Raw genomic sequence first — 144,179 nt, forward strand, 5'->3', positions numbered from 1 at the left:
TCTCTCTCTCTCTCTCTCTCTCTCTCCTCTCCCCCCGTCTCTCTCTCTCTCCCCCTCCCTCGTCTCTCTCTCTGCCCCTCCCCCGTCTCTCTCTCTCTCTGCCCCTCCCCCGTCTCCCTCTCTCTCCCCGACTCCCTCTCTCTCTCTCTCTCTCCCCGTCCCCGTCTCCCTCTCTCTCTCTCTCTCTCTCTCCCGTCTCCCTCTCTCTCTCTCTCTCTCCGTCTCTCTCTCTCCGTCTCTCTCTCCCCGTCTCTCCCCGTCTCTCTCTCTCTCCCCGTCTTCCTCTCTCTCTCTCTTCCCCGTCTCCCTCTCTCTCTCTCTCCCCGTCTCCCTCTCTCTCTCTCTCTCTCTCCCGTCTCCCTCTCTCTCTCTCCCTGTCTCCCTCTCTCTCTCTCCCCATCTCCCTCTCTCCCCCACCGTCTCCCCTCTCTCTCCCCGTCTCCCTCTCTCCCCCGTCTCCCTCTCTCTCTCTCTCTCTCTCCCCGTCTCCCTCTCTCTCTCTCTCTCCCCCGTCTCCCTCTCTCTCTCTCTCTCCCCGTCTCCCTCTCTCTCCCCGTCTCCCTCTCTCTCTCTCTCTTTCCCCGTCTCCCTCTCTCTCTCTCCCGTCTCCCTCTCTCTCTCTCTCTCTCCCCGTCTCTCTCTCTCTCTCCCCGTCTCTCTCTCTCTCTCTCTCTCCCCCCGTCTCTCTCTCTCTCTCTCTCTCTCTCTCCCCCCGTCTCTCTCTCTCTCTCCCCGTCTCTCTCTCTCTCTCCCCGTCTCTCTCTCTCTCCCTCTCTTTCTCTCCCCGTCTCTCTCTCTCTCCATCCCCGTCTCTCTCTCTCTCTCTCCCTGTCTCCCTCTCTCTGGTATGGGTTCCGTGCTGCCTTTCCTCTACACAGCTGGGTGGAGATCAGTAATTTATTTTTATAATTTGTAGCTGAGCAGAGTTGGCTCCTCCTGCTCAGTCCCGAGAATCCTCCAGTGCTGGGTGGCCCTTTCTTTAAAGAATAAATACAGTTTCAAAGGATGTAGCCCCAGCTGTGCTCACACTGTGCCCCCCCCACCCCATCGCCCCCCTCATGAATCTTCTGAGTGCCCACCCCCTCCTCATTGGCATACTCTAAAGGAATTTGGTCCATGGTGGGTCAGATATTTTCACACAAAGGGTAGTGGAAATCTGGACACTCCCTCCCTTAATAGGGGGATGCTGGGGGACACTTGGAGCTTTCAAGACAGAGATGGATAGATTTTTTGTCAGGTAAGTGTAGGAACGGATATGGGAGCAAGGTGGGTAAATGGAGTTGAGGTGCAGATCAGGTGCGATCTAATTGAATGGCGGAGCAGGCCCGAGGGGCTGAATGGCCTCCTCCTGTTCCTATGTCAGCCATTCCGCAGCAGAACAGTGGGAAATGGTGATCTCATTCTTCAGATTCCCGTCAAACATGGGAGAGTTGGAAAAACTGTAACACCAGTAATTACTGCAGGGTGAGGAGAGATTCTTAGGTGTCAGTTGCCGCCCAGCGGTAGCACTCTCGCCTCTGAGTCAGAAGGTCACGGGTTCAAGCCCCACACTCCAGAGACTTGAGCACAAAATCCAGGCTGACACTTCTGTGCAGTACTGGGGGAGTGCCTGTACTGTCAGCCGGTGCCAGTCTTTTGGATGAGATGTTAAACCGAGGCCCCATCTGCCCTCTCAGGTGGAACCTAAAAGATCCTATGGCACTATTTTGAAGAAGAGCAGGGGAGTTCTCCCCAGTGTCCTGGCCAATATTTATCCATCAATCAACATCACGAAAACAGATTATCTGTCATTTATCTCATTGTTGTTTGTGGGATCTTGGCTGCTGCATTTCCTACATTACAATAGTGACTACACTTCAAAAAAGTACTTCATTGGCTGTAAAGCGCTTTGGGACATTCTGAGGTTGTGGAAGGCACTAGAGTAAGATAAGGCAGAAAAAGAAAGCCTCTGATAGACACCGGGAACTCAATAGTACGGAAAGCTTAGAGGAGTGTACAAAGTTCAGGGGTGAAGTTAAAAAGAAAATTAGGAAAGCAAAGAGAGGGCATGAAAAAATATTAGCAGGTAAAATCAAAGAAAACCCAAAGATATTTTATAAATACATTAAGAGCCAGAGGATAACTAAGGAAAGAGTAGGGCCTATTAGAGACCAAAAAGGTAAACTATGTGTGGAGGCGGAAGATGTGGGTATGGTTCTTAATGAATACTTTGCATCTGTCTTCACAAAGAAGAGGGATGATGCAGGGATTGAAGTTAAGGAGCAGGAGTGTGAAATATTGGATGGGATAAACATAATGAGAGAGGAAGTATTAAGGGGATTAGCATCTTTGAAAGTAGATAAATCACCAGGGCTGGATGAAATGTATCCCAGGCTGTTAAAAGAAGCCAGGGAGGAAATAGCAGAGGCTTTAACAATCATTTTCCAAACTTCACTGGATACAGGTATGGTGCCGGAGGATTGGGGGACTGCTAACGTTGTACCGTTGATTAAAAAGGGAGCGAAGGATGGACTGAGTAATTATAGGCCAGTCAGCCTAACCTCGGTGGTGGGCAAATTACTGGAATCAATTCTGAGGGTCAGGATAAACTGTCAGTTAGAAAGGCACGGACTAATCAAGGACAGTCAGCATGGATTTGTTAAGGGGAGGTCGTGTCTGACTAACTTGATTGAATTTTTTGAGGAGGTGACAAGGAGGATCAATGAGGGTAGCGCAATTGATGTAGTCTACATGGATTTTAGCAAGGCTTTTGACAAGGTCCCACATGGCAGACTGGTCAAAAAAGTAAAGTCCCTTGGGATCCAAGGGAATGTGGCAAATTGGATCCAAAATTGGCTCAGTGGCAGGAAGCAAACGGTAATGGTCGACGGGTGTTTTAGCGACTAGAATGCTGTTTCCAGTGGGGTGCCGCAGGGCTTGGTACTAGATCCTTTGCTTTTTGTGGTATACATTAACAATTTGGACATAAACGTAGGGGGCATGATTAAGAAATTTGCGGGTGACACAAAGATAGGCCGTGTGGTTGATAGTGAGGAGGAAAGCTGTAGACTGCAGGAAGATATCAATGGACTGGTCAGGTGGGCAGAAAAGTGGCAAATGGAGTTCAATCTGGAGAAGTGTGAGGTAATGCATTTGGGGAGAGCAAGCAAGACAAGGGAGTACACAATAAATGGGAGGATACTGAGAGGTGTGGAGGAAGTGAGGGACCTTGGAGTGCATGTCCACAGATCGCTGAAGGGAGCAGGACAGGTAGATAAGGTGGTTAAAAAAGGCATATGGACAACTTTCCTTTATTAGCCGAGGCATAGAATATAAACGCAGGGAGGTTATGCTGGAACTGTATAAAACATTGGTTAGGCCACAGGTTGAGTACTGTGTACAGTTCTGGTCACCACATTACAGGAAGGATGTGATTGCACTAGAGAGGGTACAGAGGAGATTTAGGAGGATGTTGCCAGGACTGGAGAATTTTAGCTATGAGTAAAGATTGGATAGGCTGGGGTTGTTTTCCTTGGAACAAAGGAGGCTGAGGGGAGATTTGATTGAGTTATACAAAATTATGGGGGGCCTAGATAGAGTGGATAGGAAGGACCTACTTCCCTTAGCGGAGGGGTCAATAACCAGGGGGGCATAGATTTAAAGAGATTGGCAGAAGGATTAGAGCGGAAATGAGGAAATCATTTTTCACCCAGAGGGTGGTGGGGGTCTGGAACTCACTGTCTGAAAGAGTGGTAGAGGCAGAAACCCTCAACTCATTAAAAAATACCTGGATGTGCACCTGAAGAGCCGTAACCTGCAGGGCTACGGACCAAATGCGGGAAAGTGGGATTAGGCTGGGTGGCTCGTTTCTCAGCCGGCGTGGACACAATGGGCCGAATGGCCTCCTTCTGTGCCGTAAATTTTCTACGATTCTACGAAAGAAAAAGGAAAAATACCAGAGTTGCCCTGATTCTTTAGTTTCTCGCTAGCCCAGCTCAGGAACTGCCTGAAGGGTTTGTTCTATTCTTACCTCCTTTCTAAGAGCTCTCAGCTTGCGAGGTAGTGTTGGTGGGGTGAGGTGCTGAGGGACACTGAGGGAAGGGCCTGGTTTGCAGCTTTCCGCTTGCTTCTCCTCCGAGGGCCTACTGCTCTCCTGAAGCCTGGGGCTCTGGTACGGAGCCACGGTGGGGTGCGCTGGTGATTGGGAGAGGCTCGGGGCGGCTCGGCCCACCTCGCATCCATTGGACAGTCTCTCAACTCTTCTGCCCCCCTTGCAGTCTTGGCACGAGGCCCCCTGATCGGCGGTGCCTTGCCCGCTGTCCGCTGTGCCCCCGTTCTCCGAGCTCCTCCTGCCGCTCGCGGCTAGTGTCGTGGAGATAAGGTCGGGGCTGGATCCGGACATCTTGCACTGCAGGCGGTCAGTGTGAGGACTCCTGAGCGCTGCCGCAGGGCCAAAGTACCTCAGGTTGTGCACGCAGCTGGCTGCGTCTCCCAGGCGGTGCTGGTGGTGGAGGGCGCACTCCTCCGGGGCGGCGATGGCCCTCAGGACCCCCGCAAACTCCTGGTGGCTGCCCTTGCTGTTGCCGCGCCGGTGCCGCGGCTTGCTTCGGTACCTCGCCTTCCCCGGGGGCGTGGACACCTTTGGGCTGCCGGATAAGGGCGAGTGAGACTGGCCGACCTCCGCACTCGGCACGATGCCATCTGACCTCAGGAGGTCGGGTCTGTGGGAGACAAAACAGCAGCAGGTTAATGTACAGTGATCACATCGGCACAGGGCACATAAGGTCAACGGACACATGGGCAGGTACAGCACGGGTTAGATACAGAGTAAAGCTCCCTCTACACTGTCCCATCAAACACTCCCAGGGCAGGTACAGCACAGGTTAGATACAGAGTAAAGCTCCCTCCACACTGTCCCATCAAACACTCCCAGGATAGGTACAGCACGGGTTAGATACAGAGTAAAGCACCCTCTACACTGTCCCATCAAACACTCCCAGGGCAGGTACAGCACAGGTTAGATACAGAGTAAAGCTCCCTCGACACTGTCCCATCAAACACTCCCAGGGCAGGTACAGCACAGGTTAGATACAGAGTAAAGCTCCCTCTACACTGTCCCATCAAACACTCCCAGGGCAGGTACAGCACGGGTTAGACACAGAGTAAAGCTCCCTCTACACTGTCCCGTCAAACACTCCCAGGGCAGGTACAGCACAGGTTAGATACAGAGTAAAGCTCCCTCTACATTGCCCTGACAGTGTATTTTTCTGCACCAGCCTCAGAAGAACGATACCAGTTGCATTAGTGTGACATTACCTTGGGTTTCATAGGAAGTCAGTGGTTACAGAAGCCTTAACGTGGGTTTAAAGGTGTTAAGAAGTGTGTACATTTATTTTATTTACATCTAAATATGCTGTGGTTTTAGTGAACTACAGGTATCAGGTGATAGGTATGTACACATTGACTAAAATCTCCCTGATGGTTTGTTGATTGTTCTCTATCGCTGCCCGCTGTACACTGTTTGATGCTGGTTCCTGTTAGCTGTGTCTGTGAGGTACAGTAAGGCATGGTACAGCCTGACTGGGCAAAGTCAATTCATATGTGTTTGAATTTGGATTCCTTTCAAACAAAGTGGTGTTACATAGGAACAGGAGGAGGCCATTCAGCCCCTGAGCCTGTCCCGCCATTCAATTAGAACATGGCTGATCTGTACAATATGTCAATGTCATCAATATGTTAATTAATTATTTAAATAGCCCAAGCTGTTGATTTTGAACCTACTGACCCCTAGCAGCTCCAGACATGTTACAGAAGCACTATCTTGTGTTTGAACACTGTCAGTGGCAGCCAAACTACGTCATTAAAGGTGCAAGGCTTGGTAACGTCTGTTCGCAATGACAAGTATTTCAAGTTATCCGGTGCAGTTGACAGATGTAATCCCGGCCTACGGCGGACGTGTGTCAGGCCTGCGGGAAGCAGACGACTGAAGGTTTGGGGTCCTGGCCCTTTGATAGCCAGCTCCTCGCTCGAAGGTGGGTTTACCCGAGGCTGTGGGGGTCAGGTCTTCAGTCAGTCTGAGCCCTGTCTGAGTCCGGCCAGAGCCCAGCCGGAGCCCAGCGTCAGTCCGGTCTGAGCCCAGCGTCAGTCCGGTCTGAGCCCAGCGTCAGTCCGGTCTGAGCCCAGCGTCAGTCCGGTCTGAGCCCAGCGTCAGTCACCGGTCTGAGCCCAGCGTCAGTCCGGTCTGAGCCCAGCGTCAGTCCGGTCTGAGTCCAGCGTCAGTCCGGTCTGAGTCCAGCGTCAGTTCAGTCCGGAGTCCAGCGTCAGTCCGGTCTGAGTCCAGCGTCAGTCCGGTCTGAGTCCAGCGTCAGTCCGGTCTGAGTCCCGCCTGAGCCCAGCGTCAGTCCCGTCTGAGCCCAGCCAGAGCCCCGTCTGAGCCCAGCCAGAGCCCCGTCTGAGCCCAGCCAGAGCCCCGTCTGAGCCCAGCCAGAGCCCCGTCTGAGCCCAGCCAGAGCCCCGTCTGAGCACAGCCAGAGCCCCGTCTGAGCACAGCCAGAGCCCCGTCTGAGCACAGCCAGAGCCCCGTCTGAGCACAGCCAGAGCCCCGTCTGAGCACAGCCAGAGCCCCGTCTGAGCACAGCCAGAGCCCCGTCTGAGCACAGCCAGAGCCCCGTCTGAGCACAGCCAGAGCCCCGTCTGAGCACAGCCAGAGCCCCGTCTGAGCCCAGCCAGAGCCCCGTCTGAGCCCAGCCAGAGCCCCGTCTGAGCCCGGCCAGAGCCCAGCCAGAGCCCGGCCGGAGCCCGGCCGGAGTCCAGCGTCAGTCCGGCCTGAGTCCAGCGTCAGTCCGGCCTGAGTCCAGCGTCAGTCCGGCCTGAGTCCAGCGTCAGTCCGGCCTGAGTCCAGCGTCAGTCCGGCCTGAGTCCAGCGTCAGTCCGGCCTGAGTCCAGCGTCAGTCCCGTCTGAGTCCAGCGTCAGTCCCGTCTGAGTCCAGCGTCAGTCCCGTCTGAGTCCAGCGTCAGTCCCGTCTGAGTCCAGCGTCAGTCCCGTCTGAGTCCAGCGTCAGTCCCGTCTGAGTCCAGCCAGAGTCCCGTCTGAGTCCAGCGTCAGTCCCGTCTGAGTCCAGCCAGAGTCCCGTCTGAGTCCAGCCAGAGTCCCGTCTGAGTCCAGCCAGAGTCCCGTCTGAGTCCAGCCAGAGTCCCGTCTGAGTCCAGCCAGAGTCCCGTCTGAGTCCAGCCAGAGTCCCGTCTGAGTCCAGCCAGAGTCCGGTCTGAGTCCAGCCAGAGTCCCGTCTGAGTCCAGCCAGAGTCCCGTCTGAGTCCAGCCAGAGTCCCGTCTGAGTCCAGCCAGAGTCCGGTCTGAGTCCAGCCAGAGTCCCGTCTGAGTCCAGCCAGAGTCCGGTCTGAGTCCAGCGTCAGTCCGGTCTGAGTCCAGCGTCAGTCCGGTCTGAGTCCCGTCTGAGTCCCGTCTGAGTCCAGCCAGAGTCCAGCCAGAGTCCAGCCAGAGTCCAGCCAGAGTCCAGCCAGAGTCCCGTCTGAGTCCAGCCAGAGCCCCGTCTGAGTCCAGCCAGAGTCCCGTCTGAGTCCAGCCAGAGTCCGGTCTGAGTCCAGCCAGAGTCCCGTCTGAGTCCAGCCAGAGTCCGGTCTGAGTCCAGCGTCAGTCCGGTCTGAGTCCAGCGTCAGTCCGGTCTGAGTCCCGTCTGAGTCCCGTCTGAGTCCAGCCAGAGTCCAGCCAGAGTCCAGCCAGAGTCCAGCCAGAGTCCAGCCAGAGTCCCGTCTGAGTCCAGCCAGAGCCCCGTCTGAGTCCAGCCAGAGCCCCGTCTGAGTCCAGCCAGAGCCCCGTCTGAGTCCAGCCAGAGCCCCGTCTGAGTCCAGCCAGAGCCCCGTCTGAGTCCAGCCAGAGCCCCGTCTGAGTCCAGCCAGAGCCCCGTCTGAGTCCAGCCAGAGCCCCGTCTGAGTCCAGCCAGAGCCCCGTCTGAGTCCAGCCAGAGCCCCGTCTGAGTCCAGCCAGAGCCCCGTCTGAGTCCAGCCAGAGCCCCGTCTGAGTCCAGCCAGAGCCCCGTCTGAGTCCAGCCAGAGCCCCGTCTGAGTCCAGCCAGAGCCCCGTCTGAGTCCAGCCAGAGCCCCGTCTGAGTCCAGCCAGAGCCCCGTCTGAGTCCAGCCAGAGCCCCGTCTGAGTCCAGCCAGAGCCCCGTCTGAGTCCAGCCAGAGCCCCGTCTGAGTCCAGCCAGAGCCCCGTCTGAGTCCAGCCAGAGTCCCGTCTGAGTCCAGCCAGAGTCCCGTCTGAGTCCAGCCAGAGTCCCGTCTGAGTCCAGCCAGAGTCCCGTCTGAGTCCCGTCTGAGTCCAGCCAGAGTCCCGTCTGAGTCCAGCCAGAGTCCCGTCTGAGTGCTGTTTGAATCCAGTGTGAGTCCAGTCTGAGTGCTGTTTGAATCCAGTGTGAGTCCCGTCTGAATCCAGCCTGAGTGCTGTTTGAATCCAGTGTGAGTCCAGTCTGACTGCTGTTTGAATCCAGTGTGAGTCCAGTCTGACTGCTGTTTGAATCCAGTGTGAGTCCAGCCAAAGTCCGTGAGCCCAAGTCAGAACTGAACAACTGTGACCATGAAGTAGGTCACAGTTTTCCACTCACGGCCTGGGCGTGTTGTTGGCGTTGTGGATCAGCCCCCGTTATAGAATCCGCCCGGTTTTCATGCCCATTGATTTCATTAACTGCCTGGATACTGGGCAGGTAAAAGAGTCACCCGGGGACACGAGCTTTGTTTAGGGGACAGTCGGCAACACTGAAGCCAAGTAGAACGTCCGGCAAGAATCCCCAAAAGAATTCATTCCTTTTGTTTTCAACTAATCGCAGTCACTTAGAACATGGTGCAAGGCACACATTGGGCCGGTTTTAACCCTGTCCGTTCCCGACATTGCTTGCCGGGCAATCAACAGGGGACCGGTGGACACTGTGTGGTGTGAACTCGTTAAATGCCAGCAGAATCCATGGCACCCTTGGTGATCCCCGAGCCTTGATTTTTCCAACCTGCCTCAGGTTCCAACCAAAGTTGGCTTCGGTAAGTGGGGCGCGTCCCTACGGGGTGGGAGTGTGCTCTCCGCATCAGGCAAACTGAAAGCCTGCCAACAGATTGGTTTGGAGATTTGTTAGCACGGTGATAGGTTTCCTATTGGGTCGGGACACCCAGCTGACCAAAAGTAAAAGCTTTCTTTCCTTGGTGATGAAGGCTCTGGGGGAGACACTGCCTCAGGACCGTAACTAGCCTCACTGAGGGTGCGTGATCAGCCAGTCCGTCTACACGCTCGCTCACCTCTTCCCCTGAGCTCCGGGTTTGTGGCTTGGCGCCTTCTTCTTGATCAGTTTCTCCACAGCGTTGGTGCGGATTATGGGTCTGACCAGGTGCCGCTTGTACGTTCCCGGGTATTTCTTCTCCACAGCTTGTTCACGTCTGCAATACAACAAAACAGCCTCAGGGCTCTCTGAAGGAGTGACTTATCTCTACAAGTGGGGAGGGGGAGGGGGGAGGGGGGGTAAAGGCCCAGGCCTCACAGATGGGGTATGATTTACAGTCAGTGCTGAGCTAACCTGGGGAGGGGAGAGGGAGTAGCAATGGAGACCCTACAATTAGCATCAGCGTCCCCCCTAGATCAGTCAGGGTTCCTGTGACCCCTGCTGCAAAGGTCATGTGGGTGAGGATTGGATCAGGATCAGAGGTGACAGCCTCCTGTCACTCGCTGCCTGGGTCACCCGGGGGTGAGATACGGGAGAGGCACCAGAGCCTGTGGAACAGTCCCACCAACCACATTCAGTGTCTGCAGATGGAGAGAAAATTGGACGGGGGGAATGAGGTAATCCAGAGGCCTGGAATAAATGCAGGGAACGTGAGTTCAAATCCCACCATAGCAGATTGAGAATTTCAATTCAGTTTTTAAAAAAATGGAAATAAAAAGCTGGCATCAGTAAAAGCTGTTAAATTGTTGTAAAATCCCAACTGGTTCACTAATGTCCTTGAGGGAAGGAAACCTGCCGTCCTTACCCGGTCTGGGCCTATTTGTGACTCCAACATGGTTGACTCTTAACTGCCCTCTGAGGTGGCCTAGCAAGACACCCAGTTGTATCAAACCTGGGAAACTAGGGATGGGCAATAAATGCCGGCCTTGCCAGGGATGCCCACATGCCCAGAATGAATAAAAGAAATGATCAAATGGAACCTGAAGGAGATAAAGACCAGCGATCTCTTCTGGTACAGCCCACCTCCAACCTTAACCTTTCTCTCTTTCAGAAGCGGATAGGCCTGCTGTGTATTTCCAGCGTGTTTAATTTATTTCAGATTGCTACGGTTGCTTTTGTACGTACTTTATGAGTTCCTTCTCCCTGATCTCCAGCTGCAACATGATGGCACTGAGTTCCATGTAGAGATTGTTGGCTCGCTCCAACTTCCGCTCGTAATGTTCTCTGATGTCCAGGGCGTGCCTGGAAGGAAAGAAGCAACACCGAGACTGAGCAGCCTTCTCTACCACACCGAGACTGAGCAGCCTTCTCTACCACACCGAGACTGAGCAGCCTTCTCTACCACACCGAGACTGAGCAGCCTTCTCTACCACACCGAGACTGAGCAGCCTTCTCTACCACACCGAGACTGAGCAGCCTTCTCTACCACACCGAGACTGAGCAGCCTTCTCTACCACACCGAGACTGAGCAGCCTTCTCTACCACACCGAGGCCGAGCAGCCTTCTCTACCACACCGAGGCCGAGCAGCCTTCTCTACCACACCGAGGCCGAGCAGCCTTCTCTACCACACCGAGGCCGAGCAGCCTTCTCTACCACACCGAGACTGAGCAGCCTTCTCTACCACACCGAGACTGAGCAGCCTTCTCTACCACACCGAGACTGAGCAGCCTTCTCTACCACACCGAGACTGAGCAGCCTTCTCTACCACACCGAGACTGAGCAGCCTTCTCTACCACACCGAGACTGAGCAGCCTTCTCTACCACACCGAGGCTGAGCAGCCTTCTCTAGGATACAAGAAAGTATTTGCATCGAGACAGGAAGGAGCTGTACTGCTGGGAAGGGCTCCATCTGAACCGGAATGGGACCAGAGTCCTAGTGGAAAGGATAAATAGGATGGTGGATAATGCTTTAAACAAGCAAGATGGGGCGAGGGATCTGGGAGCAATAACAAAAGCTTAAAGATAAAGGAAGCAGGAGATGAGACCAGGGTGAGGAATAAAGATAACATAAATGGTCAAGAAACAAATAGAGTTATAAACCAGAAGTATAAAAGGACTGTTAAAAATAAAGTAAAAGGAACAAGTATTAATGATGAATTAAACTACCTGTATTACAATGTTCACAGTATCCAAAATAAAACGGGGGAACTGGAGGCAATAATCTGTAGCGAGGAACCAGATATTGAAGGAATAACAAACATGGCTATATAAAGAACAGGACTGGCAAGTAAATATTGCAGGTTATAACATAATCAGAAAGAATAGGGAAGGAAGAAGGGGAGGTGGAGTAGCTGTACTAATTAGAGATAACATAGTGGCAGTAGGAGAAAAGGGACATCATTAACAGAAGGATAGAAACAGAATCCATACAGATTGAAATAAAAGACAAGAAAGGATTGATTACGTTAATAGGGATATACCACAGACCACCTAATAGTGGAAAGAAGGTGGAGGAAGAAATATGTGAGCAAATATGTGAAATGAGTAAAGGACATAGAATAATAATCATGGGAGATTTTAACTACCCCCAAATAAACTGGCAAGATGAGGTAGGTAAAGTGGTACAGGGAGTGGAGTTTTTACAATGTGCAGGATTCCTTTCTTACCCAGTATGTAAAAAGCCCAACAAGAGAGGAAGCTCTGCTGGATCTAGTAATGGGAAATGAACCAGAGCAGATAAGAGAAATAAGCATGGGGGAATATTTAGGCAATAGTATTAATATTGAGAAGAAGATAAGTAAGACAAAGTCCAAATTAATAAATTGGAGAAAAGCTGATTTTAAGGGGATGAGAATGGAACTAGGGAAAATAAATTTGGAAAATGTACTGACAAACAAAGAAATAGAACAGCAGTAAACATTTAAAACGGCAATCAATAGAGTCCAGGAGAAATATATCCCACTAAAAAGCAAGAACAAACTAGCCAGTAATGACACACCAAGGCTGAATAAAGAAATAAGGGAATAATTGAAAAAGCCATACACTAAGTACATAGACATTAGAGGATGACAAAAGGGAAATCGAAAAGGTTAGGAAAGAAGTCAAAAAAACAATTAGGAAGGCAAAGAAAAACTATAAAATTAAATTATCAGGGAATATAAAAAGAAATAGTATCGTATTCTACAGACACATAAATAACAAAAGAAAAGTCAGGATAGGGCCACTAAGGGATACAAGGTAAACTCACTGGTAATGACAGCGAAATGGCAGGAATATTAAATAATTTCTTAGCCTTAGTATTTGCCAGGGCGACTAACATGGTGGGCATAACTTAGAAGAAGAGATCAAAAAGATATAAAGACATTTAAGATAGAAAGGGGGGAGATAATTGATAAACTAATCAAATTTATAAAGGATAAAACCCCTGGTCCAGATGGATTGCATCCACGGATATTAAAAGAAGTTAGGGAAAAGATAGCAGAAGCATTGTTACATATATATAAAAATTCATTAGAAAAGGGAATCGTGCCAGAGGACGATTCCCTTTTCTAATGAATTTTTATATATATGTAACAATGGAGGCAGGAACCCTCACAACATTCAAGAAGCATTTGGATGAGCACTTGAAATGCCATAGCATACAAGGCTACGGACCAAATGCTGGAATATGGGATTAGAGTAGACAGGGCTGATGGCCGGCGCGGACACGATGGGCCGAAGGGCCTCTATCCGTGCTGTATAACTCTATGACTCTATGACTGGGGGACAGGTAATGTGATTCCTATATTTAAAAAGGGAGATTGAACAATTCCAGGGAACTATAGACCAGTTACCTAATGTCAGTGGTAGGAAAGACAATGGAATCCTGACTCAAAGATGTAATAGAAAAACATCTAGAAACTGAAAATATAACAAAGAATAGTCAGCACGGATTTCAGAAAGGGAAAGTCATACTTGACCAACCTTACTGATTTCTTTGAAGGAGTAACAGAAAGAGTAGATAAGGGTAATGCAGTTGGTGTAATATATTTGGATTGTCAAAAAGCCTTCGATAAGGTACTGCATAATAGACTCATGACTCAGAGCATGTAGAGTCATGTGACAAGCAGCAGTATGGGTAGCAAGCTGGATACAAAACAGAAAACAGAGAGTAGGAGTTAAAGGGAGTTACTCAGACTGGCAAAAGGTGGGAGGTGGTGTTCCACAGGGATCGGTACTGGGACCACTGTTGTTCACCATTTACATAAACGATTTGGACTCGGGAATCGGAAGTACAATTTCAAAATTTGCGGATGACACCAATATGGGGGGTACAGTTAATACTGAAGAGGACTGCGACAAAATACAGGAAGACATTAATAAACTTGTAGAATGGACGTGCAGTTGGCAAATGAATTTCAATATAGATAAGTGTGAGGTGATACATTTTGGTAGGAAGAATAAGGAGGCCACGTACTCCTTGTAAATAAGAGTTTAAATGGGGTAGAGGAGCAGAGGGACCTGCGGGTACAGATACACAAATCACTAAAAGTAGTGATGCAGGTTAATAAGGCCATAAAAAAAGCAAACCAAGCACTGGGGTTCATTTCTAGATGGAATTGAACTATAGAAAAGATACAGCACAGAAGGGGGCCATTCGGCCCATCTTGTCCGCTCCGGCTCGAAGAACAATCAGGTGCCCATTGTAATCCCACCTTCCAGCACCCGGTCCGTAGCCCTGCAGCTTACAGTACTTTAGGTGCAGGTCCAGGTACTTTTTAAAAGAGTTGAGGGTCCTTGCCTCTACCACCAATTCAGGCAGCAAATTCCATACACCCACCACCCTCTGGGTAAAAAAGCTTTTCCTCATGTCCCCTCGAATCCTTCCGCCAATCAGCTTAAATCTATGTCCTCGAGTTCTTGAACTTTCTGCTAGGGGAAACAGGTACTTCCTGTCTACTCTATCTGGGCCCCCTCATAATTTTATACACCTCAATCAAGTCATCCCTCAGCCTCCTCTGCTCCAAAGAAAACAACCCCAGCCTATCCAATCTCTCCTCGTAGCTGCAATTTTCAAGCCCAGGCAACATTCTTGTAAATCTTCTCTGCACTCTCTCCAGAGCAATTACGTCCTTCCTGTAAGGTGGTGACCAGAACTGCGCACAATACTCCAGCTGTGGCCTTACCAACGTTTTATACAGTTCCATCATTACATCCCTGATTTTGTATTCTGTACCTCGGCTAATAACAGAGCATTCCGTATGCCTTCTTCACAACCTTATCTACCTGTACTCCCACCTTCAGGGACCTGTGCACATGCACTCTGAGGTCTCTCACTTCCTCTACCCCTCTCAATATATTCCCGTTTACTGCGTATTCCCCTTTACTGTTTATAGAATCATAGAATCATAGAAGTTACAACATGGAAACAGGCCCTTCGGCCCAACATGTCCATGTCGCCCAGTTTATACCACTAAGCTAGTCCCAATTGCCTGCACTTGGCCCATATCCCTCGATACCCATCTTCCCCATGTAACTGTCCAAATGCTTTTTAAAAGACAAAATTGTACCCGCCTCTACTACTGCCTCTGGCAGCTCGTTCCAGACACTCACCACCCTTTGAGTGAAAAAATTGCCCCTCTGGATCCTTTTGTATCTCTCCCCTCTCACCTTAAATCTGTGCCCCCTCGTTATAGACTCCCCTACCTTTGGGAAAAGATTTTGACTATCGACCTTATCTATGCCCCTCATTATTTTATAGACTTCTATAAGATCACCCCTTAACCTCCTACTCTCCAGGGAATAAAGTCCCAGTCTGTCTAACCTCTCCCTGTAAGTCAAACCATCAAGTCCCGGTAGCATCCTAGTAAATCTTTTCTGCACTCTTTCTAGTTTAATAATATCCTTTCTATAATAGGGTGACCAGAACTGTACACAGTACTCCAAGTGTGGCCTCACCAATGCCCTGTACAACTTCAACAAGACATCCCAACTCCTGCATTCAATGTTCTGACCAATGAAACCAAGCATGCTGAATGCCTTCTTCACCACCCTATCCACCTGTGACTCCACTTTCAAGGAGCTATGAATCTGTACTCCTAGATCTCTTTGTTCTATAACTCTCCCCAACGCCCTACCATTAACGGAGTAGGTCCTGGCCCGATTCGATCTACCAAAATGCATCACCTCACATTTATCTAAATTAAACTCCATCTGCCATTCATCGGCCCACTGGCCCAATTTATCAAGATCCCGTTGCAATCCCAGATAACCTTCTTCACTGTCCACAATGCCACCAATCTTGGTGTCATCTGCAAACTTACTAACCATGCCTCCTAAATTCTCATCCAAATCATTAATATAAATAACAAATAACAGCGGACCCAGCACCGATCCCTGAGGCACACCGCTGGACACAGGCATCCAGTTTGAAAAACAACCCTCTACAACCACCCTCTGTCTTCTGTCGTCAAGCCAATTTTGTATCCAATTGGCTACCTCACCTTGGATCCCATGAGATTTAACCTTATGTAACAACCTACCATGCGGTACCTTGTCAAATGCTTTGCTGAAGTCCATGTAGACCACGTCTACTGCACAGCCCTCATCTATCTTCTTGGTTACCCCTTCAAAAAACTCAATCAAATTCGTGAGACATGATTTTCCTCTCACAAAACCATGCTGACTGTTCCTAATTAGTCCCTGCCTCTCCAAATGCCTGTCGATCCTGTCCCTCAGAATACCCTCTAACAACTTACCCACTACAGATGTCAGGCTCACTGGTCTGTAGTTCCCAGGCTTTTCCCTGCCGCCCTTCTTAAACAAAGGCACAACATTTGCTACCCTCCAATCTTCAGGCACCTCACCTGTAGCGGTGGATGATTCAAATATCTCTGCTAGGGGACCCGCAATTTCCTCCCTAACCTCCCATAACGTCCTGGGATACATTTCATCAGGTCCCGGAGATTTATCTACCTTGATGCGCGTTAAGACTTCCAGCAACTCCCTCTCTGTAATATGTACACTCCTCAAGACATCACTATTTATTTCCCCAAGTTCCCTAACATCCATGCCTTTCTCAACCGTAAATACCGATGTGAAATATTCATTCAGGATCTCACCCATCTCTTGTGGTTCCGCACATAGATGACCTTGTTGATCCTTAAGAGGCCCTACTCTCTCCCTAGTTACCCTTTTGCCCTTTATGTATTTGTAGAAGCTCTTTGGATTCACCTTTGCCTGATCTGCCAAAGCAATCTCATATCCCCTTTTTGCCCTCCTGATTTCTCTCTTAACTCTACTCCGGCAATCTCTATACTCTTCAAGGGATCCACTTGATCCCAGCTGCCTATGCATGTCATATGCCTCCTTCTTATTTTTGACTAGTGCCTCAATCTCCCGAGTCATCCAAGGTTCCCTACTTCTACCAGCCTTGCCCTTCACTTTATAAGGAATGTGCTTACCCTGAACCCTGGTTAACACACTTTTGAAAGCCTCCCACTTACCAGACGTCCCTTTGCCTGCCAACAGACTCTCCCAATCAACTTCTGAAAGTTCCTGTCTAATACCATCAAAATTGGCCTTTCCCCAATTTAGAATTTTAACTTTTGGGCCAGACCTATCCTTCTCCATAGCTATCTTAAAACTAATGGAATTATGATCACTGGTCCCAAAGTGATCCCTCACTAACACTTCTGTCACCTGCCCTTCCTTATTTCCCAAGAGGAGGTCAAGTTTTGCCCCCTCTCTAGTCGGGCCATCCACATACTGAATGAGAAATTCCTCCTGAATACACTCAACAAATTTCTCTCCATCCAAGCCCCTAATGCTATGGCTGTCCCAGTCAATGTTGCCCTCCCTAAGTGTATTACCTCACACTTCTCTGGGTTGAACTCCATTTGCCACTTTTCCGCCCACTTCACCAACCCATTGATATCATCTTGGAGTCTACAGCTACCCTCTTCACTATCAACTACACGGCCAATTTTTGTGTCGTCTGCAAATTTGCCAATCATGCCCCCTACATTCAAGTCCAAATCATTAATATATACCACAAACAGCAAGGGACCCAACACTGAGCCCTGTGCCACACCACTGGAAACGGATTTCCATTCGCAAAGACATCCATCAACTTTTACCCTTTGTTTCCTGTCACTGAGCCAATTTTGGATCCAATTCGCCACATTTCCCTGTATCCCATGGGCTTTTACCTTTCTGACCCCCAGTCTGCCATTTGGGACCTTGTCAAATGCCTTACTTGAAAAGCCAAGAAGTTATGTTAAACATGTATAGAACCTTGATTAGACCACACTGTGAACAGTTCTGGTCTCCATATTATAAAAAGGATATAGAGGCATTGGAGAAGGTGCAAAAAAGATTTACTAGGCTGATACCAGGACTGAGAGGTTATACCTATCAGGAAAGATGGAACAGGCTGGGGCTCTTTTCTCTAGAAAAGAGAAGACTGAGGGGTGACCTGATAGAGGTCTTTAAGATTATGAAAGAGTTTGATAGGGTAGACATAGAGAAGATGTTTCCACTTGCGAGGAAGACCAGAATTAGGGGCCATAAATATAAGATAGTCACCAATAAATCCAATAAGGAATTCAGGAGAAACTTCTTGACCCAGAGAGTGGTTAGAATGTGGAACTCGCTACCACAAGGAGTAGTTGAGGCGAATAGCATAGACACATTTAAGGGAAAGCTGGCTAAACACATGAGGGAGGAAGGTATAGAAGGATATTGTAATAGGGTTAGATGAAGTAGGGAGGGAGGAGGCTCGTGTGGAGAATAAACACCGGCATAGACCAGCCTATTTCTGTGCTGTAGGTTCTATGTAATTCTACATAAGATATAAGAATATGAGAACATAAGAAATAGGAGCAGGAGTCGGCCATATGGCCCCTTGAGCCTGCTCCGCCTTTCAATAAGATCATGGCTGATCTTCTACCTTAGCTCCACTTTCCCACCTGATTCCCATATCCCTTGATTCCCGTGGAGTCCAAAAATCTATCGATCTCAGCCTTGAATACACTCAATGACTCAGCATCCACAGCCCTCTGGGGTAGAGAATTCCAAAGATTCACAGCCCTCTGAGTGAAGAAATGTTTCCTCACCTCAGTCCTAAATGGCCGACCCCTTATCCTGAAACTATGACCCCTAGTTCTCGACTCTTCAGCCAGGGGAAACATCCTCTCGGCATCTATCCTGTCAAGCCCTCTAATAATCTTATATGTTCCAATGAGATCATCTCTCATTCTTCTAAACTCCAGACAGTATAGGCCCATTCTACTCAATCTCTCCTCATAGGACAACCTGTAGCGCCTTATTGCCTCCTCGGGATGCCCCGAAGCCCTTTGCAACCAATTCTGAAATGTGGTCACTGCTGTTAAGTCAGCACAGCAAGATCCCACAAACAGCAAATGGACGAGTGACTGGCTAATCTGTATCTTGTGACGTTGGTTGAGGCGATTAGCCCATCCGTAGAACCTCTTCTTCGAATAGTGGTCGTGGGATCTTTTACGCCCACCTGAGGGGGCAGGCGGGACCCCGGTTTAACATCTCATCTGAAAGACGACACCTCTGACAGTGCAACACTCCCTCAGTACTGTACTGGAGTGTCAGTCTGGATTATATGGTCAAGTCTCTGGAAATGGGGCATGAACCCGAATCCTTGTGACTTGGGGGTGGCAGGAAAGAACGCTAGCAAATGAGCCAAGCGGCCAATTAGGGGAATAACTGGACATTGAATGTCTCACTGTTTCTTACTGACACACTGCAGAGAAAAAACAACGATGGAGAAGGTCACTGTAATGTCCGGATAAGCACTCGTATTGGTGTGGTAATAACGAGCTCCTTTTACTTCCAGACCCTCTGGACCATTCGCGTCAAAGAATAACAAACAGCAAAGCAAGAGAAGACCCTGGAGTGTTATTGCTGCAATGTGTTTACTCCCTTAAGGGGGCCCTCTGCTGTTCAGTTAACATTAAGCAAGTGCAATACACAGAGTCCAGTGCCAGACAAGTGTGCAAGAAGATGTAAGATGTCCGCTCGCTAACGGACTGCAGTCTGCAGTGGTCAAACCTGCAGCAATCGGGCAAGTGAGGAATGAGTCTGGTGATGAGTTAGAAGGTGTGCAGGGGAAGGGAAACAATTGTGAGTGACCACACCTCCTCACATTAACTGTATAAATACTAGTCGGAAAAATTTGGTAACTGTAAGTTTCTAAGTTTCACCGTTGCAATATTTGTCTAGAGAAAAATAACCATCTGCTTTCCCGTCTCAATTTCTGTTCCGGTTCGAATAACGCCTGAAACAACATACTCATTCTGCTCAGGGTCCAAGATCGTGTGAGGCACTGACTGCACAATGAGGACAGCTGCCTTAATAGGGTTGCCAACTCGAGTTGGACGTATTCCTGGAGCTTTTATCACATGACCTCCCGCCTCCAACGGCCCCATCCAGTCAATCAACCTTTTTTCCCATCTCTAATATTTTTATAAATAATAAATGAAAGTGTTCAAAGAAAGTGAAAGAAAAATATCAAATTCTTTAAATGCCCCTATAATTTTTTCCTGGGCGTTTGCTTGCAGCAGTGTCCAGGGGATTAATCTTTAATTCCTGGAGACTCCAGGGCAATCCTGGAGGGTTGGCAACCCCTAGGCCTCAATGAGGTTAGAGTCTGTACTGGAAACTAGCACAGACTTGGATGGTTACTGCACAGTAACAAACTGCTCAGAAATGGGCGTGAAGATTCGCCCCCCTAGATGGCAGTGACAGGTCAAGGTTCAGGCCCAAGTCCAAGGCCTGAGAGTGACTAATTGCACCACATGGCTCCCCCCCCTTGGAACGAGGGTTAGTGCAACCGTGGGGCAGGGGGACCCTTGGGGCCACTGAAGGGATTCCACTCCAGTAGTTTGATTTTCCACTTGGATGGAAGCCCGTTCAGCTGGAGGTAGAGGTGGAGTTAGCGAGTTACATGGTGAGTACCTGGAAAACCTCGGCAAAGTTCAAAACGGTAACGGTGGGAGGAGTGAACAATGATAAAGGAGAGTTCGGTTCTGGGCTGCTGACCCTGCCAATCCAAAGTCTCACTGCCAATTCAAAGTCTCAATACCAATCCAAAGTCTCAATACCAATCCAAAGTCTCACTGCCAATTCAAAGTCTCAATACCAATCCAAAGTCTCAATACCAATCCAAAGTCTCACTGCCAATCCAAAGTCTCACTGCCAATCCAAAGTCTCAATACCAATCCAAAGTCTCAATACCAATCCAAAGTCTCAATACCAATCCAAAGTCTCGCTGTGAATCCAAAGTCTCAATACCAATCCAAAGTCTCAATACCAATCCAAAGTCTCGCTGCCAATCCAAAGTCTCGCTGCCAATCCAAAGTCTCGCTGCCAATCCAAAGTCTCGCTGCCAATCCAAAGTCTCAATACCAATCCAAAGTCTCAATACCAATCCAAAGTCTCACTGCCAATCCAAAGTCTCACTGCCAATCCAAAGTCTCAATACCAATCCAAAGTCTCAATACCAATCCAAAGTCTCAATACCAATCCAAAGTCTCACTGCCAATCCAAAGTCTCGCTGCCAATCCAAAGGCCATGGTGAAGGGTTAAAGTTACAAGGAATGGACTGTATTAAGGGAGTGCACAAACCTTAGCTCCTCTCTCCTCCGTCTGATTAATTCTTCATCTAACCGATGGATACACGTTCCTTCACTCTTTATCTTTTCAAAGTGCTTCTTCACTTCTTCCCTCCATTCAGCCTGTAAGCAAAGAGCGCTCTTTTTACAAGTGGGATTCCTGAACCCAGATGGGAGATGGTCAGTAGGCTATTCGACTGTAGAGGCATCACGGCTGAACCCAATCCTCAACCACCACACATTCACATTCCCAGCAGGAGTCACTGGGTTGGGATCAGGAGCAGGAATCCTGGCTGGTTCCACCACCCCCCTACCTCTCCAGCCAAGGGGTACTGAGGCCAACTGTGATGTCACTACAGCTGCCCCGATGAGATGGGTTCACTCAGCACAGACAGGGGCATGAGCTTGAGACCAGCACAGCCCCTGTGTGATATCGAGGGAGGGGGTTTATAACCGTGTCTAGTGATGAATGTGCACTAGTCCCACTCCAATTCTCGAGCGCCCCGCGTGATCTGTACCATTCGCTTAAATTCCACTTGCCAAGATTAATGCCTGGTATTGGGTCTTGGGTAGCACGATTGCCATGGTTACTGATGGCGACTGTGAGCACAGCGGCTCTGACCCTGTTATCCTCTGACACATAAACAAAAGGACACGCATTAATTTGGCACCTTTCATGTCCTCAGGAAGTCCCAAAGAGCTTCACAGCCAATGAAGTGCTTCTGTACATTTTTGATTTTGTGTCTGTGAAGCCCCTTGGGATGTTTGTTTTGTCCGTTAAAGGCGCAGTATAAATGCTGGAAACGGGGCAGCCAATTTGCGCACAGCAAGGTCCCACAAACAGCAATGTGATAATGACCAGATCATCAGTTTTAGTGATGTTGGTTGAGGGATAAATATTGACCAGGACACTGGGGAGAACTCCCCCGCTTCTCTTCGAATAGTGCCATGGGATTTTTTACAATCCACCTGAGGGGCCTCGGTTTAACGCCTCATCCAAAAGACAGCACCTCTGACAGTGCAGCACTCCCTCAGTACTGCACTGGGAGTGTCAGCCTGGATTATGGGCTTAGGACTCTGGAGTGGGGACTTGAAGCCACTGACTTTCTGATTCTGCTACCCACTGAGCCACGGCTGACACACAACACTGACGGGCCTGGAATTTCCTCGGTGCTGCTCCTGCTCAGCAGCTTTATTTTCGCCGGGATCCTTTTCTGACGCACTTCCGGCGATGCTGGAGCAGCTCCGAGGACGATCCAGGCACTGGAGTAAATCTCGCATCCCACGTACTTTAACGCTGCACAAATCTGGGGATAACTTCCGAAACTGACGCAGTATTTATAAAAGTTATCCTTCACTCCCACCCCCCCCCCTCCTCCTCCTCTCCCCAAGGCGATGCTTCATTGCTGGGGTAACGGCTCCATGGGCACTGGGCGAACTTCCAGCACCTCATCCAAATCGCCAATCTTCATGTAAGGCCAAGGTAGGGAACTGGCAGCAGGCTGTTTGACTGTGGAGGGCATCACAGTCAAGGTCTCTGATGTTCACACATGTGCACTCTTGGAGGGGAGGAGGGGGGAGATGTCACTGACCAGGAGGGGATGCTCTGCCCGACGTTCTGTCGCTCGCCCTCGACACTGAGGCCAACTGACCTCGGTGGGTTATCGGGGGAGGCCCTGTAAGTATCTTTGTTTTAAGATGTGTCTGTCTCTCGGGCTGGTCTCAGCCCTGAGGCTCGGCCTCTGTCCCGTGTTACCTGGGATTTAAAGTAGGTCTCCTGAGGGGTGCCCAGCACGTCAGCGGAGGCGATGTCCAGGTGGAGGAGAATCTGTCGGAAGGATGGCCTGTTGCGAGGTTTACTGTGCCTGAAAGCAGAGGGCAGCACTGGTTTAGCAGCACATCTCACCCACCACCGTCACAAGACTACATAGATCAGGAGTTTGCCCTTCAGTCTGCCCTGGGAAGACAGTGTTTCAATAGTTCTGAACGACCCAAATCAGCATCAGCCCTGTCTTTTCCAACGTGCATCCACAGCCAGGGTCCCCAGAGTCCGCAGGGTCCCCAGAGTCCGCAGGGTCCCCAGGCTCCGCAGGGTCCACAGGCTCCGCAGGGTCCCCAGGCTCCGCAGGGTCCCCAGGCTCCGCAGGGTCCACAGGCTCCTCACTGGCAACTTTAATAGACTTGCATGGGTCAGTGCAGAACAGTATAAAAGTGGTGACAAACCAGCAGAAGAGGAGAGAGACAGAAAGAGACAGGGACAGAGAAAGACAGACACAGCCACAGGGAGAGAGAGATAGAGATACAGACAGAGACAGAAAGGGAGGGAGAGAGAGACATAAACAGAGAGAGAGAGAGACAAAGAGACAGAGAGAGACACACACAGAGATATTGAGAGACAGAGAAAAAGACAGACAGAAAGGGAGAGAAATGGAGAGTCACAGAGAGACAAGGAGCCAATGTAGGTCAGTGAGCACAGGGGTGATGGGTGAACGGGACTTGGTGCGAGTTAGGATACGAGCAGCAGAGTTTTGGATGAGCTCAAGTTCAAGGGTGGAAGATGGGAGGCCAGCCAGGAGAGTGTTGGAATAGTCCAGTCCAGAGGTAACAAAGGCATGGATGAGGGTTTCAGCAGCAGATGAGCTGAGGCAGGGCCGCAGACGGGCAATGTTACGGAGGTGGAAGTAGGCGGTCTTGGTGATGGAGCGGATATGGGGTCAGAAGCTCATCTCAGGGTCAAATAGGATGCTAAGGTTGTGAACGGTCTGGTTCAGCCTCAGACAGCGGCCAGGGAGAGGGATGGAGTCGGTGACTAGGGAATGGAGTTTGCAATGGCTTCGGTCTTCCCAATATTTAGTTGGAGGAAATTTCTGCTTATCTGATATTGGATGTCGGACAAGCAGCGTGACAAATGAGAGACAGTGGAGGGGTCGAGGGAGGTGGTGGTGAGGTAGAGCTGGGTATTGTCAGCGAACATGTGGAACCTGACGTCATGTTTTCGGATGGTGTCGCCGAGGGGCAGCCTGTAGATGAGAATTAGGAGGGGGTCAAGGATAGATCCTTGCAGGAGCAGGACGAGAAGCCATTGCAGGAGATTCTCTGGCTACGACTAGATAAATAAGGATGGAACAAGGCGAGCACAGTCCCACCCAGGTGGACGATGGAGGAGAGGCATTGGAGGAGGATGGCGTGGTCAACTGTGTCATAGACAGAGAGAGAGGGAGAGAGGGAGAGAAAGAGATAGATAGAAAGATAGATGGAAAAAGAGGGCAAGAGAGGGATAGAGACAGCAGGACAGACAGACAGAGAGAGAGAGGGAGAGAAAAAAAAATAGAAATTTTAATATTGCCTTTCACAATCTCAGGACGTCCCAAAGCCCTTCACAGCCAACAAAGTATGGCAGTTTAGTCACTGTTGTAATGTAGGAAACACAGCAGCAAAATTTGCAAACAATAAATGGCAGATAATCTGTTTTAATTTGTTTGAGGGATAAATATTGGCCCAAGGCACTGGGGAGAACTCCCCTGCTCTTCTCCGAAATGGAGTGATGGGATCTTTTACATCCATCTGAGAGGGCAGAGGGAGCCTCGGTTTAATGTCTCATCCTAAGGACTGCATCTCCAACAGTCCAGCACTCCCTCAGCACTGCACTGAAGTGTCAGCCTAGACAGGGTGAGAGAGGCAGACAGAGATAGAGAGAGAGAGAGAGAGACAGGCAGAGACAGAGAGAAACAGAGGGAGAAACAGGGGGAGACAGAGACAGGGAGAGACAGAAAGAGAGAAAGACAGATAGAGAGAGAGACAGAGAGAGAGAGAGAGAGAGAGTCAGAGAGAGAGAGATACAGAGGAAGAGACAGAGAGAGAGAGAGATACAGACAGCAAGAGAGAGAGAGATACAGACAGCAAGAGAGACAGACAGAGAGATGAGAGAGAGAGACAGAGGGAGAAAGACATAGACCCAGCTACGGTGAGACCTGAGCAGTTCAGTGAGATTGGGGGGCTATTGTGCGCTGTGCAGACTACATTTGCAGGGCGACGAGCTGGCCTCTGACATCTCACTCAAGCGGCCGTGCATGTGAGTGGCCAATCAGTTACACGACTCGTTCCCAGGTGCAGCTTATTGCACTACTGTAGTGTGCACTGTCAGCCACTGGAGGGCGGTGATGTGCACCGGGTGCAGCATCCTGGTGAGCACTGAGTGTGGGCAGGGAGGGTCACTTCATTCACCGACCCCCCCCTCCTCCTCCCCCGCTCAGTGTGACCCAGACAGTGATGCCAGGCAGCACCCACCCGGCAGGGAGGCACGGAGGCTGGCCCACCAGCTGCCACGTACCACGCAGCCCGGGCACGTCATTGAGGGGCACAGGCTGCGTTTCACCTCTCGGCCCAGATCACTGTCCAGTGAACGCCCCCCTCCCCCGCCCTTCCACCCCCGAGAAATCACCCGCAGATCCTCCACCCAACAGGCCCCTTGTGCCAGCTTGCTACAGGCCCCTCCCCTGGCTCTCTCCCCGCCCTCCCCTGGCTCTCACCCCCCGGCTCTCCCCGCACCCCCCCCCCCCGGCTCTCTCTGCCCTCCTGACTCTCCCCCCTTACTCTCTCTCTCTCACCCCCTCTCTCCCCCACCTCACTCTCTCTCTCTCTCTCTCTCTCTCACACCCCCTCTCTCCCCCACCTCACTCTCTCTCTCTTCCCCCCACCTCACTCTCTCCCCCCACCTCACTCTCTCTCTCTTCCCACCCTCACCCTCTCACCCCTTCACACTCTCTCTCTCTCTCTCACACCCCCTCTCTCCCCCACCTCACTCTTTCTCTCTCCCCCCCACCTCTCTCTCTCTCCCACCTCACTCTCTCTCTCTCCCCCCCCCTTTCTCTCTCCCCCCACCTCACTCTCTCTCTCTCTCTCACACCCCCTCTCTCCCCCCCCTTACTCTCTCCCCCACCTCACACTCTCTCTCTCTCTCACACCCCCTCTCTCCCCCACCTCACTCTCTCTCTCTCTCCCCCCCTCACTCTCTTCCCCCCACCTCACACTCGCTCTCTCTCTCTCTCTCTCACACCCCCTCTCTCCCCCCCCTTACTCTCTCCCCCACCTCTCTCTCTCTCTCCCACCTCACTCTCTCTCTCTCCCCCCCACTTACTCTCTCCCCCACCTCACTCTCACTCTCTCTCTCCCCCCTCCTCCGTGCCCGGGAGTGGCCGATTCTCCCCCACGCCTTTGGTGATCGGTGGCACCTTTTCCGAGACTCCTTTTCCGTTGGCCGGCCTGTGCCTAAAACCGTCGATGACCGGGTAGGCTGGTGGGGGGACGGGGGGTGGGGTGGGTGTTTGTTCTCACCAGGTTTGCTTCATAAGGATCTTGAAGCCATCTGGACAGGTAGACGGGACGGGCAGGTGCAGACTGTTGCTGCCTACACCCCAGATAATGGCCGACGAATCCACGTCCTTGTAGGGCACCTCCCCAGTGAGCAGTTCCCATAACACCACACCGAACGACCTGCCGAGAGAGAGGGGGAGGAAGGTGGGGGTGGGGGGGGGGGGAACAAACAGAATGGCAGGTGAAATTCTAACCCCACCAGAAATGCAAGCGACCAGGAAACAGAAAGATCTCCCATCGCAGCTCAGGCTTCAGTGTGAAGAAGCTCAGAGGGCAGCTCATCGCCTCTCTGTGTGGAACGATACACGATGACATGACCGCCCCCCGGCTACAAATGGCACCCGTTATCAATCTCAGTGAGAACGAGGGGCAAAGGGGCTGGGTGGGTCAGCGGGACCAAACACTGGGCCTTTGGCCTGTGGGACTTGGGCTGATTTTCCCTCTGAAATCAACGCATTCAAAGGACGCAGGACCGTACGGCCACCCACTCCGGCACAGATCACATAGAAATACACAGAGGTCACAACACAGAAATAGGCCATTTGGCCCAACCAGTCTGTGTCTGTGGTTACCCTCCACGCAAGGAAATAGTCCGAATCACATTTAGAATCATATATCACAAAATGAGGCCATTCGGCCCATCGTGTCCGTGCCGGCTCTTTGAAAGAGTTATCCAATTAGTCCTACTCCCCTGTTCTTGTAGGATCATTTACCCTCCCTGTCCCCATATCCCTTCTCCCCCTTTTTCCTTCATTACCTATCTAATCTAATCTTGAATGTTGACATAGTTTCTGCCTCAACCACTGACCCTGGGAGCGAGTTCCACATCCTCACAGCTCTCTGTGCACCAACGGTGGAGCGATTAAAATCGGGGATGTGCAAGAGGCTAGAGTTGGAGGAGTGCAGAGATCTCGGAGGGTTGTTGGGCTGGAGGAGGTGACAGAGATAGGGAGGGGGCGAGGCCATGGAGGGATTTGAAAACAGTAAAGAAGTTTAAAGCAGTTTCTCTTGCCCTCCCTTCCATTACCTTTAATCTTCTATCTATGGCTCCTCATTTTTGATCTCATAACTACAGGAAACGACCTGTTTCCCAGCCTTTGATAATTTTAAATGCTTCCACCATATCGCCCCATTGTTCTGATGATAAAAGCCCCGGTTTTTCAACTCATTGTATTTGAAGTTACGAGTTTAACTCCTTCACTTGTACCACACCAGATGTGGGCCTCTGCTCAGTATCTGGTGAACGGGGAGTCACACTGCCACACTTGTACCGCACCAGATGTGGGCCTCTGCTCAGTATCTGGTGAACGGGGAGTCACATTGCCACACTTAGATCCGATCCCACTCACTACTCACCAAATGTCCACCTTCTCCGACACGGGCTCGTTGCGAATGACCTCGGGCGCCATCCAGGCCACAGTTCCAGCAAAGGACATTTTCGTGCTCTTGTCGCTCAGCTCCTTGGAGGTGCCAAAGTCGGAGATCTTCACAGTGTCGTCGTGGGTAACCAGCACACTGAAACGGGAGAGAGGGGCCCGAGCCCGAGCCTGTTAAACCGTCCCGAGGTACTTGCTAACATCAGGGGTCACCAAGCTGTCAATCAGCACATCGTCAGTACAGGTGGCTGGAGCAGGTTAAGTCTAAAACACTCTTCCAATCCGCCCCCACCTAAACATGTCAACTCTTCCTGGGGCAAAAGCCAATCACTGGTATCTTCTGAGGGGCTATTTTCGTGTAGGAGCCGGGACACAGCTATTTAACATCAGAGGTGGGGGTCGAGATCAGCGAGTGCTCAGACACGTGTAACTCACTCCCGGGTATCTGTTATTCTATATATAAACCACCCAAACCCCTCGATTAGATTCCAGTCAGTAACTCACTCCCGGGTATCTGTTATTCCATATATAAACCACCCGATCCCCTCGATTAGATTCCAGCCTGTAACTCACTCCCGGGTATCTGTTATTCCATATATAAACCCACAGATCTCCTTGATTAGATTCCAGCCTGTAACTCACTTCCAGGTATCTGTTATTCTATATATAAACCCGCAGATCTCCTCGATTAGATTCCAGTCTGCAACTCACTCCCAGGTATCCGTTATTCCAAATAAAAACCACCCGATCCCCTCGATTAGATTCCAGTCTGTAATTCACTCCCGGGTATCTGTTATTCTGTATATAAACCACCCGAACCCCTCGATTAGATTCCAGTCTGTAACTCACTCCCGGGTATCTGTTATTCTATATATAAACCACCCGAACCCTCGATTAGATTCCAGCCTGTAATTCACTCCCGGGTATCTGTTATTCTATATATAAACCACCCGAACCCTCGATTAGATTCCAGTCTGTAATTCACTCCCGGGTATCTGTTAGTCTATATATAAACCACCCGAACCCTCGATTAGATTCCAGCCTGTAATTCACTCCCGGGTATCTGTTATTCTATATATAAACCCCCCGATCCCCTCGATTAGATTCCAGTCTGTAACTCACTCCCGGGTATCTGTTATTCTATATATAACTCCCTCGATTAGGTTCCAGTCTGTAACTCACTCCCGGGTATCTGTTATTCTATATATAAACCACCCGATCCCCTCGATTAGATTCCAGCCTGTAACTCACTCCCGGGTATCTGTTATTCTATATATAAACCACCCGATCCCCTCGATTAGATTCCAGCCTGTAACTCACTCCCGGGTATCTGTTATTCTATATATAAACCACCCGATCCCCTCGATTAGATTCCAGTCTGTAACTCACTCCTGGGTATCTGTTACTCTATATATAAACCACCCGATCCCCTCGATTAGATTCCAGTCTGTAACTCACTCCCGGGTATCTGTTATTCTATATATAAACCACCCGATCCCCTCGATTAGATTCCAGTCTGTAACTCACTCCTGGGTATCTGTTACTCTATATATAAACCACCCGAACCCTCGATGAGATTCCAGCCTGTAATTCACTCCCGGGGTTGCTGGTTCAGATTAATGGCACTGATGCAGTAGGAACACAATTGTATTTGATACATGCAGATGTCCTGAGACATATGTTGTGTGTGTCCGTGTGTCTGTGTATGAGTGTGTATCTGTGCACACGTGTTTACAATGCATATGTCTACAGTATCTCTGAATTATGTGTTTGTGTATCTGGAGTGTGTGTTGTGTGTATCTGCATTGTGTGCTTCCATGCGCATATATGTGTATGTGTATACATGTGTGTGTACGTGTATATGTGTATTAGCACTTGTGTGTATACGTGTGTGAGAGTACGTGTATGTGTACGTTTTTAACATGTGTCCGTGTATGTATATACATGTATGTGTTTGTGTGTGTACATGTGTGTATATGTACACGTGTGTGAGAGTACTTGTATGTGTGTTCATGTATGTGTACGTCTATGTCTATACATGCGTGTATGTGTACATGTGTGTATGTGTACATGCGTGTGAATGTATATGTGTACATGTGTGTGTTCATGTACAATGACAAGTGTATGTGTACATGTATGTGTATATGTGGACACATGTGTATGTACATGTGTGTGTTGCAGTGTAGACATGTTTTACTCACTTGGGTGATTTGAGGTCCCTGTGGATGATTTTGTGTAGATGTAGGTAGTTCATTCCGCTGGCGATTCCGGAGGACCAGTCCACCAACAGACGGGGAGTGATCTTGCGGCCTGCCCGCAGAACCTCGTATAACTGGCCGTGGGCACAGTATTCCATAATAATACAGTAACATGGAGCCTGGGTACAAACACCCCTGGGGAAAAGAAAGTTAAACATTTCACCACATGGACACTGCTATCTTACTCCAAATGCTGCAGGACAAGCGATCAATTTACTGACAACAGTCAATTCAATCAGCGTTAACCTGACTATGTCGGGTTGCAAGATGTAATTAACAATCCCCACTGCCCCACCCTCACCCCCACTGCCCCACCCTTACCCCCACTTCCCCACCCTCACCCCCACTGCCCCACCCCAGCTGCTCATCCCCACCCCCCACTGTCCCACCCCAGCTGCTCATCCCCACCTCCACTGTCCCACCCCAGCTGCTCATCCCCACCCCCCACTGTCCCACCCCAGCTGCTCATCCCCACCCCCCACTGTCCCACCCCAGCTGCTCATCCCCACCCTCCACTGTCCCACCCCAACTGCTCATCCCCACCCCCCACCCCAGCTGCTCATCCCCAACCCCACTGCCCCACCCCAACTGCTCATCCCCACCCCCACTGCCCCACCCTAGCTGCTCATCCCCACCCCCACTGCCCCACCCCAGCTGCTCATCCCTACCCCCACTGCCCCACCCCCACTGCCCCACCCCAGCTGCCCCACCACCATTGCCCCACCCCAGCTGCCCCACCACCATTGCCCCACCCCAACTGCTCATCCCCCACCCCAGCTACCCCACCCCCATTACCCCACAACCATTGCCCCATCCCCGCTGCTCCACCCCCACTGCCACTGCACCACTCCCACTGCCCACCCCCACTCTCACTGCCCCACCCCAACTGCTCATCCCCACCCCCACTGCCCCACCCCAGCTGCTCATCCCCACCCCCACTGCCCCACCCCAGCTGCTCATCCCTACCCCCACTGCCCCACCCCCACTGCCCCACCCCAGCTGCATCTCCTAGAGTTCAGTGTTTTCCCCGTCCAGTTATTTGTGTTAAAATTAAAATATATCAGACTCTCAGGAATGTTAGTGCTAGAATGGGATACATTACATTTAAGGAACACTTCCAGGGCAGGTACAGGGTTAGATACAGAGTTAAGCTTCTCCTACACTGTCCCATCAAACACTCCCAGGGCAGGTACAGCACAGGTTAGATACAGAGTAAAGCTCCCTCTACACTGTCCATCAAACACTCCCAGGGCAGGTACAGCACGGGTTAGATACAGAGTAAAGCTCCCTCTACACTGTCCATCAAACACTCCCAGGGCAGGTACAGCACGGGTTAGATACAGAGTAAAGCTCCCTCTACACTGTCCCATCAAATACTCCCAGGGCAGGTACAGGGTTAGAAACAGAGTAAAGCTCCCTCTACACTGTCCCATCAAACACTCCCAGGACAGGTACAGCACGGGTTAGATACAGAGTAAAGCTCCTTCTACACTGTCCCATCAAACACTCCCAGGGCAGGTACAGCACGGGTTAGATACAGAGTAAAGCTCCCTCTACACTGTCCCATCAAACACTCCCAGGGCAGGTACAGCACGGGTTAGATACAGAGTGAAGCTCCCTCTCCACTGTCCCATCAAACACTCCCAGGGCAGGTACAGGTTTAGATTCAGAGTAAAGCTCCCTCTACACTGACATGATGACACGTCTCTTCCACAAGGTCTTGTGCTCAGCCCCATTCTGTGGCACTTCACCATTTCCCTCTCCAGCCAGTGTGGTATGAGTGGCATTGCCAGTTGCCCCAGTTTGGTCCAGTTGCCCCAGTTTGGTCCAGTTGCCCCAGTTTGGTGCAGCTTCCTGTATTGGTCCCATGCCATCTAGGAATTGGGAAGAGGCTGCTGAAATGCACTTCACGCTGAACCCTCACTGCCAGCAGATAGAAGAGACTCTCATCCCATCAGTCTGGGCTGGATTCCAACCCAAGTCTCAGAGGTGAAAGGCCGCTGTCTGAACTGTTGTGTCACAAATTCCCTCAGAAAACTCATTTATAAAACAAAACAAATGTCTGCTTGAGACTAACTGAGGTCTAGGGCCCTTACCCAGTGCATTAGCCCCATTAACAGTCTTGAGTATGTGTGAACCTTACTTGAATGCGATGATGTTGGGATGTTTCAGCTTCCTCAGGGGCTTGATGTCCGTTTCCTTCTGTTCCCGCACTTTTTTAATGGCCACGTCTTCACCTCGGAATTTGCCCAGAAACACAGCTCCTTGGGCTCCGCTCCCCAGCCATTGCAGCTCCGAGATCTCCTCAAACGGTACCTCCCAGGAATCTGACAAATCAGGAAACATACCAGAATCAATCCAACAGATCCCAGCACGTGCGAGACTAAAGTTATCACAGAGTTTACCACAGTATGCTCTGAGTTAATCAGAGAAAAGATAGTGGTGGTCTCAGGTTTGATGGTAGCAGGGGTGCTATAATTGGCCTCAGTACCCCTGGGTTAGAGAGAGGACAAAGCAACCAGGAATCTTTTCTTGATTATTATCTAATAAATCTCGCAAAGTGTATATGTGTATATGTATGTGTGCTGTACGCAATACTGAGTGGTGCACAATGCTACCTTGGTACACAATACTACCTTGGTACACAATATTAACTGGTACACAATACTAACTTGGTACACAATACTAACTTGGTACACAATACTACCTCGGTACACAACACTAACTGGCACACAATACCACCTTGGTACTCAATACAACCTTAGTATACAATATTAATTGGTAGACAATACTACCTCAGTGCATAATAATTGGTTCACAATACTAACTGGTTCACAATATGACAGTGGTACACAATACAACCTTGGTATACAATTTTAACTGGGGCACAACACAATACTACCTGGGTACAAAATAATACTTTGGTACACAGTACTAACTGCAACACAATACTACCTTGATACACCAGACTAACTCGTACAGAATACAAACTGGTACACAATACGATAAGGTATACAATACTATCTTGGTACACAATACTACCTTGGAACACAATATTAACTGCTACACAAAACCAACTGCTACACAATACCTACTTGTACACAATACAAACAGTTACACAATACAACTCTTATAAAGTGTGTTTGTGCATGCTGTGTGTATGCATGCGTGCATGCTGTACACTGTATTAACTGGTACACAATACTATCATGGTAAACAATACTAACTGGTACACATTATTACCTTACGACACAATACGTAAACTGGTAGACAATACTACCTTGGTACACAAAGATAACTGGTAGACAATAATATCTTGGTACATAATACTAAACTTGGTACACAATACTACCGTGGTAAACAATACTAACTGGTATACAATACTACCTCGATACACAATACTACCTTGGTATAGAATACTAACTGGTACACAATACCAACTGGTACTCAATACAATCTTGGTACACAATACTACCGTGGTAAACAATACTAACTGGTATACAATACTACCTCGATACACAATACTACCTTGGTATAGAATACTAACTGGTACAGAATACTGCCTTGGTATACAGTACTAACTGGTACACAATACAACCTTGGTAAACAATACTAACTGGTACAGAATACTTCCTTGGTACACAATAATAAAGTGTGTGTGAGTATATTTTTTTATTCGTTCATGGGATGTGGGCGTCGCTGGCAAGGCCAGCATTTATTGCCCATCCCTAGTTGCCCTTGAGAAGGTGGTGGTGAGCCGCCTTCTTGAACCGCTGCAGTCCGTGTGGTGAAGGTTCTCCCACAGTGCTGTTAGGTAGGGAGTTCCAGGATTTTGACCCAGTGACGATGAAAGAACGGCGATATATTTCCAAGTTGGGATGGTGTGTGACTTGGAGGGGAACGTGCAGGTGGTGTTGTTCCCATGTGCCTGCTGTCCTTGTCCTTCTAGGTGGTAGAGGTCGTGGGTTTGGGAGGTGCTGTCGAAGAAGCCTTGGCGAGTTGCTGCAGTGCATCCTGTGGATGGTACACACTGCAGCCACTGTGCGCCGGTGGTGGAGGGAGTGAATATTTAGGGTGGTGGATGGGGTGCCAATCAAGCGGGCTGCTTTGTCCTGGATGGTGTTGAGCTTCTTGAGTGTTGTTGGAGCTGCACTCATCCAGGCAAGTGAAGAGCATTCCAACACATTCATGACTTATGCCTTGTAGATGGTGGAAAGGCTTTGGAGAGTCAGGAGGTGAGTCACTTGCTGCAGAATACCCAGCCTCTGACCTGCTCTTGTGGCCGCAGTATTTATGTGGCTGGTCCAGTTAAGTTTCTGGTCAATGGTGACCCCCAGGATGTTGATGGTGGGGGATTTGGTGATGGTAATGCCATTGAATGTCAAGGGGAGGTGGTTAGACTCTCTCTTGTTGGAGATGGTCATTTCCTGGCACTTGTCTGGCGCGAATGTTACTTGCCACTTATCAGCCCAAGCCTGGATGTTGTCCAGGTCTTGCTGCATGCAGGCACGGACTGCTTCATTATCTGAGGGGTTGCGAATGGAACTGAACACTTGCGTGCATGCTGTGTGTATGCATGCATACTGTACACAATACTAACTGGTTCATAACACTAACTGGTACACAATTGTAAGTGGTACATAATACTACCTTATTACACAATACCACCATGGTACATACAAATAACTGGTACACAATACTGCATTGGTAAACAATATTAATGGTACACAATATGACGTTGGTACACAATACTAACTGGTACACAAAACTACATAGGTACACTGTACTAACTGGTGCACAATATCACCTTGATACACCAGACGAACTGGTACAGAATACTGATTGGTACACAACACAATAAGGTATACAATACAACCTTGGCACACAATACTACCTTGGTACACAATATTTACTGCTACACAAAACTAACTGTTACACAAAACGTACTTGTACACTACAAACATTTACACAATGCAACTCTTGTGAAGTTTGTGTGAGTACATGCGTGCATGCTGTGTGTGTGTATGCGTGCATGCTGTACACAATACTAACTGGTACACATTGGTACACAATACTCTAGCATGGTACTCAATGCTACCTTGGTACACAATAATTGCTGGTACACAATGCTACCATGACAGTGGTGTTCCCCAGGGGTTTGCACTGCTTTTCTTGATATATTAATGACTTGGACTTGGGTGTACAGGTGTGCAGGGCACAATTTCAAAATTTGCAGGGTAATAAACAGTGAGGAGGATAGTGATAGACTTCAAGAGGACACAGACAGGCTGGTGGCATGGGCGGACACATGGCAGATGAAATTTAATGCAGAGAAATGCGAAGTGATCCATTTCGGTAGAAAGAATAAGGAGATGCAATATAAACTAGAGGGCACAATTCTAAAAGGGGTACAGGAACAGAGAGATCTGGGGGTATATGTGCACAAATCATTGAAGGTGGCAGGGCAGGTTGAGAAAGCGGTTAAAAAAGCAAACGGGATCCTGGACTTTATAAATAGAGGCATAGTAAAGAAGTCATGATGAACCTTTATAAAATGCTGGTTCGGCCACAACTGGAGTATTGTGTCCAGTTCTGGGCACCATTCTTTTGGAAACTTGTGAAGGCCTTAGAGAGGGTGCAGAAGGTTTCAGGGATGAGGGACTTTAGTTATGTGTATAGACTGGAGAAGCTGGGATTGTTCTCCTTGGAACAGAGAAGGTTGTGAGGAGATTTGATAGAGGTCTTCAAAATCATGAAGGGTCTGGACAGAGTAGATAGAGAGAAACTGTTCCCATTGGCAGAAGGGTCAAGAACCAGAGGACATAGATTTAAGGTGATTGGAAAAAGAACCAAAGGTGACATGAGGAAACATTTTTTTTACACAGCGAGTGGTTAGGATCTGGAATGCACTGCCTGAGGGGGTGGTGGAGGCAGATTCAATCATGGCCTTCAAAAGGGAACTGGATGATTACTTGAAAGTAAAAAATTTGCAGGGCTGCGGGGATTAGGGCTGGGGAGTGGGACTAGTTGGATTGCTGTTGCATAGAACCGGTGTGGACTTGATGGGCCGAATGGCCTCCTTCCGTGCTGCAACCTTTCTATGATTCTGTGATTCTTTACTCAGAGGGTTGTGAATCTTTGGAATTCTCTACTCCAGAGGGCTGTGGATGCTGAGTCGTTGAATATGTTCAAGGCTGAGATAGTTGATTTTTGGACTCTAGGGGAATCAAAGGATATGGGGATGGGGCAGGAAATTGGAGTTGAGGTTGAAGATCAGCCATGATCTTATTGAATGGCGGAGCAGGCTCGAGGGGCCGTATGGCCTACTCCTGCTCCTATTTCTTATGTTCCTATGTACATGGTACATAATAATACCTTGGCACACAATAATACCTTAGTGCACAATATGACCTTGGTACACAATACAAACTGGTACTGAATTCTAACTGGTACACAATACTAACTGGAACACAATACCACTGTGGTACACAATACTATCTGATACCACGGTACACAATATTACCTGCTACATAATATTAACTGGTAGACAATACTACCTTGGTGCATAAGATTAACTAGTACTAAGATGGAAATAATGCTCACTGGCACACAATACTATCATGGTATACAATACTACCTTGGAACACAATACTACATTGGTACAAAATACAACCTTGGTAGTCAATACTAACTGGTACACAATACTAACAGATACACTGTACTAACTGGTAGACAATGTTACCTTGGTACACAATGTTAAATGGTACACAATACTAACCGGTACACAAGGCTACCTTGGTACACAATACTAAAAGGTACACAATATTATCTGGTACACAATACTAAAATGTACACAATATTAACTGGTACACAATACTATCATGGTAGACAATAGTAACTGGTACACAGTGGTACCTTGGTACACAATACTACCTTGGTACATAATACTAAATGGTACACAAGACTGTCTTGGTACACAATGCTACCTTGGTACACAATACTAACTGGTGCACAATGTTACCTTGGTACACAATACTACTGTGGGACACAATACCAACTGGTACACAATAGTACCTAAGTACACAATACTGTGGTACATGATAATAACTGGTAGACAATACTAACTTGGTAGACAAAAATAACTGGTACAGAACAGGTACACAATATTACTGTGGTACACAATACTAACTGATAGAAAATACTATCTTGGTACACAATACTACCTTGGTACAAATACTACCTTGGTACATGATACTAACTGGTACACAATATTGTGTACCAGTTAGTATTAACTGGTACACAATACTACCTTGGTACAAAATACGACCTTGGTACACAAAACTAATTGGTACTGAATACTGACTGGTACATAATACAAACTGGCACACAATATTATCTGGTACACAATGCTACCTTGGTACACAATATTACCTTGATGCACAATACTAACTGGCACACAATATTATGTTGGTACTCACGATTACCTGGTACATAATACTACCACGGTACACAATGCTAACTGGTACACAATACTACCACAGTAGACAATGCTTACTGGTGCACAATGGTACCTTGGTATACAATACTACCTTGGTACACAATACTTCCTTGGTAGACAATACTAACTGCTACACAATATTAATCGATACTCAATACTAACAGGTACACAATACAACTCTTGTAAAGTGTGCGGGTGTAGATTAGTGCATGTATGCGTGCTTTACACAAAACTAACTGGCACACAAGGCTACTTGGTGCAAAATATTAACTGGTACTGAATACTGACTGGTACACAATACTAACTGGTACACAATAATATCTTGGCACACAATATGACCCTCGAACTGAATATTAACTGGTACACAATACAAACTAATACACAATACAAACAGGCATTCAATACTGCTGTGGCACACAATACTACCTTGGTACACAATACTGCCATGGAAACAATGCTAACTGATACACAACACTATCATGGTAGACAATACTACCTGGTACACAACGGCACCTTGGTATATACTATTTTGGTACAAAATTCCACCTTGTTACACACTACTAACTGGTACACGATACCAACTGGTACTCAATGCGACCTTTGTACAGTGCTAACTGGCACATAATACTAAATGATAAATAATGTTAACTGGCACCCAATGCTACCTTGGTACACAATACTGCCATGGAAACAATGCTAACTGATACACAACACTATCATGGTAGACAATACTACCTGGTACACAACGGCACCTTGGTATATACTATTTTGGTACAAAATTCCACCTTGTTACACACTACTAACTGGTACACGATACCAACTGGTACTCAATGCGACCTTTGTACAGTGCTAACTGGCACATAATACTAAATGATAAATAATGTTAACTGGCACCCAATGCTACCTTGGTACACAATGCTAACCAGTGTACGGGACAACCTTGGTGCACAATACTGAAAGGTGCACAATACTGAAAGGTACACAATTTTAAATAGTACACAATACTCACATGGTGCACGATACTAACTGGTACACAATATTAACTCTTACACAACGCTATCTTGGTACACAATACTACCTAGGTACACAATACTAAGTTATGTGATACTAACATGGTACACAATATTAAGTGGTACACAATGCTACCTTGGTAAACAATATTAACTGGGACAGAATACTACCTTGGTAGAGAATACTAACGGTGCACAATAGTACCATGATGCACAATACTACTTTGGTACACAATACTACATGGTACAAAATATTACCTTGGTACACAATACTAACTGACAAACAATGCTACCTTGGTACGCAATACTAACTGGTACGCAATAATGTCTTGGCACTCAATACTACCGTGGCACACAATATGACCCTGGCACACAATACTAACTGGTAGTGAATCCAAACGATACATGACACCACTGTGTTACACAATACAATACTAACTGGTACACAATACTATCTTGGTACAAAATATTACCTTGGTACACAATACTACTTTGATACACATTATGAAATGGTACAAAATACTAACTGGTACACAATACTAAGTCTTACACAATGCTACCTTGTGGTACATCACACTATCTGGTACACTATACTAACTGGTACACAATATTACCTTGGAACGCAATACTACAGTACTTGATACTAACTGCTACACAATACTACCTTGGTACACAATACTATCTTGGTACAAAATACTAACTGGTGCACAATCTTGGTACACAATACTAAAGGGGTACACAATATTAAATAGTACACTATACTCCCATGGTGCACAATACTAACTGGTACAATATTAACTGGTACACAATATTAACTCTTACATGAGTTAATACTGGGTACGGTAGCATAGTGGTTATGTTACTGGGCTAGTAATCCAGAGGCCTGGACTAAAATCGAGAGTCATGAGTTCAAATCCCGCCACGGCAGCTGGCGAATTTAAATTCAATTAATTAATTAAATAAAAATCTGGAATTAAAATACTAGTATCAGTAATGATGGCCATGAAACTACCGGATTGTCGTAAAAACCCATCTGGTTCACTAATGTCCTTAAGGGAAGGAAGCCTGCCGTCCTTACCCGGTCTGGCCTAGATGTGACTCCAGACCCACAGCAATGTGGTTGATTCTTAATTGCCCTCTGAAATGGCCTAGCAAGCCACTCAGTTGTAAAATCTCGCTACGAAAAGTCATAATAAGAATAAAACCGGACGGACCACCCGGCATCGGACCACTAGGCACCGGACATGACAATGGCAAAACACCAAGCCCAGTCGACCCTGCAAGGTCCTCCTTACTAACATCTGGGGACTTGTGCCAAAATTGGGAGAGCTGTCCCACAGACTAGTCAAGCAACAGCCTGACATAGCCATACTCACAGAATCATACCTTTCAGACAATGTCCCAGACTCTTCCATCACCATCCCTGGGTATGTCCTGTCCCACCGGCAGGACAGACCCACCAGAGGTGGCGGTACAGTGATATACAGTCAGGAGGGAGTGGCCCTGGGAGTCCTCAACATTGACTCTGGACCCCATGAAATCTCATGGCATCAGGTCAAACATGGGCAAGGAAACCTCCTGCTGATTACCACCTACCGCCCTCCCTCAGCTGATGAATCAGTCCTCCTCCATGTTGAGCACCACTTGGAGGAAGCACTGAGGGTAGCAAGGGCACAAAATGTACTCTGGGTGGGGGACTTCAATGTCCATCACCAAGAGTGGCTCGGCAGCACCACTACTGACCGAGCTGGCCGAGTCCTGAAGGACACAGCTGCTAGACTGGGCCTGCGGCAGGTGGTGAGCGAACCAACACGAGGGAAAAACTTACTTGACCTCGTCCTCACCAATCTACCTGTCGCAAATGCATCTGTCCATGACAGTATTGGTAGGAGTGACCACCGCACAGTCCTCGTGGAGATGAAATCCCGTCTTTGCACTGAGGACACCATCCAACGTGTTGTGTGACACTACCACCGTGCTAAATGGGATAGATTCAGAACAGATCTAGCAGCTCAAAACTGGGCATCCATGAGGCGCTGTGGGCTATCAGCAGCAGCAGAATTGTATTCCAGCACAATCTGTAACCTCATGGCCCGGCATATTCCTCACTCTACCATTACCAACAAGCCAGGGGATCAACCCTGGTTCAATGAGGAGTGTAGAAGAGCATGCCAGGAGCAGCACCAGGCGTACCTAAAAATGAGGTGCCAACCTGGTGAAGCTACAACTCAGGACTACATGCATGCTAAACAGCGGAAGCAACATGCTATAGACAGAGCTAAGCGATTCCACAACCAACGGATCAGATCAAAGCTCTGCAGTCCTGCCACATCCAGTCGTGAATAGTGGTGGACAATTAAACAACTAACGGGAGGAGGAGGCTCTGCAAACATCCCCATTCTCAATGATGGCGGAGTCCAGCACGTGAGTGCAAAAGACAAGGCTGAAGCGTTTGCAACCAGAAGTGCCGAGTGGATAATCCATCTCAGCCTCCTCCCGATATCCCCACCATCACGGAAGCCAGTCTTCGGCCAATTCGATTCACTCCACGTGATATCAAGAAACGGCTGAGTGCACTGGATACAGCAAAGGCTATGGGCCCTGACAACATCCCACCTGTAGTGCTGAAGACTTGTGCTCCAGAACTAGCTGCGCCTCTAGCCAAGCTGTTCCAGTACAGCTACAACACTGGCATCCACCCGACAATGTGGAAAATTGCCCAGGTATGTCCTGTCCACAAAAAGCAGGACAAATCCAATCCGGCCAATTACCGCCCCATCAGTCTACTCTCAATCATCAGCAAAGTGATGGAAGGTGTCGTCGACAGTGCTATCAAGCGGCACTTACTCACCAATAACCTGCTCACCGATGCTCAGTTTGGGTTCCGCCAGGACCACTCGGCTCCAGACCTCATTACAGCCTTGGTCCAAACATGGACAAAAGAGCTGAATTCCAGAGGTGAGGTGAGAGTGACTGCCCTTGACATCAAGGCAGCATTTGACCGAGTGTGGCATCAAGGAGCCCTAGCAAAATTGAAGTCAATGGGAATCAGGGGGAAAACTCTCCAGTGGCTGGAGTCATACCTAGCACAAAGGAAGATGGTAGTGGTTGTTGGAGGCCAATCATCTCAGCCCCAGGGCATTGCTGCAGGAGTTCCTCAGGGCAGTGTCCTAGGCCCAACCATCTTCAGCTGCTTCATCAATGACCTTCCCTCCATCATAAGGTCAGAAATGGGGATGTTCGCTGATGACTGCACAGTGTTCAGTTCCATTTGCAACCCCTCAGATAATGAAGCAGTCCGAGCCTGCATGCAGCAAGACCTGGACAACATCCAGGCTTGGGCTCATAAGTGGCAAGTAACATTCGCGCCAGGCAATGACCATCTCCAACAAGAGAGAGTCTAACCACCTCCCCTTGACATTCAACGGCATTACCATCGCCGAATCCCCCACCATCAACATCCTGGGGGTCACCATTGACCAGAAACTTAACTGGACCAGCCATATAAATACTGTGGCTACGAGAGCAGGTCAGAGGCTGGGTATTCTGCAGCGAGTGACTCACCTCCTGACTCCCCAAAGCCTTTCCACCATCTACAAGGCACAAGTCAGGAGTGTGATGGAATACTCTCCACTTGCCTGGATGAGTGCAGCTCCAACAACACTCAAGAAGCTCGACACCATCCAAGATAAAGCAGCCCGCTTGATTGGCACCCCATCCACCACCCTAAACATTCACTCCCTTCACCACCGGCGCACTGTGGCTGCAGTGTGCACCATCCACAGGATGCACTGCAGCAACTCGCCAAGGCTTCTTCGACAGCACCTCCCAAACCCGCGACCTCTACCACCTAAAAGGACAAGGGCAGCAGGCGCATGGGAACAACACCACCTGCACGTTCCCCTCCAAGTCACACACCATCCTGACTTGGAAATATATCGCAGTTCCTTCATCGTCGCTGGGTCAAAATCCTGGAACTCCCTTCCTAACAGCACTGTGGGAGAACCGTCACCAAACGGACTGCAGCGGTTCAAGAAGGCGGCTCACCACCACCTTCTCGAGGGCAATTAGGGATGGGCAATAAATGCCGGCCTTGCCAGCGACGCCCACATCCCGTGAACGAATAAAAAAAAAATGATACTACCTTAATACACCATATTAATTACTTGATACTAAGTGGTACACAACACTAACTGGGTACACAATACTAACTGGTACACAATACTACTTTGGTACACAATATGACCTTGCTCCACAACACTAACTGGTACACAATACTGTCTTGTTACACAATGCTACCTTGGTACCCAATATTACCTTGCACATAATACTAACGGGTACACAATACTAACTTGCACATAATACTACATTGGTACACAATACTAACTGGTACACAATACTACCATGGTAGATAATACTTTCTGATGCACAATGGTACCTTGGTATACAATAATGATCTTGGAACACAATACTTCCTTGGTAGACAATACTAACTGCGACACAATATTAACAGGTACACATTAGAACTCTAGCAAAGCGCGCGTGTATACATTTGTGGATGTGTGCTTGCTGTACACAATACTAACTGGTACACAATTTTAACTGGTTCACAAAACACTAACTGGTACACAATAATACCTTCGTACACAATATTAACTGGTACTAAATACCATCTTGGTACAGAATACTACTTGCTAAACAAAACTACCATGGTTCACAATAATACCTTGGCGCACAATACTATCTTGGTACACAATACTAACTGGTACTGAATACTAACTGGTACACAAAACCAACTGGTACACAATGCAGCTTTGGTACACAATATTAACTGGTACACAATGCTAGTACCTAGGTACACAAACCTACCTGGTACACAAAACTAACTTGGCACACAATACTAACTGGTACACAGTACTACCTGGTACACAATACCACCATGGTACATAATGCTTACTGGTGTGCAAAGGTACCTTGGTATGCAAAACTTCCTTGGTACACAATACTACCTTGGTAGATAATACTAAATGCTACACAATAGTAACCAGTACACAATGCTACCTTGGTACAAAATACTAGCTGGTATTGACTACTACTGTGATACACAATACTATTTGGTAAATAATACTAACTGGTAGACAATGCTACTTTCGTAAATAAGAGTAACTCGGTACACAATCCTACCTGGTACTTAATACTAACCGGCACACAATACTACATAGGTACATAATATTAAATGGTACAAAATACTATCGTGGTACAAAATAATACTTTGGTACACAAACAAACTGGTACACATCACTACCATGGTAGACAATACTAACCAGTACACAATGGTACCTTGGTATACAATACTACCTTGTCACAAAATATTCCTTTGGTACAAAATACTACCTTGGTACATGATATAACTGGTAAATAATACTAACTGATACACAATACTAACTGATTCACAATACTAACCGGTACACAATATGTACTGGTACATAATACTAACCAGTACACAATACTACCTTAGTACAAAATAATATTTTGATATACAAACAAACAGGAACATAAGACTAACACAGTACACAATGCTAACTGATACACAATACTATCGTGGTAGACAGTACTAACTAGTACACAGTGGTAACTTGGTGTACAATACCACCTTGGTACAAAATACTACTTTGATACATGATACTAACTGATACACAATACTAACTGGTACACAATGCTAACTGGTACGCAATATTACCTTCGTATACAATACATTAACTTGTACACAATACTACCTTGGTACAAAATAATACTTTGGTAAACAAACAAATGGGAACATAATACTAACACAGTACACAACACTAACTGGTACACAATACTTACTGGTATACAATATTAACTGGCACATAATACCACCTTGGTAAAAAATACTACCTTGATACACAAACAACCTGGTGTACAATACTACCACAGTACAGAATGCTGACTGGTACACAATGGTACCTTGGTATTCAATACCACCTTGGTACACAATACTAACTGGTAAATAATACTAACTGGTACACAATGCTACCGTAGTAAACAAGACTAACTAGGTACACAATACTAAAAGGTACACAATACTACAACAGTACACAATATTAGCTTGGTACACAATACTGACTTGGTACACAATTCTAACTGGCACACAATACTAACGGATAAATAATACTAACTGGTACACATCACTACAGTGGAATGCAATATTAACTTGGCACACAATACTAACTTGTACACAATGTACAGCAGTACAAAATACTACCTTAGTACATAATACCACCTTGGTACACAATTCTAACTGGTACATAATACTAAGTGGTGCACAATGCTACTTTGGTACACAATACTAACAGTTACACAAAACTACCTTGATACACAATACTAACCAGTATGCTATACTAACTTATACACAATATTAGCTTGCCACACAGTACTACCCTGGCACACAATATTACCATGGTACACACACTACCATTGTACACAATACCACCTTGGTACACAATGCTATCTGGTATACAATACTAGTATCTGGCACACAGTACTACATTGTTACACAATACTAACTGGTGCACAATACTAACTTGGTACAAAATACTACTTTGGCACACAAACACACTGGTAAACACTACTACCATGGTGCACAATACTGTCTTGGTACACCATACAAACTGGTAAGCAATACTACCTTGGTACACAATGCTTCCTTGGTGAACAATAACTGGTACAGAATACTAACTGGTACATAATACCGACTGGTACACAATACTAACGGGTACACAATGCTAACTGGTAAGCAATACTACCTTGGTGCACTATACTAACTGAAATACAGTACCATCTTGGTATACAATACTAACAGGTACACACTACTACTTTGGTACACAAACAAACTGGTACACACTACTGACTGGTACACAATACTACCATGGTAGACAATACTAACCGGTACATAATGGTACCTCGGTATACAATACTACCTTGGTACACAATACTCCTTTGGTACAAAATACTACCATCGAACACAATACTAACTGGTAAATAATATTAACTGATACACAACACTACTGTGATACACAATACTAACTGATTCACAATACTAACTGGTAAATAATATTAACTGATACACAACACTACTGTGATACACAATACTAACTGATTCACAATACTAACTGGCACACAATACTACCTTGTTACACAATATTCCTTTGGTACAAAATACTACCATGGTACACAATACTAATAGATACACAATTCAACTCTCGTAAAGTTTGTGTATGTATATGCCAGTGTGCTGTACACAATACTAACTGGTACACAAAATCGCTCCTGTGAAGCGCCTTGGGATGTTTTACTACATTAAAGGTGCTATATAAATACAAGTTGTTGTTGTTGTTTAACAGTACACAATTGCAACTGGCACACAATGCTACCTTGGTACAGAGTACAACTTTCACAAAACAAACTGGTGTACAATACTATCATGGTACACAATACTAAATGGCACACAATACTAGCATGGTAGACAATACCAACTGGTACAATACTACCTTAGTATACAATGCAACCTTGGTTAAACAATATTACCTTGGTACAAAATAGTAACTGGTACACAAAACTAATTGGTGCACAATGCCAACAGGTATACAATACTACCATGGTACACAAATGCAAACTGGTACTCAACATTAACTAGTACACTATGCTATCTTGATATGCAAAACGTTGGTGCACAAGACGAACTAGCACACGATACTACCTTGATACACAATACTAACAGCTACACAATAGTAACTGGTACACAATACTAAAAGATACACAATACAGCTCTCATAAAGTGTGTGTGTACATGTGTGCATGCTGTACACAATACTAAATGGTGAACAATACCACCTTGGTGCACAACACCACCTTGGTACACAACACTAACAGATACTGAATACTAACTGGTACACAATGCTACCTTGGTACACAATGCTACCTCAGTACTTAATACTAACTGGTACACAATATTAACTGGTACACAATATTAATTGGTACACAATACTAACTGGTACACAATATTTCCTTGGTATACAATACTAACTGGTTTACACAATACTATCTTGGTCCAAAATACTACTTTGGTACACAATACTACCATGGGAACAATGCCAACTGGTATACAATACTACCATGGGAACAATGCCAACTGGTATACAATACTACCATGGGAACAATGCCAACTGGTATACAATACTACCATGGGAACAATGCCAACTGGTAGACAATACTATCATGGGAACAATGCCAACTGGTAGACAATACTATCATGGGAACAATGCCAACTGGTATACAATACTATCATGGGAACAATGCCAACTGGTATACAATACTACCATGGGAACAATGCCAACTGGTATACAATACTACCATGGGAACAATGCCAACTGGTATACAATACTACCATGGGAACAATGCCAACTGGTAGACAATACTATCATGGGAACAATGCCAACTGGTAGACAATACTATCATGGGAACAATGCCAACTGGTATACAATACTACCATGGGAACAATGCCAACTGGTAGACAATACTACCATGGGAACAATGCCAACTGGTAGACAATACTATCATGGGAACAATGCCAACTGGTATACAATACTACCATGGGAACAATGCCAACTGGTAGACAATACTACCATGGGAACAATGCCAACTGGTAGACAATACTATCATGGGAACAATGCCAACTGGTATACAATACTACCATGGGAACAATGCCAACTGGTAGACAATGCTATCATGGGAACAATGCCAACTAGTATACAATACTACCTTTGTACAGAATACCAACTGGTACAAAATACTATCTGGTACACAATGCTACCTTGGTACAAAATACTACTTTGGTACACAATACTATCGTGGCACACAATACTAACTGGTACACAATACTATCTGGTACACAATGCTACCTTGGTACAAAATACTACTTTTGTACACAAACAAACTGGTACGCAATAGTACCATGGTAGTCAATATTAACTGATACACAATAGTAACTTGGTATACAATACTACCTTGGTACACTATACTAACTGGTACACAATACAAATTGGTAAACCATACTACCTTGGTGCACAAGTCTAACAGGTACACAATACTACCTTGGTGCACAATATTACCTTAGGAGACAATACAGCCTGCTACACAATACCAACTGCTACACAATTCTAACTGGTACCCAATACTAACAGGTACACGATACAACTCTCACAAAGTGTGTGTGTGTGTGTGTGTGTGTGTGTGTGTGTGTGTACATGCGTGCATGCTGTGTGTATGAATGCCTGCGTGCTGTACACAATATTAACTGGCACACAATATTAACAGGTACACAATACTAACTAGTACACAACACTACTGTTGTACACAATACTAGCATGGTATATAATGCTAACTAGCACAACATGAATAGTACTAAACAACTGATACTGGAAGAAAGCTAACTGGTACAAAGCTAACTAGTACATTACTAACCAGCATGCTAACTAGTACAAAGCTTAGTAACACGGTGTGAATTAGTCGGACGTCACATACCTTGCTGTTGCAGTTTATAGTCTGTGGAGTATGCTTTTCCTATAATATTCCACACAGGCCTCAGGCAGCCCAACAGTCCCTCAAGGAAGCCGCCCGAGCCTGACCCTGTGCCCGACCCTGACCGGTTGTAATGTATCTTCATGTCATCCTGTCCGCTGTTGTCACCGCCGCCTCTGTCATTCCCATTCCCATTCCCATTCCTGTCCTCGGGGGTCCGGTTGGCCTCGGCTTCCCCGTTCTCCCTCAGCTGCAGCACGCTGTTCTCGAACTGGTCGCGGGAATCCTCGCTCACGCTGGTGAGCATGGTGACGGTGATGGGGTTGTTGGAGCTGCCGTTGCCGTCGGCCGGCGTTGGCCCCTTCTCCTGCAGGTTGTCCAGGATCTCGGGCGGCAAGTACAACGGCTTGTGATCCACATCTCTGACCGGCAGCTTCTCCCGCTCCCCGGGGGTCCTCAGCTCTTCCTTCAGGTTCTGATTGATGAGGTTGGAGGAGGATGACCAGGTCAGGACCTCCTGCGGACTGGCCATCACGCCGTGCGTGTGCATGGGGCAGGCGGCCCGAGGTAGCTTTCAGTTCAATCCTAGGACACAACCCGACGAGGGGGGCAAACACCCGAACCTGAAGGGGAAAAAGGAAACAGTATGTGAATTGCCGGCCAGCAATTAATGCCCTCTACAGTATCAGCCATGGCTCAGTGGGCAGCACTCTCGCCTCGGGGTCAGAAGGTTGTGGGTTCAAGTCTCCACTCCAGAGTCTTGAGCACATAAGGTAGGCTGATACTCCCAGTGCAGGACTGAGGAAGTGCTGCACTGTCGAAGGTGCCATCTTTCGGATGAGACGTTAAACCGAAATCCCGCCTGCCCTCTCAGGTGGACATAAAAGATTCCATGGTACTACTGGAAGAAGAGTAGGGGAATTCTCCTCGATGTCCTGACCAAGATTTATCCCTCAACCAACATCATTAAAACAGATTATCTGTGCATTTATTTCATTGCTGTTTGTGGGAGCTTGCTGTGTGCAAATTGGCTGCTACGTTTCCTTACATTGCAATAGTAACTACACTTCAAAAGTGCTTTGTAGGCTCTAGAGGGAGCTTTACTCTGTATCTAACCCGAGCTGTACCTGCCCTGGGAGTGCTTGATGGGATAGTGTAGAGGGAGCTTTACTCTGTATCTAACCCGAGCTGTACCTGCCCTGGGAGTGTTTGATGGGACAGTGTAGAGGGAGCTTTACTCTGTAGGGCCTCTTAAGGATCAACAAGGTCATCTATGTGCGGAACCACAAGAGATGGGTGAGATCCTAAATGAATATTTCACATCAGTATTTACGGTTGAGAAAGGCATGGATGTTAGGGAACTTGGGGAAATAAATAGTGATGTCTTGAGGAGTGTACATATTACAGAGAGGGAGGTGCTGGAAGTCTTAACGCGTATCAAGGTAGATAAATCTCCGGGACCTGATGAAATGTATCCCAGGACGTTATGGGAGGTTAGGGAGGAAATTGCGGGTCCCCTAGCAGAGATATTTGAATCATCGACAGCTACAGGTGAGGTACCTGAAGATTGGAGGGTAGCAAATGTTGTGCCTTTGTTTAAGAAGGGCGGCAGGGAAAAGCCTGGGAACTACAGACCGGTGAGCCTGACATCTGTAGTGGGTAAGTTGTTAGAGGGTATTCTGAGAGACAGGATCTACAGGCATTTGGAGAGGCAGGGACTGATTAGGAACAGTCAGCATGGTTTTGTGAGAGGAAAATCATGTCTCATGAATTTGATTGAGTTTTTTGAAGGGGTAACCAAGAAGATAGATGAGGGCTGTGCAGTAGACGTGGTCTACATGGACTTTAGCAAAGCCTTTGACAAGGTACCGCATGGTAGGTTGTTACATAAGGTTAAATCTCACGGGATCCAAGGTGAGGTAGCCAATTGGATACAAAATTGGATTGACGACAGAAGACAGAGGGTGGTTGTAGCGGGTTGTTTTTCAAACTGGAGGCCTGTGACCAGCGGTGTGCCTCAGGGATCGGTGCTGGGTCCGCTGTTATTTGTTATTTATATTAATGATTTGGATGAGAATTTAGGAGGCATGGTTAGTAAGTTTGCAGATGACACCAAGATTGGTGGCACTGTGGACAGTGAAGAAGGTTATCTAGGATTGCAACGGGATCTTGATAAATTGGGCCAGTGGGCCGATGAATGGCAGATGGAGTTTAATTTAGATAAATGTGAGGTGATGCATTTTGGTAGATCGAATCGGGCCAGGACCTACTCCGTTAATGGTAGGGCGTTGGGGAGAGTTATAGAACAAAGAGATCTAGGAGTACAGGTTCATAGCTCCTTGAAAGTGGAGTCACAGGTGGATAGGGTGGTGAAGAAGGCATTCAGCATGCTTGGTTTCATTGGTCAGAACATTGAATACAGGAGTTGGGATGTCTTGTTGAAGTTGTACAAGACATTAGTAAGGCCACACTTGGAATACTGTGTACAGTTCTGGTCACCCTATTATAGAAAGGATATTATTAAACTAGAAAGAGTGCAGAAAAGATTTACTAGGATGCTACCGGGACTTGATGGTTTGACTTATAGGGAGAGGTTGGATAGACTGAGACTTTTTTCCCTGGAGAGTAGGAGGTTTAGGGGTGATCTTATAGAAGTCTATAAAATAATGAGGGGCATAGATCAGGGAGATAGTCAAATTTTTTCCCAAAGGTAAAGGAGTCTATAACGAGGGGGCATAGATTTAAGGTGAGAGGGGAGAGATACAAAAGGGTCCAGAGGGGCAATTTTTTCACTCAAAGGGTGGTGAGTGTCTGGAACGAGCTGCCAGAGGCAGTAGTAGAGGCGGGTACAATTTTGTCTTTTAAAAAGCATTTGGACAGTTACATGGGTAAGATGAGTATAGAGGGATATGGGCCAAGTGCAGGCAATTGGGACTAGCTGAGTGGTATAAACTGGGCGACATGGACATGTTGGGCCGAAGGGCCTGTTTCCATGTTGGAAACTTCTATGATTCTATGTATCTAACCCGTGCTGTACCTGCCCTGGGAGTGTTTGATGGGACAGTGTAGAGGGAGCTTTACTCTGTATCTAATCCTGTACTTGCCCTGGGAGTGTTTGATGGGACAGTGTAGAGGGAGCTTTACTCTGTATCTAACCCGTGCTGTACCTGCCCTGGGAGCGTTTGATGGGACAGTGTAGAGGGAGCTTTACTCTGTATCTAACCCGTGCTGTACCTGCCCTGGGAGCGTTTGATGGGACAGTGTAGAGGGAGCTTTACTCTGTATCTAACCCGTGCTGTACCTGCCCTGGGAGTGTTTGATGCTGGAAAGCGTTGCATTCCTGTGCGTTGACATTAGTCATTTTGAGCACGAGAGGTTAACCAAGATAAATTTCTATAAAAGACGGGGATATATGTTACTGGCAGCTGCCGAGAGGTCATTCAGAGCCCTAACTCCTCTCTCAGCAGCAGGCAGCCCTGAAATGTCAGACAAGGAATAAATTACAATATATCTCACAGCAGGAAGTGGTGGCATTTGCCTTGCCCTGTGCAGAGGTGCAGTTGGGAGCCCCCAACATTTTACTGGACAACTTATCACTGGATTCACTCAGGCCCTGTGACCGGCTCGGGCCCTGTGACCGGCTCGGGGTCCATGTCTCCTGTGACCGGCTCGGGCCCTGTGATCGGCATGGGCCTTGTGACCGGCTCGGGCCCTGTGATTGGCACGGAGCCTGTGACCGGCTCGGGCCCTGTGACCGTCTCGGGGCCTGTGACCGTCTAGGGCCCTGTGACCGTCTTGGGGCCTGTGCTATTGCACACGTTGCAAGGTGCTAATACCGCCTGAGAATACAAAGTGATTGGCATTCTAGATCTGCAGCCCATGCTTCCACTATGTCCCGACCGGAATGATTACCTGCTGCCCCCTCAGCAGGCGGAGATGAGACGGTCTAGGCATTCCTAGAGAGCGGGTGACTATAGCCTCGTGTTAATGACAACTGGGCCTTTCTCAGCTTGTATTTATACAGTGCCTTATCACACACCCAGGACATCCCGATGCACTTTGCACCCATCAGGATTATTTTTCTCAAGTGTGCTCACAGTTGTTATGTGGGCAAACGCAGCAGCCAATTTGCTGTTTGTGAGCTTGCTGTGTGCAAATTGGCTGCTGCGTTTCCTACATTACAACAGTGAGTACACTTTAAAAGCTGGTTCTTTCTTTCTTTCTCTTTCTTCGTATTTCACCTCTTTCCAGGTATATTGGGAGATCTGTACCCAGGATTTGTAACCCATTGGTTATGTCTCTGTGAGCCGATCTGTCCTTGTGGCCTTCTCCAGTCATTCCTACAATGGTGGTCTTCCACCTGCCTATTGTCCTTTCAGGTGCTGACAGGCCTGCCATGTGTTTCCAGCCTTTTGTTCCTCTCCCTCGCGTTCCCTCTGCTAGCCTGAAGATTTCAGCAAATGCTGGTGAGGCTCCCTCACAGATGCTGTGACGCGACCTTGGCCCACCCTCTACCCTCCAGCCCCACAGGCTGCACTCTTATGGGCAGGAGCCTGTGAATAATGCAGGGGCCGATCCTTCACAATCTGACATCACTTGACATGGGAAAATTGCAGAGATAGGAAAAGGCGTTCTCAGGTGACATCCAAACAATCTCTCCGTGCGAGTCAGTGAAATGGCCATCTCTCCAGACCCTGTGCTACTGTAATTACACCCTGCGCACTCAGGCAGCAATGAACTCCACCCGGGCCACAACTGCTGATTAAATTTCGGAGAAAAGAACTGACAATATGAGGACTCTGTGTCTTGTCAACCTGGTGAACCTCACCCTCACTAACCCTGCAGTGAAACGTATACTTTATTTCCTTCTTCCAGTTTTGTCTCCATCTCTTCTGAAGGTTCTACCTCTCGCTGTGGTTAGATTCCACTGCTGTTCTCCCATACCTCACCCCAAGCGGCCATCTTTCATTGGGTATCAAGCTATCCGGCTGGCGCGGCATCACAACCAAGCTCGCTCCAGCCACTCATGTACATTTCCAGCCGGGGCTGCTGGACAGTGATCAGGAGAAAGCCCCTGGCTGATGTTTCCCCTTCCCTAGCCCAGGGGGTGCCGAGACCAATTGCAACAGTTATGAACGACCGGGGCCAGGATTTTGACTTTCAGGCGACCAACTGGCAGAGCATCGGCCTCATTCACATCGGGCCAACGCGCCGTGGGGCACCAAACGGGGCGCGTCGACACAGCTCACCGGATTGATGCCTACCAATATCGGGCCACCGTGGCCAGCAGCATAACATCGTGCTCAGAGTGCCACCAACAGCAATGAGGCAGCCACGCGCCATTTTTAATTCTGTCAGACAAGAGGGGAAAACTAATATGGTGGTGCCCAGATGTTTGCAACAGATTAGCTGTGTCAGCCGTGGCTCAGTGGGTAGCACTCTCGCCTCTGAGTTAGAATGGTTGTGGATTCAAGTCCCACTCCAGAGAGCCGAATACATAAAGCTAAGCCGACCCTCAAGTGCAATACTGAGGGACTGCGACACCGTCAGAGATGCCGTCGTTCAGACGAAACGTAAAACCAAGGCCCTGTCTGCCCTCTTAGGTGGTTGTAAAAAAATCCCATGGCACTATTTCGAAGAAGAGCAGGGGAGTTCTCCCCGGTGTCCTGGCCAATCCCTCAACCAACATCACTAAAAACAGATTATCTGGTCATTCTCCCGGTCTGGCAACGCCTCAATTTTAAAATTCTCACCCTTGTTTTCAAATTCCTCAATGGCCTCCCTATCTCTGTAACCTTCTCCAGCCCTACAACCCTCCAAGATCTCTGGGCTCCTCCAATTCTGGCCTTTTGCACAGCCCCAATTTTAATTGGCGGCCGTGCCTTCAGCTGCCTAGATCCTAAGCTCTGGAATTCCCTCAATAAATCTCTCCGCCTCTCTACCTCTTTCTCCTCCCTTCAGACACTCCTTAAAACCTACCTCTTTGACCAAGCTTTTTGTCACCTGTCCCAATATCTCCTTACGTAACTTGGTGTCAAATTTTGTTTGATAATCGCTCCTATGAAGCGCCTTGGGACGTTTTACTACATTAAAGGCGCTATATAGATGCAAGTTGTTGTTGTTGCCACGGTAGGCCCTTCCAACCATCAGCAGCATCCAAAATCCTTCCTGGGATGAGGCTTCTCTTGGTGTTTCTGATGAAAACTGCCGCCAGGAGCCAAAGCCTAATGGCTTCTCCCAGCAGCACTCGGTATCAAGGCTGTCCACCTTGGCTCTGGTCACAGGCCGTAGCCTGAGGTCTCAGCCCCTCCCACATGGCGACCAGCAGCCAGCGGCCAACATCGCTGGCCTAGGTGGACCTGCCTCCGCCAACAAGGGGGTGCCCTGGATAGAAGACCCAACGTTGCACTAACTGCACCCCCACACTTGGTGTAGGAGTCTGAGCTGAGCTGGACACAAATAATGGTGCTGGATATAAACATGAAAATCAGGTTATCGGATTATTTGAATCGCAAAAAGATAACCCCCAGTTCTGATGGTCAGAAAACAAACTCAAACGGAGATACTCCTGAAAAGGCCAGGAGCAGAGGGATGGTTTTTAGGGTGAGGGCTGGATCATAAGCTAGAGCTTGGAGCTGAACTTTACTCCAGACGTTTGCTGAATTATACATGGGGTTACTCGCTCTAATTCAATTAGCCCAACAGGACCCAATGAAAACAACTGCAGCAGCCAAATATCATTTACACTCCTGTACACTGACTGTCGAGGACTATACACAGGCCAGGCTGTGGGAGACACTCAACAATACAAAGAGCTCCACTCTGCCATGTAATCTCAGTTACGAGAGACACTCAACACAGAAAATTCCACTCTAGACTGAATATAGTGACACCGACATACAGACAAACTAATGGAGCCAGCAGAAGCGGAGTCAGTGAGGGGGTCACGACCCTGCCAATTACTTTGAGGTTGGCCAACTTTGTACGTCGGGAATCAACCAAAACTAAGGTCGCCAACCCTCCAGGATTGTCCTGGAGTCTCCAGGAATTAAAGATTAATCTCCAGGACGCTGCTGGGAGCAAAACCCAGGGAGTAAAATCACAGGGGTATTAAAATAAATTGTGATTTTTTTTTTTACTTTCTTTGAACACGTTTCTTTATTGGTTATAAAAATATCAGAGATGGGGGGGAAAAAAGGCTGTTTGACTGACGGTGAAGATTCATCTAATTCATCCAATCCAAATAACGAAGAGTCTTTTCGCTATCCGATTGGCTGGGGAAGATCATGTGCTGCGAGGATGGACGGGTCGGGTGACCAATGGCGGGAGCGTGGGGGGGGGGTGGGGTGGTTGGAGGCGGGAAGTCATGTGATGAAACCTCCTGGAATACGTCCAAACAGAGTTGGCGACCCCGAGCCAAAACCGACTGCAAATAATTTACAATCACAGCTTGTTTCCTTTGTTTATCAATGTGAGTGTTTGCATGTGGGTGCAGGGCATGCTGTTCATTCCTTGTCACAGTCACACCTTTCACATGCCTGCAGTAAAAAAAGAAAGCATTTTACACCAGGACTAACTCCATTAAAGGTGAACTCTTCTTCACCTCGTTGCTGCAGGTAAACTCCTCCATCATCCCTTCACCTTTGGTTCTGCCTCCACCTCCGTCTGGGGAGAACTAGCCTGCTCCTGACCTACGCTGATTTGTCGTCTCTCTCCCCCTCCCTCCTGCCCTCTCTCCATAGGGAGTTGCCATAGCCTCAGTCCCAGAGCTCCCCGCTGAAAAGGTGTAGATAGGATAGGGTACCGTGGTGATGCCTCCTGCAGTCGAATACTCGCTGCTTAGACTTATACAATTGTAAACAATTTTACAACACCAAGTTATAGTCCAACAATTTTATTTGAAATTCACAAGCTTTCGGAGGCTTCCTCCTTCCTCAGGTGAATGTTGTGGAAATGAAAGGCGAAGGATTCGAGGATTTCATTTCCACAACATTCACCTGAGGAAGGAGGAAGCCTCCGAAAGCTTGTGAATTTCAAATAAAATTGTTGGACTATAACTTGGTGTTGTAAAATTGTTTACAATTGTCAACCCCAGTCCATCACCGGCATCTCCACATCTAGACTTATACATGAAGAGTGGTCACTTGGAGAACACCTGTCGCCTGTGGGGACTGTACTGTAGCAACTGTCAGTGCCTTCAGGGGAGATGGGGAGACACTCAGCCAAAAGCCCACAGACTGGTTCCAGTCAGGTTTGCACATTAATTCAGAAGCCCGATTACAATGAGCAATTGACGGCCATTTGCCCATGGAGGGCATCACCTCTGAGTTTCCTCCTATCCTTGCCACACGTGTGCAGCTCCCCCCTCGCTCGACAAAACTATGGTCACATACATACATACATTACATATTCTTTTCACCTTCTTTCCCTGTTGATTTTGTACTCATCAAGGCGATGGGTGTTGGCTAGGGTCACCAACTCTGGTTGGACGCAGTCCGGGATGTTTCGTCACATGACCTCTCGCCTCCAACCGCCCGACCCCTATCCATTGGTTCGCCCGTCATGTCCAACCTCGTGGCACCCTGCCTTCCCACGGCCAATTGGAACATAAACAGACTCTTTGTGACCTGATTGTTTTGACTGGCAGTCAAGAATCATCCAAACAGCTCTTTTTTTGGCCCATCTCCGATTTTTTTTTGATGCCCCTATGATGTTTCTCCTGGGTTGCTTACAGCAGTGTCTGGGAGATTGATTCTGAACTCCCAGAGACTCTAGGACACTCCGGGAGGGTTGACGCCCCTTGGGTTGGTGCGGGTGGTTATATAGTGTAACCTCCATTCCAATTCCAATTTAGATGTCTGGACTCCACCAGTTTTGGACTGGGGAAGGGTTATCAGTCGCACTATCTCCATTTAGCATGTGACCATGCAACTTTAAGCAGATGGAGTTCAATTTGGGAAAGAGTGAGGTCATCTACTTTGGACCTAAGAAAGATAGATCAGAGTATTTTCTAAATGGTGGGAGTAGAGGAGCAAAGAGATTTGGGAGTCCAAGTACACAAGTCATTAAAAGTCAGTAGACAGGTACAAAAAGCAACCAAAAAGGCTAATGGAATGTTGGCCTTTATCTCAAGTGGACTGAAATAGAACAGGGAGGAAGTGATGCTTCAGTAATATAAAGCTTTGGTTAGACCCCATCTGGAGTTCAGTTCTGGGCACCACACCTCAGGAAGGATATACTGGCCTTGGAGGGGGTGCAGTGCAGATTCACCAGAATGATACCGGGGCTAAAAGGGTTAAATTATGAGGACAGGTTGTATAAATTAGGCTTGTATTTCCTCGAGTATAGAAGATTAAGGGGTGATCTAATCAAGATGTTTAAAATGATTAAAGGATAAAAGGGTAGATAGAGAGAAACTATTTCCTCTGATGGGGGAATCAAGAACGAGGGGAAATAATCTTAAAATTAGAGCCGGGCCATTCAGGAGTGAAATTGGGAAGCACTTTTTCTCACGAAGGGTTGTGGAAATCTGGAACTCTCTCCCCCTAAAGGCTGTGGATGCTGGGGGACAATTGGAGTTTTCAAGACTGAGGTCGATAGATTTTTGTTGGGCAAGGGTGTCAAGGGATATGGAGTAAAAGGCATGCCATGCCAAACAGGTGTGAGGGGCTGAATGGCCTCCTCCTGTTCCTATGAATGGACACCAGCTGCTGCACCTGCCGCAGGTGTTTGCTTGTGTTACTACCAGTGTTGTCACAAACCACCAAAGCAAATTTTGAAGGATTAAAGTCTGCTGTTTATGTTCCAGCCTGGAAGACACCCGCCCAAAGTTGACTCATCAATACAAGACTTATTTCTGAAACTTTTAAAACCATGTGTTCTTCTACAACTGCACACTGGTGGCATCTAATGTATTTGCTTCACAAACTTTCATTGGATGATCTGGTGAAGTGGGGAAGTCTGCAGAGAATGGATTTGTACCAATTATCAGGAACGGTCCACTCCTCTTAATTTAAATTATCCGATCAGTTTTTTAGCTCTAAATTCCCAATTTGCTGTGTTATTTATGATGCTTAATTCGAATTACGAGATCATTCATTTTTTTAGCATAGAGAATGGTTTTTAATTATCCGGAATGGCCTGTATATCGAACAAGCTCTGCAGTTTATGAAAGACATATTGAGGCAGAGAACGAGAGCTGACCATTCACAGACGATCTGCCTTTTCATAGATATACCCACTTTATTTAACCCTCGAGGGAAAGTTCCCAAATTTTCTACCTGACCCTCAAGGTAAATGAGTAAAACAGCAGAATATCCGTCCAACTCTACAAGTTCCACGACTTAATTCCTGCCCTGTAACATTCCACAGAACATAGAAAGCATCAACACCCTTGAAATCTTTCATTACCTCTACGTATCCAGAGTGTCAATCCTGTTTCTAACAGGATATTTTTCCAGCTGATTGTTAAGAATTTAACTGAGAGATATTTGCTTTTTAAAAAATTATTCTTCGATGATTTTTTTGTTCACTAAGATGAGGCCGGTTAGGGCAGCGTATCAAGCACTTTCCATTTCAGTCACTCATGTCAGTATCAAACACTCCCAGGGTAGGTACAGCACGGGTTAGATACAGAGTAAAGCTCCCTCCACACTGTCCCATCAAACACTCCCAGGGCAGGTACAGCACGGGTTAGATATCAGGGATTTCCATCATCATCACTGTCCCATCAAACACTCCCAGGGCAGGTGCAGCACAGGTTAGATACAGAGTAAAGCTCCCTCTACACTGTCCCATCAAACACTCCCAGGACAGGTACAGGGTTAGATACAGAGTAAAGCTCCCTCTACACTGTCCCATCAAACACTCCCAGGACAGGTACAGGGTTAGATACAGAGTAAAGCTCCCTCTACACTGTCCCATCAAACACTCCCAGGGCAGGTACAGCACGGGTTAGATACAGAGTAAAGCTCCCTCTACACTGTCCCATCAAACACTCCCAGGGCAGTGGAAACTAACAAAGGGTTTGCACCCAAACATCACCCATTTTCTGCTTTCAGGCACTGACTGACCTGCTGAGTATGTGCAGCATTTTCTGCTCTGATCTCTGATTTCACAAACCCATTTGTACGGCGATCAAACACACCAGAATCGCAGTGCAGATTCTCCAAATTCCACAGTGCTCATAACAACCTCACCCATTACTGGCACTCAGTATCGACGCATCATAAGACTGAGTGGGGAATCCCCTGCTCATGTGTAGGGGGCGAAGGTTATTTCAACAAGTGAACAGGTTATTTCAAATGAACTGCATGGAACAGAACCTTCTCATTTGCCTTCTGTGACGGGGCGAAGTGCTACTGGAGAAGAGGAGGGGCCTGTACAAATACTTTCATATCATTGCTCTTTTATCAAGTGTTGTGTTCACCAAGGTGAAGATACCAGGGATTTCCATTATCATCACTGTCCCATCAAACACTCCCAGCGCAGGTACAGCACGGGTTAGATACAGAGTAAAGCTCCCTCTATACTGTCCCATCAAACACTCCCAGGGCAGGTACAGCACTGGTTAGATACAGAGTAAAGCTCCCTCTACACTGTCCCATCAAACACTCCCAGGGCAGGTACAGCATGGGTTAGATACAGAGTAAAGCTCCCTCCACACTGTCCCATCAAACACTCCCAGGGCAGGTACAGCATGGGTTAGATACAGAGTAAAGCTCCCTCTACACTGTCCCATCAAACACTCCCAGGACAGGTACAGGGGATCCCGATGACAGGACTGGCTTTTGAACATGACATGACAGCGAAGTAGTGCGGTTGTAGGTGGAACAGCAGGGTGTGTTGTAACAGTTTAGCCGCTGGGTTGGTTAGAAACCGTGTCTCTGAAATGACACTTATTGCATTCAGCTGAAATTCCTCTCTCATCGAACAGAACATAGGAACAAGTGTCAGCCATTCAGCCCCTCGAGCCTGTTCCCCGATTCAGCATCTCGGCTGATCTGCACCTCAACTCCATTTACCCGCCTTTGCTCCGTATCCCTCGATACCCTTTCCCAACAAAAATCTATCCATCTCAGTCTTGAAAATTTCAAATGACCCCCAACATCCACAGCCTTTTGGGGGAGAGAGTTCCAGATTTCCATCATCCTTATTGTGAAAAAGTGCCTCCTGATTTCACTCCTGGCTCTAATTGTACCTCCTATGGTGTTAACCTCTTTATTTTGGGTTCATGTTTCCACTGAAGTGACGGAGGGAGGAATATCCGACAAATGCTGTAATCCCATGGTGTTGTTTCAGGAGCTGGGTTTTTCCCTCTAACTAAACAAGTGTGATATCGGTGAAATGCAGTGGTGTTTGATATTTAAAAGAAAATCATTTGAAACCTGCCCAGGTTTGCTGGAAAATGCCAGTAAGATCATAGTGTTTCCAGTATTACAACAGTGACTACACTTCAAAAGTACTTCATTGGCTGTAAAACGCTTTGGGACGTCCTGAGGTCGTGAAAGGTGCTATATAAATGCAAGTTCTTTCTTTCTTTACAGCACAAGAGGCCATTCGGCCCATCATGACTGTTGCTTACACAACGCAGTAAGCACCATTGGTTGCTTCCCTGCTTCCCGTGCTGGGCTAAATTACCTTCCAATGCGGCACTGGGTCAGGCTGACCCCAATTTCGATTCCTGTCCGATGTAGTGCTTGCTTATCACAACCAGCTCTGTGCTTGGGGCCCCCTATGTCCCCGGTGTTAGGGAAAGAAAACATATCAGCCGGCATTCCCAGTCCTAGTGGAAAGTGTCTGGAGATTGGACTGGACTAGGTTTGGGCTTGGCTGTGATGCTCCCAGCGGTGGAATAGCCTGCTGACATTCAGGTGAGGTACTGGAAGGCTGCCAATGCCTGTAGACAGTATTTGAGGGTTGAGCCGGTGCCTTGGGGAAAGGAGGAGAGAAACGGGGCCTTCTTCAATAACAAAACCAGCCCAACTTGTCAAGCCTGGAATTTACAAAGAGACTCTGAAAGAATGCAACAGTTTACAAAACCAAAAAAAACTTCTTACCAGTTACCATCATCGGATATGCCCTATGATTGGTCCCTGTGTATGCACAAGGATTTCCGGCTTGCAAACCAGGAATTCCAGCTGACGATGACCTTTGCAATTCGGAAAATGCTGCCAACTTGAAGAGTGTTCTGTTCGCATTCCTCAACGTACAGACGCACTGAACAGAAGCTATTCACCGAGCACAGCACCTCCTCGCAGGGAGCGTCTGAGAGCAGCCTCACGAGACTGGCAGTGGGCAGCTGTAACCTGGGCACAGCTGCCCACTGCTCAGGGGGACCACTTGTCCAAAACATCTTCAAGTCTGTTGCTACAGAGAGAGAAAGGGAGGCCGAGACACAATGGATAAAGAAAGACTTGTATTTATATAGCGCCTTTCACACCCTTAGGACATCCCAAAGCGCTTCACAGCCAATGAAGTACTTTCGAAGAGTAGTCACTGTTGTAACTTGGGGAAACGCGTTAGTCAAATTGCGCACAGAAAGCTCCCACAAACAGCAATGAGATAAATGGCCAGTTTTAATTATGCTGGTTGAGGGATAAATATTGGCCAGGAAACTGGGGAGAACTCCCCTGCTCTTCTTCAAAATAGTGCCACGGGATCTTTTACATCCACTGAGAGGGCAAACGGGGTCTTGGTTTAACGTCTCATCCAAAAGGCGGCACCTCAGGGAGTGCAGCACTCCCTCAGTACTGCACTGGAGTGTCAGTCTAGAGGGAGAAAGAGCGAGAGAGAGGGGAAGAGCGAGAGAGAGAGGGGAAGAGCGAGAGAGAGAGAGGAAGAGCGAGAGAGAGAGGGGAAGAGCGAGAGAGAGAGAGGAAGATCGAGAGAGAGAGAGGAAGAGCGAGAGAGAGGAAGAGCGAGAGAGAAAGAGCGAGAGAGAGGGGAAGAGCGAGAGAGGAAGAGCGAGAGAGAGAGAGGAAGAGCGAGAGAGGAAGAGCGAGAGAGAGAGAGGAAGAGCGAGAGAGAGAGGGGAAGAGCGAGAGAGAGAGGGGAAGAGCGAGAGAGAGAGAGGAAGATCGAGAGAGAGAGAGGAAGAGCGAGAGAGAGGAAGAGCGAGAGAGAAAGAGCGAGAGAGAGGGGAAGAGCGAGAGAGGAAGAGCGAGAGAGAGAGCGAGGAAGAGCGAGAGAGAGGAAGAGTGAGAGAGAAAGAGCGAGAGAGAGAGGAAGAGCGAGAGAGAGAGGAAGAGCGAGAGAGAGGAAGAGCAAGAGAGGAAGAGCGAGAAAGAGAAGAAGAGCGAGAGAGAGGAAGAGCGAGAGGGAGAGGAAGACAGAGAGAGGAAGAGCGATAAAGAAAGAGTGAGAGAGGAAGAGCGAGAGTGAGAGAGGAAGAGCGAGAGAGAGAGAGGAAGAGCGAGAGAGAGCGAGGAAGAGCGAGGAAGAGCGAGAGAGAGAGAGGAAGAGCGAGAGAGAGAGAGGAAGAGCGAGAGAGAGAGAGGAAGAGCGAGAGAGAGCGAGGAAGAGCGAGGGAGAGCGAGGGAGAGCGAGAGAGAGGAAGAGCGAGAGAGAGAGAGGAAGAGCGAGAGAGAGAGGAAGAGCGAGGAAGAGCGAGAGAGAGAGAGGAAGCGCGAGAAAGAGAAGAAGAGCGAGAGAGTGGAAGAGCGAGAGAGAGAGGAAGACAGAGAGAGGAAGAACGAGAAAGAAAGAGTGAGAGAGGAAGAGCGAGAGAGTGAGAGAGAGGAAGAGCGAGAGAGAGACACAGGAAGAGCGAGAGAGAGACACAGGAAGAGCGAGAGAGAAAGAGCAAGAGAGGGAGAGGAAGAGCAAGAGAGAGAGAGAGAGAGAGGAAGAAAGCCTGCTGAGTTGCAGCCTGTTGCTTTTAACCCTATTCATGGTTTTGCCATGAGTCATGGCCTCAGATACAGGACTCACGACTGAAAACCCCGCAGCTAGGGTTTGAAGAAATAAAGGAGCTGGGGAAAAAAAAAGTTACAGAAATAATTATCCTTGCATCAGCAATAAAGATGGGGAAATTGTGTTACCCTTTTAGAGTTTACTCAGACGTTCTCCTCATGCTCAATGCAAAGGTCACTCTGGAAGATAGCTCTCACTCCACACACGCATTATCTGCTAATGAAGCATTCGTATTGGTTTGCAATTAAATCGAAGCATATTTCCATGGGAACAATGCTTTTGAAGTGATATTTTGTGTACCAGTCAGTAACGTGTATCCTCTCTGACATGTAAAAATGTCAGCAGTGAGACAAGGATTGATCACATGTGAAGCGACCAGCCACATCTCACAAATTGATATTGAAAATATGCAGAATTTTGCCTGGAATTCTGATGGGGTTTTTATAATCTCCACAGTAACGTGGGTGGAAATTCCATGGTAACGCCGTAATCAGCCGATTACGCTGTCTTTCTGGGATTTGCGCTGAAGTTACATCAGCAGATCAGGAGCACCCCCCTACAGAAATTCTATCCCACAATGATTTGAAATGTCACAGAAACCCACGGTTTCCTGGCAGCCGTTACCATGGAGTGAGTACTCTCTAGCTCTTCTTAGGCCAATTTTGTCCCCTCCCCTCTTCAAGGTGCTGACTGTGGTCCAATCCACCAGCTCTCTGTACCTTGCCCAAGGGGGTGTCCTTCATGTGTGAACTTCCGACAGTGTGTTGGCAGCCTATTCAACTGTGAAAAGCATCGCAGCCGAGCCTGATCCTGTCCTCACCCAATGTCAGGAGGACACTCTCCAGTAGGGAATCACTGGGTAGTGACCGGCAGCTAGTGAGCTGGTACTTGGCTCACTTTCCCTTCACTATGATCCTTTGGGTGCCGTGGTCTTTGTGCTCTTCAGATCATAAAGACTTGTCGTCAGTCAGGTTTTTGCCGGTTGTACATTAATTCAGCAGCCCGATCACGCTGAGGGATTATAAATAGGATGAGATGTGACACTGGTGCAGTGCCACAAACAGTGAGCTAAAAATCTCACACCACGTGTGGACGGGTTTATTTTTGAACATAAAACGTGGCAGGTGTATAAACAGAGGGTCGCCCAGCGCTGTGTGTAACTGAGTTCTCAGACTTGTGGATCTAACCTGAATTCACTCTCCGAAATAAACCTCCATTTGATAAATCACACAGAATCTACAGCCATTCGACCCAACTGGTCTATGTCGGTGTTTATACGCCACACGAACCTCCACCCACACTAATGACCTCTTCCCATTCTGCACCCCTTCGTATCCCCCATGTGTGCACCAAGCCTCCCCTTAAATGTAATATAAAGAACAGAGTAACCTAAAGGGGCAGAGATTAGTAAGGAGAGTTAGTAGTTATCGGATCAACAGAGTTAGTAGTTATGGCCTCAGATACAGGACTCACGACTGAAAACCCCGCAGCTAGGGTTTGAAGAAATAAAGGAGCTGGGGAAAAAACTGTGGAGATTATAAAAACCCCATCAGAATTCCAGGCAAAATTCTGCATATTTTCAATATCAATTTGTGAGATGTGGCTGGTCACTTCCCATTCTCCAGTTATTTCTCCGCTATCCGCAAGGTGCTGGGGTGCAGGCCCACAGGGACTGTCCCAACTGTACCACTCTTCATGTATGTATTCTGGTAACGAGTGTCAGTGGGCTATTCAACCACAGGGAAATCATGGCCAAGCTCAGACACCCACTTTCCCACCAGTGTCAACTGTGGCTCAGTGGGTAGCATTCTCACCTCTGAGACAGAAGGTTCAAGTCTCACTCCAGGGACTTCAACACATAATCCCAACAGACACTCCAGTGCAGTGCCGAGGGGAGTGCTCTGCACTATCAGAGGTGCCGTCTTTCAGATGCGACGTTAAACCGAGGCCCCGTCTGCCCTCTCAAGCTGGATGTAAAAGATCCCACGGCACTATTTTGAATATGAGCAGGGAGTTCTCCCTGGTGTCCTGGCCAATATTTATTCCTTAACCAACATCACTAAGAGCAGATTATCTCATTACTGTTTGTGGGACCTTGCTGTGTGCAAATTGATTGCCGTGTTTCCTACATTACAACAGTGACTATACTTCAAAAGTACTTCATTGGCTGTGAAGTGCTTTGGGACGTCCTGAGGTTGTGAAAGGCGCTATATAAATGCAAGTTATTTCTTTCTATTTACAGCCAGTCAACACTCACTGTCTAGTTTGACAAGTAAAGAATGGTCACGAGGGCAGGTATTGGCGGAAGAGGGAAACCCGGGGGGTGGGGAATTAAAAGGCCAATGTCTAATGTTTACCCTCTTCAAACTGTCCAATTGCTGCATGTTTCTATGACAACAGCTCAGTATAGAGATCGTAACTTGTTTAAAATGTCAAACTGAAATCCTAGTGCCCTGAGACTCAAATTAAACAGATGTCATTTTTCAGACCTCGTACAATCAATACGAGTCGGATTTAGCTGCTCTAAATCCTTTTATCTGCGACTCTCCCTCACCCCAAAGCTACAACTCAGCGAAGAATCTATCAGCACCATACTGGTGAAAGCTGCTAACCCTTTGCTTCCAGTTGGGACACTTGCTCATCAGATATAAATGACCAGGAAAATGCATTGAATGTTGACTGAGGAAGACACAGGCCATACTGCAGTGGGATGAGGATAACATCAAGGGGCCTCAAAGACTGGTGGGTGTCATCCACCATAGGACTTGGCCAAGCCTGAGGCCTTCAACCGGTAAGAAAGCAAGGCAGAGAGCTGGAGAGAGAAGAGGCTTCCACATGGCCCTCTCCCTCCATTTGGGGCCGTTCGTGCCTCTACCCCCGTGGTGACCATGGCGATCCCACGGAGCGGTGGGAATAGGAGGGAAATGGACTGGAGTCCCTGGTGAAGGAGAGGCCAGCGGCGGTCCTGGCAGTGAGGGGGGAGGGAAGGGAGGGAAATTCAGTTGGGACACTGAGACCATGCGACAGCCATCAGAGCAGAATGGCATTGTTGGGTCAACATCCTGGAACTCCCTTCCTAACAGCACTGTGGGAGAACCGTCACCACACGGACTGCAGCGGTTCAAGAAGGCGGCTCACCACCACCTTCTCAAGGGCAATTAGGGATGGGCAATAAATGCTGGCCTTGCCACACCCTGCAAGCCTTTAAGGGAAAGCTAGATAAGTATATGAGGGAGAAAGGAATAGAAGGAAATGTTGATAGAGTGAGATGAAGTAAAGCAAAGGAGGCTCGTGTGGTGCATAGACAAGTTGGGCCAAATGGCCTGTTTCTGAGCTGTCAGAATGCAATTGCAAGGAAACTCACTAAAAGCAGCTATTTTTGGTGTTAGTGACAGATCCTTACAAAGAAAATCACAATGACCCCCAGGAATCCTTAAAAGTAGCAAGGCACTGAGCTTGCATGAGTTTGAACCTGGCGGGAGGAAGTGACATCATCTGAGGTCCAGAAACAGGAAGTAGCTGCACGGTGACACTATTCATTCCCTATAAAAACCCCACTGGGGCAAGCCCACTTGTGAAAACTGGAGACATTGCTCCGTTTGTCTCTAAGACGTACAGATCATCTCGACCCAGCTCACTACGGTACCCTGGACTGCGCCAGGGTGATAGTTTCCATTTCCCACACCAGCCACCCTGCAGCCTTGTGCTAATTGGCACTGAATCAGGGACAGTTTCATGCTGTAGGCCATGGGCACTGCCCAAACTTATTTCATGTGGAGTCTTTACAGCCAGCAGGCCCGACTCCGATAGCACACCCTTCCTGACCTGATTGCCAGCTTCCTTCTCATCAACCTGGGCTGGATCTGAACCCATTCATGAGGTGAAAGGCCTGTATCTATCGCATTGCATCCAGCATCATTGAAAATACACTTTATCAGCTGTCATTTCTTGTGAGAGAAAGAGAGAGACGGAAAGAGGCTTTTATTGTGTTTTACCAGGATTTGCACTGTCCTGCCATTGCATGAAACTATTAACAGGACCACAGCAGGTTGGTTCCCACCAGACACAAATCATGGGGAAGAGGAAATTACATTGTCTCACCGCCAAACAGTCCATGTGTCTGACTGCCAAGAATTTACGCAAATTCTCACCTACTCCTTGAGCTATAGTCAGTGGCATTTTCTGTAAGCTGCTGCTCACTGTTCTGTGTGTAAAAATACACCCAGCTCTATGCCACATACATCAATGTGTCAGACTCTGTTTACACCAATTGCCTCCGGAAACCGAGAGGCAGAAAAGAAAGTGCTTGGCCAAGGTAGTGGGAGGGGGGGTGGGGAAGGGTCTGAAATTTCATGCTGCAACACACTGGGAAATCAGTGTAATCTCAGACCATTTCCCAATCCATTACTGCAACCTGATCTGCCGCACGCCTGTCAGGGATAATGGATAATCAGATTGGAATCAGGCGACTGTAATCTAAAGCCAGCAGGTGAGCAAAATAAAACACAGCAACACTGTCGGCCCAGCCATCGGGAATTCAGAGCTGCAGGCATACAGCATTGCGGCAAATCTGTGTGGAAGCAACAATAACTTGCATTTATATAGCGCCTTTAACGTGGTAAAACATCCCAAGGCGCTTCAAACAAAATATGACACCAAGCCACATAAGGAGATATTAGGAAAGGTGAACAAAAAGCTTGGTCAAAGAGATAGATTTTACGGAGCGCCTTAAAGGAGGAGAGGTAGAGAGTTGGAGAGGTTTAGGGAGGGAGTTCCAGAGCTTAGGGACAGGTCCTGTACCCTTGGGAAGGAATCAGAACACTCCATGGGAGGCCCATCTCCCAGGCAGCAATCAGTCCCTATTCATTGACATGACGTTCCCTCCCAAATTGACCCAATCCTCCAGTCCAAATCTTTTCCCCTCCAGGTTACTTACAGAGGGATCACTGGCAAGTGAGAGTATCCAAACAAGCACAGTATCAAGTTCACTGCGATGGCGATGTACTAACATGCGTTTCTGCAAGATTTACCTCACTGCATTCAGTGTTTGACCAGCAGACTGAGAAGATGGTGCCCCTGTGATGCAGACCTTGCTACTTTGCCCCCATGGTTACAATAAATCCCAATGCATCTTCCCACACTATTGAAGAAGTTCTTGCTCCATGAGGGTGGATTTCTGAAAACATTCCAATCCGGTGCTAAAAGGGTTAAATTATGAGGACCGGTTGCACGGACTAGGCTTGTAGTCCCTTGAATGTGGAAGATTAAGGGGTGATCTAATTGAGGTGTTTAAGATGATTAAAAGATTTGATAGGGTAGATAGAGAGAAACTATTTCCTCTGGTGGGGGGAGTCCAGCACAAGGGGGCATAACCTTAGAGCTAGGCCATTCAGGGGTGATGTCAGGAAGCACTTCTTCACACAAAGGGGAGTTTAAATCTGGAACTCTCTCCCCTAAAAAACTGTTGAACCTGGGGGTCAGTTGAAAATTTCAAAACTGAGATTGATAGATTTTTGTTATGGAAGGGTAACAAGGGATATGGAACCAAGGCGAGTAGATGGAGTTAAGATACAGATCAGCCATGATCTAACTGAATGATGGAACAGGCTCGAGGGGCTGAATGGCCTCCTCCTATTCCTATGTATCAAATGATCGCTTTTGTTGTGAACCGGAAGAGATGAGAGACTCTACCTTTGGGAAGGAAGGACAATCTTTTAGATCTTCTCGACAATCTGGTAGACACTCCCCTTCTGCCACTGGAATCTGGGTTCAAATCCAGCCCATACATGACGGGATGAGTGTACTCTATCCTCTGGCCATAATGGTCCAACATGAAATGACTTTGGGTGGTCTGGAGTACCACGTTTAGTTTTGGGCATTGCATCTCAGGAGGGATAAATTGGCCTTGGAGGGGGTGCAGTGCAGATTCACCAGAATGATACCAGGGCTTAAAGGTTAAATTTTGAGAACAGATTGCATAAACTTGGTTTGTATTCCTTGAGTTTAGAAGGTTTAAGGGTGATCTGATCAAGGTGTTTAAATGTTAAAAGGATTCATTAGGGTAGATACAAAGAACTATTCTCTCTGATATGGGAATCAAGGGGGCACAATCTTAAAATTAGAGCTAGCCATTCAGGAGTGAAATCAGGAAGCACTTTTTCATACAAAGGATGGTGGAAATCTGGAACTCTATCCTAAAAGACTGAATGTTGGATCAATTGAAATATTCAAGACTGAGATCGATATTGTTGAGTAAAGGTAATATGGTAATGATCTAATTGATTGGTAGACCAGGCTTTAAGGGCTGAATGGCCTCCCCCTGTTCCTATCTTCCTTTGTCTCAATCCCAAACCCGTGACCTCCTAGAAGGACAAGGGCAGCAGGCACATGGGAACAACACCACCTGCACGTTCCCCTCCAAGTCACACACCATTCCGACTTGGAAATATATCGCCGTTCCTTCATCGTCGCTGGGTCAAAATCCTGGAAGTCTCTACCTAACAGCACTGTGGGAGAATCGTCACCACACGGACTGCAGCGGTTCAAGAAGGCGGCTCACCACCACCTTCTCAAGGGCAATTAGGGATGAACAATAAATGCTGGCTTTGCCAGAGATGCCCACATCCCAAGAATGAATTTTTAAAAAAATCCAGCTCCGAGCGGGCACGAGCCTGATGAAAAGTGTTTGTGTGGCTGTTGGGTGAGAAGAGGATTGGGATAGGCTGTGAAGCCACCCTGGGTTGAATAACTGCAGCCACTAACCATCTGGGCTCAAGGATGAAGAGCGGCCACTTGGGCGAGGTACAAGAGGGCAGCTGGGGCCCATGGAAATGTACCTCAACTCCTTCAAGATAGATACAGGGCATGAAGAGTGTAAAACCTTCACTACAGAGAACGACCGCAGTGTAAGGGGACAAATTGGGCTCTGTGAACAGGTTCAGCTGGAACGACTTTACACAAGGCTTCCCTTTCTAATACCTCCGTCAGGAAGCCGTGCGCTGCAGTAAATCGCTCCCCTCACTGAGAATGCAGGGTCACAGTTGAGCGCCCGCAGAGTGTATGGCCCCCTCTTTGGGCTCCGTGCAGTACCTTTCTACTCTAAACCAGCGCTTACACAGACAATGCAGGCCTGGTAACAAGATCTTTCAGTCAAGGAAACTGCTGCAATGTTTCTAACTGCTCTGTGTCACCCCACGGCAACGCTGCAGAGCTAAAAATAAACTTGTTGATATTTTATATGTGAAAAAAGATTAAATGCCCTGACTGCAATGTTATTTTAAAAAAATTTTGGTGCACTGTTCTCCTTGAAAAGGAATCATCAACATATTGGGGAAAGAGTTTATCTATGACACTGTGCACCAGTGTGGGACTGATACAGTGAGGCAAACAATGTCACTAAAGTAACTGCAAAGATATTTGGATACTGGACCTTTTAAAAAAAAAAGTGACGACTACTATGAATTCTTACTAGGGCCAGTACAAAGTCAAACTCTGACCCAGGCTAATTAAGTAAATACTTCAATGTCATCCAATCCAAACATTTAACACTTCAGATACAATAGCAGGGATCAGTGGCTGCCATTGGTGGTTTGAAGATTGTTTGTGACCAGGATATCATGGGATACAGGGTAAATGGCAGGTAAATGGAGTTAAGACACAGATCAGCCATGATCTAATTGAATGGCAGAACAGGCTTGAGGGGCTGAATGGCCTCCTTCTGTTCCTATGTTCCTTTCCCCCCCTGTCTTGCTGACAGCACTGACTCACATTGATGTACAGTTCCATGGGTGCTGGGAGCCCTTAGCTACCTTGTGCAAGCAGCCCATCTTTCACGAGCGATCCAAGGTCGTTATTTGACTGCTGAGAGCACCATAAGCCAGCGAGTTCCTGATCTCCACCCGGCATCCATATACAAACACTATACAGCTGGACAGTGATCAGGACCAGGAACCCTGCCTGATTTTGCCCCCTCCTTAGCCCAGAGACACTAAGGACAAGTGTACAACCCCTAACTGCTGTTCCGTTTAAGATAAACTAATTCAGTGCAAATGGGGAGTTGAGCCTGGGATCCACTGATGGGGTTTGATAGGGTAGATGGAGAGAGGGAGACCAGACTTGTGAGGGAGACCAGAACCAAAATGTGGAACTCGTAGGAGTAGTTGAGGTGAATAGCATAGGTGCATTTAAGGGAAGCTAGATAAACACATGAGGGAGAAAGGAATAGAAGGATATGGTGATAGGGTTAAATGAAGAAGGGTGGGAGGAGGCTCGTGTGGAGCATAAACGGCCGGCATAGACTAGTTGGGTCGAATGGCCTGTTTCTGTACTATAGACTCGATGTAGTATGTAAGGCTCAGTGTATGACAACGAGTGGTGCCTCACCCACAGGGACACTGGGAGAGCTTCTTACGATCCACTGGCGTTTTTCTGCACGTCAGCTCACGAATCCAGCCAGCGAGACCCCTTACCCATTCTCTTGATGTGAGTGAGAACACTGGACTAGTGAGAACTACCTCCCGGCTCGAATCCTGAAGGTAAATAATCATCTCAGCCGCTTTACTTACAAATGCTGAGCAGTTTTTAATCAGACTTTCCTTCCTCCTGCAATCTCCAGGCCTTTAAAACCCAAGCTTGGTGTCACCTAACCACTGCTCCCTAACTCGCTTGCTCTTCTCCTTCTAGTCTTTTAAATCCACGGTGGTGTCAAACACTGTGGACCTTCACTCTTCATTTAGGGTTCTCAATTTAAGAAAGATTCCTCGTTTACATGTGAGGATTGTAATCTCACCCCACTATATGTACAAATGGACCGCACAATATTTAGTGCGGACCAAAGGGCCTCCTTCACTGAGCTGATGGTCTTCCAGCCGTAGGTGATATCAGTCTCAATGTGCATCCAGGGAACCGCCCGTAGAGCACAGTGTACTGTATTACTGAACTGTTTGGGATGACCCGGGACAGATACCAACACATCTCTCTCCACACCCTCTGCGTAAAGGGGCAGCCCATCAGGAGGTGGACGACGGTCTCCTCCCCGCCGCAGCCTCGAGGGCAGCTCGTGGTGGTGCTGAGGTTCCGTGCGTGTTGGAAGGACCGCACTGCGAGGGCCTTTATCACCACCATCCAGACTAGATCCTGGTGCCTGTTGGTCAGTTCCAGTGACGAGACGTTCTGCGAAATGGCATCGACCATCTGGTTGGGGGAGAAACCGATCGAGTCCACCCTCTCAGTTCCTTGCAGGACTCTGAGAACGTTTCGTGTCGACCACTGTCTAGCAGTCTTGTGGTCGAAGGGGTTCCTCCTCAGGAACTTCTCCACCTGGGACAGGTGGGGTGGGGGGGGGGAACGGTCCAGCTGAACGGGACGTCCTGCGCTTGCTCGGCCAGTGTGGCCAGACCCAACCTTCTCAGTGTGTTGGACAGGTAGAAATTCGGAACGTCGTGACACTTGGTGTTTGCGTACTGGGACTCTACACACATCCTGAGGCAGCTACACACAAAGGTGGCCATCAGGATCACTGCGGTATTAGGGACGCTCTTCCCCCTTTGTCTGGGGGCTTGTACATGGTGACACTGCGGACGCGTTCTACCTGGACCTCCAGACAAAGTGGAAGATAGCTCGGGTAACCGTGATAGCAGAGTTGTGGGGAATGGGCCAGAGCCTGGCCACGTAGAGCAACACCACGAGTACCTCACGCCTTTTCACCAGGTTCCTGCCGGTTATGGAGAGGGATCGCCCCACCCATATACCGAGTTTCTGTTTAGCCTTGGTGACCCGCTCCTCCCAGTTCTTGATGCAGGCCAGGGGCCCCCCGAAACAGATCCTCAGCACCTTCAGTAGTCCGAACTGATGGTTAAGGGGACAAAGGATTGGGTCTCCCACCTGCCAAAGAACATGGCCTCACTCACTGTGGTTCACTCTGGCCCCAAGGCCAGCTCGAAACAGTCACAGATGCCCATCAGTGTGTGGACTGACTGCTGGTCAGAGCAGAAGACGGTGACGTCGTCCATGTACAGGGAGGCCTTAACCTGAGAGCCTCCGCTGCCTGGGATCATCACCCCCACCGATACCTGCGTCCTTCCTGATGGACGCGGCAAACGGCTCGATACAACAGACGAACAAGACCGCGGAGAGAGGACAGCCCTGCCTGACTCCAGATCTGATCAGAAAGCTCTCTGACTCCCACCCGTTGATTGGGAGTGCGCTACGATGTCTGCGTGGAGCAGTCGGATCCAATCGCGGATTCCCTCCCCAAAACCCATTTTGGAGAGCACGTCCATCATGTACGTGTGGGATATTCTATCAAAGGCCTTCTCCTGGTCCAGGCTGATGAGGCAGGTGTTCACCCCCCCATCTTACACGTGGGCGATCGTATCCCTGAGCAGTGCAAGGCTATCAGAGATCTTCCTGCCGGGTACAGTACAGGTCTGATTCAGGTGGATCACCTGCTCCAGAGCAGGCTTGAGCCTGTTGGCGATGGCCTTAGACAAAAATCTTATAGTCGACATTTAGAAAGGAAATGGGTCACAAATTTCTGATTTCTTCCCTCTCCCCCTTCCGCTTGTAGATGAGGGTGATGATGCCTTTCCTCATGGACTCTGACATGCTGCCTGCCTGAAGCATACCCCCCCTACACTTCCAGTAGGTCTGGGCCTATCCAGTCCCACAGAGCCAAGTACAACTCGATCGGTAAACCATCACTTCTGGAAGTTCTACTCTTCTCGAAGGACTGGACGGCCTTTGTCAGCTCGTCCAAGGTCAGTGGGCGATCCATGCTCTCCCGCTCACTGTCCTCTAAGACTTCTGTGATAGAGGACAGGAAGGACTGGGAGGCCATGCTGTCTGTGGGCTTCGTGTCATAAAAAGCATTTGCTGATCCTCAGTATGTCGGCCTGAGAGGACGTCAGCGAGCCGTCTTCCTCTTTCAGGCTACTGATCACAGGGGTCTCTCTGTGCAGCTTCTGGAGGAAGAAGTGCGAGCACTTCTCGCCCTGCTCCACGGAGCGGACTCTGGACCGGAAGATGATCTTTGAGGCCTCGGAGGCGAAGAGCGAGGCTTGCTGACCCTTCACCTCTCGGAGTTCCTCCCTGACATCGACCCCCATCGACTGCAGCTGGAGCAGATCCTGAATGCTTTTCTGGAGTTTTGACACTTCCCTCAGTCTCTCTCTCGCCTTCTGAACACCTTTGAGAATGAAGAACCTCTTGATGTTGGCCTTGATCACTTCCCACAAGTGCACCGTGGAGTCCAAGGGGGGGGTTTCACTGTTCTCCAACCTGTGTAATCCCTCTTTAGTTCCTCGATGTTCTCCGGGCTCAACAATCTCACGTTCAGCTTCCATAACCCCCTGCCCGCCCTCTGGTCCTCCTGCGATTGACAATCGGCCAGTAGGAGGCATTGGTCAGAGAAGAACACCGGCTGAACGTTGGTGGATCCGACCTTGAGCGTTGGGGACACAAAAAAGTCAATCCTGGAATGGACAGACTCGTCTGGCCTGGACCAGGTGTATCTCTGTGGCGTTCCGACAGCACGGTTGCTGAAGACGTCGTGAAGCTTTGCGTCTTTCACCGCCTCTATCAGGAGTTTGGACGTGGTGTCCAGTACACCGCCGCCCCTGCTGGATCGTCCAGCCGCATCAATGATGCAGTTGAAGTCTCCGGCAAGAATCATAGAATCATAGAAGTTACAACATGGAAACAGGCCCTTCGGCCCAACATGTCCATGTCGCCCAGTTTATACCACTAAGCTAGTCCCAATTGCCTGCACTTGGCCCATATCCCTCTATATCCATCTTACCCATGTAACTGTGCAAATGCTTTTTAAAAGACAAAATTGTACCCGCCTGGTCAGGAGGTCACCAGCAGTATTGGGAGGTGCTGGAAGATCTCCAGCCACTCGCTCCAGAGGATCGGGGAGTACACATTAATCAATCAGAGCAGGACATTCTTGTGCAGAACGTCCACTACGAGCAGGCAGCCCCCCACCATCTCCATAACCTTGGTGTTGGTGAATTGACCTCCTCGCAGCAGAATCCCCAGGCCTGAGGAACGCCCATTGTTGCCTCCTGACCAGATCGAGTGGCCTTGGGTCTACATGCGTGACCCACTGCCGGTAGTTGCTGAGGCACTCCTGCAAGAACAGCAGGTCCCTCTTGAACCTGGACAGGTAGTCCAGGGTAGCAGCACATCGAGGAGTCGTGTTGCGGTGCGCTGGGGTGTGTCGCTGCTCCCAGGTTCCTGGAGTTAGACCGCGTTGTCAGTGTCCCTGGTCAACATCACGTTTTGCCTCTTCCTTTGATGAAGGTGGGGTTCCCCCCCTTTCCTTGGTCATCGTTTGAGGAGCGGTCGCTGTTGTCTGTTGGGGACTGTAAGCTCCTCTTGGCGTTGGCTTCGTGCCTCTGGTCATGCGGGACCTTCTCTTTTTCTTTGCTTGTATCATCCATCCTTCATCCGTCCCTGGTTTGACTTTCATTGGCTCTGCGTTCTCGGGGGTAGTTTCGGGGCTGGGTGTCAGGGTTTGGTTGGTTTCCCCAACAATCCCTTCCTGCTCTTTGTTCTCCTCCTGGTCGTCGGCTCGGATGAACGGTGTGATAAGTCTTAATGACGGCCAAACAACCTCACTGGCACCAAAAATTTACTATTACAAGTGAGGAGTCTCATTCCTTCACATTTTAATTGTTGTTGTTTGTTGTTAATTGTTGTTGGACATTTAAAAATGTTTTAAAATTTTTTTACTTTTTCTTTGTCTCTTTTATCTCTGTATTTTAATTCAATTTCTTACCCTCTCTTTATTTCGCTTTCTGTAACTGATTTTACATTGAATTTACAAATCTAACTTACATTTCCTGGTTCTGTGTCTGTGCTGCTTATTAACATGTTTCAATCTGATTGGTCAAGGGGTTACACCTCAGCTTGCCCCGTTCACACAGGTCCCAGGCGGCCGGGAGAGGAGACTGCGTGGATTGAGGGCCCCATGAGAAGAACCAGAGCAAAATCCAGCCCAAAGTATTTCAAGAAATGGAGAATCGTACAGATACCACACTAAATATTGGTCTCTCATACCCTGTGTCTCACTATAACACTCTCTCATACCCTGTGTCTCGCTGTGACACTCTCTTATAGCCTGTGTCTCACTATAACACTCTCTCATACCGTGTCTCGCTATAACACTCTCTTATAGCTTGTGTCTCGCTGTGACACTCTCTTATACCTCGTGTCTCGCTGTAACACTCTCTTATACCAGCTATCTCAATGTATCATGTATTTCACTGTAACAATCCTTTAAGCCCAGATAGCCTGGCTGCACATTCTGAAATCTACCCACTAGCAAGTGTCCACCAACCCAGGGTGGTGTCACATAAACAGCTGTTGTAATGGAGTCAAGCCGACATGACCATGCAGTTGGATCACTCCTTACTGTGGGTCCGACCAGCGGCACTGCAGATGTGCTAATCTGCAAGGGAACAGCCCACTGTGGTCTAATGCATGCAATTCAGTGCGGTGTACCCGTGTGAACTTGCTGCTGAGCTAGTCGACCTAACAACACTGACTGTGCAAGGTAGCTGTAAATGCCCTTTGACCCTTACCATCATCTGGCAGTGGCGTTCTGGAAGGTGGTGAAGAGGCGGACAAGCACTGGGGGTAATTTTAACCCATTGGCCTGGCATTAATCGGCCCCCGTTTACACACTGCCCCAAATTCACTTTGCACCGAAGTCAAAGCAGCCTGGGGTGTAAAACGTGCGGCCGAACCGCTCCCCTCGGGCCGGTTGGGTTAAAATCACCCCCTCCCAGGGTTGTTGGCGCGATGAAAGGTCAGCGGGAGGCGGTGTCGCCATGGTAACCAAGGGCTGTGCGAGCGGAGCATCCCCCAGCCAGAGGGGGACAGCCAGGGGCCGAGACAAAGTACTTTTAACCGCAGCTCACGGGTGGAAGCGTCCTTCCCAGTCACTGCGAGGCCCCGGCGGGGGGAGGCTGGGGCGCCGCCCGCCATTGGGAGCAACTATGGGGAAAATCCGTCTGCAGCCGCCGCCGCCGGCCTCCATCAACACGTGACCGGACAGGCCCCGCCCCCCCCCGCGCGGGAGCTGGCGCCATGACGCAACACGCATCGGTGACGTCACGGCGCCGGGTCGTGCGCGTTCTTTTTTTTTAAGCGCGAAAAAGGCGGCGTTCGGGGCCGTCGAGGGGCAACTGAGGCCCAGGCTCCAAATAAAGAGCTAGGGCCCGCCGGCCGGAGGCCCCTGCGAAGTGGAAGGACTCTGAATTCGGACCTTGCTCCGGGGAACTCCGCCTGCAACAGCCTTCCGGCCCCTCTCCAGCCAGGTGGGCCACACACACAACCCGGGACTGAGGGGGGGGAGGAGGGTGCCGCACTGTCGGAGGTGCCGCACTGTCGGACGAGATGTTAACCCGAGTCTGCCCTGGCAGGGGGATGTTTAAAGACCCCGCCGGGCGGGGGGGGGCTCTTCTTCCCCCCCCCCCCCCCCCGTGTGTCCTGCCCAATATTTATCCCTCAAACAACATCTGGAACAGATGGTCTGATCGTTTATCTCACTGCTGTCTGTGGGATCTTGCTGTGCACAAACTGGCTGCTGCCTTTTCCCCACGTCGCACCAGTGACTGCGCTTCTAAAGTCCCTCATTGGCGGTGAAGCGCCGTTGCACAGCCTGAGGCCGTGGAAAGCGCTGTATAAATACTCAATCCTAAAAGTTTTTTTTTGTAACGTGCTGACACCAAACAGCAACATCTGCTGCCGTTATTGCAGAGAAAGACCATCCTCCTTCCTGCCCCCAGCCTCACTTGTGTTCTTTTCTCTCTTTCCCCCCCCCCCCCCCCCCGTGTAATTCAGAGCGGGAGCAGCTGGTGAGAGGTTAACCGTGCATTAAGACGACAGTTGGTTCAGTGGCTCCAGCTTTCCTCCTCAGTCTCCAAACCCGAGCTTCACAGAACCGAACTAACATTCAATTAATAGAATAATACAGCACGGATGGAGACCATTCGGCCCATCGTGCCTCTGCCAGCTCTTTGAAAGAGCTACCCAATTAGTCCCGCTCTTTCCCCATAGCCCTGAATTTTTTTTCCCTTCAAGTATTTATCCAATTCCCTTTTGAAAGTTACTGTTGAATCTGCTTCCACCGCCCTTTCAATCTGAGTTCCAGATTATCTTAACTCACTGCAAAAAAAATTTTCTCCTAATTACCCCTCTGGTTCTTTTGTCAATTATAATAAATCTGTGGTCCTCTGGTTACTGACTCTTCTGCCACTGGAAACAATTTCACCAAATTTACTCTTTCAAAAGCCCTCATTTAATCTGTGTTTCCACTTCTAACTCCCTCCTACCCCAGTCTGCACTGGGGTGCAGATGGTGAAAGGATGGAATCACATGCAAAAGGATGTGTTTAAACATTTAAATTAAACCAAATCAACAAGGCCCTGTACCCGGCCACCCTCGAGTGCTCAGTAAAATCAGAGAAAGGTTACAGCACGGAAGAAGGCCATTCGGCCCATCAAGTCGGCGCCGACTCAATGCAAGAGCAATCCAGCTAGTCCCACTCCCTCGCCCTATCCCAGTAGCCCTGCAAATTATTTCCTTTCAAGTACTGATCCAGTTCCCTTTTTGAAGGCCATGATTGAATCTGCCTCCACCACCCCCTCAGGCAGTGCATTCCAGATCCTAACCACTCGCTGGGTAAAAAAGTTTTTCCTCATGTCACGTTTGGTTCTTTTTCCAATCACCTTAAATCTATGTCCTCTGGTCCGTGACCCTTCCGCCAATGGGAACGGGTTCTCTCCATCTACTATGCCTAGACCCTTCATGATTTTGAACACCTCTATCAAATCTCCTCGCAACCATCTCTGTTCCAAGGAGAACAACCCCAGCTTCTCCAGTCTATCCACATAACTAAAGTCCCTCATCCCTGGAATCATTCTAGTAAATTTCTTCTGCACCCTCTCTAAGGCCTTCACATCTTTCCTAAAATGCGGTGCCCAGAACTGCACACAATACTCCAGTTGTGACCGAACCAGTGTTTTATAAAGGTTCATCACGACTTTTGTACTCTCTGCCTCTATTTATAAAGCCCAGGATCCCATATGCTTTTTTAACCATTTTCTCAACTTGCCCAGCCACCTTCAACGATTTGTGCACATATACCCCCAGATCTCTCTGTTCCTGTACCCCTTTTAGAATTATGCCCTTTAATTTATATTGCCTCTCCTCGTTCTTCCTACCGAAATGTATCACTTTGCATTTTTCTGCGTTAAATTTCATCTGCCACGTGTCCACCCATGCCACCAGCTTGTCTGTATCCTCTTGAAGTCTATCACTATCCTCCTCACTGTTCAGTACCCTTCCAAGTTTTGTGTCATCTGCAAGTTTTGAAATTGTGCCCTGTACACCCCAAGTCCAAGTCATTAATATATATCAAGAAAAGTGTCAACTATTAAAAACTGGATTCTCATTTGTTTTCCCCACAGCCACCAAATCACTGACTCTTGCTGTGGGGAGAGTTCCATGGACGCAAGTACCTCACTGAAGTGCTTATCCTTAACGTCTGAGTCCAGAAAGTGGGTGTCGGCAGATCATTCACCTGGAGGAGAGGGGCTGGGCGATACTGTTGTCACTAGACTTCCCAAGCACGCACTGATTTTTCTCCTTCCCAACCCTGGGACACTGAAGCCAATTGTAGCACCCCTACCCCTGTTTTTTCCTGGTACATTGATGACCGTGTCAGTGTCACTTCCTGCTCTGACCCTGAACTGGAAAATTTCAACAACTTTGCTTCTAACGTATCTATCACATATTCCATCTCCGACTCTTCCCTTCCTCAACATCTTTATCTTCTTTTCTGGGGATAGACGGTCCACCAATAGCTACTACAAGCCCACTGACTCCCACTACCCTGTCACTATAACACTGGGGTACAGTACTGGTGGGTACAGGTCTGTCACTGTATAATGGGTACAGTACTGGTGGGTACAGGTCTGTCACTGTATAATGGGTACAGTACTGGTGGGTACAGGTCTGTCACTGTATAATGGGTATAGTACTGGTGGGTACAGGTCTGTCACTATATAATGGGTACAGTACTGGTGGGTACAGGTCTGTCACTGTATAATGGGTATAGTACTGGTGGGTACAGGTCTGTCACTATAACGGGTACAGTATATGGTGGGTACAGGTCTGTCACTATAACGGGTACAGTATATGGTGGGTACAGTATATGGTGGGTACTGGTCTGTCACTAAATCACGGGTACAGTACTGGTGGGTACAGGTCTGTCTCTGTATCACACTGGGCTACAGTACTGCTGGGTACAGGTCTGTCACTGTATAACACGAATACAGTACTGGTGGGTACAGGTCTGTCACTATAACACTGGGGTGCAGTACTGGTGGGCACAGGTCTGTCACTGTATAACACTGGGATACGGTACAGGTCTGTCTCTATAACACGGGTACAGTACTGGTGGGTACAGGTCTGTGTATAACACTGGGATACAATACTGGTGGGTACAGGTCTGTCTCTGTATAACACTGGGATACAGTACTGGTGGGTACAGGTCTGTCTCTGTATAACACTGGGATACAGTACTGGTGGGTACAGGTCTGTCTCTGTATCACACTGGGATACAGTACTGGTGGGTACAGGTCTGTCTCTGTATAACACTGGGATACAGTGCTGGTGGGTACAGGTCTGTCTCTGTATAACACTGGGATACAGTACTGGTGGGTGCTCACCATTTATAATCCCATTTCCTCGCTCCTCATTGAATTGTCTGTCCAGCTGCTCACATGACTAGTTTCTTAGACTCTGGCAGTGTCACGACTCCCCAATTTGACCAATTAGCTGCCGTTTCCCTGCTGAAGATTGTTGTACTTCTCTGTCACACTCAAATTTCTGTGTCACACTTCAAAAGAAAAGTTAGAAGGGAAACTGGGATTTCTGCAGCTTCTTAACTGACCTCTATGAACTCACCCAGAGCTTACTTAACACCAATTGGACTTTGTATCTTAAAGGCTTACACATCCCTATATTTCAGCAGAAGGATCATTGTGTTTTACATGGTATAATATTGCTGTCCTTAATAAACTGCACCAATGCCACAGGAGATTTGCTGGTGTATATTAAAATATCTGTGCACATCCATCACACTTTGTTACAGAACCTTCAGAGAATATACAGAACGACAGCTCGACATTTCATCCTGAGTTCCTTTGAGCTGGAGTCTGCGATTTTTTTTCAGCAACTTGCTAATTGGACCTCATGATTCATAGTCAGTTGCCACGACCTGGATTCCCACAGGGAGGGCCGAGCTACGGCCTTAAAGGGACAGGCCAGGTTAGCAGCTAAACATCGCAGATGGCCAGAGAACAATGCCTGGGGATGTCCGCCAGTTCTAATCATGCGTTCTCCCACTGGGATTTGGCGGTGGACCTCCGCTCCAGTGCAAAAAAACATCTTTGCCAAGGTGTCAGCCTTGACTCAATGGTAGCACTCTCACCTCTGAGTCAGTAATTGTGGGTTCAAGTCCTACTCCAGAGATTTGAGTCCAAAGTCTATGCTGACACTCCAGTGCAGTACTGATAAGAGTGCTGCACTGTCAGAGACGCCATCTTTCGGATGAGACGGTAAACCGTCTGCTCTCTCAGGTAAACATAAAAGACCCCATGGCACTATTCGAAAAAGAGCAGGGAAGTTCTCTATGTGTCCTGGAATACATTTGTCACTCTACTAACATCGCTAAAAGCAGATTATCTGGTTGTTATCTCGTTGCTGTTTGTGGGAGCTTGCTGTGCACAAATTGGCTGCCACATTTCCCTACATTACAACAGTGACTACATTTCAAAAGTACTTCATTGGCTGTGAAGCGCTTTGGGATGTCCCGAGGTCGTGACAGGTGCTATAGAAATGCAGTTCGTTCTTTTTTACAGGTGTGAGACAATGTATGACATGTCCGAAAACAGTTCTTACATCTTCAAGTTGTTGCAGAGTTGACATCACAGAATCATTCTATTAATTCAAGGCGAAACTCAAGATTTTGGCTCTTAAATTTTTTTTTCCCCCTCTGCTGGGGTCTACATCGCCAGGGGTAACATACCCTTCTGCACCCTGGCAAAGTGGCTGTTCCTCATGTTCATTAATTGTAGGACCCTAACTCCACACAGGTCAGGGATCAAACCTGGGGTTTTATGAACACCATCACTCGGTACCACATTGCGCACCACAGGGCATTTCCCTGCCTGTCCTGAACTGCAATCTTGGCTCCCGGAAGAAGGAGAATTAATACACATAAACTGTAGTGTTTCTGTGATCCATTGAAGTCCTTCTCTCATGCTCACTTCCTGCTGGATTGCTGACCAATCTGGCACTTCGTTAATGTGGGCACCACACTTTAGAAAAGATGTCAAGGCCTTGGAGAGGGTGCAGAGGAGGTTTACCAGGATGAAACCAGGGCTGAGGGACTTCAGTTATGTGGAGAGATTGAAAAAGCTGGGATTGTTCTCCTCAGAGCAGAGAAGGTTAAGGGGTGACCTAATAGAGGGGTTCAAAATTATGAGGGGTTTTGATAGAGCAAGTAGGAAGAAAATGTTTCTTGCAAGTGGGTCGGTAACCAGAGGTCATAGATTTAAAATAATTGGCTAAAGAACTAGAGGGGAAAATGAGGAGAAATTTTTCCACACAGAGGGTTAAGATCTGGAACGCACTCCCTGAAAGGGTGGTGGAAACAGATTCCATAGGAAATTTCAAAAGGCAATTGGACTAATTTGCAGGATTTTGGGGGAAAAGCTGGGGTGTGGGACTAAATTGGATAGCTCTTTCAAAGGGCTGGCACAGGCACGGTGGGCCGAATGGCCTCCTTCTGTGCTGTAACATTCCATGATTCTGTGATTTTAACCCTTAGCATGCCAGAAGCTCATTTGGCCAGAGTAGAAATCCAAGAGTCCTGGTGGCCTAGTGCTGCCTGGTACCCAGGTCTCACGTTCCATTCTGGCTTTGCATTGAGTTAGCTGGGCTGATCAGGAGCTGCAGTAGGGGCAACTGCATTTTACCTCAAGACTCCTGGGATAGGGGGAGGAAAATCAACCAGGGTTCGAGCTCTTAATCGCTGTCCAGGAGCTCATGCTGCAACGTGAGCTTGTGTGAAAGTCAGGTGAGGATAGGATCGGGTTTGGCTTTGATGAAACTCACAGCAGAAGAGTTGCTGACACTCTCCAATCTCACACACTAGGAATGAGCACTTGGGGAAGGAACCGGAGGGAACTCAACCCCAGCAGGAGAGGCCAGCTGTGCACATGGAATGCTCTCCTAGCAGGTGAGGGCAGCTGTGCACATGGAATGCTCTCCCAGCAGGAGAGGCCAGCTGTGCACATGGAATGCTCTCCCAGCAGGAGAGGCCAGCTGTGCACATGGGACGCTCTCCCAGCAGGAGGGGCCAGCTGTGCACATGGGACGCTCTCCCAGTAGGAGGGGCCAGCTGTGCACATGGCACGCTCTCCCAGCAGGAGGGGCCAGCTGTGCCCATGGGACGCTCTCCCAGCAGGAGGGGCCAGCTGTGCACATGGGACGCTCTCCCAGCAGGAGGAGCCAGCTGTGCACATGGGACGCTCTCCCAGCAGGAGGGGCCAGCTGTGCACATGGGACGCTCTCCCAGCAGGAGGGGCCAGCTGTGCACATGGGACGCTCTCCCAGCAGGAGGGGCCAGCTGTGCACATGGGACGCTCTCCCAGCAGGAGGGGCCAGCTGTGCACATGGGACGCTCTCCCAGCAGGAGGGGCCAGCTGTGCACATGGGACGCTCTCCCAGCAGGAGGGGCCAGCTGTGCACATGGGACGCTCTCCCAGCAGGAGGGGCCAGCTGTGCACATGGGACGCTCTCCCAGCAGAAGGGGCCAGCTGTGCCCATGGGACGCTCTCCCAGCAGGAGGGGCCAGCTGTGCCCATGGGACGCTCTCCCAGCAGGAGGGGCCAGCTGTGCCCATGGGACGCTCTCCCAGCAGGAGGGGCCAGCTGTGCCCATGGGACGCTCTCCCAGCAGGAGGGGCCAGCTGTGCCCATGGGACGCTCTCCCAGCAGGAGGGGCCAGCTGTGCACATGGGACGCTCTCCCAGCAGGAGGGGCCAGCTGTGCCCATGGGACGCTCTCCCAGCAGGAGGGGCCAGCTGTGCCCATGGGACGCTCTCCCAGCAGGAGGGGCCAGCTGTGCCCATGGGACGCTCTCCCAGCAGGAGGGGCCAGCTGTGCACATGGAACGCTCTCCCAGCAGGAGAGGAGGGGAGGCCATCAGCTCACGTGAAACTTAACCCTAGGTGGTGAGACCAGAAAAATGAAGGCTGTGAGTAACAATCTAGGGTTTCAAACTGCTTCTTTGCTATTCCAGACATGGTCAGTGAGCTTGGGATGGATGATAAATACATTTGGTTTCAGTTGACATTTTCACCTGGGTAAACACGTAATATATACACACACGCATTTCATAAATAACTGCGGCTGATTTGACAGTCTCAGGGCTCTGGAAACTTTGTAAACTTTGCTTTCACAGTTGAAGATCTCATTTGTGCCCACCCTCCCCCCCCCCTGCCAAATACCACTTACAGCTCTGTAACACACAGCTCCTGATCAATAAAGCATATGCCCATTCACCAGATGTTAATATAGTAAATCAGAAATAAAAGGAGGGGTTGGCAGCAAGTTATATTGTAAAACGGAGACCCGTCATGTTCGAAAGTGCAGGAGGGAAGCTGATCCTGGCCCCAACAGAATGTAGCAGCTTCCAATTAAATTGCACTAAAAATAAAATCACCGAGGCTGGCCTGAAAACAGTCAGCGGATTCTGCAGAGTCAATTAACGTTAAGTGAAAAACAAAAGGCTCTCCGCTCGGCAGAGCTTCACTTAACCAGAGGTCAGGCGCCACCGCAGAAATAGCCTCGACACGGGACATCCTTCCGCTGCTGCGCCTGCGCCAGCGCCAGCGCCGCCTCGTAACGTGCCATGTGTCAGGGCAATCAGATCCTCAAATAAAATACATACAGGAATAACTGCAGAAAGACAGCACCACCCCCACCCCCACAACACACACAACACCGCACGCGCCTCACCGTATATTCCCACAGTTTGCTCACGTCTCTGCAAGGACCTTCCCCACTCCATGCAGACCCCCCCACCACTTCCACCCCATCACGATCCATTACACCCCAGACCCACACTTAATCCCTCGCTGCTTCACCTCACTAACACAGCCCCAGGGCCCCAGGCCGCAGAGCAGACTGACCACCGTTACATAAACCCAACTCTCAGCAACAATGGCAGAACCACGGCTTTAATCTATTTCAAACACACAAAGATATTCATAACAGAGGTAAGATAAATGTAATGAAAGGGAGGGTGGGTGCAGACAGGCAGGGAGAGATGAGAGAGAGAGAGAGAGAGAGACAGGGAGAGAATCTCATCCAAGGAGTTTGTTTCAGTAACTGAAGTGGCTGCTGGACAGCCTCTGATCCAGCCTTTCAGCACCATTTTGCTAGTCAGCTCCTTGTGACCCAAGTGCTCGCTGCACTCACTGATAGCAGTGTAGTAACATTCTGTCCTTCACATCAAGGCAACCTCAGAACCCAGCAAGAAAAAAAATAAAACAAACCAACAGCACAGCGAGCGAGGGTGCAGGGGAAGAATCAAATAAAACCATCACTTACTCTGAAAAGAACTCATCCTTTTTTTTTAATTCCCAGTTTCTAAGCACGAGGAAAGATGGTAGAAAGGAGCCTTGCAGATTAAAACGAAAAAAAAATATCCTCCCACACGATCTTGCAGCCCACTGCAAACAGCCCAGAAGGTTGCTGACGTCACCGATTCATGAATGGATGTAAATTGGCCTGTTTTAGAATTCAGCACAGGTCTGTGAGCTGCGAGGGGAGGGGGTACTGGAGGGGGGGGGGTGTTGGGTGGGGGGAGGAAGCCAATGGGGATGTGTGTAGCTGCAGGCTGGTTCCTTCAGAATGAAAGCACTGGCCGGGTTTACTGATTAAGCTGTGCAGCACGTAGTGCCGTGGGCTGAACCGGGAGCTCTAATTCTGCCTCGCAGCTTTGCGTCAGGAGCAGGCTGACCTCCTCCGGGCACTGAGGCCACTGCTGCCTCGCCTGCCGGGCGCTGGCATGACGCACAACGCGACTGTTCCCTGCTGCGTGCCACAGTGGCAGGCTGAGGCTGGGCTGTGCTGGGACAGTCGCTTCCCAATCAGCTGCTGGTCAGAAGCGTGGGTGAAGCTGGGAAACTTAAGAAAGAGAGCAAGCTAGCTTCACTGCTCCTGGTGGGTTTACACAATCCTTCTGACGCTGCTGGTGGTGGGGTGAGGGTCAAGTGGAGATCTGCGACCTCTGAGTTTTTCTTTACCTCTGGTCCCTATTGATAGGCCCACCTTATCTACGTTTCTCATTGCTACTCTTGGCAACGAGGGCGTCAGTCCCCTTGACCCTGGGGGCATGCAGCTCTCCGCCTCTCCCCCGGACCAGATACTGTGTCCTGTGTACCAGCCCTCGACATTGCACTAATAATATGGAATAATTTAGATCAGGACCGACTGATCACAGTGCACAGCAGCACTCGGTTAGCTAATCGGAGAAGCAGATGCATCCACAGTGTCAGTCAGACCCCACCTTCTGCCACGTCCAGATCAGGATGTGCCTCTGGTCAGGGGGTGCGATTGTAGCTTGAGTTCTGACCCTTGCTTTCCCACTGATGAAAATTCATTCCAGATTCGAATAAACCTTCAGAACGGGAGGTCTTCAGGCACCGAAACACACCAGTCAAAAAAAAAGTACACTCCTTTTTTTAAAAAAAAATCAGACTTTTGAGGTCCAGTTTAAATTTTAGAAAAGTCCAGACACTGCACTCAAAAAAAACCCGACTGCACAGAGACAGCGCAGGTGGAGGCAGGGCTGACCTCAACTCAGTGAATCCCGACTGGGCCCATTGAGGGGCCCCCAGATTTTCCTCATCCTTTGACGCATGCTCTTGAGACTTGGGTAACATTGAGTCCTCGCAACAGCTCATCAGCAACAGACGGTTCGACACAGCTATTATCAACAACAGAATGTGAATGTCAGAACCCCGTCTAATGGCAAGGTGGGAAGAGACAATGACTGAGCTGCTGTGACTGTGTAGAGTAGTTAGGAGGATTGCCGGCCTGTGATACAGGCATGCCCAAGGAAACAAAGCGCAGACAGGAGTCCACCAGGACTGCATCCTTTGCTCCATACTGTTTCAGAACACAAGGATTCCATACTGTTACGGAGGGTTCCATACGGTGATACAATGCATCACCTCAAGGGTGAGCTTTAGACTTTTTTTTATTCATTCATGGGATGTGGGCGTCGCTGGAAAGGCCGGCATTTATTGCTCATCCCTAATTGCCCTTGAGAAGGTGGTGGTGAGCCGCCTTCTTGAACCGCTGCAGTCCGTGTGGTGTAGGTTCTCCCACAGTGCTGTTAGGTAGGGAGTTCCAGGATTTTGACCCAGCAACGATGAAGGAACGGCGATATATTTCCAAGTCGGGATGATGTGTGACTTGGAGGGGAACGTGCAGGTGGTGGTGTTCCCATGCGCCTACTGCCCTTGTCCTTCTAGGTGGTAGAGGTCGCGAGTTTGGAGGGTGCTGTCGAAGAAGCCTTGGCGAGTAGATGGTACACACTGCAGCCACAGTGTGCCGGTGGTGAAGGGAGTGAATGTTTAGGGTGGTAGATGGGGTGCCAATCAAGCGGGCTGCTTTGTCCTGGATGGTGTCGACCTTCTTGAGTGTTGTTGGAGCTGCACTCATCCAGGCAACTATTCCAATGCTCTCCGGACTGGCCTCCCATAAACTTGAGCTCACCCAAAACTCTGCTGCCTGTATCCTAACTCGCACCAAGTCCCATTCTCCCATCACCCCTGTGCTCGCTGACCTTCACTGGCTCCCGGTGCGGGAATGCCTCAATTTAAAATTCTCATCCTTGTTTTCAATACCTTCCATGGCCTCACCCCTCCCTATCTCTGTAACCTCCTCCAGCCCTACAACCCTCCGAGATCTCTGCGCTCCTCCAGTTCCTGCCTCTTGCGCATCCCCAATATTAATCACACCACCATTGGTGGCCGTGCCTTCAGGCTGCTTCGGCCCTAAGCTCCGGAATTCCCTCCCTAAATCTCTCCGCCTCTCTACCTCTGTCTCTTGCTCGAAAATGCTCCTTAAAACCTACCTCTTTGACCAAGCATTTGCTCTCTTGTCCTAATATCTCCTTATGTTGCTCGGTGTCAGATTTTGTTTGATAATGCCTTGGAACGTTTTACTACGTTAAAGCTGTGATATAAATGCAAGTTTTTGTTGTTGTTATAGAACAAATCACCACAAGGGGTCCATATTGTGAAAGAACGCATCACCACAAGGGGTCCAGACTGTTACAGAACACATCATTACAAGGGGTCCAGACTGTTATAGAACACATCATTCCAAGGGGTCCATATTGTTATAGAACACGTCATTACAAGGGGTCCAGACTGTTATAGAACACATCATTCCAAGGGGTCCAGACTGTTATAGAACACATCACCACAAGGGGTCCAGACTGTGAGAGAACACATCATTACAAGGGGCCCATACTGTTACAGAACACATCATTACAAGGGGTCCATACTGTTACAGAACACATCATTACAAGGGGTCCATACTGTTACAGAACACATCATTACAAGGGGTCCATACTGTTATAGAACACATCATTACAAGGGGCCCATATTGTTATAGAACACGTCATTACAAGGGGCCCATACTGTTACAGAACACATCATTACAAGGGGTCCATACTGTTACAGAACACATCATTACAAGGGGTCCAAACTGTTATAGAACACACCATTACAAGGGCTCCATACTGTTATAGAACACATCATTACAAGGGGTCCATACTGTGATAGAACACATCATTACAGGGGGTCCATACTGTTATAGAACACATCATTACAAGGGCTCCATACTGTTATAGAACACATCATTACAGGGGGTCCATACTGTTATAGAACACATCATTACAGGGGGTCCATACTGTTATAGAACACATCATTACAAGGGCTCCATACTGTTATAGAACACATCATTACAGGGGGTCCATACTGTTATAGAACACATCATTACAGGGGGTCCATATTGTAAAAGAACACATCACTACAGGGGGTCCATACTGTTATAGAACACATCATTACAGGGGGTCCATACTGTTATAGAACACGTCATTACAGGGGGTCCATACTGTTATAGAACACATCATTACAGGGGGTCCATACTGTTATAGAACACATCATTACAAGGGGTCCATACTGTTATAGAACACATCATTACAAGGGGTCCACACTGTGATAGAACACATCATTACAAGGGGTCCATACTGTTATAGAACACACCATTACAGGGGGTCCATACTGTTATAGAACACATCACTACAGGAGGTCCATACTGTTATAGAACACATCATTACAAGGGGTCCATACTGTTATAGAACACATCATTACAAGGGGTCCACTTTGTGATAGAACACATCATTACAGGGGGTCCATACTGTTATAGAACACATCATTACAGGGGGTCCATACTGTTATAGAACACACCATTACAGGGGGTCCATACTGTTATAGAACACATCACTACAGGAGGTCCATACTGTTATAGAACACATCATGACAAGGGGTCCATACTGTTATAGAACACATCATTACAAGGGGTCCACTTTGTGATAGAACACATCATTACAGGGGGTCCATACTGTTATAGAACACATCATTACAGGGGGTCCATACTGTTATAGAACACATCACTACAGGAGGTCCATACTGTTATAGAACACATCATTACAAGGGGTCCATACTGTTATAGAACACATCATTACAAGGGGTCCACACTGTGAGAGAACACATCATTACAATGGGTCCACACTGTTATAGAACACATCATTACAAGGGGTCCATTCTGTGAAAGAAGACATCATTACAGGGTGTCCATACTGTTATAGAACACATCATCGCTTGGATTCTGCACTGTCATAGAATACATCACCACAAGGATTCAGTACTGTCATAGAATACATCATCACAAGGATTCAGTACTGTCATAGAATACATCATCACAAGGATTCAGTACTGTCATAGAATACATCACAAGGATTCAGTACTGTCATAGAATACAGCATCACAAGGATTCTGTACTGTCAGAGAATACATCATCACAAGGATTCAGTACTGTCATAGAATACATCACCACAAGGATTCTATCCTGTCATAGAATACATCATCACAAGGATTCAGTACTGTCATAGAATACATCATCACAAGGATTCTATCCTGTCATAGAATACATCACCACAAGGATTCTATCCTGTCATAGAATATATCACCACAAGGATTCAGTACTGTCATAGAATACATCATCACAAGGATTCTATCCTGTCATAGAATACATCACCACAAGGATTCTATCCTGTCATAGAATACATCACCACAAGGATTCAGGACTGTCATAGAATACATCATCACAAGGATTCTATCCTGTCATAGAATACATCACCACAAGGATTCTATCCTGTCATAGAATACATCATCACAAGTATTCAGTACTGTCATAGAATACATCATCACAAGGATTCAGTACTGTCATAGAATACATCACCACAAGGATTCAGGACTGTCATAGAATACATCATCACAAGGATTCTATCCTGTAATAGAATACATCACCACAAGGATTCTATCCTGTCATAGAATACATCACCACAAGGATTCTATCCTGTCATAGAATACATCACCACAAGGATTCTATCCTGTAATAGAATACATCACCACAAGAATTCAGTGATGTCACAGAATATATCACCACAAGGACTCCGTACTGTCATAGAATACATCATCACAAGGATTCAGTACTGTCATAGAATACATCACCACAAGGATTCATACTGTCATAGAATACATCATCACAAGGATTCAGTACTGTCATAGAATACATCACCACAAGGATTCATACTGTCATAGAATACATCATCACATGGATTCAGTACTGTCATAGAATACATCATCACATGGATTCAGTACTGTCATAGAATACATCATCACAAGGATTCAGTACTGTCATAGAATACATCATCACATGGATTCAGTACTGTCATAGAATACATCATCACAATGATTCAGTACTGTCATAGAATACATCATCACAAGGATTCAGTACTGTCATAGAATGCATCACCACAAGGATTCAGTACTGTCATAGAATACATCACCACAAGGATTCAGTACTGTCATAGAATACATCACCACAAAAATTCCATGCTATCATAGAATACATCATCACAAGGATTCCATACTGTCATAGAATACATCATCATAAGGATTCAGTACTGTCAAAGAATACATCATCAAAAGGATTCAGTACTGTCATAGAATACATCATCACATGGATTCAGTACTGTCATAGAATACATCATCACAAGGATTCAGTACTGTCATAGAATGCATCACCACAAGGATTCAGTACTGTCATAGAATACATCACCACAAGGATTCAGTACTGTCATAGAATACATCACCACAAAAATTCCATGCTATCATAGAATACATCATCACAAGGATTCCATACTGTCATAGAATACATCATCATAAGGATTCAGTACTGTCATAGAATACATCATCACAAGGATTCAGTACTGTCATAGAATACATCATCACACGGATTCCATACTGTCATAGAATACATCACCACAAGGATTCAATGCTATCATTGAATACAGCATTACAAGGTTCAGTACTGTCATAGAATACATCATTACAAGGTTCAGTACTGTCATAGAATAGATCACCACAAGCATTCAGTACTGTCATATAATACATCATCACAAGGATTCAGTGATGTCATAGATGACATCACAACAAGCATTCAGTACTGTCATAGAATACATCATCACAAGGATTCAGTGATGTCATAGATGACATCACAACAAGGATTCAGTACTGTCAAAGAATACATCATCACAAGGATTCAGTACTGTCATAGAATACATCATCACAAGGATTCAGTACTGTCATAGAATACATCACCACAAGGATTCAGTACTGTCATAGAATACATCATCACAAGGATTCAGTACTGTCATAGAATACATCATCACAAGGATTCAGTACTGTCATAGAATACATCACCACAAGGATTCAGTGATGTCATAGATGACATCACAACAAGGATTCAGTACTGTCAAAGAATACATCATCACAAGGATTCAGTACTGTCATAGAATACATCATCACAAGGATTCAGTACTGTCATAGAATACATCATCACAAGGATTCAGTACTCTCATAGAATACATCATCACAAGGATTCAGTACTGTCATAGAATACATCACCACAAGGATTCAGTACTGTCATAGAATACATCACCACAAGGATTCCATACTGTCATACAATACATCACCACAAGGATTCCATGCTATCATTGAATACATCATAACAAGGTTCAGTACTGTCATAGTACACCTCATCACAACGATTCAGTACTATCATAGAATACATCATTACAAGGTTCAGTACTGTCATAGAATAGATCACCACAAGGATTCAGTGATGTCATAGAATACATCACCACAAGGATTCAGTACTGTCATAGAATACATCATTACAAGGTTCAGTACTGTCAAAGAATAGATCACCACAAGGATTCAGTACTCTCATAGAATACATCATCACAAGGATTCAGTACTGTCATAGAATACATCACAAGGATTCAGTACTGTCATAGAATACATCACAAGGATTCTGTACTGTCCTAGAATACATCACAAGGATTCTGTACTGTCAGAGAATACATCATCACAAGGATTCTATCCTGTCATTAAATACATCATCACAAGGATTCAGTACTGTCATAGAATTCATCATCACAAGGATTCAGTACTGTCATAGAATACATCACCACAAGGATTCTATCCTGTCATAGAATACATCATCACAAGGATTCAGTACTGTCATAGAATACATCATCACAAGGATCCAGTACTGTCATAGAATACATCATCACAAGGATTCAGTACTGTCATAGAATACATCATCACAAGGAATCAGTACTGTCATAGAATACATCATCACAAGGATTCAGTACTGTCATAGAATAGATCACCACAAGGATTCAGTACTGCCAGAGAATACATCACTGCAAGGTTCAGTACTGTCATAGAATACATCATTACAAGGATTCAGTACTGTCATAGAATACATCATCACAAGGATTCAGTACTGTCATAGAATACATCATCACAAGGATTCAGTACTGTCATAGAATACATCACCACAAAAATTCCATGCTATCATAGAATACATCATCACAAGGATTCCATACTGTCATAGAATACATCATCACAAGGATTCAGTACTGTCATAGAATGCATCATCACAAGGATTCAGTACTGTCATAGAATATATCATCACAAGGATTCAGTACTGTCATAGAATACATCATCACAAGGATTCAGTACTGTCATAGAATGCATCATCACAAGGATTCAGTACTGTCATAGAATACATCATCACAAGGATTCAGTACTGTCATAGAATACATCATCACAAGGATTCAGTACTGTCATAGAATGCATCATCACGAGGATTCAGTACTGTCATAGAAGACATCATCACAAGGATTCAGTACTGTCATAGAATACATCATCACAAGGATTCAGTACTGTCATAGAATACATCATCACAAGGATTCAGTACTGTCATAGAATACATCATCACAAGGATTCAGTACTGTCATAGAATACATCATTACAAGGATTCAGTACTGTCATAGAATACATCATCACAAGGATTCAGTACTGTCATAGAATACATCATCACAAGGATTCAGTACTGTCATAGAATACATCATCACAAGGATTCAGTACTGTCATAGAATACATCATCACAAGGATTCCATACTGTCATAGAATACATCATCACAAGGATTCAGTACTGTCATAGAATACATCATCATAAGGATTCAGTACTGTCATAGAATACATCATCACAAGGATTCAGTACTGTCATAGAATACATCACCACAAGGATTCAGTACTGTCATAGAATACATCACCACAAGGATTCAGTACTGTCATAGAATACATCATCACAAGGATTCCATACTGTCATAGAATACATCACCACAAGGATTCAGTACTGTCATAGAATAGATCACCACAAGGATTCAGTACTGTCATAGAATACATCATCACAAGGATTCCATACTGTCATAGAATACATCATCACAAGGATTCAGTACTGTCATAGAATACATCACCACAAGGATTCAGTACTGTCATAGAATACATCATCATAAGGATTCAGGACTGTCATAGAATACATCACCACAAGGATTCAGTCCTGTAATAGAAAACATCACCACAAGGATTCATACTTTCATAGAATACATCATCACAAGGATTCAGTACTGTCATAGAATACATCATCACAAGGATTCAGTACTGTCATAGAATACATCATCACAAGGATTCAGTACTGTCATAGAATACATCATCACACGGATTCCATACTGTCATAGAATACATCATCAGAAGGAATCCATACTGTCATAGAATACATCACCACAAGGAATCCATACTGTCACAGAATACATCACCACAAGGATTCAATGCTATCATTGAATACAGCATTACAAGGTTCAGTACTGTCATAGAATACATCATCACAAGGATTCAGTGATGTCATAGATGACATCACAACAAGGATTCAGTACTGTCAAAGAATACATCATCACAAGGATTCAGTACTGTCATAGAATACATCATCACAAAAATTCCATGCTATCATAGAATACATCATCACAAGGATTCACACTGTCATAGAATACATCACCACAAGGATTCATACTGTCATAGAATACATCACCACAAGGATTCAGTACTGTCATAGAATACATCACCACAAGGATTCATACTGTCATAGAATACATCACCACAAGGATTCAGTACTGTCATAGAATATATCATCACAAGGATTCATACTGTCATAGAATACATCACCACAAGGATTCATACTGTCATAGAATACATCACCACAAGGATTCATACTGTCATAGAATACATCACCACAAGGATTCATACTGTCATAGAATACATCACCACAAGGATTCAGTACTGTCATAGAATACATCATCACAAGGATTCCATACTGTCATAGAATACATCACCACAAGGATTCCATGCTATCATTGAATACATCATAACAAGGTTCAGTACTGTCATAGAATACATCATTACAAGGTTCAGTACTGTCATAGAATAGATCACCACAAGGATTCAGTGATGTCATAGAATACATCACCACAAGGATTCAGTACTGTCATCGAATACATCATTACAAGGTTCAGTACTGTCAAAGAATAGATCACCACAAGGATTCAGTACTGTCATAGAATACATCATCACAAGGATTCAGTGATGTCATAGAATACATCATCACAAGGATTCAGTACTGTCATAGAATACATCATCACAAGGATTCTGTACTGTCATAGAATACATCACCACAAGGATTCTATCCTGTCATAGAATACATCATCACAAGGATTCTGTACTGTCCTAGAATACATCACAAGGATTCTGTACTGTCAGAGAATACATCACCACAAGGATTCTATCCTGTCATAGAATACATCATCACAAGGATTCAGTACTGTCATAGAATACATCATCACAAGGATTCAGTACTGTCATAGAATACATCACCACAAGGATTCTATCCTGTCATAGAATACATCATTACAAGGTTCAGTACTGTCATAGAATACATCACCACAAGGATTCTATCCTGTCATAGAATACATCATCACAAAGATTCAGTGATGTCATAGAATACATCTTCACAAGGATTCAGTACTGTCATAGAATACATCATCACAAGGATTCTGTACTGTCATAGAATACATCATCACAAGGATTCTGTACTGTCATAGAATACATCACCACAAGGATTCTATCCTGTCATAGAATACATCACTAGGATTCTGTACTGTCATAGAATACATCATCACAAGGATTCAGTACTGTCATAGAATACATCATCACAAGGATTCTGTACTGTCCTAGAATACATCACAAGGATTCTGTACTGTTAGAGAATACATCACCACAAGGATTCTATCCTGTCATAGAATACATCATCACAAGGATTCAGTACTGTCATAGAATACATCATCACAAGGATTCAGTACTGTCATAGAATACATCATCACAAGGATTCAGTACTGTCATAGAATACATCACCACAAGGATTCTATCCTGTCATAGAATACATCATCACAAGGATTCAGTACTGTCATAGAATACATCACCACAAGGATTCTATCCTGTCATAGAATACATCACCACAAGGATTCTATCCTGTCATAGAATACCTCACCACAAGGATTCAGTACTGTCATCGAATACATCATCACAAGGATTCAGTGATGTCATAGAATACATCATCACAAGGATTCAGTACTGTCAAAGAATACATCATCACAAGGATTCAGTACTGTCATAGAATACATCATCACAAGGATTCAGTACTGTCATAGAATACATCACCACAAGGATTCTATCCTGTCATAGAATACATCATTACAAGGTTCAGTACTGTCAAAGAATAGATCACCACAAGGATTCTATCCTGTCATAGAATACATCACAAGGATTCTGTACTGTCATAGAATACATCATCACAAGGATTCTGTACTGTCATAGAATACATCATCACAAGTATTCTGTACTGTCATAGAATACATCACCACAAGGATTCTATCCTGTCATAGAATACATCACAAGGATTCTGTACTGTCATAGAATACATCATCACAAGGATTCTGTACTGTCATAGAATACATCATCACAAGGATTCTGTACTGTCATAGAATACATCACCACAAGGATTCTATCCTGTCATAGAATACATCATCACAAGGATTCTGTACTGTCCTAGAATACATCACAAGGATTCTGTACTGTCAGAGAATACATCACCACAAGGATTCTATCCTGTCATAGAATACATCATCACAAGGATTCAGTACTGTCATAGAATACATCATCACAAGGATTCAGTACTGTCATAGAATACATCATCACAAGGATTCTGTACTGTCCTAGAATACATCACAAGGATTCTGTACTGTCAGAGAATACATCACCACAAGGATTCTATCCTGTCATAGAATACATCATCACAAGGATTCAGTACTGTCATAGAATACATCATCACAAGGATTCAGTACTGTCATAGAATACATCATCACAAGGATTCAGTACTGTCATAGAATACATCACCACAAGGATTCTATCCTGTCATAGAATACATCACCACAAGGATTCTATCCTGTCATAGAATACATCACCACAAGGATTCTATCCTGTCATAGAATACATCATCACAAGGATTCAGTACTCTCATAGAATACATCACCACAAGGATTCAGTACTGTCATAGAATACATCTTTACAAGGTTCAGTACAGTCATAGAATACATCACCACAAGGATTCAGTACTGTCACAGAATACATTATCACAAGGATTCAGTACTGTCATGGAATACATCATGACAAGGATAGAGCACTGTCATAGAATACATCATCACAAGGATCCAGTACTGTCATCGAATACATCATCACAAGGATTCATACTGTCATAGAATACATCACCACAAGGATTCATACTGTCATAGAATACATCACCACAAGGATTCATACTGTCATAGAATACATCACCACAAGGATTCAGTACTGTCATAGAATACATCATCACAAGGATTCATACTGTCATGGAATACATCACCACAAGGATTCATACTGTCATAGAATACATCACCACAAGGATTCAGTACTGTCATAGAATACATCATCACAAGGATTCCATACTGTCATAGAATACATCACCACAAGGATTCCATGCTATCATTGAATACATCATAACAAGGTTCAGTACTGTCATAGAATACATCATTACAAGGTTCAGTCCTGTCATAGAATAGATCACCACAAGGATTCAGTGATGTCATAGAATACATCACCACAAGGATTCAGTACTGTCATCGAATACATCATTACAAGGTTCAGTACTGTCAAAGAATAGATCACCACAAGGATTCAGTACTGTCATAGAATACATCATCACAAGGATTCAGTGATGTCATAGAATACATCATCACAAGGATTCAGTACTGTCAAAGAATACATCATCACAAGGATTCAGTACTGTCATAGAATACATCATCACAAGGATTCAGTACTGTCATAGAATACATCACCACAAGGATTCTATCCTGTCATAGAATACATCATTACAAGGTTCAGTACTGTCATAGAATACATCACCACAAGGATTCTATCCTGTCATAGAATACATCATCACAAAGATTCAGTGATGTCATAGAATACATCTTCACAAGGATTCAGTACTGTCATAGAATACATCATCACAAGGATTCTGTACTGTCATAGAATACATCACCACAATGATTCTATCCTGTCATAGAATACATCACAAGGATTCTGTACTGTCATAGAATACATCATCACAAGGATTCAGTACTGTCATAGAATACATCATCACAAGGATTCTGTACTGTCCTAGAATACATCACAAGGATTCTGTACTGTGAGAGAATACATCACCACAAGGATTCTCTCCTGTCATAGAATACATCATCACAAGGATTCAGTACTGTCATAGAATACATCATCACAAGGATTCAGTACTGTCATAGAATACATCATCACAAGGATTCAGTACTGTCATAGAATACATCACCACAAGGATTCTATCCTGTCATAGAATACATCATCACAAGGATTCAGTACTGTCATAGAATACATCACCACAAGGATTCTATCCTGTCATAGAATACATCACCACAAGGATTCTATCCTGTCATAGAATACATCACCACAAGGATTCAGTACTGTCATCGAATACATCATTACAAGGTTCAGTACTGTCAAAGAATAGATCACCACAAGGATTCAGTACTGTCATAGAATACATCATCACAAGGATTCAGTGATGTCATAGAATACATCATCACAAGGATTCAGTACTGTCAAAGAATACATCATCAAAAGGATTCAGTACTGTCATAGAATACATCATCACAAGGATTCAGTACTGTCATAGAATACATCACCACAAGGATTCTATCCTGTCATAGAATACATCATTACAAGGTTCAGTACTGTCAAAGAATAGATCACCACAAGGATTCTATCCTGTCATAGAATACATCACAAGGATTCTGTACTGTCATAGAATACATCATCACAAGGATTCTGTACTGTCATAGAATACATCATCACAAGGATTCTGTACTGTCATAGAATACATCACCACAAGGATTCTATCCTGTCATAGAATACATCACAAGGATTCTGTACTGTCATAGAATACATCATCACAAGGATTCAGTACTGTCATAGAATACATCATCAGAAGGATTCTGTACTGTCCTAGAATACATCACAAGGATTGTGTACTGTCAGAGAATACATCACCACAAGGATTCTATCCTGTCATAGAATACATCATCACAAGGATTCAGTACTGTCATAGAATACATCATCACAAGGATTCAGTACTGTCATAGAATACATCATCACAAGGATTCAGTACTGTCATAGAATACATCACCACAAGGATTCTATCCTGTCATAGAATACATCACCACAAGGATTCGATCCTGTCATAGAATACATCACCACAAGGATTCTATCCTGTCATAGAATACATCATCACAAGGATTCAGTACTCTCATAGAATACATCACCACAAGGATTCAGTACTGTCATAGAATACATCTTTACAAGGTTCAGTCCAGTCATAGAATACATCACCACAAGGATTCAGTACTGTCACAGAATACATTATCACAAGGATTCAGTACTGTCATGGAATACATCATCAGAAGGATTCAGTACTGTCATAGAATACATCATCACAAGTATTCAGTGATGTCATAGAATACATCACCACAAGGATTCAGTGCTGTCATAGAATACATCACTGCAAGGTTCAGTACTGTCATAGAATACATCATCACAAGGATTCACTACTGTCATAGAATACATCATCACAAGGATTCAGTACTGTCATAGAATACATCACCACAAGGATTCATACTGTCATAGAATACATCATCACAAGGATTCAGTACTGTCATAGAATACATCATCACAAGGATTCAGTACTGTCATAGAATACATCACCACAAGGATTCAGTACTGTCATAGAATAGATCACCACAAGGATTCAGTACTGTCAAAGAATAGATCACCACAAGGATTCAGTACTTTCATAGAATTCATCATCACAAGGATTCCATACTATCATAGAATACATCATCACAAGGATTCAGTACTGTCATAGAATACATCACCACAAGGATTCAGTACTGTCAAAGAATAGATCACCACAAGGATTCAGTACTTTCATAGAATTCATCATCACAAGGATTCCATACTATCATAGAATACATCATCACAAGGATTCAGTACTGTCATAGAATTCATCATCACAAGGATTCAGTACTGTCATAGAATTCATCATCACAAGGATTCAGTACTGTCATAGAATACATCATCACAAGGATTCAGTACTGTCATAGAATACATCACCACAAGGATTCAGTACTGTCATAGAATTCATCATCACAAGGATTCCATACTATCATAGAATACATCATCACAAGGATTCAGTACTGTCATAGAATTCATCATCACAAGGATTCCATACTATCATAGAATACATCATCACAAGGATTCAGTACTGTCATAGAATTCATCATCACAAGGATTCAGTACTGTCATAGAATACATCATTACAAGGTTCAGTACTGTCAAAGAATAGATCACCACAAGGATTCAGTACTGTCATAGAATACATCATCACAATGATTCAGTACTGTCATAGAATACATCATCACAAGGATTCAGTGATGTCATAGAATACATCATCACAAGGATTCAGTACTGTCATAGAATACATCATTACATGGATTCAGTGCTGTCATAGAATACATCACCACAAGGATTCAGTGATGTCATAGAATACATCATCACAAGGATTGAGTGATGTCATAGAATACATCATCACAAGGATTCAGTGATGTCATAGAATACATCACCACAAGGTTTCATTGCTGTCATAGAATACATCATCACTCGGTTCAGTGCTGTCATAGAATACATCATCACAAGGATTCAGTACTGTCATAGAATACATCATCACAAGGATTCAGTACTGTCATAGAATACATCATCACAAGGATTCACGACTGTCATAGGATACCTCATCACAAGGATTCAGTACTGTCATAGAATAGATCATCACAAGGATTCAGTACTGTCATAGAATACATCATCACAAGGATTCAGTACTGTCATAGAATACATCATCACAAGGATTCAGTCCTGTCATAGAATACATCATCACAAGGATTCTGTACTGTCATAGAATTCATCATCACAAGGATTCAGTACTGTCATAGAATTCATCATCACAAGGATTCAGTACTGTCATAGAATTCATCATCACAAGGATTCAGTACTGTCATAGAATACATCATCACAAGGATTCAGTACTGTCATAGAATTCATCATCACAAGGATTCAGTACTGTCATAGAATTCATCATCACAAGGATTCAGTACTGTCATAGAATACATCATCACAAGGATTCAGTACTGTCATAGAATTCATCATCACAAGGATTCAGTACTGTCATAGAATTCATCATCACAAGGATTCAGTACTGTCATCGAATACATCATCACAAGGATTCCGTACTATCATAGAATTCATCATCACAAGTATTCACTGCTGTCATAGGATACCTGATCACAAGGATTCAGTACTGTCATCGAATACATCATCACAAGGATTCAGTTCTGTCATAGAATACATCACCACAAGGATTCATACTGTCATAGAATACATCATCACAAGGATTCAGTACTGTCATAGAATACATCACCACAAGGATTCAGTACTGTCATAGAATACATCATCACAAGGATTCAGTACTGTCATAGAATACATCACCACAAGGATTCATACTGTCATAGAATACATCATCACAAGGATTCAGTACTGTCATAGAATACATCATCACAAGGATTCAGTACTGTCATAGAATACATCACCACAAGGATTCAGTACTGTCATAGAATAGATCACCACAAGGATTCAGTACTGTCAAAGAATAGATCACCACAAGGATTCAGTTCTTTCATAGAATTCATCATCACAAGGATTCCATACTATCATAGAATACATCATCACAAGGATTCAGTACTGTCATAGAATACATCACCACAAGGATTCAGTACTGTGAAAGAATAGATCACCACAAGGATTCAGTACTTTCATAGAATTCATCATCACAAGGATTCCATACTATCATAGAATACATCATCACAAGGATTCAGTACTGTCATAGAATTCATCATCACAAGGATTCAGTACTGTCATAGAATTCATCATCACAAGGATTCAGTACTGTCATAGAATACATCATCACAAGGATTCAGTACTGTCATAGAATACATCACCACAAGGATTCAGTACTGTCATAGAATTCATCATCACAAGGATTCCATACTATCATAGAATACATCATCACAAGGATTCAGTACTGTCATAGAATTCATCATCACAAGGATTCCATACTATCATAGAATACATCATCACAAGGATTCAGTACTGTCATAGAATTCATCATCACAAGGATTCAGTACTGTCATAGAATACATCATTACAAGGTTCAGTACTGTCAAAGAATAGATCACCACAAGGATTCAGTACTGTCATAGAATACATCATCACAATGATTCAGTACTGTCATAGAATACATCATCACAAGGATTCAGTGATGTCATAGAATACATCATCACAAGGATTCAGTACTGTCATAGAATACATCATTACATGGATTCAGTGCTGTCATAGAATACATCACCACAAGGATTCAGTGATGTCATAGAATACATCATCACAAGGATTCAGTGATGTCATAGAATACATCATCACAAGGATTCAGTGATGTCATAGTATACATCACCACAAGGTTTCATTGCTGTCATAGAATACATCATCACTCGGTTCAGTGCTGTCATAGAATACATCATCACAAGGATTCAGTACTGTCATAGAATACATCATCACAAGGATTCAGTACTGTCATAGAATACATCATCACAAGGATTCACGACTGTCATAGGATACCTCATCACAAGGATTCAGTACTGTCATAGAATAGATCATCACAAGGATTCAGTACTGTCATAGAATACATCATCACAAGGATTCAGTACTGTCATAGAATACATCATCACAAGGATTCAGTACTGTCATAGAATACATCATCACAAGGATTCTGTACTGTCATAGAATTCATCATCACAAGGATTCAGTACTGTCATAGAATTCATCATCACAAGGATTCAGTACTGTCATAGAATTCATCATCACAAGGATTCAGTACTGTCATAGAATACATCATCACAAGGAATCAGTACTGTCATAGAATTCATCATCACAAGGATTCAGTACTGTCATAGAATTCATCATCACAAGGATTCAGTACTGTCATAGAATACATCATCACAAGGATTCAGTACTGTCATAGAATTCATCATCACAAGGATTCAGTACTGTCATAGAATTCATCATCACAAGGATTCAGTACTGTCATCGAATACATCATCACAAGGATTCCGTACTATCATAGAATTCATCATCACAAGTATTCACTGCTGTCATAGGATACCTGATCACAAGGATTCAGTACTGTCATAGAATAGATCATCACAAGGATTCAGTACTGTCATAGAATACATCATCACAAGGATTCAGTACTGTCATAGAATACATCATCACAAGGATTCAGTACTGTCATAGAATGCATCATCACAAGGATTCAGTACTGTCATAGAATACATCATCACAAGGATTCCATACTGTCATAGAATTCATCATCACAAGGATTCAGTACTGTCATAGAATTCATCACCACAAGGATTCAGTGCTGTCATAGAATTCATCATCACAAGGATTCAGTACTGTCATAGAATTCATCATCACAAGGATTCAGTACTGTCATAGAATACATCATCACAAGGATTCAGTACTGTCATAGAATTCATCATCACAAGGATTCAGTACTGTCATAGAATTCATCATCACAAGGATTCAGTACTGTCATAGAATACATCATCACAAGGATTCAGTACTGTCATAGAATACATCATCACAAGGATTCAGTACTGTCATAGAATTCATCATCACAAGGATTCAGTACTGTCATATAATACATCATCATAAGGATTCAGTACTGTCATAGAATACATCATCACAAGGATTCAGTACTGTCATAGAATTCATCATCACAAGGATTCAGTACTGTCATAGAATACATCATCACAAGGATTCAGTACTGTCATAGAATACATCATCACAAGGATTCAGTACTGTCATAGAATTCATCATCACAAGGATTCAGTACTGTCATAGAATACATCATCACAAGGATTCAGTACTGTCATAGAATACATCATCACAAGGATTCAGTACTGTCATAGAATACATCATCACAAGGATTCAGTACTGTCATAGAATACATCATCACAAGGATTCAGTACTGCCATAGAATTCATCATCACAAGGATTCAGTACTGTCATAGAATTCATCATCACAAGGATTCAGTACTGTCATAGAATTCATCATCACAAGGATTCAGTACTGTCATAGAATACATCATCACAAGGATTCAGTACTGTCATAGAATAGATCATCACAGGGATTCAGTACTGTCATAGAATACATCATCACAACGATTCAGTACTGTCACAGAATTCATCATCACAAGGATTCAGTACTGTCATAGAATTCATCATCACAAGGATTCAGTACTATCATAGAATTCATCATCACAAGGATTCCATACTATCATAGAATACATCATCACAAGGATTCAGTACTGTCATAGAATAGATCACCACAAGGATTCAGTACTGTCATAGAATTCATCATCACAAGGATTCAGTACTGTCATAGAATTCATCATTCCAAGGATTCAGTACTGTCATAGAATTCATCATCACAAGGATTCAGTACTGTCATAGAATACATCATCACAAGGATTCAGTACTGTCATAGAATAGATCACCACAAGGATTCAGTACTGTCATAGAATTCATCATCACAAGGATTCAGTCCTGTCATAGAATTCATCATAACAAGGATTCAGTACTGTCATAGAATACATCATCACAAGGATTCAGTACTGTCATAGAATTCATCATCACAAGGATTCCATAATATCATAGAATTCATCATCACAAGGATTCAGTACTGTCATAGAATACATCATCACAAGGATTCAGTACTGTCATAGAATACATCACCACAAGGATTCAGTACTGTCATAGAATTCATCATCACAAGGATTCAGTACTGTCATAGAATTCATCATCACAAGGATTCAGTACTGTCATAGAATACATCATCACAAGGATTCAGTACTGTCATAGAATTCATCATCACAAGGATTCCATACTATCATAGAATTCATCATCACAAGGATTCAGTACTGTCATAGAATACATCATCACAAGGATTCAGTACTGTCATAGAATACATCATCACAAGGATTCAGTACTGTCATAGAATTCATCATCACAAGGATTCCATACTATCATAGTATTCATCATCACAAGGATTCAGTACTGTCATAGAATACATCATCACAAGGATTCAGTACTGTCATAGAATACATCATCACAAGGATTCAGTACTGTCATAGAATTCATCATCACAAGGATTCAGTACTGTCATATAATACATCATCACAAGGATTCAGTACTGTCATAGAATTCATCATCACAAGGATTCAGTACTGTCATATAATACATCATCACAAGGATTCAGTACTGTCATAGAATAGATCATCACAAGGATTCAGTACTATCATAGAATACATCATCACAAGGATTCAGTACTGTCATAGAATTCATCATCACAAGGATTCAGTACTGTCATAGAATAGATCACCACAAGGATTCAGTACTGTCATAGAATTCATCATCACAAGGATTCAGTACTGTCATAGAATTCATCATCACAAGGATTCAGTACTGTCATAGAATTCATCATCACAAGGATTCAGTACTATCATCGAATACATCATCACAAGGATTCCGTACTATCATAGAATTCATCATCACAAGTATTCACTGCTGTCATAGGATACCTGATCACAAGGATTCAGTACTGTCATAGAATACATCATCACAAGGATTCAGTTCTGTCATAGAATACATCACCACAAGGATTCAGTACTGTCATAGAATACATCATCACAAGGATTCAGTACTGTCATAGAATACATCACCACAAGGATTCATACTGTCATAGAATACATCATCACAAGGATTCAGTACTGTCATAGAATACATCATCACAAGGATTCAGTACTGTCATAGAATACATCACCACAAGGATTCAGTACTGTCATAGAATAGATCACCACAAGGATTCAGTACTGTCAAAGAATAGATCACCACAAGGATTCAGTTCTTTCATAGAATTCATCATCACAAGGATTCCATACTATCATAGAATACATCATCACAAGGATTCAGTACTGTCATAGAATACATCACCACAAGGATTCAGTACTGTGAAAGAATAGATCACCACAAGGATTCAGTACTTTCATAGAATTCATCATCACAAGGATTCCATACTATCATAGAATACATCATCACAAGGATTCAGTACTGTCATAGAATTCATCATCACAAGGATTCAGTACTGTCATAGAATTCATCATCACAAGGATTCAGTACTGTCATAGAATACATCATCACAAGGATTCAGTACTGTCATAGAATACATCACCACAAGGATTCAGTACTGTCATAGAATTCATCATCACAAGGATTCCATACTATCATAGAATACATCATCACAAGGATTCAGTACTGTCATAGAATTCATCATCACAAGGATTCCATACTATCATAGAATACATCATCACAAGGATTCAGTACTGTCATAGAATTCATCATCACAAGGATTCAGTACTGTCATAGAATACATCATTACAAGGTTCAGTACTGTCAAAGAATAGATCACCACAAGGATTCAGTACTGTCATAGAATACATCATCACAATGATTCAGTACTGTCATAGAATACATCATCACAAGGATTCAGTGATGTCATAGAATACATCATCACAAGGATTCAGTACTGTCATAGAATACATCATTACATGGATTCAGTGCTGTCATAGAATACATCACCACAAGGATTCAGTGATGTCATAGAATACATCATCACAAGGATTCAGTGATGTCATAGAATACATCATCACAAGGATTCAGTGATGTCATAGTATACATCACCACAAGGTTTCATTGCTGTCATAGAATACATCATCACTCGGTTCAGTGCTGTCATAGAATACATCATCACAAGGATTCAGTACTGTCATAGAATACATCATCACAAGGATTCAGTACTGTCATAGAATACATCATCACAAGGATTCACGACTGTCATAGGATACCTCATCACAAGGATTCAGTACTGTCATAGAATAGATCATCACAAGGATTCAGTACTGTCATAGAATACATCATCACAAGGATTCAGTACTGTCATAGAATACATCATCACAAGGATTCAGTACTGTCATAGAATACATCATCACAAGGATTCTGTACTGTCATAGAATTCATCATCACAAGGATTCAGTACTGTCATAGAATTCATCATCACAAGGATTCAGTACTGTCATAGAATTCATCATCACAAGGATTCAGTACTGTCATAGAATACATCATCACAAGGATTCAGTACTGTCATAGAATTCATCATCACAAGGATTCAGTACTGTCATAGAATTCATCATCACAAGGATTCAGTACTGTCATAGAATACATCATCACAAGGATTCAGTACTGTCATAGAATTCATCATCACAAGGATTCAGTACTGTCATAGAATTCATCATCACAAGGATTCAGTACTGTCATCGAATACATCATCACAAGGATTCCGTACTATCATAGAATTTATCATCACAAGTATTCACTGCTGTCATAGGATACCTGATCACAAGGATTCAGTACTGTCATAGAATAGATCATCACAAGGATTCAGTACTGTCATAGAATACATCATCACAAGGATTCAGTACTGTCATAGAATACATCATCACAAGGATTCAGTACTGTCATAGAATGCATCATCACAAGGATTCAGTACTGTCATAGAATACATCATCACAAGGATTCCATACTGTCATAGAATTCATCATCACAAGGATTCAGTACTGTCATAGAATTCATCACCACAAGGATTCAGTGCTGTCATAGAATTCATCATCACAAGGATTCAGTACTGTCATAGAATTCATCATCACAAGGATTCAGTACTGTCATAGAATACATCATCACAAGGATTCAGTACTGTCATAGAATTCATCATCACAAGGATTCAGTACTGTCATAGAATTCATCATCACAAGGATTCAGTACTGTCATAGAATACATCATCACAAGGATTCAGTACTGTCATAGAATACATCATCACAAGGATTCAGTACTGTCATAGAATTCATCATCACAAGGATTCAGTACTGTCATATAATACATCATCATAAGGATTCAGTACTGTCATAGAATACATCATCACAAGGATTCAGTACTGTCATAGAATTCATCATCACAAGGATTCAGTACTGTCATAGAATACATCATCACAAGGATTCAGTACTGTCATAGAATACATCATCACAAGGATTCAGTACTGTCATAGAATTCATCATCACAAGGATTCAGTACTGTCATAGAATACATCATCACAAGGATTCAGTACTGTCATAGAATACATCATCACAAGGATTCAGTACTGTCATAGAATACATCATCACAAGGATTCAGTACTGTCATAGAATACATCATCACAAGGATTCAGTACTGCCATAGAATTCATCATCACAAGGATTCAGTACTGTCATAGAATTCATCATCACAAGGATTCAGTACTGTCATAGAATTCATCATCACAAGGATTCAGTACTGTCATAGAATACATCATCACAAGGATTCAGTACTGTCATAGAATAGATCATCACAGGGATTCAGTACTGTCATAGAATACATCATCACAACGATTCAGTACTGTCACAGAATTCATCATCACAAGGATTCAGTACTGTCATAGAATTCATCATCACAAGGATTCAGTACTATCATAGAATTCATCATCACAAGGATTCCATACTATCATAGAATACATCATCACAAGGATTCAGTACTGTCATAGAATAGATCACCACAAGGATTCAGTACTGTCATAGAATTCATCGTCACAAGGATTCAGTACTGTCATAGAATTCATCATTCCAAGGATTCAGTACTGTCATAGAATTCATCATCACAAGGATTCAGTACTGTCATAGAATACATCATCACAAGGATTCAGTACTGTCATAGAATAGATCACCACAAGGATTCAGTACTGTCATAGAATTCATCATCACAAGGATTCAGTCCTGTCATAGAATTCATCATAACAAGGATTCAGTACTGTCATAGAATACATCATCACAAGGATTCAGTACTGTCATAGAATTCATCATCACAAGGATTCCATAATATCATAGAATTCATCATCACAAGGATTCAGTACTGTCATAGAATACATCATCACAAGGATTCAGTACTGTCATAGAATTCATCATCACAAGGATTCCATAATATCATAGAATTCATCATCACAAGGATTCAGTACTGTCATAGAATACATCACCACAAGGATTCAGTACTGTCATAGAATTCATCATCACAAGGATTCAGTACTGTCATAGAATTCATCATCACAAGGATTCAGTACTGTCATAGAATACATCATCACAAGGATTCAGTACTGTCATAGAATTCATCATCACAAGGATTCCATACTATCATAGAATTCATCATCACAAGGATTCAGTACTGTCATAGAATACATCATCACAAGGATTCAGTACTGTCATAGAATACATCATCACAAGGATTCAGTACTGTCATAGAATTCATCATCACAAGGATTCCATACTATCATTAAATTCATCATCACAAGGATTCAGTACTGTCATAGAATACATCATCACAAGGATTCAGTACTGTCATAGAATACATCATCACAAGGATTCAGTACTGTCATAGAATTCATCATCACAAGGATTCAGTACTGTCATATAATACATCATCACAAGGATTCAGTACTGTCATAGAATTCATCATCACAAGGATTCAGTACTGTCATATAATACATCATCACAAGGATTCAGTACTGTCATAGAATAGATCATCACAAGGATTCAGTACTATCATAGAATACATCATCACAAGGATTCAGTACTGTCATAGAATTCATCATCACAAGGATTCAGTACTGTCATAGAATAGATCACCACAAGGATTCAGTACTGTCATAGAATTCATCATCACAAGGATTCAGTACTGTCATAGAATTCATCATCACAAGGATTCAGTACTGTAATAGAATACATCATCACAAGGATTCAGTACTGTCATAGAATACATCATCACAAGGATTCAGTACTGTCATAGAATAGATCACCACAAGGATTCAGTACTGTCATAGAATTCATCATCACAAGGATTCAGTACTGTCATAGAATTCATCATCACAAGGATTCAGTACTGTCATAGAATACATCATCACAAGGATTCAGTACTGTCATAGAATACATCATCACAAGGATTCAGTACTGTCATAGAATTCATCATCACAAGGATTCAGTACTGTCATAGAATACATCATCACAAGGATTCAGTACTGTCATAGAATACATCATCACAAGGATTCAGTGCTGTCATAGAATTCATCATCACAAGGATTAAGTACTGTCATGGAATAGATCATCACAAGGATTCAGTACTGTCATAGAATTCATCATCACAAGGATTCAGTGCTGTCATAGAATTCATCATCACAAGGATGCAGTACTGTCATAGAATAGATCATCACAAGGATTCAGTACTGTCATAGAATACATCATCACAAGGATTCAGTCCTGTCATAGAATTCATCATCACAAGGATTCAGTACTGTCATAGAATTCATCATCACAAGGATTCAGTACTGTCATAGAATACATCATCACAAGGATGCAGTACTGTCATAGAATAGATCATCACAAGGATTCAGTACTGTCATAGAATACATCATCACAAGGATGCAGTACTGTCATAGAATAGATCATCACAAGGATTCAGTCCTGTCATAGAATACATCATCACAAGGATTCAGTAGTCATAGAATTCATCATCACAAGGATTCAGTACTGTCATAGAATTCATCACCACAAGGATTCAGTACTGTCATAGAATTCATCACCACAAGGATTCAGTACTGTCATAGAATACATCACCACAAGGATTCAGTACTGTCATAGAATACATCATCACAAGGATTCAGTACTGTCATAGAATACATCATCACAAGGATTCAGTACTGTCATAGAATACATCACCACAAGGATTCAGTACTGTCATAGAATACATCACCACAAGGATTCAGTACTGTCATAGAATACATCATCACAAGGATTCAGTACTGTCATAGAATACATCATCACAAGGATTCAGTACTGTCATAGAATACATCATCACAAGGATTCAGTACTGTCATAGAATACATCATCACAAGGATTCAGTACTGTCATAGAATACATCATCACAAGGATTCAGTACTGTCATAGAATTCATCACCACAAGGATTCAGTACTGTCATAGAATTCATCATCACAAGGATTCAGTACTGTCATAGAATACATCATCACAAGGATTCAGTACTGTCATAGAATACATCATCACAAGGATTCAGTCCTGTCATAGAATTCATCATCACAAGGATGCAGTACTGTCATAGAATAGATCATCACAAGGATTCAGTACTGTCATAGAATAGATCACCACAAGGATTCAGTCCTGTCATAGAATACATCATCACAAGGATTCAGTACTGTCATAGAATACATCATCACAAGGATTCAGTACTGTCATAGAATACATCACCACAAGCATTCAGTACTGTCATAGAATATATCATCACAAGGATTCAATGCTGTCATAGAATACATCATCACAAGGATTCAGTACTGTCATAGAATACATCATCACAAGGATTACATACTGTCACAGAATACATCACCACAAGGATTCAGTACTGTCATAGAATACATCATCACAAGGATTCAGTACTGTCATAGAATACATCATCACAAGGATTCAGTGCTGTCATAGAATACATCATCACAAGGATTCAGTACTGTCATAGAATACATCATCACAAGGATTCAGTGCTGTCATAGAATACATCATGACAAGGATTCAGTGATGTCATAGAATACATCATCACAAGGATTCAGTACTGTCATAGAATACATCATTACATGGATTCAGTGCTGTCATAGAATACATCACCACAAGGATTCAGTGATGTCATAGAATACATCATCACAAGGATTCAGCGATGTCATAGAATACATCATCACAAGGATTACATACTGTCACAGAATACATCATCACAAGGATTCAGTGATGTCATAGAATACATTGACGATCCGGATTCTTTCCCCTCAGTCTGGTTCAGTAAAAACTGAAGTCGAATACATTTTAAAATTCAACACATCTTTAATAGCAGGGTTCTTAGTCTGCAGCATTGACTTGGACTCCTGATAGAGTCCCTCTATGCTGGCAGAGCAAGAACAACAACATACAGAAATCCACACGTTTTTATACAAATCAATAGGGTTGGAACATACTTAACGAGGGTCAACACCAATCATAAGCCGGGCATAGGTTGCCATGCGAGGTTACATTATTTCCGGCCAATCATAAATAATCATGTGCTGATCATGCTGCTGTTAGACATCAAAGGGGATAACTTCCTCACTTCCAACTTGGAATGTTCTTCCCTGTTCCTTCTGTTCCTTATCTCCCAACCTGGAATGTCTTTCAACTTTGGCTAAGCTCATTACCTATATTGATCTGCCATAAACATGGAGACATTCAGACCAGTCCTTGACTCACATCAAAGACCTATCATTGATAAGACAATGCAGGCCTGCTGACTAAGCAAACATATGGCCCAGCAGGAGGGCCAGGCCACCTGCACCAATCTCAGTTACTAACTAATTAACCCTTTCTAACCATTTTGCATTCTGCTTCTTTGCCACGTAGACATTTTAATATTTTACCGAAAACTGACCACGTAGGGATTCTCAACATCACCACAAGGTTTCATTGCTGTCATAGAATACATCATCACTCGGTTCAGTGCTGTCATAGAATACATCATCACTCGGTTCAGTGCTGTCATAGAATACATCATCACAAGGATTCAGTACTGTCATAGAATACATCATCACAAGGATTCAGTACTGTCATAGAATTCATCATCACAAGGATTCCATACTATCATAGAATTCATCATCACAAGGATTCAGTACTGTCATAGAATTCATCATCACAAGGATTCAGTACTGTCATAGAATTCATCATCACAAGGATTCAGTACTGTCATAGAATACATCATCACAAGGATTCCATACTATCATAGAATACATCATCACAAGGATTCAGTACTGTCATAGAATACATCATCACAAGGATTCAGTACTGTCATAGAATTCATCATCACAAGGATTCAGTACTGTCATAGAATTCATCATCACAAGGATTCAGTACTGTCATAGAATACATCATCACAAGGATTCAGTACTGTCATAGAATACATCATCACAAGGATTCAGTACTGTCATAGAATTCATCATCACAAGGATTCAGTACTGTCATAGAATTCATCATCACAAGGATTCAGTACTGTCATAGAATACATCATCACAAGGATTCAGTACTGTCATAGAATTCATCATCACAAGGATTCAGTACTGTCATAGAATTCATCATCACAAGGATTCAGTACTGTCATAGAATACATCATCACAAGGATTCCATACTATCATAGAATTCATCATCACAAGGATTCAGTACTGTCATAGAATTCATCATCACAAGGATTCAGTACTGTCATAGAATTCATCATCACAAGGATTCAGTACTGTCATAGAATACATCATCACAAGGATTCCATACTATCATAGAATACATCATCACAAGGATTCAGTACTGTCATAGAATACATCATCACAAGGATTCAGTACTGTCATAGAATACATCATCACAAGGATTCAGTACTGTCATAGAATTCATCATCACAAGGATTCAGTACTGTCATAGAATACATCATCACAAGGATTCAGTACTGTCATAGAATTCATCATCACAAGGATTCAGTACTGTCATAGAATACATCATCACAAGGATTCCATACTATCATAGAATACATCATCACAAGGATTCAGTACTGTCATAGAATACATCATCACAAGGATTCAGTACTGTCATAGAATACATCATCACAAGGATTCAGTACTGTCATAGAATTCATCATCACAAGGATTCAGTACTGTCATAGAATACATCATCACAAGGATTCCGTACTGTCATAGAATACATCATCACAAGGATTCAGTACTGTTATAGAATACATCATCACAAGGATTCAGTACTGTCATAGAATACATCATCACAAGGATTCCATACTGTCATAGAATACATCATCACAAGGATTCCATACTGTCATAGAATACATCATCACAAGGATTCAGTACTGTCATAGAATTCATCATCACAAGGATTCAGTACTGTCATAGAATTCATCATCACAAGGATTCAGTACTGTCATAGAATACATCATCACAAGGATTCAGTACTGTCATAGAATACATCATCACAAGGATTCAGTACTGTCATAGAATACATCATCACAAGGATTCCATACTGTCATAGAATACATCATCACAAGGATTCAGTACTGTCATAGAATTCATCATCACAAGGATTCAGTACTGTCATAGAATTCATCATCACAAGGATTCAGTACTGTCATAGAATACATCATCACAAGGATTCAGTACTGTCATAGAATACATCACCACAAGGATTCCGTACTGTCATAGAATACATCATCACAAGGATTCAGTACTGTCATAGAATTCATCATCACAAGGATTCAGTACTGTCATAGAATACATCATCACAAGGATTCCATACTATCATAGAATTCATCATCACAAGGATTCAGTACTGTCATAGAATACATCATCACAAGGATTCAGTACTGTCATAGAATACATCATCACAAGGATTCAGTACTGTCATAGAATTCATCATCACAAGGATTCAGTACTGTCATAGAATACATCATCACAAGGATTCAGTACTGTCATAGAATACATCATCACAAGGATTCCATACTGTCATAGAATACATCATCACAAGGATTCAGTACTGTCATAGAATTCATCATCACAAGGATTCAGTACTGTCGTAGAATTCATCATCACAAGGATTCAGTACTGTCATAGAATACATCATCACAAGGATTCAGTACTGTCATAGAATACATCACCACAAGGATTCCGTACTGTCATAGAATACATCATCACAAGGATTCAGTACTGTCATAGAATTCATCATCACAAGGATTCAGTACTGTCATAGAATACATCATCACAAGGATTCCATACTGTCATAGAATTCATCATCACAAGGATTCAGTACTGTCATAGAATTCATCATCACAAGGATTCCGTACTGTCATAGAATACATCATCACAAGGATTCAGTACTGTCATAGAATACATCACCACAAGGATTCCATACTATCATAGAATTCATCATCACAAGGATTCAGTACTGTCATAGAATACATCATCACAAGGATTCAGTACTGTCATAGAATTCATCATCACAAGGATTCAGTACTGTCATAGAATACATCACCACAAGGATTCCGTACTGTCATAGAATACATCATCACAAGGATTCAGTACTGTCATAGAATTCATCATCACAAGGATTCAGTACTGTCATAGAATACATCATCACAAGGATTCCATACTATCATAGAATTCATCATCACAAGGATTCAGTACTGTCATAGAATACATCATCACAAGGATTCAGTACTGTCATAGAATTCATCATCACAAGGATTCAGTACTGTCATAGAATTCATCATCACAAGGATTCTGTACTGTCATAGAATTCATCATCACAAGGATTCCGTACTGTCATAGAATACATCATCACAAGGATTCAGTACTGTCATAGAATACATCATCACAAGGATTCCATACTATCATAGAATTCATCATCACAAGGATTCAGTACTGTCATAGAATTCATCATCACAAGGATTCAGTACTGTCATAGAATACATCATCACAAGGATTCCATACTATCATAGAATTCATCATCACAAGGATTCAGTACTGTCATAGAATACATCATCACAAGGATTCAGTACTGTCATAGAATACATCATCACAAGGATTCAGTACTGTCATAGAATTCATCATCACAAGGATTCAGTACTGTCATAGAATTCATCATCACAAGGATTCTGTACTGTCATAGAATTCATCATCACAAGGATTCCGTACTGTCATAGAATTCATCATCACAAGGATTCAGTACTGTCATAGAATTCATCATCACAAGGATTCAGTACTGTCATAGAATACATCATCACAAGGATTCCGTACTGTCATAGAATACATCATCACAAGGATTCAGTACTGTCATAGAATTCATCATCACAAGGATTCAGTACTGTCATAGAATACATCATCACAAGGATTCCATACTATCATAGAATTCATCATCACAAGGATTCAGTACTGTCATAGAATACATCATCACAAGGATTCCATACCATCATAGAATACATCATCACAACGATTCAGTACTGTCATAGAATACATCATCACAAGGATTCAGTACTGTCATAGAATTCATCATCACAAGGATTCAGTACTGTCATAGAATACATCATCACAAGGATTCAGTACTGTCATAGAATACATCATCACAAGGATTCTGTACTGTCATAGAATTCATCATCACAAGGATTCCATACTATCATAGAATTCATCATCACAAGGATTCAGTACTGTCATAGAATACATCATCACAAGGATTCAGTACTGTCATAGAATTCATCATCACAAGGATTCCATACTATCATAGAATTCATCATCACAAGGATTCAGTACTGTCATAGAATTCATCATCACAAGGATTCAGTACTGTCATAGAATTCATCATCACAAGGATTCAGTACTGTCATAGAATACATCATCACAAGGATTCCATACTATCATAGAATACATCATCACAAGGATTCAGTACTGTCATAGAATACATCATCACAAGGATTCAGTACTGTCATAGAATACATCATCACAAGGATTCAGTACTGTCATAGAATTCATCATCACAAGGATTCAGTACTGTCATAGAATACATCATCACAAGGATTCAGTACTGTCATAGAATTCATCATCACAAGGATTCAGTACTGTCATAGAATACATCATCACAAGGATTCCATACTATCATAGAATACATCATCACAAGGATTCAGTACTGTCATAGAATACATCATCACAAGGATTCAGTACTGTCATAGAATACATCATCACAAGGATTCAGTACTGTCATAGAATTCATCATCACAAGGATTCAGTACTGTCATAGAATACATCATCACAAGGATTCCGTACTGTCATAGAATACATCATCACAAGGATTCAGTACTGTTATAGAATACATCATCACAAGGATTCAGTACTGTCATAGAATTCATCATCACAAGGATTCAATACTGTCATAGAATTCATCATCACATGGATTCCATACTGTCATAGAATACATCATCACAAGGATTCAGTACTGTCATAGAATTCATCATCACAAGGATTCAGTACTGTCATAGAATTCATCATCACAAGGATTCAGTACTGTCATAGAATACATCATCACAAGGATTCAGTACTGTCATAGAATACATCATCACAAGGATTCAGTACTGTCATAGAATACATCATCACAAGGATTCCATACTGTCATAGAATACATCATCACAAGGATTCAGTACTGTCATAGAATTCATCATCACAAGGATTCAGTACTGTCATAGAATTCATCATCACAAGGATTCAGTACTGTCATAGAATACATCATCACAAGGATTCAGTACTGTCATAGAATACATCACCACAAGGATTCCGTACTGTCATAGAATACATCATCACAAGGATTCAGTACTGTCATAGAATTCATCATCACAAGGATTCAGTACTGTCATAGAATACATCATCACAAGGATTCCATACTATCATAGAATTCATCATCACAAGGATTCAGTACTGTCATAGAATACATCATCACAAGGATTCAGTACTGTCATAGAATACATCATCACAAGGATTCAGTACTGTCATAGAATTCATCATCACAAGGATTCAGTACTGTCATAGAATACATCATCACAAGGATTCAGTACTGTCATAGAATACATCATCACAAGGATTCCATACTGTCATAGAATACATCATCACAAGGATTCAGTACTGTCATAGAATTCATCATCACAAGGATTCAGTACTGTCATAGAATTCATCATCACAAGAATTCAGTACTGTCATAGAATACATCATCACAACGATTCAGTACTGTCATAGAATACATCACCACAAGGATTCCGTACTGTCATAGAATACATCATCACAAGGATTCAGTACTGTCATAGAATTCATCATCACAAGGATTCAGTACTGTCATAGAATACATCATCACAAGGATTCCATACTATCATAGAATTCATCATCACAAGGATTCAGTACTGTCATAGAATTCATCATCACAAGGATTCCGTACTGTCATAGAATACATACTCACAAGGATTCAGTACTGTCATAGAATACATCACCACAAGGATTCCGTACTGTCATAGAATACATCATCACAAGGATTCAGTACTGTCATAGAATTCATCATCACAAGGATTCAGTACTGTCATAGAATTCATCATCACAAGGATTCAGTACTGTCATAGAATGCATCATCACAAGGATTCCATACTATCATAGAATTCATCATCACAAGGATTCAGTACTGTCATAGAATACATCATCACAAGGATTCAGTACTGTCATAGAATTCATCATCACAAGGATTCAGTACTGTCATAGAATTCATCATCACAAGGATTCTGTACTGTCATAGATTTCATCATCACAAGGATTCCGTACTGTCATAGAATACATCATCACAAGGATTCAGTACTGTCATAGAATACATCATCACAAGGATTCCATACTATCATAGAATTCATCATCACAAGGATTCAGTACTGTCATAGAATACATCATCACAAGGATTCCATACTATCATAGAATTCATCATCACAAGGATTCAGTACTGTCATAGAATACATCATCACAAGGATTCAGTACTGTCATAGAATACATCATCACAAGGATTCAGTACTGTCATACAATTCATCATCACAAGGATTCAGTACTGTCATAGAATTCATCATCACAAGGATTCTGTACTGTCATAGAATTCATCATCACAAGGATTCCGTACTGTCATAGAATTCATCATCACAAGGATTCAGTACTGTCATAGAATTCATCATCACAAGGATTCAGTACTGTCATAGAATACATCATCACAAGGATTCCGTACTGTCATAGAATACATCATCACAAGGATTCAGTACTGTCATAGAATTCATCATCACAAGGATTCAGTACTGTCATAGAATACATCATCACAAGGATTCCATACTATCATAGAATTCATCATCACAAGGATTCAGTACTGTCATAGAATACATCATCACAAGGATTCAGTACTGTCATAGAATACATCATCACAAGGATTCAGTACTGTTATAGAATACATCATCACAAGGATTCAGTACTGTCATAGAATTCATCATCACAAGGATTCAGTACTGTCATAGAATACATCATCACAAGGATTCCATACTATCATAGAATTCATCATCACAAGGATTCAGTACTGTCATAGAATACATCATCACAAGGATTCAGTACTGTCATAGAATACATCATCACAAGGATTCAGTACTGTCATAGAATTCATCATCACAAGGATTCAGTACTGTCATAGAATACATCATCACAAGGATTCAGTACTGTCATAGAATACATCATCACAAGGATTCAGTACTGTCATAGAATACATCATCACAAGGATTCAGTACTGTCATAGAATACATCATCACAAGGATTCAGTACTGTCATAGAATTCATCATCACAAGGATTCAGTACTGTCATAGAATACATCATCACAAGGATTCAGTACTGTCATAGAATACATCATCACAAGGATTCAGTACTGTCATAGAATTCATCATCACAAGGATTCTGTACTGTCATAGAATTCATCATCACAAGGATTCCATACTATCATAGAATTCATCATCACAAGGATTCAGTACTGTCATCGAATACATCATCACAAGGATTCAGTACTGTCATAGAATACATCATCACAAGGATTCAGTACTGTCATAGAATACATCATCACAAGGATTCAGTTCTGTCATAGAATACATCATCACAAGGATTCAGTACTGTCATAGAATTCATCATCACAAGGATTCAGTACTGTCATAGAATACATCATCACAAGGATTCAGTACTGTCATAGAATACATCATCACAAGGATTCAGTACTGTCATAGAATTCATCATCACAAGGATTCTGTACTGTCATAGAATTCATCATCACAAGGATTCCATACTATCATAGAATTCATCATCACAAGGATTCAGTACTGTCATAGAATACATCATCACAAGGATTCAGTACTGTCATAGAATTCATCATCACAAGGATTCAGTACTGTCATAGAATACATCATCACAAGGATTCTGTACTGTCATAGAATTCATCATCACAAGGATTCAGTACTGTCATAGAATACATCATCACAAGGATTCAGTACTGTCATAGAATTCATCATCACAAGGATTCAGTACTGTCATAGAATACATCATCACAAGGATTCTGTACTGTCATAGAATTCATCATCACAAGGATTCAGTACTGTCATAGAATTCATCATCACAAGGATTCAGTACTGTCATAGAATTCATCATCACAAGGATTCAGTACTGTCATAGAATTCATCATCACAAGGATTCAGTACTATCATAGAATTCATCATCACAAGGATTCAGTACTGTCATAGAATACATCATCACAAGGATTCAGTACTGTCATAGAATTCATCATCACAAGGATTCAGTACTGTCATAGAATTCATCACCACAAGGATTCAGTACTGTCATAGAATACATCATCACAAGGATTCAGTACTGTCATAGAATTCATCATCACAAGGATTCAGTACTGTCATAGAATTCATCACCACAAGGATTCAGTACTGTCATAGAATTCATCATCACAAGGATTCAGTACTGTCATAGAATACATCATCACAAGGATTCCATACTATCATAGAATTCATCATCACAAGGATTCAGTACTGTCATAGAATACATCATCACAAGGATTCAGTACTGTCATAGAATACATCATCACAAGGATTCAGTACTGTCATAGAATTCATCACCACAAGGATTCAGTACTGTCATAGAATTCATCATCACAAGGATTCAGTACTGTCATAGAATTCATCATCACAAGGATTCAGTACTGTCATAGAATTCATCACCACAAGGATTCAGTACTGTCATAGAATTCATCACCACAAGGATTCAGTACTGTCATAGAATACATCACCACAAGGATTCAGTACTGTCATAGAATACATCATCACAAGGATTCAGTACTGTCATAGAATACATCATCACAAGGATTCAGTACTGTCATAGAATACATCACCACAAGGATTCAGTACTGTCATAGAATACATCACCACAAGGATTCAGTACTGTCATAGAATACATCATCACAAAGATTCAGTACTGTCATAGAATACATCATCACAAGGATTCAGTCCTGTCATAGAATACATCATCACAAGGATTCAGTACTGTCATAGAATACATCATCACAAGGATTCAGTACTGTCATAGAATACATCATCACAAGGATTCAGTACTGTCATAGAATTCATCACCACAAGGATTCAGTACTGTCATAGAATTCATCATCACAAGGATTCAGTACTGTCATAGAATACATCATCACAAGGATTCAGTACTGTCATAGAATACATCATCACAAGGATTCAGTCCTGTCATAGAATTCATCATCACAAGGATGCAGTACTGTCATAGAATAGATCATCACAAGGATTCAGTACTGTCATAGAATAGATCACCACAAGGATTCAGTCCTGTCATAGAATACATCATCACAAGGATTCAGTACTGTCATAGAATACATCATCACAAGGATTCAGTACTGTCATAGAATACATCACCACAAGGATTCAGTACTGTCATAGAATACATCATCACAAGGATTCAGTGCTGTCATAGAATACATCATCACAAGGATTCAGTACTGTCATAGAATACATCATCACAAGGATTACATACTGTCACAGAATACATCACCACAAGGATTCAGTACTGTCATAGAATACATCACCACAAGGATTCAGTACTGTCATAGAATACATCATCACAAGGATTCAGTGCTGTCATAGAATACATCATCACAAGGATTCAGTGCTGTCATAGAATACATCATCACAAGGATTCAGTACTGTCATAGAATACATCATCACAAGGATTACATACTGTCACAGAATACATCATCACAAGGATTCAGTACTGTCATAGAATACATCATCACAAGGATTCAGTACTGTCATAGAATTCATCACCACAAGGATTCAGTACTGTCATAGAATACATCATCACAAGGATTCAGTACTGTCATAGAATACATCATCACAAGGATTCAGTACTGTCATAGAATACATCACCACAAAAATTCCATGCTATCATAGAATACATCATCACAAGGATTCAGTGATGTCATAGAATACATCATCACAAGGATTCAGTACTGTCATAGAATACATCATTACATGGATTCAGTGCTGTCATAGAATACATCACCACAAGGATTCAGTGATGTCATAGAATACATCATCACAAGGATTCAGCGATGTCATAGAATACATCATCACAAGGATTACATACTGTCACAGAATACATCATCACAAGGATTCAGTGATGTCATAGAATACATTGACGATCCGGATTCTTTCCCCTCAGTCTGGTTCAGTAAAAACTGAAGTCGAATACATTTTAAAATTCAACACATCTTTAATAGCAGGGTTCTTAGTCTGCAGCATTGACTTGGACTCCTGATAGAGTCCCTCTATGCTGGCAGAGCAAGAACAACAACATACAGAAATCCACACGTTTTTATACAAATCAATAGGGTTGGAACATACTTAACGAGGGTCAACACCAATCATAAGCCGGGCATAGGTTGCCATGCGAGGTTACATTATTTCCGGCCAATCATAAATAATCATGTGCTGATCATGCTGCTGTTAGACATCAAAGGGGATAACTTCCTCACTTCCAACTTGGAATGTTCTTCCCTGTTCCTTCTGTTCCTTATCTCCCAACCTGGAATGTCTTTCAACTTTGGCTAAGCTCATTACCTATATTGATCTGCCATAAACATGGAGACATTCAGACCAGTCCTTGACTCACATCAAAGACCTATCATTGATAAGACAATGCAGGCCTGCTGACTAAGCAAACATATGGCCCAGCAGGAGGGCCAGGCCACCTGCACCAATCTCAGTTACTAACTAATTAACCCTTTCTAACCATTTTGCATTCTGCTTCTTTGCCACGTAGACATTTTAATATTTTACCGAAAACTGACCACGTAGGGATTCTCAACATCACCACAAGGTTTCATTGCTGTCATAGAATACATCATCACTCGGTTCAGTGCTGTCATAGAATACATCATCACTCGGTTCAGTGCTGTCATAGAATACATCATCACAAGGATTCAGTACTGTCATAGAATACATCATCACAAGGATTCAGTACTGTCATAGAATACATCATCACAAGGATTCAGTACTGTCATAGAATTCATCATCACAAGGATTCCATACTATCATAGAATTCATCATCACAAGGATTCAGTACTGTCATAGAATTCATCATCACAAGGATTCAGTACTGTCATAGAATTCATCATCACAAGGATTCAGTACTGTCATAGAATACATCATCACAAGGATTCCATACTATCATAGAATACATCATCACAAGGATTCAGTACTGTCATAGAATTCATCATCACAAGGATTCAGTACTGTCATAGAATTCATCATCACAAGGATTCAGTACTGTCATAGAATACATCATCACAAGGATTCCATACTATCATAGAATACATCATCATAAGGATTCAGTACTGTCATAGAATACATCATCACAAGGATTCAGTACTGTCATAGAATAAATCATCACAAGGATTCAGTACTGTCATAGAATTCATCATCACAAGGATTCAGTACTGTCATAGAATACATCATCACAAGGATTCAGTACTGTCATAGAATTCATCATCACAAGGATTCAGTACTGTCATAGAATACATCATCACAAGGATTCCATACTATCATAGAATACATCATCACAAGGATTCAGTACTGTCATAGAATACATCATCACAAGGATTCAGTACTGTCATAGAATACATCATCACAAGGATTCAGTACTGTCATAGAATTCATCATCACAAGGATTCAGTACTGTCATAGAATACATCATCACAAGGATTCCGTACTGTCATAGAATACATCATCACAAGGATTCAGTCCTGTTATAGAATACACCATCACAAGGATTCAGTACTGTCATAGAATACATCATCACAAGGATTCCATACTGTCATAGAATACATCATCACAAGGATTCCATACTGTCATAGAATACATCATCACAAGGATTCAGTACTGTCATAGAATTCATCATCACAAGGATTCAGTACTGTCATAGAATTCATCATCACAAGGATTCAGTACTGTCATAGAATACATCATCACAAGGATTCAGTACTGTCATAGAATACATCATCACAAGGATTCAGTACTGTCATAGAATACATCATCACAAGGATTCCATACTGTCATAGAATACATCATCACAAGGATTCAGTACTGTCATAGAATTCATCATCACAAGGATTCAGTACTGTCATAGAATTCATCATCACAAGGATTCAGTACTGTCATAGAATACATCATCACAAGGATTCAGTACTGTCATAGAATACATCACCACAAGGATTCCGTACTGTCATAGAATACATCATCACAAGGATTCAGTACTGTCATAGAATACATCATCACAAGGATTCAGTACTGTCATAGAATACATCATCACAAGGATTCCATACTGTCATAGAATACATCATCACAAGGATTCAGTACTGTCACAGAATTCATCATCACAAGGATTCAGTACTGTCATAGAATTCATCATCACAAGGAGTCAGTACTGTCATAGAATACATCATCACAAGGATTCAGTACTGTCATAGAATACATCACCACAAGGATTCCGTACTGTCATAGAATACATCATCACAAGGATTCAGTACTGTCATAGAATTCATCATCACAAGGATTCAGTACTGTCATAGAATACATCATCACAAGGATTCCATACTATCATAGAATTCATCATCACAAGGATTCAGTACTGTCATAGAATACATCATCACAAGGATTCAGTACTGTCATAGAATACATCATCACAAGGATTCAGTACTGTCATAGAATTCATCATCACAAGGATTCAGTACTGTCATAGAATACATCATCACAAGGATTCAGTACTGTCATAGAATACATCATCACAAGGATTCCATACTGTCATAGAATACATCATCACAAGGATTCAGTACTGTCATAGAATTCATCATCACAAGGATTCAGTACTGTCGTAGAATTCATCATCACAAGGATTCAGTACTGTCATAGAATACATCATCACAAGGATTCTGTACTGTCATAGAATACATCACCACAAGGATTCCGTACTGTCATAGAATACATCATCACAAGGATTCAGTACTGTCATAGAATTCATCATCACAAGGATTCAGTACTGTCATAGAATACATCATCACAAGGATTCAGTACTGTCATGGAATTCATCATCACAAGGATTCTATACTGTCATAGAATACATCATCACAAGGATTCAGTACTGTCATAGAATACATCATCACAAGGATTCAGTACTGTCATAGAATACATCATCACAAGGATTCCGTACTGTCATAGAATACATCATCACAAGGATTCAGTACTGTCATAGAATTCATCATCACAAGGATTCAGTACTGTCATAGAATACATCATCACAAGGATTCAGTACTGTCATAGAATACATCATCACAAGGATTCCATACTGTCATAGAATTCATCATCACAAGGATTCAGTACTGTCATGGAATTCATCATCACAAGGATTCCGTACTGTCATAGAATACATCATCACAAGGATTCAGTACTGTCATAGAATACATCACCACAAGGATTCCGTACTGTCATAGAATTCATCATCACAAGGATTCCGTACTGTCATAGAATACATCATCACAAGGATTCAGTGCTGTCATAGAATACATCATCACAAGGATTCAGTGCTGTCATAGAATACATCATCACAAGGATTACATACTGTCACAGAATACATCATCACAAGGATTCAGTACTGTCATAGAATACATCATCACAAGGATTCAGTACTGTCATAGAATTCATCACCACAAGGATTCAGTACTGTCATAGAATACATCATCACAAGGATTCAGTACTGTCATAGAATTCATCATCACAAGGATTCAGTACTGTCATAGAATACATCATCACAAGGATTCCGTACTGTCATAGAATACATCATCACAAGGATTCAGTACTGTCATAGAATTCATCATCACAAGGATTCAGTACTGTCATAGAATACATCATCACAATGATTCCATACTATCATAGAATTCATCATCACAAGGATTCAGTACTGTCATAGAATACATCATCACAAGGATTCAGTACTGTCATAGAATACATCATCACAAGGATTCAGTACTGTTATAGAATACATCATCACAAGGATTCAGTACTGTCATAGAATTCATCATCACAAGGATTCAGTACTGTCATAGAATACATCATCACAAGGATTCCATACTATCATAGAATTCATCATCACAAGGATTCAGTACTGTCATAGAATACATCATCACAAGGATTCAGTACTGTCATAGAATACATCATCACAAGGATTCAGTACTGTCATAGAATTCATCATCACAAGGATTCAGTACTGTCATAGAATACATCATCACAAGGATTCAGTACTGTCATAGAATACATCATCACAAGGATTCAGTACTGTCATAGAATACATCATCACAAGGATTCAGTACTGTCATAGAATACATCATCACAAGGATTCAGTACTGTCATAGAATTCATCATCACAAGGATTCAGTACTGTCATAGAATACATCATCACAAGGATTCAGTACTGTCATAGAATACATCATCACAAGGATTCAGTACTGTCATAGAATTCATCATCACAAGGATTCTGTACTGTCATAGAATTCATCATCACAAGGATTCCATACTATCATAGAATTCATCATCACAAGGATTCAGTACTGTCATCGAATACATCATCACAAGGATTCAGTACTGTCATAGAATACATCATCACAAGGATTCAGTACTGTCATAGAATACATCATCACAAGGATTCAGTTCTGTCATAGAATACATCATCACAAGGATTCAGTACTGTCATAGAATTCATCATCACAAGGATTCAGTACTGTCATAGAATACATCATCACAAGGATTCAGTACTGTCATAGAATACATCATCACAAGGATTCAGTACTGTCATAGAATTCATCATCACAAGGATTCTGTACTGTCATAGAATTCATCATCACAAGGATTCCATACTATCATAGAATTCATCATCACAAGGATTCAGTACTGTCATAGAATACATCATCACAAGGATTCAGTACTGTCATAGAATTCATCATCACAAGGATTCAGTACTGTCATAGAATACATCATCACAAGGATTCTGTACTGTCATAGAATTCATCATCACAAGGATTCAGTACTGTCATAGAATACATCATCACAAGGATTCAGTACTGTCATAGAATTCATCATCACAAGGATTCAGTACTGTCATAGAATACATCATCACAAGGATTCTGTACTGTCATAGAATTCATCATCACAAGGATTCAGTACTGTCATAGAATTCATCATCACAAGGATTCAGTACTGTCATAGAATTCATCATCACAAGGATTCAGTACTGTCATAGAATTCATCATCACAAGGATTCAGTACTATCATAGAATTCATCATCACAAGGATTCAGTACTGTCATAGAATACATCATCACAAGGATTCAGTACTGTCATAGAATTCATCATCACAAGGATTCAGTACTGTCATAGAATTCATCACCACAAGGATTCAGTACTGTCATAGAATACATCATCACAAGGATTCAGTACTGTCATAGAATTCATCATCACAAGGATTCAGTACTGTCATAGAATTCATCACCACAAGGATTCAGTACTGTCATAGAATTCATCATCACAAGGATTCAGTACTGTCATAGAATACATCATCACAAGGATTCCATACTATCATAGAATTCATCATCACAAGGATTCAGTACTGTCATAGAATACATCATCACAAGGATTCAGTACTGTCATAGAATACATCATCACAAGGATTCAGTACTGTCATAGAATTCATCACCACAAGGATTCAGTACTGTCATAGAATTCATCATCACAAGGATTCAGTACTGTCATAGAATTCATCATCACAAGGATTCAGTACTGTCATAGAATTCATCACCACAAGGATTCAGTACTGTCATAGAATTCATCACCACAAGGATTCAGTACTGTCATAGAATACATCACCACAAGGATTCAGTACTGTCATAGAATACATCATCACAAGGATTCAGTACTGTCATAGAATACATCATCACAAGGATTCAGTACTGTCATAGAATACATCACCACAAGGATTCAGTACTGTCATAGAATACATCACCACAAGGATTCAGTACTGTCATAGAATACATCATCACAAAGATTCAGTACTGTCATAGAATACATCATCACAAGGATTCAGTCCTGTCATAGAATACATCATCACAAGGATTCAGTACTGTCATAGAATACATCATCACAAGGATTCAGTACTGTCATAGAATACATCATCACAAGGATTCAGTACTGTCATAGAATTCATCACCACAAGGATTCAGTACTGTCATAGAATACATCATCACAAGGATTCAGTACTGTCATAGAATACATCATCACAAGGATTCAGTCCTGTCATAGAATTCATCATCACAAGGATGCAGTACTGTCATAGAATAGATCATCACAAGGATTCAGTACTGTCATAGAATAGATCACCACAAGGATTCAGTCCTGTCATAGAATACATCATCACAAGGATTCAGTACTGTCATTGAATACATCATCACAAGGATTCAGTACTGTCATAGAATACATCACCACAAGGATTCAGTACTGTCATAGAATACATCATCACAAGGATTCAGTGCTGTCATAGAATACATCATCACAAGGATTCAGTACTGTCATAGAATACATCATCACAAGGATTACATACTGTCACAGAATACATCACCACAAGGATTCAGTACTGTCATAGAATACATCACCACAAGGATTCAGTACTGTCATAGAATACATCATCACAAGGATTCAGTGCTGTCATAGAATACATCATCACAAGGATTCAGTGCTGTCATAGAATACATCATCACAAGGATTCAGTACTGTCATAGAATACATCATCACAAGGATTACATACTGTCACAGAATACATCATCACAAGGATTCAGTACTGTCATAGAATACATCATCACAAGGATTCAGTACTGTCATAGAATTCATCACCACAAGGATTCAGTACTGTCATAGAATACATCATCACAAGGATTCAGTACTGTCATAGAATACATCATCACAAGGATTCAGTACTGTCATAGAATACATCACCACAAAAATTCCATGCTATCATAGAATACATCATCACAAGGATTCAGTGATGTCATAGAATACATCATCACAAGGATTCAGTACTGTCATAGAATACATCATTACATGGATTCAGTGCTGTCATAGAATACATCACCACAAGGATTCAGTGATGTCATAGAATACATCATCACAAGGATTCAGCGATGTCATAGAATACATCATCACAAGGATTACATACTGTCACAGAATACATCATCACAAGGATTCAGTGATGTCATAGAATACATTGACGATCCGGATTCTTTCCCCTCAGTCTGGTTCAGTAAAAACTGAAGTCGAATACATTTTAAAATTCAACACATCTTTAATAGCAGGGTTCTTAGTCTGCAGCATTGACTTGGACTCCTGATAGAGTCCCTCTATGCTGGCAGAGCAAGAACAACAACATACAGAAATCCACACGTTTTTATACAAATCAATAGGGTTGGAACATACTTAACGAGGGTCAACACCAATCATAAGCCGGGCATAGGTTGCCATGCGAGGTTACATTATTTCCGGCCAATCATAAATAATCATGTGCTGATCATGCTGCTGTTAGACATCAAAGGGGATAACTTCCTCACTTCCAACTTGGAATGTTCTTCCCTGTTCCTTCTGTTCCTTATCTCCCAACCTGGAATGTCTTTCAACTTTGGCTAAGCTCATTACCTATATTGATCTGCCATAAACATGGAGACATTCAGACCAGTCCTTGACTCACATCAAAGACCTATCATTGATAAGACAATGCAGGCCTGCTGACTAAGCAAACATATGGCCCAGCAGGAGGGCCAGGCCACCTGCACCAATCTCAGTTACTAACTAATTAACCCTTTCTAACCATTTTGCATTCTGCTTCTTTGCCACGTAGACATTTTAATATTTTACCGAAAACTGACCACGTAGGGATTCTCAACATCACCACAAGGTTTCATTGCTGTCATAGAATACATCATCACTCGGTTCAGTGCTGTCATAGAATACATCATCACTCGGTTCAGTGCTGTCATAGAATACATCATCACAAGGATTCAGTACTGTCATAGAATACATCATCACAAGGATTCAGTACTGTCATAGAATACATCATCACAAGGATTCAGTACTGTCATAGAATTCATCATCACAAGGATTCCATACTATCATAGAATTCATCATCACAAGGATTCAGTACTGTCATAGAATTCATCATCACAAGGATTCAGTACTGTCATAGAATTCATCATCACAAGGATTCAGTATTGTCATAGAATACATCATCACAAGGATTCCATACTATCATAGAATACATCATCACAAGGATTCAGTACTGTCATAGAATACATCATCACAAGGATTCAGTACTGTCATAGAATTCATCATCACAAGGATTCAGTACTGTCATAGAATACATCATCACAAGGATTCAGTACTGTCATAGAATACATCATCACAAGGATTCAGTACTGTCATAGAATTCATCATCACAAGGATTCAGTACTGTCATAGAATTCATCATCACAAGGATTCAGTACTGTCATAGAATACATCATCACAAGGATTCAGTACTGTCATAGAATTCATCATCACAAGGATTCAGTACTGTCATAGAATTCATCATCACAAGGATTCAGTACTGTCATAGAATACATCATCACAAGGATTCCATACTATCATAGAATTCATCATCACAAGGATTCAGTACTGTCATAGAATTCATCATCACAAGGAATCAGTACTGTCATAGAATTCATCATCACAAGGATTCAGTACTGTCATAGAATACATCATCACAAGGATTCCATACTATCATAGAATACATCATCATAAGGATTCAGTACTGTCATAGAATACATCATCACAAGGATTCAGTACTGTCATAGAATACATCATCACAAGGATTCAGTACTGTCATAGAATTCATCATCACAAGGATTCAGTACTGTCATAGAATACATCATCACAAGGATTCAGTACTGTCATAGAATTCATCATCACAAGGATTCAGTACTGTCATAGAATACATCATCACAAGGATTCCATACTATCATAGAATACATCATCACAAGGATTCAGTACTGTCATAGAATACATCATCACAAGGATTCAGTACTGTCATAGAATACATCATCACAAGGATTCAGTACTGTCATAGAATTCATCATCACAAGGATTCAGTACTGTCATAGAATACATCATCACAAGGATTCCGTACTGTCATAGAATACATCATCACAAGGATTCAGTCCTGTTATAGAATACATCATCACAAGGATTCAGTACTGTCATAGAATACATCATCACAAGGATTCCATACTGTCATAGAATACATCATCACAAGGATTCCATACTGTCATAGAATACATCATCACAAGGATTCAGTACTGTCATAGAATTCATCATCACAAGGATTCAGTACTGTCATAGAATTCATCATCACAAGGATTCAGTACTGTCATAGAATACATCATCACAAGGATTCAGTACTGTCATAGAATACATCATCACAAGGATTCAGTACTGTCATAGAATACATCATCACAAGGATTCCATACTGTCATAGAATACATCATCACAAGGATTCAGTACTGTCATAGAATTCATCATCACAAGGATTCAGTACTGTCATAGAATTCATCATCACAAGGATTCAGTACTGTCATAGAATACATCATCACAAGGATTCAGTACTGTCATAGAATACATCACCACAAGGATTCCGTACTGTCATAGAATACATCATCACAAGGATTCAGTACTGTCATAGAATACATCATCACAAGGATTCAGTACTGTCATAGAATACATCATCACAAGGATTCCATACTGTCATAGAATACATCATCACAAGGATTCAGTACTGTCATAGAATTCATCATCACAAGGATTCAGTACTGTCATAGAATTCATCATCACAAGGAGTCAGTACTGTCATAGAATACATCATCACAAGGATTCAGTACTGTCATAGAATACATCACCACAAGGATTCCGTACTGTCATAGAATACATCATCACAAGGATTCAGTACTGTCATAGAATTCATCATCACAAGGATTCAGTACTGTCATAGAATACATCATCACAAGGATTCCATACTATCATAGAATTCATCATCACAAGGATTCAGTACTGTCATAGAATACATCATCACAAGGATTCAGTACTGTCATAGAATACATCATCACAAGGATTCAGTACTGTCATAGAATTCATCATCACAAGGATTCAGTACTGTCATAGAATACATCATCACAAGGATTCAGTACTGTCATAGAATACATCATCACAAGGATTCCATACTGTCATAGAATACATCATCACAAGGATTCAGTACTGTCATAGAATTCATCATCACAAGGATTCAGTACTGTCGTAGAATTCATCATCACAAGGATTCAGTACTGTCATAGAATACATCATCACAAGGATTCTGTACTGTCATAGAATACATCACCACAAGGATTCCGTACTGTCATAGAATACATCATCACAAGGATTCAGTACTGTCATAGAATTCATCATCACAAGGATTCAGTACTGTCATAGAATACATAATCACAAGGATTCCATACTGTCATAGAATTCATCATCACAAGGATTCAGTACTGTCATGGAATTCATCATCACAAGGATTCCGTACTGTCATAGAATACATCATCACAAGGATTCAGTACTGTCATAGAATACATCACCACAAGGATTCCGTACTGTCATAGAATTCATCATCACAAGGATTCAGTACTGTCATAGAATACATCATCACAAGGATTCAGTACTGTCATAGAATACATCATCACAAGGATTCAGTACTGTCATAGAATTCATCATCACAAGGATTCAGTACTGTCATAGAATTCATCATCACAAGGATTCTGTACTGTCATAGAATTCATCATCACAAGGATTCCGTACTGTCATAGAATTCATCATCACAAGGATTCAGTACTGTCATAGAATTCATCATCACAAGGATTCAGTACTGTCATAGAATACATCATCACAAGGATTCCGTACTGTCATAGAATACATCATCACAAGGATTCAGTACTGTCATAGAATTCATCATCACAAGGATTCAGTACTGTCATAGAATACATCATCACAAGGATTCCATACTATCATAGAATTCATCATCACAAGGATTCAGTACTGTCATAGAATTCATCATCACAAGGATTCCATACTATCATAGAATACATCATCACAAGGATTCAGTACTGTCATAGAATACATCATCACAAGGATTCAGTACTGTCATAGAATTCATCATCACAAGGATTCAGTACTGTCATAGAATACATCATCACAAGGATTCAGTACTGTCATAGAATACATCATCACAAGGATTCTGTACTGTCATAGAATTCATCATCACAAGGATTCCATACTATCATAGAATTCATCATCACAAGGATTCAGTACTGTCATAGAATACATCATCACAAGGATTCAGTACTGTCATAGAATTCATCATCACAAGGATTCCATACTATCATAGAATTCATCATCACAAGGATTCAGTACTGTCATAGAATTCATCATCACAAGGATTCAGTACTGTCATAGAATTCATCATCACAAGGATTCAGTACTGTCATAGAATACATCATCACAAGGATTCCATACTATCATAGAATACATCATCACAAGGATTCAGTACTATCATAGAATACATCATCACAAGGATTCAGTACTGTCATAGAATACATCATCACAAGGATTCAGTACTGTCATAGAATTCATCATCACAAGGATTCAGTACTGTCATAGAATACATCATCACAAGGATTCAGTACTGTCATAGAATTCATCATCACAAGGATTCAGTACTGTCATAGAATACATCATCACAAGGATTCCATACTATCATAGAATACATCATCACAAGGATTCAGTACTGTCATAGAATACATCATCACAAGGATTCAGTACTGTCATAGAATACATCATCACAAGGATTCAGTACTGTCATAGAATTCATCATCACAAGGATTCAGTACTGTCATAGAATACATCATCACAAGGATTCAGTACTGTTATAGAATACATCATCACAAGGATTCAGTACTGTCATAGAATACATCATCACAAGGATTCCATACTGTCATAGAATACATCATCACAAGGATTCCATACTGTCAGAGAATACATCATCACACGGATTCAGTACTGTCATAGAATTCATCATCACAAGGATTCAGTACTGTCATAGAATTCATCATCACAAGGATTCAGTACTGTCATAGAATACATCATCACAAGGATTCAGTACTGTCATAGAATACATCATCACAAGGATTCAGTACTGTCATAGAATACATCATCACAAGGATTCCATACTGTCATAGAATACATCATCACAAGGATTCAGTACTGTCATAGAATTCATCATCACAAGGATTCAGTACTGTCATAGAATTCATCATCACAAGGATTCAGTACTGTCATAGAATACATCATCACAAGGATTCAGTACTGTCATAGAATACATCACCACAAGGATTCCGTACTGTCATAGAATACATCATCACAAGGATTCAGTACTGTCATAGAATTCATCATCACAAGGATTCAGTACTGTCATAGAATACATCATCACAAGGATTCCATACTATCATAGAATTCATCATCACAAGGATTCAGTACTGTCATAGAATACATCATCACAAGGATTCAGTACTGTCATAGAATACATCATCACAAGGATTCAGTACTGTCATAGAATTCATCATCACAAGGATTCAGTACTGTCATAGAATACATCATCACAAGGATTCAGTACTGTCATAGAATACATCATCACAAGGATTCCATACTGTCATAGAATACATCATCACAAGGATTCAGTACTGTCATAGAATTCATCATCACAAGGATTCAGTACTGTCATAGAATTCATCATCACAAGGATTCAGTACTGTCATAGAATACATCATCACAAGGATTCCGTACTGTCATAGAATACATCACCACAAGGATTCCGTACTGTCATAGAATACATCATCACAAGGATTCAGTACTGTCATAGAATTCATCATCACAAGGATTCAGTACTGTCATAGAATGCATCATCACAAGGATTCCATACTATCATAGAATTCATCATCACAAGGATTCAGTACTGTCATAGAATTCATCATCACAAGGATTCCGTACTGTCATAGAATACATCATCACAAGGATTCAGTACTGTCATAGAATACATCATCACAAGGATTCCGTACTGTCATAGAATACATCATCACAAGGATTCAGTACTGTCATAGAATTCATCATCACAAGGATTCAGTACTGTCATAGAATTCATCATCACAAGGATTCAGTACTGTCATAGAATACATCATCACAAGGATTCCATACTATCATAGAATTCATCATCACAAGGATTCAGTACTGTCATAGAATACATCATCACAAGGATTCAGTACTGTCATAGAATTCATCATCACAAGGATTCAGTACTGTCATAGAATTCATCATCACAAGGATTCTGTACTGTCATAGAATTCATCATCACAAGGATTCCGTACTGTCATAGAATACATCATCACAAGGATTCAGTACTGTCATAGAATACATCATCACAAGGATTCCATACTATCATAGAATTCATCATCACAAGGATTCAGTACTGTCATAGAATTCATCATCACAAGGATTCAGTACTGTCATAGAATACATCATCACAAGGATTCCATACTATCATAGAATTCATCATCACAAGGATTCAGTACTGTCATAGAATACATCATCACAAGGATTCAGTACTGTCATAGAATACATCATCACAAGGATTCAGTACTGTCATACAATTCATCATCACAAGGATTCAGTACTGTCATAGAATTCATCATCACAAGGATTCTGCACTGTCATAGAATTCATCATCACAAGGATTCCGTACTGTCATAGAATTCATCATCACAAGGATTCAGTACTGTCATAGAATTCATCATCACAAGGATTCAGTACTGTCATAGAATACATCATCACAAGGATTCCATACTATCATAGAATTCATCATCACAAGGATTCAGTACTGTCATAGAATACATCATCACAAGGATTCAGTACTGTCATAGAATACATCATCACAAGGATTCAGTACTGTTATAGAATACATCATCACAAGGATTCAGTACTGTCATAGAATTCATCATCACAAGGATTCAGTACTGTCATAGAATACATCATCACAAGGATTCCATACTATCATAGAATTCATCATCACAAGGATTCAGTACTGTCATAGAATACATCATCACAAGGATTCAGTACTGTCATAGAATACATCATCACAAGGATTCAGTACTGTCATAGAATTCATCATCACAAGGATTCAGTACTGTCATAGAATACATCATCACAAGGATTCAGTACTGTCATAGAATACATCATCACAAGGATTCAGTACTGTCATAGAATACATCATCACAAGGATTCAGTACTGTCATAGAATACATCATCACAAGGATTCAGTACTGTCATAGAATTCATCATCACAAGGATTCAGTACTGTCATAGAATACATCATCACAAGGATTCCGTACTGTCATAGAATACATCATCACAAGGATTCAGTACTGTCATAGAATTCATCATCACAAGGATTCTGTACTGTCATAGAATTCATCATCACAAGGATTCCATACTATCATAGAATTCATCATCACAAGGATTCAGTACTGTCATCGAATACATCATCACAAGGATTCAGTACTGTCATAGAATACATCATCACAAGGATTCAGTACTGTCATAGAATACATCATCACAAGGATTCAGTACTGTCATAGAATACATCATCACAAGGATTCAGTACTGTCATAGAATTCATCATCACAAGGATTCAGTACTGTCATAGAATACATCATCACAAGGATTCAGTACTGTCATAGAATACATCATCACAAGGATTCAGTACTGTCATAGAATTCATCATCACAAGGATTCTGTACTGTCATAGAATTCATCATCACAAGGATTCCATACTATCATAGAATTCATCATCACAAGGATTCAGTACTGTCATAGAATACATCATCACAAGGATTCAGTACTGTCATAGAATTCATCATCACAAGGATTCAGTACTGTCATAGAATACATCATCACAAGGATTCAGTACTGTCATAGAATACATCATCACAAGGATTCTGTACTGTCATAGAATTCATCATCACAAGGATTCAGTACTGTCATAGAATACATCATCACAAGGATTCAGTACTGTCATAGAATTCATCATCACAAGGATTCAGTACTGTCATAGAATACATCATCACAAGGATTCTGTACTGTCATAGAATTCATCATCACAAGGATTCAGTACTGTCATAGAATTCATCATCACAAGGATTCAGTACTGTCATAGAATTCATCATCACAAGGATTCAGTACTGTCATAGAATTCATCATCACAAGGATTCAGTACTATCATAGAATTCATCATCACAAGGATTCAGTACTGTCATAGAATTCATCATCACAAGGATTCAGTACTGTCATAGAATACATCATCACAAGGATTCAGTACTGTCATAGAATTCATCATCACAAGGATTCAGTACTGTCATAGAATTCATCACCACAAGGATTCAGTACTGTCATAGAATTCATCATCACAAGGATTCAGTACTGTCATAGAATACATCATCACAAGGATTCCATACTATCATAGAATTCATCATCACAAGGATTCAGTACTGTCATAGAATACATCATCACAAGGATTCAGTACTGTCATAGAATACATCATCACAAGGATTCAGTACTGTCATAGAATTCATCACCACAAGGATTCAGTACTGTCATAGAATTCATCATCACAAGGATTCAGTACTGTCATAGAATTCATCACCACAAGGATTCAGTACTGTCATAGAATTCATCATCACAAGGATTCAGTACTGTCATAGAATTCATCATCACATGGATTCAGTACTGTCATAGAATAGATCATCACAAGGATTCAGTACTATCATAGAATTCATCATCACAAGGATTCAGTACTGTCATAGAATTCATCATCACAAGGATTCAGTACTATCATAGAATTCATCATCACAAGGATTCAGTACTGTCATAGAATTCATCATCACAAGGATTCAGTACTGTCATAGAATAGATCATCACAAGGATTCAGTACTATCATAGAATTTATCATCACAAGGATTCAGTACTGTCATAGAATTCATCATCACAAGGATTCAGTACTGTCATAGAATACATCATCACAAGGATTCAGTACTGTCATAGAATACATCATCACAAGGATTCCATACTGTCATAGAATACATCATCACAAGGATTCAGTACTGTCATAGAATTCATCATCACAAGGATTCAGTACTGTCATAGAATACATCATCACAAGGATTCAGTACTGTCATAGAATTCATCATCACAAGGATTCAGTACTGTCATAGAATTCATCATCACAAGGATTCAGTACTGTCATAGAATTCATCATCACAAGGATTCAGTACTGTCATATAATTCATCATCACAAGGATGCAGTACTGTCATAGAATTCATCATCACAAGGATTCAGTACTGTCATAGAATTCATCATCACAAGGATTCAGTACTATCATAGAATTCATCATCACAAGGATTCAGTACTGTCATAGAATTCATCATCACAAGGATGCAGTACTGTCATAGAATTCATCATCACAAGGATTCAGTACTGTCATAGAATTCATCATCACAAGGATTCAGTACTGTCATAGAATTCATCATCACAAGGATTCAGTACTATCATAGAATTCATCATCACAAGGATTCAGTCCTATCATAGAATTCATCATCACAAGGATTCAGTACTGTCATAGAATTCATCATCACAAGGATTCAGTACTGTCATAGAATTCATCATCACAAGGATTCAGTACTGTCATAGAATAGATCATCACAAGGATTCAGTACTATCATAGAATTCATCATCACAAGGATTCAGTACTGTCATAGAATTCATCATCACAAGGATGCAGTACTGTCATAGAATTCATCATCACAAGGATTCAGTACTGTCATAGAATAGATCATCACAAGGATTCAGTACTATCATAGAATTCATCATCACAAGGATTCAGTACTGTCATAGAATTCATCATCACAAGGATGCAGTACTGTCATAGAATACATCATCACAACGATTCAGTACTGTCATAGAATTCATCATCACAAGGATTCAGTACTGTCATAGAATAGATCATCACAAGGATTCAGTACTATCATAGAATTCATCATCACAAGGATTCAGCACTGTCATAGAATTCATCATCACAAGGATTCAGTACTGTCATAGAATAGATCATCACAAGGATTCAGTACTATCATAGAATTCATCATCACAAGGATTCAGTACTGTCATAGAATTCATCATCACAAGGATTCAGTACTGTCATAGAATTCATCATCACAAGGATTCCATACTATCATAGAATTCATCATCACAAGGATTCAGTACTGTCATAGAATACATCATCACAAGGATTCAGTACTGTCATAGAATTCATCATCACAAGGATTCAGTACTGTCATAGAATTCATCATCACAAGGATTCAGTACTGTCATAGAATTCATCATCACAAGGATTCAGTACTGTCATAGAATACATCATCACAAGGATTCAGTACTGTCATAGAATTCATCATCACAAGGATTCAGTACTGTCATAGAATTCATCATCACAAGGATTCAGTACTGTCATAGAATTCATCATCACAAGGATTCAGTACTGTCATAGAATTCATCATCACAAGGATTCAGTACTGTCATATAATTCATCATCACAAGGATTCAGTACTGTCATAGAATACATCATCACAAGGATTCAGTACTGTCATAGAATTCATCATCACTCGGTTCAGTACTGTCATAGAATACATCATCACAAGGATTCAGTACTATCATAGAATTCATCATCACAAGGATTCAGTACTGTCATAGAATACATCACCACAAGGATTCAGTACTGTCATAGAATACATCATTACAAGGATTCCATACTATCATAGAATTCATCATCACAAGGATTCAGTACTGTCATAGAATTCATCATCACAAGGATTCAGTACTGTCATAGAATACATCACCACAAGGATTCAGTACTGTCATAGAATTCATCATCACAAGGATTCAGTACTGTCATAGAATTCATCATCACATGGATTCAGTACTGTCATAGAATACATCACCACAAGGATTCAGTACTGTCATAGAATTCATCATCACAAGGATTCCATACTATCATAGAATTCATCATCACAAGGATTCAGTACTGTCATAGAATTCATCATCACAAGGATTCCATACTATCATAGAATTCATCATCACAAGGATTCAGTACTGTCATAGAATTCATCATCACAAGGATTCCATACTATCATAGAATTCATCATCACAAGGATTCAGTACTGTCATAGAATACATCACCACAAGGATTCAGTACTGTCATAGAATTCATCATCACAAGGATTCCATACTATCATAGAATTCATCATCACAAGGATTCAGTACTGTCATAGAATACATCATCACAAGGATTCAGTACTGTCATAGAATTCATCATCACATGGATTCCATACTATCATAGAATTCATCATCACAAGGATTCAGTACTGTCATAGAATTCATCATCACAAGGATTCAGTACTGTCATAGAATTCATCATCACAAGGATTCCATACTATCATAGAATTCATCATCACAAGGATTCAGTACTGTCATAGAATTCATCATCACAAGGATTCAGTACTGTCATAGAATACATCACCACAAGGATTCAGTACTGTCATAGAATACATCACCACAAGGATTCAGTACTGTCATAGAATACATCACCACAAGGATTCAGTACTGTCATAGAATTCATCATCACTCGGTTCAGTACTGTCATAGAATACATCATCACAAGGATTCAGTGCTGTCATAGAATACATCATCACAAGGATTCAGTACTGTCATAGAATACACCATCACAAGGATTCAGTACTGTCATAGAATACATCATCACAAGGATTCAGTACTGTCATAGAATACATCATCACAAGGATTCAGTACTGTCATAGAATACATCATCACAAGGATTCAGTACTGTCATAGAATACATCATCACAAGGATTCCATACTATCATAGAATACATCATCACAAGGATTCAGTACTGTCATAGAATACATCATCACAAGGATTCAGTACTGTCATAGAATACATCATCACAAGGATTCAGTACTGTCATAGAATTCATCATCACAAGGATTCCATACTATCATAGAATACATCATCACAAGGATTCAGTACTGTCATAGAATTCATCATCACAAGGATTCAGTACTGTCATAGAATTCATCATCACAAGGATTCAGTACTGTCATAGAATACATCATCACAAGGATTCAGTACTGTCATAGAATACATCATCACAAGGATTCAGTACTGTCATAGAATACATCATCACAAGGATTCAGTACTGTCATAGAATTCATCATCACAAGGATTCAGTACTGTCATAGAATTCATCATCACAAGGATTCAGTACTGTCATAGAATACATCACCACAAGGATTCAGTACTGTCATAGAATATATCATCACAAGGATTCCATACTGTCATAGAATACATCATCACAAGGATTCAGTACTGTCATAGAATACATCATCACAAGGATTCAGTACTGTCATAGAATACATCATCACAAGGATTCAGTACTGTCATAGAATACATCATCACAAGGATTCAGTACTGTCATAGAATACATCACCACAAGGATTCAGTGATGTCATAGAATACATCTTCACAAGGATTCAGTACTCTCATAGAATACATCATCACAGACCCACAGCAATGTGGTTGATTCTTAATTTCCCTCTGAAATGGCCTCACAAGCCACTCAGTTGTAAAATCTCGCTACGAAAAGTCATAATAAGAATAAATCCGGACGGACCACCCGGCATCGGACCACTAGGCAACGGACACGACAACGGCAAAACACCAAGCCCAGTCGACCCTGCAAGGTCCTCCTTACTAACATCTGGGGACTTGTGCCAAAATTGGGAGAGCTGTCCCACAGACTAGTCAAGCAACAGCCTGACATAGCCATACTCACAGAATCATATCTTTCAGCCAACGTCCCAGACTCTTCCATCACCATCCCTGGGTATGTCCTGTCCCACCGGCAGGACAAACCCACCAGAGGTGGCGGTACAGTGATATACAGTCAGGAGGGAGTGGCCCTGGGAGTCCTCAACATTGACTCTGGACCCCATGAAATCTCATGGCATCAGGTCAAACATGGGCAAGGAAACCTCCTGCTGATTACCACCTACCGTCCTCCCTCAGCTGATGAATCAGTCCTCCTCCATGTTCAGCACCACTTGGAGGAAGCACTGAGGGTAGCAAGGGCACAAAATGTACTCTGGGTGGGGGACTTCAATGTTCATCACCAAGAGTGGCTCGGTAGCACCACTACTGACCGAGCTGGCCGAGTCCTGAAGGACATAGCTGCTAGACTGGGCCTGCAGCAGGTGGTGAGCGAACCAACACGAGGGAAAAACTTACTTGACCTCGTCCTCACCAATCTACCTGTCGCAAATGCATCTGTCCATGACAGTATTGGTAGGAGTGACCACCGCACAGTCCTCGTGGAGATGAAATCCCGTCTTCGCACTGAGGACACCATCCAACGTGTTGTGTGGCACTACCACCGTGCTAAATGGGATAGATTCAGAACAGATCTAGCAGCTCAAAACTGGGCATCCATGAGGCGCTGTGGGCCATCAGCAGCAGCAGAATTGTATTCCAGCACAATCTGTAAGCTCATGGCCCGGCATATTCCTCACTCTACCATTACCAACAAGCCAGAGGATCAACCCTGGTTCAATGAGGAGTGTAGAAGAGCATGCCAGGAGCAGCACCAGGCGTACCTAAAAATGAGGTGCCAACCTGGTGAAGCTACAACTCAGGACTACATGCATGCTAAACAGCGGAAGCAACATGCTATAGACAGAGCTAAGCGATTCCACAACCAACGGATCAGATCAAAGCTCTGCAGTCCTGCCACATCCAGTCGTGAATGGTGGTGGACAATTAAACAACTAACGGGAGGAGGAGGCTCTGCAAACATCCCCATTCTCAATGATGGCGGAGTCCAGCATGTGAGTGCAAAAGACAAGGCTGAAGCGTTTGCAAC

At 43.8% G+C, this 144,179-nt stretch overlaps 1 protein-coding gene and 1 long non-coding RNA gene across 2 annotated transcripts; one reads left to right on the plus strand and one right to left on the minus strand.

Annotated features, from left to right (window-relative positions):
• Nucleotides 1-4,009: 4,009 nt before the first annotated feature.
• On the minus strand, nucleotides 4,010-48,494 carry LOC137309164 (mitogen-activated protein kinase kinase kinase 13-like; the record flags this gene model as incomplete). Its single annotated transcript, XM_067977444.1, has 10 exons — nucleotides 47,881-48,494; nucleotides 31,916-32,099; nucleotides 29,716-29,907; nucleotides 27,495-27,653; nucleotides 26,100-26,258; nucleotides 22,522-22,630; nucleotides 20,779-20,888; nucleotides 10,326-10,442; nucleotides 9,280-9,417; nucleotides 4,010-4,700 (listed from the first exon to the last, which is right to left on the minus strand). Coding segments are annotated over exons 1-10 (2,406 nt in total), but the record flags the coding sequence as incomplete, so codon positions are not given.
• Nucleotides 48,495-76,877: 28,383 nt separating this feature from the next.
• On the plus strand, nucleotides 76,878-80,897 carry LOC137309165 (uncharacterized). The gene is made up of 2 exons (XR_010959775.1): nucleotides 76,878-77,114; nucleotides 79,269-80,897. It is a non-coding gene; the product is annotated as an uncharacterized lncRNA (long non-coding RNA).
• Nucleotides 80,898-144,179: the final 63,282 nt, after the last annotated feature.

This window comes from Heptranchias perlo, unplaced genomic scaffold (genome assembly GCF_035084215.1).
Source record: "Heptranchias perlo isolate sHepPer1 unplaced genomic scaffold, sHepPer1.hap1 HAP1_SCAFFOLD_151, whole genome shotgun sequence".
NCBI lineage: Eukaryota > Metazoa > Chordata > Chondrichthyes > Hexanchiformes > Hexanchidae > Heptranchias > Heptranchias perlo.